Source organism: Anopheles arabiensis, chromosome 3 (genome assembly GCF_016920715.1).
Source record: "Anopheles arabiensis isolate DONGOLA chromosome 3, AaraD3, whole genome shotgun sequence".
NCBI classification, from domain to species: domain Eukaryota; kingdom Metazoa; phylum Arthropoda; class Insecta; order Diptera; family Culicidae; genus Anopheles; species Anopheles arabiensis.
Window position 1 is genome coordinate 57,373,930 of NC_053518.1, and position 142,701 is coordinate 57,516,630.

The following is a 142,701-nucleotide window of genomic DNA, read 5'->3' on the forward strand; positions in this document are numbered from 1 at the left end:
TTAGACTTTTTGTTTACACAAACCGATTCGAAATCACATGGCATTGGATATAATGATTTTTTTAAATATTTAAAGTTGCAAATTAGCCACCTGATGATAATGTGTCCCATCTCATACCCCTTCCCATTATAAATCAAGATATTCAAGGCAATATTTAAAAAAAACATGTTTGAAAACTATGCAAAATAGCTTAATTGTGAAATGGTTAATATTCCAATTCATTCAATCATTCATAAAGCCAACCATACTCAATATTGGTGCTTAATCGCCTCGAATACTACATACACCGTCGTCATCGGCAGATAAGTGTGGTACAGAATAACCTGTAACACGGGTTGCTATACCCAGGACGTCGAACATGTACACTCCCTCAAATCTTCTTCTATTTGGCGTAATGTCCTATGCGGACATGCCGACTTGCATAGGCTTTTGAGACTTAATTCATTACCACGTAGACGGATAGTCAATCCTTGCTACGGGGGGACGGTCCATGGGCTTGAACCTATGACGGGTATGTTATTGAGTCGTTCGAGTTGACGACCACGTACGACGAGACCGCCCCAAATCTACTACTCCCTCAAATCTACTACTCCGCAATATTGGTTGAGTCGGGACCAGGAAAACGCATGACAATAAGAGGTGAATGTAGCCGAAAGACCCTAAGCGGCCATATGCTAAAAAGCCTTGCTGAAATACCGAGGAAGAAAGCGGCGGATGTTGATGGCTTGAAAGTTAAAATTGAATTTGTAACGATTTGCTCGCGGGCGGGAAGAACTACTTATTTCAGGATGTCCTTCCGAAATAAAGCACTAAAGGGAGAGATGGTTCATTGCGCAACATGGCTGCAACATACTGCGCGTTAGGTGAGACAACCGTGCGCACTGCATTTAGCCGGATCAGCATCAACTGCAGAATGATCCACAATGAAACTATGCTTACTGTAGCGTGCCCAAGAGGGCTGAAAAGATTCTGACTGTATCTATCAAGAGTGATGGCGATATCTACCATATGATCACCGTACTATGGTGTTGATTAAGAACAACCACGTTATAATTAAGGACATGTCAAATTAGAAGCAAAATCTGAAAGATGTGTGGTGGCAAGAGTAAATAGTAGTTTGGAAGTAAACGTGAGTTAATTGATCTGGGAAGCAGCAGCGGGTTTACAGTGTCGGGGGCCCTAAGCAGTAAGAAGTGTTGAGGCCCCTTTTTACATGATTACTGGGGGGTACTCGGCATCCGTCTTTGATTATGTAACATTTCAACTTAAATTTGGTTGCTGCCGGGGGAGGGTGCTTAGGGTTCGTCTAGCGCGGGGCCCTAACGTCCATCACCCACGGGGCCCTCCTTGCTAATACAGTGCCATATTCTATTAACTGTAATGGATAATGGACTAAAGATTCCGGGGCCCCTCATTGAGGCGGCCCCCCACAATTGCTTACTTAGCTTACCGTTAAATACGCCACTGCTGGGAAGGCTGTAACAGTGTTGAACCATTATTTTCTATAACAGTATAGATCGGAATATTAGAACTACACATTTGGAATGGTTATATGAGGGGATATGTTCACTGTTGAAATTTGATATTTGGCACAACAATAACAATTGTCTCATACACAAATACCAATTCCATTTAATACTTCAAAACCAGTTTCAGGATAATAAAATAAAATTTTGATGGCGTTTTGGAAATGACCCTCATAAAATTGAAGACCCAGAAAATTTACATTGAAATTGTTCTAAGCATCTATTACTTATTACCTAACGTATGAAACATAAGTCGAAAAAAAGAGTAGAAATGGAATTCGAACCACGTGCGATATCATATTTTTGTAGTTCAATCTTATATTTATGGGCACAAAAAACACAAAATGGATTGAAGCAAAAGTGAGCATTTCAAAGATTGTATGTTTTTAAGTACGCAATTGGGATTTAATCTAAACATGTTGTATATGAATTAGCGGCACCCTAATTTTTTAATCCACTGGACATCCATACATTATTCAATGAACACGTTGTTGAGGTTACTACTTAGCTATGCTTTCCATAAAATCACGCCGATAACTAAAACATAATAATCCAAAAAATATACATTTATGTCAACAGAGGCATTGAACGTATCAGTTTGAAAAATACAAAATTGCATGACTTGGCTCAAAAGTAGCCTCATCGATATTTAACGGTTCTGCAAAGTACAGTAAGAACTGTCCAGGAAGTTACAAGGTTAACACATTCGTGGTGTAACGCATAAGAACAAATAGGTGTTTGAGTTATGGTTGTTGCCACTGAACGTGGAGAGTTTGAAAATAATTCGAAATTTGAGGAAATCCGGTAGATTTTACCGGGCCTTAACTAGTAATGATAAATATTACTTGTGACCGTTCCATCTGAATAAAAACCACTACAAGTGATGGCTACGGTTATCAAAATTTCCCAGCGATAGTCCACTCCTATCCGACTCCGGAAGGTAGTTCCACCCAGCATTATTCCGGAACCGTTCGGAATCGTCTGGAGCCGTAAGGAATTGTCCAAAGTCGCTGCAGTCGGAGTCGTCAGTGTTTTTTTCCGTCGATTGTCAGTCGATTTCGTGTTTTTTCCTCTTTTGCTATGCGTGTGTTATTCTTAAACATGCCTTTTTAACGGACGGCTCCGGACGACTCCGAATTAATTCAAACAATTCCGAATGAATTCGGAAGACTCTGAATGAATTCACATGACGATTAAACAAATATACAAATACACATATACAAGAAAGTTTACACGATTATAGTGCCTATATCCTTCCTGTTAGAAAAAAGAAAAATGCGGCAACGTCTATGTTCGTCTTTCAATATGTATGTTCTAGGACTTGATAACATCCCCAACTATTTTCAAATCTCCGTTTGGATTGTTTCCCATTTGTATTGCAGTCATACCATACCACCAGTCATAAACTGATTTTAACCATTACACCAATTATTACGGCTGATAGAGTGATCCGGATAGATCGCTCCAGAGTGATCTGGAGTGATCCGGAGTAATCCGGAGTGATCCGGAGTAATCCGGAGTGATCCGGAGTAATCCGGAGTGATCCGGAGTCGAATCCAGTTATGATCCGGAGCCGGAGTCATATTTTGCGCACCGGAGTCGGAGTTGATCCATGACTCCACTCCGGATTACCCATCACTACTAGGCACGTATGGAGCCGCCTAGTTACGCATGGGTCAGTTTTTAGATTAAATTGATGTCAATAAAATTCGCATTCGCAAACTTTCGCAGAATGTTTCTTTACAGATTGACAGTATATATATTATACTATTATGCGATATATATATATATATATATATATATATATATATATATATATATATATATATATATATATATATATATATATATGAGACGACGCAACTCGATGAATCTTGCATAATGACAACGAGTCAAAATGTATAAGGATGAACATTTTCAGGAGTGATTTTTCTTTAGTTTTTATCATATATTCAAACAGAATTTTAAATGAACTATCAGTCAATTCAAATGTATTGTAACGTATGTAAAGTTTTACTAAATAACCTTGTAAAATTGCATAAATTAATAAAAATCAGTTCTTATTAAAAAAAGATAGAAAGGTTCAAAGTTTTCCAAAAAAGTAAAAAAAAATCTGCGATTTTTTTCTCGACTTCTCGACTTTGAAGTCTCGACTTTGATAGGTCTATTCTAGAGAACCAGTAGAGATAAAGAGCTCATATTTGGGATTTTTCTTAGTTTAACCCTAAGGATTGAAATCTATTCTTTGGAATTGCGCTATTACACAGTTGACTTTTTAAATCTCATCCCGGCAAATGCCCATTGTGCCGTGGCCAGATTCTAAGATGCAAACCTACAATTAGTGTGCTATATAGCTGAAAGGTATCAATTATACTCGAACATAAATCGTTCCATTTGCTACTGTCACACATAATTTTTGTTCCAAAACAACACTGGCAAACTTATAACTAACTACTACCGTTACAATTACTCCGCAATTATAACAAGACTTTTCCTCTTCCTTCTTTGATCGTCTTGTGGACCACAATGTGGTTAAATACATAAATTGTGCCACCGTCTCAGCTGCCAGACACACACACGCACACGCACTTTAGAGCAGACCATGCCAATAATTTCTCTGCGTGCAGTCAATTTTCAGCGCCTAATCTGACACAAGTGTGTGGCGTCGTCGCTTCATTCCGCTCATTCCAAACCGACGGCCGACGATTAAACCAGAGCGCCCGCGGCGGGGATTTGAGGGAATGTGAGGGGTTTGAAATAAAATTTCCATCCCGGGGCTAAAACGTTAAACCTATTTGCGGCTCCGTCAAATCGTTGTCCTATTGACTCCATGACGATCATCATCAGTGGAAATTTATTTTAACGAATCCGCTACCCCATTGCTTCGTTTTATGATGTCGTTGAAATTCTGTCCGCTGCATTCTCACAGCATTATCGCACCGCCATGGCGTAGTAGTAGCAGTAGTAGCGATGCGCCGGGAGAAGGTGTCTTTTTTTCCCTTTCATCTGTACTTACAGCGGTTCTTCTGATCCGATTGAAGCAGTATCATTACTCAAGCTGACACGGCATTGCACACAGTTGTCTGCTGTTTTCTTTTTAGTTGCATTTGCTGCAATTTGGGAAAATTCCATCAAAAGAAACCAATGAACCTTCTGTACGAATGTGACGCATGGGGCGTGTGTCGATTTGTGCTGATTGAAGACTAGTTATTATCTAGCATAAGTTGCAAATCCAATTTAGGGAATATTTTTAAAGGTATCGGAATGCTTCTCAAATCTTTAAAGATATGATTTTTATACTTTTAAACCAAAATTGCCGAGATTCAGGAATACGACGAGGAAATTAAAATGAAATCTTGTATACTCTACATGTTAAAATCTCATATCTTTTCGAGATCGAGGTAAGTCTTTTGGTATGAACATTCATGCTATGTGTCCTATGATCAATGTTCAACCTCCGATTCGATCTACACGATCTACACGTATAAGGTGGGTATAGATAATTGCCTAAATTGAATACTTATATAAAAATGGCATTGTATTGTCACAAATTCATTTCTTACTTATCTGGCATTAAAACCGCTTTGCGGTCTTGGTCTGCCTCAGGAGTGTCCGAAACTGCTCACGGTCTCGCGCGTCCGTTATCCCGGCCTTAATGGCAAACGCCTTCATGGCATCCTGCTCAATTTGGGCCTACCACATCTGTCCTCCTCTGTCCTTGTGGACGGCCTAAAAAGACTTTACGGGCTGGTTCGTCCGTTTCCATGCGTACAACATGGCCAGCCCACAGGAACCTGGCGAGCTTGATATGCTGCACGACAGTGAGGTCGCCGTACATCCCGTATAGCTCGTCATTATAGCGGCTCCTCCATTGTCCTTCCTCACATACGGGGCCAAGGATCCTTCTGAACATCTTTCTCTCTAACCCGACTCAGAGGGTTTCGTCAGATTTGGACAGTGTCCATGTCTCAGAGGCGTATGTGAGTACCGGTACTATATAGATACTATATAGTTCCAGCTTCGTCCGTCGCGACAGGTTCTTTGAGGTGAACTGATTTTTCAGGCTGTAGAATGACCGGTTGGCAGCCAGCATCCTTGCGCGAAACTCAGCTTCCATGCTATTGTGGTTGCTTACCTTTGACCCAAGATAGGTGAATTCTGGGACGACTTTAAAAGTGCGTTCAACTATGTGTACGTCACACCTACTTAAGTTTGGATTTGTTGTTGGTAAGGCCGCTGGTGTTGGCAGACATCGTGCGGCAGTTTGTTTTGCGGTCCTGTCGTGCAGTCGCCAACTCGAACGACTCAATAACATGCCCGTCATGGGTACAAGCCTAGAATGGACCGTCCCCTCGTAGCAAGGATTTGACTATCCGGCTGCGTGGTAATGAATTTAGTCTCGAAAGCCTCTGTATAGGCCGGCATGTCCGCCTAGAAGAACGTTACGCCAAATAAAAGAAGAAGAAGAAGAAGAAGAAGAAGAAGAAGAAGAAGAAGAAGAAGAAGAAGAAGAAGAAGAAGGCTTCGTAGCGGCAAGCAATGACGACAAAACTCAATGCGACCATTTTAGGTGAAATTCGGCTGAATTTCGATATGCCACCCTAGTACGCCAACTGAACCAACATCCTCCAGCTGCGTCCTATCGAAATTTTCTAGACCAATTTGTTCCAATTTGATTTTTCTCTTCGTTTTTTCTACTGTCAGCCGAGAAAAAAATCATTTTTCCATTGCTAACGTTATCCCGGATTCTTCAGGGGTTCTCATAAGGAAAGTCATGTTAGTGTTACCGCGATGTGATGTGTGTGGTTATTTTTCATTATATATTTTTGTTTACTATAGTTTTATATATTAAAGTCCAAGCAACGCCATGAGTCTGTTTCGGATCACAAATCGTCAGCTACTGAACGATTTTTTGATGTCACTGTTTTTCAGGTTTTTTTTAACCATTTTCTAAACCAGGGGTCTCCAAACTACGGCCCGCGGGCCGCATGCGGCCCTCATGAGCTTATAATGCGGCCCACGATGACTTTGCCAGAGTTAATATAAATATTACGTTATTATGACTTATTCAAATAAAAATGTATTTTTTACTTTTCTTATACATAAATCAAGCTTTAGTAACACGAAACTGTATTGGTATCGTTAGTATTTTGTTGTAAAAACGAGATTTAATCGCTCACTCATCATTTAAAGGTAGCGTCAAATGGCCCTCAATATGGTTATTTTTTGAAGCAATGCGGCCCGCGAGCTGAAAAGTTTGGAGGCCCCTGTTCTAAACCATCGTATCCCATCCTTAAAAGTGGGTAATACACATTGTCCTCCCTATCCTAAGATGAAGAGTGATAAGAATTAAAAATTTAATTGCAAAGCACTGGTGCTATTCCTCACATTACTCTGAATGACTTCGACCATAGTAAATCAGGCGAAGGTCACGTAAATATTTCGCCCTGTATGTATATTACTATAATCAAAACACCACTACAACGGTAAACAGTAAGTGCTAGGACGACACAGCCTTCGTATCCCTTTAAAAAAGGGGTGTATTAAACGTGCTCCAACTCTCATGCAAAAACAGATTGACCATTATTCAAACAAGATCTTTAGGTAAGAAAAATAAAGTAACCAAATTGAATAAAACATTACATAGATAGAAAAGAGTAGTGTACATTACACGTAAATAAAACAAACTTTTCAAATAATCAAAACAATAAAAATTAAAACACAAAAATTAACCGAGTTCATGCCAGTCGATTCGAAATCCCAATCAGTTCATTGTTGAACAATTACAATACCAAACAGTTCTGCAAAGTATCATTACATGTATTATATTGTGTTCATATAATTACCGTGCATCGTCACGTCGTGTGATTATGGTTAAAATAAATAAAACCACTTTTCATCAACACATCCATCTCACACTCGCGCAACACTTCAATACCAAAACGCTGCAAAATGCCAGTTAATTGATCCCTTTTAATAAATCCTTTTCGGGAAGTATACTGGCGTGAAATTAAAATCCATCATCACGCCCGCTATCACGCCGGCAGTGCATCACAGTGATGGGATTTCTTTATTCTACATCATCATGACACCTGCTGCATAAAGAGGGTGGCGTAAAACGCAACAACGACAACAACAACAACAACAACAACAGCATCAGCAGCGCCACCCATAGGATACGCATCAACATTTTGCTTTAAACTGCTCGCCTACCATTTTGCTGTTGCTTCAGCGACAACGACAACGAGAGGGATACTTTTTTTTTGTTCGACCTGGTACAAAAATCTGCTCAGCAGGCGGGTTTTTTTACTGCCGGGAGATGAAAGTTACACCCTTTCGGGGTGTCTGTACTCCCCGTGTTGTGTGTTATTCCCGAATTAAACGACACATTTTGTTTTTTGCATTACTGTGAAGCTTGTTTTTCCCCACTGTCTGGCTCCGGACGTTTACAGGAGACGGGAAACAGCATGCGTTTTTCCGGCCAGAACGAACGATCGGAAACAAGAAGATAAAACAAATGGTGACCCACACGAATGAAAATGATCGTATGAGTACGTTGGTAGTGGTTTAAAAAAAATGATAAAAAAAGTTGGTATACTTTTTCACATTTTCCCGTTGTTCACCATATCCTGTGACGCGGGGCTGTGTAGGTGATAGCGTGCTTGTCCCCCATTTGTGTGAGTATTTTTTTTTTTTGCTTTTTTATCTGCCTCTCTACTCCATCCCAAGGTGTCGCAGCGTAAAAATTAACCGCCGACAAATTATGAACGCTTCGAATGTGTTATCATACTGTGTACTAAGGAATGCTAAACGTTTCCGTAAGCAAGGTACGCCAGTCTCATCTGCACAACGCACGACACGCTGTTTTGCTGTTCAAAATGACTGAAATAGGGTTGGTGGATGGAAAAAAGAAAAAAATACAAAAAACAACATTTTTTTGCAGTACTTTCCACGTTTCACAGCTTTCCGTCGTATGATTCCGTATGGCGCATCGTGCATGGGTGAGTTCTTTTTTTAATCCTAAGATTTTTCACATTTTAAGGGAATTTTACCAACCAGAGAGAGTGTTTTGGTGTGGATGTGTGAATGTACGTGTGCGAATATTTTATGCGAAAAATTAACAAACAAAAAACCAACACACAAGCGGGACTTCAAAAGTATGGGACACGGAGGGTCCTGGCTTTGATATCTGAAGCGGTTAATTAGGTGTTAATTAAATGGCTCCAACGCATCCATCCTAACAACCTAACTGCAACAACAGTCTTTCGTGCTCGATACACACATGCAGTCCAGTGAAATATGAAAAAAACAAATGTTACCGTTTGTGTTTTCGATCATTTAAGCCAGAGGTCTTCTAAATGCAACCCTTAGGCCACCCAATACAGTGAGTGCATAATGTGTATCGTGTGGCTGAATATTTTACAGAAAAATGCGAATTATGGCCGCAGCAGGCAAAAAGACTGTAAAAGTAATAATAACGTTTAATAAAGGGACCATCAATTCACACGTTTTGCAAAAAATTTGTCATTAAAATAGCGCAAGAGCAACTAAAACAGTAAAAACAAAAAAACAGTATTTTTTTGCTCAAAAAGGCGGGCGCTCAAAAAGTATTCGTCTACATCGCTGTTTGCGTAATACGCGAATGGAAAAAGAGGCTGAGGCATCAACAAATTGCTTGATCTGGTTTTTGAGCACAATATGAGATTAATCAAACACCGCCATGGTTGTTATGGAGCTATTAAGCATAGCCATTGCGACGAACATCATATACGACCACTAAGTTTTCTGAAACAAAATGATGTTGTATCGTTTTTATTCAGCACATTCGCCGTCCATCTAACAACGCAACTATCGAGTGCAAATCCTCTAGATGGCACTCGTATCCCAATCAGTGCAGTCGCAATGAAGAATAGTAGGAGCAACGGTAGCAGTATAGTTAGTACCAATTACATTGGTAGTATTTGTAGAAGTAATATAAAAAAACTAGTGGCAGTAGAAGTAGTAGTGTCAGTAGTGGCCAATAATAAAAGTAGCAGTACTAGTAGCATTATGAGTTGTAGTAGAAGTAGGAGTAGAAATAGTAGCAGAAGTAGTAAATGTAGTAGTAGTTGTTGTTGTTGTTGTGTAATGTTAATAGCAAAAGCAGCTGTTTTAAGAGTCTTATTTAATAATGTGGTAATAGCTTCAAGCTTTTCAGCTTCCCTAATCAGTTTTAACAATTGCTGGATTTTGTAATTTTAGTTTTTACTTTAACTTTTACTTATAATAAAGAAAAAAAATCTAGTTCATTCCTTTAAAATTAAGTTTCTCCCTTCTGTTTCAACGCATCTTTTCTTCACGACTAGAAATACTAACTGTTGGAAACTGTTGTAAGGTTTCAAACGGACTGTTACCTGTGGCGATTTTTCGTGTGTGCACAAGCATATAAATAGGGATAAAACCCGCGGAAACGATTTTATTGCGATCAAAATACATACGAGCAAAGATACTAAGAAAATAAAGGAAAAACTAAGTTTTAGCACGCCTTAAGTGCCCGCCTAAAGAATTTACTTTGTTTTCTTTTTTAGTTAGAACGGTAGTTTCTAACAACTAATCATCGACCAGGTTCGTAACCATAAATATTTAAGTATCATTTCTTCGAGCTGGGTAGATTTAAGATTAGTTGCTTCGCCAAGTCAGATTCAAAACATGAATATAGTTTACTAACACAGGCCGGTCTCGTAGTACAGTCGTCAACTCGTACAACTTAACAACATGCCCGTCATGGGTTCAATCCCCAAATAGACCGCGCCGCCATACGTAGGACTGAATATCCTGCTATGGGGGGGAATCAATTAGTCACTGAAAGCCAAGCCCACAGGGTACAGGCAGGCCTTGACCGACATCGGTTGTTGAGCCAAAGAAGAAGAAGAAGAACACAGGCAAAAGGCATTCCAGGCAAAAGGCATTCGAGGCAAAAGGTATAGGCGATTAATCAGTTCCGAGGCCGCGAAGAATTAAATATAAATTCTAGAATCAGATTAATTTCAAAATTGTCCAGGACTTGATATGGACAGATATATTCGGTGCCAGTTCCAGTTCCGCTGCATGTTTACCATCAGTTTAAGTTTAAGTGTAAGGTTCTGGATCAGTTACAGCATCGAAATATATTTGTTGTATATTCCAGAATAGAGGATAAGATTTTATTTTAACGTGTCAATCTTTTTTTTTATAGTGTTCTGAATTTTTTCCATCATGATTGTTTCCTTCAACAAATAAATAAATAGATTAACATTTAATTTAAATTTCAAATATGTTGTAGAAGTAGCGTTAAAATGAAAGTGGCTTTAGTAACGACTGTAAATATGTAGTTCAAATAAAAGTTGTGTTCAAAGATTAGAGCAGTTCATTGAAAAGAGTAAACGAAATTATCCACTCGTAATGACTTATCAACACGACCGTACCCCTATACATAGGACTGACTATCTTGCTGTGGTAATCAATAAATCACTGAAAGCCAAGCCCATTTGTGGTATAGGTAGACCGACAACAGTTGTTGTGACAAAGAAGAAGAAACGAAATTGAAAAATTGTTATTTTAAGATCTTACAAAATGAACAGCAAATTACATTTCATGGCTATTAGAACCGCATGTAATGTAGAATATGATTTTCCTTAACTTTGGTACTGGTAAATAAAACGGAAAAAACGGTAAATAAATGGATGAAAAGTTTATCTTGGAAAAAAGATTTAAAATTAACGTTAAAATAAAAGGTTGCTCAAAGCCATACTGATGTACTTTTGGTAGGAACAAATTAATTCATATAATTAAAATACCCCAAATCGCTGTCATGGAGAAACCTTCATAATCTACAATTTATAGCAAATTAGACGAATTCAAATTTCAAGTTTCTATCAGTATCTTACCAATACGAAACATACACCTGGAATACGTTGTCATCGATGAACGTTTCATACACGAAAAACAGACATATTTAACATCATTTCAAAAACTAACACATCCTTGTTTAACCATGCTGTTTTGCATACACCGGCATTTGTATGTTCACGCCATCCTTTGACTCGAAGAATGTGTACGATAGCGTAATTGAGTCTACCAGTTCCATCTTAGGGTCCTCTATAAAATCCGGATCGATGTAGAAGAACACCGGCAAGTCAACCTCTTCGTGTGGATTGAGCTGCTGCTCCTCGAAGCAAAAGCACTGTATTTTGTTGAAGTACGCGCCAGCCTCGAATGGAATTACATTATAGGTGCTGATCCCAACAACCGGATGGTCCGTCGGATTTTTGGCCGAGTAGAACGCCAATGCGGTTTCACCCGGAACAACCTGTAGGAAGCAACGTAAAAAGGTATCAATAGTGTCATATCGTACATGCCACCGCATCGCAGCTTACCCGGATTTCGGTTTGCTGAGGTTTAAAGTTCCACCGCATCGAGGCTCCTATATCGGCGTTAAACTTTATCTTTATCACTCTATCCTTTACCTTTTGCATGCTTTCAACCTTCTCGCCATCGTGTCCCTGGCTGGTGGTGCCGCCATAGCTGTAAGCCTGACAAAACATCCGATACAGTGGAACGGCGGCATAGCTTAATCCTACGGTTAAAACACCAGCAGCGGCCACATAATACACTGTCGATCTTATTTTAAACTTTCGTTCCGCATCGTAACCTTTGCCGGTAAACCATCGAACCGGCGGACCCGATAAACACGGGCGATCAACGTTGGAAAGCACATTCCTGATCGGTAATCTACAGGCAGTACGAACTATGTTTGTCAACATTCTTAACTACAGTTGTTGTTACTGGATTTTAATGTAATATTTCATTCCCTTCGTCTAATTTTTATCATTTTACTCGCCCAATAATTTCCACTTTTTGCGCAAGAGCACCTTTGTTGATGTTTTGATGTTATGTCATTTGACAGCTGTTCTCCCATTTCCAGTGTAGCCAGATTATTTGGGCAGATTTCGGTAGGAGCACCAAAATTGTATCTGTAGTAGTGGTGGGAGCTCGGAATCAGACCTACCCGATTTCGATTCCGTATTCGGAATCAATTCCGGAGCCGATTCCGATGCTGGAATCGATTCCGATTCCGGAGCCGATTCCGGAGTCGATTCCGGATCCGATTCCGGAGCCGATTCCGGAGCCGATTCCGAAGTTGGCTCCGGAGCCGATTCCGGTGTGGACTCCGGAGCAAAATCAGTCCGGGAATCTCCATGAGAATGGATCTTTTACAAGTAAATTTAGATTTTTGTGGTTAGCAATACGTAGTATGATTGGACCCAAACGCCTTTTTTATGGCGATGCCGAAACTGATTCCGTTTGGTAGCCGATTCTAATTTATGAGCCATTTCCGATTCGAGAGCCGACTTCGATTCCGGAGTCGATTCCGGAACCGATTCCGATTCCGGAGCCGATTCCGATTCCGGATCCGATTCCGGACCTACTATCCGGAATCGATTCCAGAAAACTGTGGAGCTAGCCGGAATTGATTCCGATAAAAACTTAATTTTTCCCATCACTAATCTGTAGTTTTCGGTAGGTTAAAACTCGAAACTCAGTTATAAAGAAGTGTTACGCCGGGGGGAGGGGGTGCTAATGCCCAAAATAAAAGTTCCTTCTCACGATAATATGCATCATTTATCTAGGATATGGATTAGATTTGATTCAGCGGTTATACAAATGAAGATCTTTCTGAACCCAAGTGCCACAAATCCACTAAACGACCACTAAACGGGTTCTAAATGACTTAAGCTCTCAACCTAAAGATTGAGCTGTTTAACGAAAAATCGTTCCGATGTCGTACTTTGTAGCTGATTAAGAGATAGACGGTACTTTGCTGAACTATGGAGCTTTTTAACAGGCACACAGTACTCTTTGGAACTTTGCGGCTGATTTACACTATGTGTAGGGTTCATGATGGAACTTTAAGGCTTGTTAGGATCGTGTACCGAACTTGGTGGAACTTCATAGCTTTTTAATGCATGACATCGGTACAAGGTGGGTCTTGTCAAAGTGTCAAAGACAGACGCCTCCAATCATCTCATTACTGCTGTACAAGTTAGATTAGTTCTTTGAATAAGGAATTTTGAAGGTATTGTGATTGTACAGTAAATTGTGATACGTTTCGTGTAATTTATGAATATTAAGAATTGAAAAATATACACATGTACACAAACAAAACAAATCCTGTTGTGTATTTCATCGATGACGCTTGCTTGAAAATAAAACACAAAGAAAAATGATCCCCGGCACCGTAGCTTAAGGAAGCTGCTTAGGCGCTATTTAGAAGGACCGCCTGGGAACTTTGATGCTGTTTATCTACTGCAAAAGGCGAATTAGAGCTGCGATCTTTAGCGTGCCAAAATGAGCTGCTTAAGCAATTCTGGCTATTTGGGTATGGATCGCTAGAACTAGAACAGCGATACGATTGTTTAAATACTAAACTCCAATCGAAACCACCAGCACTGAAGCAATTAAGATTTGAGTAATGGTCGATGGTGTCGATACCCACGTATCTGACCACCCGACCATTTTCATATAGATATATACTCGGAAAGTTAGAAGGCTATATAAGTCATGATTAGATTAAACTAGTCGAAACACATTGCAAGAAAAGGATAGCAATTAAATGATGAGTTGTACGCCATCTATTGAGCAAATCAATGAAACTAGGAAGCTTTCGTTTTTTTTTTCTATGGAAATTTGATTTTCCAGTCGTTTAAGCTTAATCTGTAGCGCTTGGATACTTTCACTACAAAATTGTGTTTTGTGACATTTTTTCCCGCATTTCTGCATAGTTGCACGTTTTTAGCTACTCTGCCGAAAACTGGTACGTTACCCTAGTGATTTCCATATGGAGATTAATTAATTTATGATTTGGGAAATGGTTTTATGTTTTTTCGGTCAGTATTATCAAAAAAAAAAACTGTGATTTTCGGTAGGAAAAATAAAACAGAGCCGGTCTCGTAGTACAGTCGTCAACTCGTGCGACTTAACAACATGCCCGTCATGGGTTCAAGCACCGACAAACCGACGTGACACTTCGAACAAAATTAGCTTCAAAAGTTGTCTCCTTATTTCAAATGAAAATACGTTAAACACTAGCGCCATCTCTATAATGATTCGCTTACTACACTGACACAGAGGAGGAACTGCTAAAACCCCTTTTTGTTTTTCTTCGTAAATTTCAATGCGTATTGTTTTATGTACTTCTCACATCTTTTGCATTGATTTGGAAACTTATAAAATGATTTTCCTGGGTGTTTTGTCCAATAACTTCCTCACACTTCCTTCGCAATTTGTATATAAAAAAGTTGTTTACATCGAAGCAGCAGTGAACAGAGCTTACTTTGACAGAAGTGATCGCCTCACATGCAAATGACAGTACTTTCGTGTGGGACACTTTTGTAACGCCAGTGTCACGTCGGTTTGTCGGTGGTTCAAGCCCCAAATGATCCGTGCCGCCGTACGTAGGACTGACTGTCCTGCTATGGGGGGATCAATAAGTCACTGAAAGCTAAGCCCACAAGTAGTGGTACAGGCAGGCCTTGGCCGACAACGGTTGTTGAGCCAAACAGAAAAAAAAATAAAACATCGGTAGTTTTAGGGTGGTCATCTGTGAATCGGTAGCAATACAAATAAATCGGTATTTCTGGTCACTCTGCGTGCTCTGACGAAAATGTCAAAACTCGTGTGCCTAGTGAAAGGCCCGGATCAACGCGCATAATTTTAATTCAACCGTTACATTTTATGGCATTTTTTTGTTATGGCCATTTGTATAAAAAAATAGAAACAATAAATATTCATTACCGATTTGAACATTTCCATGTCTTTTTTATCGATATTTAAAAAATCATTTGACAAAGAAAAATTTCGATGTTATAGCGTTGTACAATTCAAAGAAACCCAAGGCGTTTCTATGGCAACAGATATCGTTCAACAAACTTGCTGTTTTTCATGCGTCCAATTTTCATTTTTCCAGTGTAGTTTCTCAGAATGAACTTCGACTTAGATGATCCTTTAGAAGGTTTATTAAGTGATGGCAGTAATGATAGCTTGTTTGGAAATGAGCCTTCAAAAAAGCCGGATAAACCCGGTAAACCAGGGAAAATGGAAGACTTGTTCGGCATTAAAACGGACACAGCAAAGCGGGCATCGGTTCCCAAAATCGGCGAACCGTCTGGTATGGCGTTGGAAAAAATGCAACCCGCATCGTTGGACTATGCAAAACTTCCAACAGCAACTACCCAACAACCGTCCAGTTTGACTAGCGTGCAAGGAAGAAGAACGGAACCTGCTCCTAGTAAGCCAGTCAGCACGGCGCCGTCCAACAAACCTACCACACCGCAGAAGAAGGAAATTTCATTCGACGATAGCGATTTGCTGGCAGATCTTGGTTTCGATCCGAAAAAGCCCAAATCAAAATCTACCATTCTAGACGACATCCTTGGCGGACCGTTAACCGCTGCGACAAAAGAGATACCTCCGAAAAGCATCATGGCTAAACCAAGGCAAAGTCTTACCACCACACTGGAAGAACCGCAAACTACTAGCAAAGCAGTTTCTCGCCAATCAACCGACACCTCGGAAAATCCACCACCCGAAAGTTCTGTTATGGGTAGCTACGCACCAACCGGAAACAATCTCCCGAGCTTCGGCGCTGCTCCGAAAAGAAGCGGTCGTCGAAAGTCTTCGGTCTCGATGCTGAACGATCCTTTAGGGTTGTTCGGTGGGACAACGGAAGAAAAAGGCTCTCGTGCTGAAATGAAGCAACCAAAGAAAGGTGGTGCTGATTGGTTAGGTTTAAATGATGACCCAGTGGCGAGCGAAGTGGAACAAGTTCCCGTGCCTTCGACAACGCTGGCGAGACCGCGCGATTCCATCGCAGCTAAAGCGCCACCAGTCGCCCCAGTTCCGCCAGATGTCTCAGCGGAGGTGACTGTACCGCCCAAACCAGAAATATCTACAACGTCTACCCCGACGCCAATCGGGTTGGGACAGTCCACGCTACAGCCTCAACCGAAAATATCGGACCCTCAATTAATTACAAACACTATTCAGCTCGTAGATATGGAAGCGCAAAACGCATTAGCGACGATGCAACAGCAGGAGATCCAGCTGTCCATAGCCGGCCAAATGAAGAACCAAGAAAAGGCACTGATTGAAATGCAACAGAAACAGCAAACTATACTGAAACGGCAGGAAGCACAGTTTAACGAACTACTTCAGAAACAAATGCAACGCCACACACTGTTGGAAGATGTTCTCGCCAAACAGCAGCAACGGATAAATGCCAACATTCAGCTGATCATGAGTCAACCGGCCCCAATCGCCTCCCTCCCATTCGGTGACCGAACAACAAGCGAGCTTTCCCCAAACGACTTGAGGCAAGCTACCGAACCAAATGCCACCGAAAAAGTGGAACTGCAAACCGATGTGAAACGCTTGGAGATGGAAAAGCTGCGTCTCGAGGATATGGTGGCGAACCTGTCCGCGAACCATGAACAGGAGCTGTCGATCCTTGAATCAAGCTACAAAAAACAAATGACCTTCCTGGAGGAAAGTCTTCGCATCATGGAAGCTCGCCTGAAGCATGACAACAAGCAGTTGGAGGATTTCTACCAAGCCAAAATCACATTCGTCGAACAGGAGAAGCAAAAGCTAATCGCAGACCATGAAGCGAAAGCCCAATCGATGGAAGAGCATCATCGTAAGGTGATCGAACAGCTTAAGCAAGGATATGAAGAAAGTCTCGAACAATTGCGCCAGGATCATCGCGAATCGGTGGCTGCAATACGTGAATCGAAAATGCTCGAATTTTCTGCCATTCAAGATAATCAATCTTACTTACAAACGCTTAAAAGTGCTTCCAGCTACCTGGAAAATGCGTCCGGCGATTTGCAGCAACTTCGCGACACGCTACAGGACCAGATCGTATTCACGCAGAAGGAGAAAGAGATTCAATTGAAGCAGCGCGAAAAGCAACTAGAGGATCAGCAACGTTTGCTCGATCGCACACGTGAAGCTACGGCGGAGGAGAACGTGCGTTTGCTCAATTTGGTGGAAATGCTAGAGAGTAAAGTTACCGAGATGACTAAGGTTGGACCTATTTGATCTGCTGACACATTTTATGACGTTTTTTTTAAATATTTTTTTTTCATTTTCCTTTCCAGATATCATCGCAAGAGCGCTGGGAATATCAGCAAAAATGTGTCAAGCTAGAAGCAGAGCGGCAGAGCGTAGACAAGGAGAAACAGTTTCTTCGCGAGCGCCATGAACGGGAGGAGAAACGTATTGACGAACTGAAGCGCTTGCAGCTTGAGGAACACTCTCGGTTGATGGATAAGGTGGCCCAGGAACGGCAAATTCTATTGGAGGAGAAAGCCAAACTAGAGACGATGGCGCAGCTAGCGTCCACCACCAACTCGATCGGTACGGGAACGTCGCGCCTTGAGGTGGAAGCAGCCCTCAAGGTGGCTGAAGAAGCCGCTCGCCAAGCCGATTCAGAGAAGGAGCGCTACCTACAGATGCAGCGCCAGCTAGAGTCGAAACGCCGTGAAATGCAAACGCGCGAAAGCAAGTTGTGTGAAGCGAAAGATGAGCTGGAAGCGGCAATCGATCGGGCTTGTCAGAGGGAACGAAATGCCGAGACAGTGTATCGCAGTCTGCGTAAATCGGAACAGAACTTGCAGCTCAAGATGCAACTGATACAGCGACAGTTTCGCGAGGTGTCCGAGCGGGAGGATCGTTTGGCTAAGGAAAAGATCGAGTTCAGTAAGGAACGGCTGGAGCTGCAGGCTGCCAGACGCAAGCTGCTGCAGACCCGTTGCAGCCTATGCAAGATCGGCGATAAGTCGCAGGAGATCGCCGGTGATCTGCTTACCACCAACACGGATTCCGTAGCAGACGATCTGAAGCTGGAAGCTAACTTTGCCGAAATGCAGAACCGCTTGGATGTGGCCGGGTTGAGATTGGATCAACATTTCGACAGCGATGTGGATCGGCAAATGAAACTGTTTCTCGAGCGCAATCAGACGGATCAGTGTGACGATATGGAGTTGACGGAAAGTCAGCGACGGCATCGTGAAATTGATCGTGACTTGGCTCTTTTGAACTTTGACGCACTTTTTCCACAGCTACGTTCAGGTGAGGAAGCGTAGAGGCCAATACTTGTAATCCACTTTCTCTGGTAAGACAATAAAGTGTTCAAATGAATCGTTTTCAATACATCGCATATCGTATCAATTTCATTGCGATATAAGCTCTACGCCTCACTGCTCTCCTTAGCGGCTCTAATAGCTCTCCGGCGTCGTACGGTTTCTTTATTTTGCATTAATATTTGGGCTGCCACGTTCCTTACTACGCGGCACATTTCACCAAAATTTGTGTCACTGTAGTTGACGCTGGACTCTTCCGCGATCCATTCGTGGTGATTCCACAGTCTTTCGAATCCTCCCGGAACGAGGGAGTTGCATGCTCGGTACACGTAGGACATAACACCAACCAGCTGCGCCCGTCCATCTGCGATCATCACCAACGGTCCTCCAACATTGCCCTAAAATCACAGTATGGTCACACAGTGCATGTACACTTGCAAAAGTCAATTGAGATGAGGGAAATTAATCAATACCGTGCATATGCTGCCCGTGCCGTTCGTATAAACGCACACCCTGGTATCGTACACCAGGTCCTGTAAATCCCACGGACTCAGCAGCTCCTTACACTGATCGTTCGAAATCGCCCGAGCGTCCAATTTTTGCAACTTTTCTTTATAGTCATCCTGTGCGGCAGTATCCTAAAAAGATAATAATTCACATCACAAACACCGAAGCAGGGATCTCCTTCAGCACCTTCTACCTTCTCGGCACCCCAGTCCGTGTACGATACTAAACTACCCTCCGGGATGGGGCCGCTGAGAAGTTCAATCGGCTGTACGAAACGGTTAAAATCAATGTATTCGCGCGTCCGTACTAGCGCAACATCGTTGCGGGCAGCTTCAAAATCGAACTCGGGATGATACGTGTGCGAATAGATCGTGTAGAACCGATCGTCTATTTTAGACTTGAGCTCTACTTGTCCCAACCGGATGCGTGCTAATTCAGCAAGTGGTTGCCCCGGATAGGTGCGCATCAGTTTCCATATAAAAGAGGCTTGCGTAATGATGAAACGCACGTTGAGTATGGCTCCACTCCCCAAATGGCGGTCTTGTTCGATTAAACGGAACGACGCCTGATACGGTACTTCCGACTGTGCTACATCTGTTCCGGCTGCCATTCTTTTATCCCGGGAAGCTTGTAAAGAGCCTTTGAAGAAAAAAAACGAAATTAAAATTGTATATTTTATACAACTTGATCAATATACTACCTGCGTAGCTGCAGAGTATTGCTGCAAGAAGCAGCACATTCGCCCAATGTCCCATATCGATGATGGACAGTTCGCTACTGAATGGCTGATCTGTGCATTACAATTACATCAAGCATAAATTACCATGAACATTTGCATTCCACCGCTTAATCAAGTGCTCAATCATTGAAGCTTTTATCGTCATAGGGGTAGGTAGTTTTGCTGCGAAACTCGCATGATAAGCTAACGATGCATATCGATGAACCATTGGTGGAGTCACATCATGCATGTTGTTTGAACAACGATAACACATCATTATCAACTGATCAATTAGCTGCCAAACGTTTACATTTGGTTGGTACTGTTTCACACGAACCGTGACGCATCCGATAATAACTGAATATAACAATAATACAACAAAATTCTCAATATATGCATGGTCTCTTAATAGACTACAAAGCACTAGCGGCAGTGTATGTTGTAAGTATTTTTATTTCTGACTCTAAGTAGTAATACAGTTGGGTTTTGTTTTAGTAGAACGCTATTTTGGCATCCATGCTATAAAAAGAGAGTGCTTATGGGTCACAGCACTCTAACGTCTTGCAGTTGCACAACCACTTACGAAACAAATCACCTTCAACAGCTATCTTTTCCTACGCCCTGCTCCTATCCGTAACATGCCCTCGTCGTAAAGGGAAGGTAAAATAGATTTCGCACTTCACTCCATACAATGTAACCTTCAAACCTGAACAGCAATAACTTATCCACGAAATAGTCGCATCCAGTTACACCGTAAATAGATCTTTCAAATATGCTTTTTTGTGTATATGATTTTAAACTGAACTGCAAATCGAGTGCAGCTGGTGATTTTGAATTGAATTATTTGTTTATTAACGCCAATTCATATGCTAAAACAACTTTTATCAAAAACTTTTAAACATGTCCTTCCTTTCCGCTAACTGTGTAGTCGTCTAACAAAAACGAAAACCCAACCGAAAGGCGTTGCAAAGCTGTTTCCAACATTCTTCTCTTGCTAATAATTTATAATGTATTACTCTCTCAATGCAACTTTAAAGTGATTTTTAGACATTTTTTTTTTATTTTAAATACAAACTTCATTCTTGGCCACTCTATTCGTCGACGCCAAACTCTACTGCCTTGTTTAACGCATTACAATAGATTACGACGTCCATTTTAAAAAGGATACATCAAACATATTTACGCTTGAAGGCTACTTCAGTTATCACGATTCTAGTAAGTGCTTTGCTGTTAAGCTGCTGCTCATCATTAGAATTGATTGCAAGGCGCATTTATGATGTGTTAAGAACCGAAGAGTACCGTTGCTCGTCTACCCTCTTTTGGAGCAGGGATTTTTGGAGGGATCTATCGTTTGTAATCAAAAACCGTACCAGTATCATCATCAAGCGAGAATCATACTCTGATAAATAAACTGTGTCTGCTCTGTTCCATTCGAACGCAATCATAATGTATCTTGTTCTTCGTGTGTCTAGCAATGTCTAAGAAATTATAGTCTAACAAGATACGGTCGTCCTTTTGTGTTGTGTAGTTGCTAAATGTACTCAGTAATATATATAAAAAAACAATATATTGCTTGGGCTTCTGCTATCAATTCCATTAGTCGCACATCCGCGTCCTGTTTACCCTGACTTGTGTATTTTTCCCTCTATTTGTTTTAGTATACGCTCTTTCCTACACTTTCTTGATTTGTGAGTAACATGTAACATGTAACTATGTTCTGTTTTGATTGTAAAAAGCAAATGTAATTTACACTAAGGCTCAACTAAACGGAACAAAATCAACCAGTCCAGTTTAGGCGGCTTTCACTTCCAGCAGCTGTGGATAGTTTTCCACCACGTTCAATAGCATCGTGTCGATGTAATGCTTCAGTCGTCGGTTCTCCTCTTCCTTCTCCTGGAATGCGACCTGGAGCTGTAACGAAGGTATAGTATACAGACCGTCAATATCAAATGAGAAAGCTTATGTACAGCGTTATGAAGCCAAAGATTGTAAAAACTGCGCAACACACATAACCAGCACCGCCAAACCAACGGACATACAATAGGATTAAGTAAAGCACGCTTAACAATGGTTAGTTCTTAGTCGAATCGTGTAAAGAAACAGCTTAGGAAGAGTTTGTGAAATAAAAAGCTTAATCAGAGACCAATAGTAGTTAATATAAAGCCAGAAAATGTAAATCATATTGCCCTGCTATATCAAATAACGTATTTCAATATTAATTGTAAATAGAAGCCTCATATACTTCTACAAAGGAAACTTGTACAAAGGAAGAGTAAATTATTTGATAAAAGAGACCGATACACACCGTTCAAAATATCCCTTGTTAAAAAATAAAATGTTAACTATATCAAAACTTCAAAAGTTTAGTATAAACGTAGGTAAAGATTCGTGAATTATCGGAACAGTAATAGTATTTGGAAGTTATGACAAGATAGAACAAGGAATCGTTCAAATGTTAACGACTTACGTTCAATAAAACTAAATTAATACTTTACAAAGTGTCTCTTGGGGGGATTTTTTACCGACAGATGCACCACCGTACAACATTATTCAACCAAAGTATTTTTTTGAGTATTGTTAATTCTGCAAACCATATTAACTCACTCAACCCAATGCTGCACATAGATGTTAGTTTGTTTGTGGGTAGTACAAAAAAGAAAACATTAAACAATCGAAGAAAAAAAAACAGCACCCCAAGAAGATAAGTATGATTAGAAGCCGATCGTTTTGATCGCGAAACATGATATGGAGCAGAGGAGCAAACAAAGACTATACGCCATCAGTACCGTCAAACTAACCTGTGTTAATGACGCTAAAGTGGTCGAATCAACGGTATCCTGTGAAAGGAGGCAAAAAGAAGAAGATACAGAAGCGTGACACAATTGAGATAAACAAACAAGTGGACAAGTGTGTGGACCCGACCGACGACGCTCAACAGACGGATATTCGGTTCCGGTGAACGAATCAACATCAAGTAGGAGGATAGCGGCGCATGACGCAACATCACCCTACAGTGTTGCGGTGAAATCTAAACTAAGTTAAGCTCTAGTGATAAGGGTCAAGACGTAACGTGATGGAACAACATACAGACACGATAATGCAACACCCTAACCATCCTAGACGTAGTAGAAAAGCAAACGCTTTCTTTCCCCGTCCGCAAAAGCAACTCGAATCGAACACACTGTTGTGTTATCTCGTTCCGAAACATCGTTTTTTACCTGATTTTGGCTCATGGCTTCTAGCTCTTGGGCCAAACTGTTCGAGGTCCCGTTCAGCAGATTACGCCCTTCCTCAATGCTACGGGTCAACATCATAGCCTGAAGCTCTTCGTTCGCTTCCTCCAGTGACTTGTTCTTCTGGCGCAATTCGTCCATTTCCTGATGCAATTCCTCCAGTCGCAGCGACTCGGGCGATGTCGTTGGCAGTGCGGGCCCACGCTCAGAACGCAGCCGTTCACATTCCTTGCCAAGCTCTACCATCAGTTCCTCTGCCGCTTGCTTCTCGGCTCTATGCCTACAAGTACAAGTAAACGCAGTTATCAGCAACAACAACATAAAAACCGGAAACATATTATCATTCGCACAGTGTCAGTATGACGCACGAAAATCAATTTCAACACAAACGCACTTTTTCTCCTCTGCCCTTGCTTCCGCCAGATCCTGCTGCGAGATCATCAGCGAATCCCGAGCTTTCTCCAGCTTCTCCTCCGTCGCATGCAGATCGGCCGCCTGTTTGTCACTTTGCAGGCGCAATCGTTGGATCTCCTCCCGCAAGCTGGTTACCTCCATCTCCATCGTCCGTATCCGGATCTGACAGTTTTCATTCTGCAATTTTGCCTCCCGCTCGACGCGGGCCAGCAACTCCCTGTGACGCTTTTGTTCTTCAGCCAATCGTTCTTCCGCCCGCAATTCAGTCTGAAAATAAAAACAACAACAAGAAAATATAAGTAAACACATAAATAAGAAGAGTTTTACAATGCAAATGCCAACGTCCGATCCCTCCACCACCGGATGAATGGCAACGCCCTCCCTACATTGGGTGGGGCCATCCGTTTCCGGCCAATCGAAGTATGACCATTCATGCGACACAAACATTAATCGAATCGAATCAACAACACACACACACTGGTGTGGTGGAATCCCTGCGCAAATTGCCGAGAACTTAGCAATAGAATGTAAGCCGTGAGTATCAAACTGTGGTTCAATTTGATTGTTACTTCGGCAATTACCTGTGTGACGGAATGATTTATGTCAAAAATACATCCCCTCCCTGTGTCAATGAACTTCAGCTTCTATCAGCACAATCACTGCACATACAATCGTAACACAAGCACTAGCAGCATAATATGGCGCAGTTCGACCATACACGATCAACGAATCTTGCACAACCCAACTATGAATATTCAATTAAATTTTACCCTTCTTCTTTTACAACCCTTTTTTGTTACTTTTAGTAAGCCTCACCTGCGATAATATCGTACATGCCTTGCCTATGCGCTTCTGCCATTGCCCAAAAAGGGCCTGAGCAGTGAATTGGTAATCTATACCTTTATTTAATTTTCCTTGATGGGCAGTTAGCTTTTCTTTTACCCATTACGATCATTTCTTTCCTTCCTGTGTGCCTTTGGGTGCCTATATTACGGCTTCGTCAGTTTCTGCAGCACATAATTTGATGTTGGTTTACATTTTTTTAATGAATTTTAATTAAACCAACATGCCGCAAAAGATTTTAGATTAAGCAATCAACGACTTATTGTGTAAGTGTACGTTATACTCAAACGTTAAAAACTCGAATCTGTTATGATAAAAAAAAGTATAATTAATATGGATCGTGTTCAGTTTTTACAAAAATTACGTTTCTTTGCAGCAAATGTATGAATGTGCGTTGAATTTAACGTGTTTCCATTTTCTTGTTGCGCTTGCACAGCGTCACATTCGTTACGCATGTTGTTTAGGTAGGACTTAAGTGATGGATAGATCAGTGACAAACTTTGTGGCATAAATAGTCAAAATCTTTGAAACAAAACCGGAAGAGATACAGGTAAAGAAACACATCAATAAACCCAGTTCCAAGCTTCAGGATAGTTCTAACGACGAAAAATAGCTTTAACACGACTCAACACACAGAAACTACACAATTACAATAATATATAGTAGATGATGACTTATACCATCATATGTATGAATTATCATTTGTGTCACTTACCTCTCTCAGCTGCTCCTCCAGCATATGATAACGCGCTTGAAGGACGGCATATTCCGTTTTCGTTCTACTCGTGCGATCGTCCACATTGCTCTGGGTGTCTGCCAGATTGGTGACTTGCCGTTGTAGTATTTCGAGCTGCAATTTGTAACAAAAACAATACCATTGTTAAAGCGAATCCATTCGGAACACTCACACCACTGAACATAAATGTTGGAGTAGTTTAAAAAAAAAGATGAATCATGTGCCGATAGATGTACGCAAAGTCATAGACCTATTTTTCCGAGGGTTATAGACCTTACACACCTACCACACTGTACCAGAATAGCTACATAAAAAAATATTCGCAAAAAGGTTATTTTTGCAAGACGTCATACAAGACGAGGTATTCGGGATGAACTGGTTGCCAAAAATATCGCAAAAAATGACATCTTTCTTGCCCCCGTGTGTTGTATCCTACCACTTTACGCAATAATGCTTCTTAATGTTACTTACTTGTTCGTTTAAATTATCACATAGGTCGGTCTTGATTAGATCGCTCATTTTACTGCTACTGTTGCTCGACTTTAAAATGTACTTATTGCTGAGCTCTGGATTATCGTTGATCAGCTTCAGATTGTTGTTGATCAAGTTGTTTTTGGCGTTTTTCTCCTCGATCGTAACCGAGCTGATGAGGTTGTTCGTTTTGTTGTTGAGCATTTTGATGTTGAGTATACCTCCGCTCACATTACCGTTCGCTGTAATGCTGTTGTTGTTCAGCTGGTAAGCCTCGAGAGCATTTCCGTTTTGGTTTGGGTTACCGTAATCGTCCAGGAAAAATCCCGACTGCGGCCCGGACGAAGGGAAGTCATTTGGGTGCAGGCTGAGGAACGTTTCCTCGTCGATCAGCACCGGCTGATCGGGTGGGATGTACCCGTTTAAGCGTAAATCTTCCAGACTAGATGAGGACGTGCGCGACTGCTTGTCGAGCGACGTGATGCCGATGCTGCCGGTGCTGCTGCTGCTGCCGCAGTTACCATTTGCAGCATTGATCGGCACTGTGGGACCAACGAACTCAAACTGACCCTGCCACATATCGTAGTCTAGATCCAGACTGTCCGGTTGGCTGGTCGAGGAGGGCGTCGTGGCTGATGTCGGTGTCGTCGACAGATAGTCGACTTTCTTCGTCGTGGTCATCATTTTGAGCGGTGAAAGTTTGTCACTAAGTCGGTGCCAATTCATTGGGCTGGTGGCAGCGATCGGTCATTATTTACACGGGACAATCACAGACCAAGGCTTCATGTGCCTTTTTCAACGTTTTCACTAACGCAACCACTAATTGCACTATTCTAATCAATTAAATCGAACATTGGCACTCACGTATCTAATTGTAAAACACTGTTCGAAGAAAATATTACAATCATAATTAATTTCTTTTCTTTTTTTCACTTTTACCAATCGCGATCACTAAAATTCCCAATTTCAGCTGATAGTGTTGTTGATTTACTTATAGACATAATTCTCTCTGCAAATCACTAGCAAGGTCTCCAAAATTCCAATTATTCCAACATGATCAAACAACAAACATACGAGCAATTTTCGTCTTAAAATAATTGACTGTAAACTTTACAAATTCACTCAAAGCACAAGTTTATAGCACATTGGTCTTGACTTTGGTTTCTTTATGATATATTTGGAAAAATGAAGACGTGTGCAGCACACGCCAATAAAATTTACGAACCATTGGACCTCAATTCAACTCTAAATTACACATAAAATGGATTGCTCGGAAAAGATTACTAATGGTACTCCATCATACCATAGCCTGTCTGGTACTTCCATTTCTATCCACTGTCATGTTTCGTTTCACTTTATCGGAAACAATTTTGGTGATAAATCAACATTCACTTGACATCCGTTGCTCTCCACTGTGCAGGCAAAAACTAGGTTAACGAACTTTCACATCTGTTTTACGAACACCTCCTGTTTTCTCAAACTGTGATGCCATAGTGATATGCCATGAAGAATATTGTTTGTTTGTTTCTTTTTATGCATTTTAATGGAATACATTTTAATCCTACATCTTTTAAAAATATTCATGTACTCTTTCTTCTGCAAATTGTTCGTTTTCATTATTGATTGATGTCTCGTCATTGATTCAATAATTGATTCATGTTTTGTAAGTAGCGTAGCGTGTATTCATTGAAACGCATTAAGCTATGAATACTGTATATAAGAAATGTAAAAAACAGCATCTCAGTTTTTTTTTCAGATCCAAAATATCATATTTTGGGTCGTGGTACATTAGTTAACTCGTACGACTTAACAACATGCGTGTGGTGGGTTAAAGCGCCGTATGCACCGTGTCCCCCAATGCGCAGGACTGACTCTCCAGCTATAGGTAATCAATAAGTCACTGATAACCAAGCCCATTAGTAGTAAAGGTAGCACTAGACCGAATACGGTATGTTGCGCACAAAAAAGAAGAAGAAATACTATTGCATTTATAATTAATATATCTGTTTCTGTATCACTAAGACATTCAGTTGTAAATAATAACTATAGATATTCTCTTATTTTGTCTACAACAATTTCCTTACACAATATTAAAATTTCTATTATATCCCAACAAGCGCTCCGCTTCTAAAAACACACTCTTGGCTTATTTTTTGTAAATTCTACCCCAAAAGACAACCGTACCATGAAATGTTTCATTCGTTCCGCTCGCATAAACAGTTACCATAATCGTCGAGCCAAACCAAACCACCAAATGCGAAGTAGACGCACAAAAACCTTTGTGGAGCTACTAAACGAACTCCACCATGACAACGACCGTACCGTCGCTTGCTCGTTTTCTTGAATGGAAAATCAATTTACCACTTGGGGCTGTGTATCCGTGCAATCGGCTACAGTCATGCAGAAAAGGCTACCGTCACCGTAGCATTGTATAACAATGTTCAGAGTTTAGTGGGGGAGTAGTTACTACACGCACAGAGAACGGATAACGACGACTGCTTGGTGATCTACAACCGGATATTTTTCCCAATTGGATAATCTTTTTTTCTATTCGCTAGATTTCAATCTTCAAATTCTACTAAACTTAATTACCAGACTATGGTATAATTAATCATAAAATGAAACATAACAAACTATACATAAAATACTCTATGTTGTAGTGACCTTCATGTATGTATATCACAGAAAAATATTATTGAAAAATTTCTCTTAAACCACACGAGTACAATCATCATGTTCAGTTCTCGATCGGAAACAAGATGATTGAATTTGGATTAGATGACTCAAATCAACGGTGATGAAAGATAGGTTAGAGCAGCTTTGCAGCTTCGTCATCCTGATGGTTATTTTTTGTTTTATTTTCTTCATTAATGTTTCGCTGCTAAATCTACAGCTCATCTTAAGTCTCATCATTTCAGGATCTCGCTGACCTTCAAAGACATACTTTGGAAGGACAACGAATTTCTGTTTTAAAATGCCTTATAAGTTTTAAAATGCTTTAAATGTTCATTCCAAATTATTTTATTTTAATCAGATTTATTATAATCAGATAGACATATGTAGTAGCATTTAAAACATTTTAAGAATAGTAGCAGTATTTGTTGTTATGCCTCTAGGAGCCTTGCGCATTAATGCGATATCAAAAGTACAAGTTTTATGCTTTAAATTCATAAGTAACCCTTGGCTTTTGTCTAACGGTAGCAATAAACATGATTTTTGCAGCTAAATTCATGTTTTTATTTTTTTGTAATTTTCAGCAATCGTCATCGTAGTAAACATTAGCATGTAAGATGAAAATTACGATTAATAACATCGTTTATCGAAATATCACTAGCGTACGTTGAACGCCACCATAGCATATCAGTGATTTGTTCTGCTTTCACTTGCTGTTTTGTTGTATCATTCCTCAAACTTGTTGCATCTGCCGAAATTCAATAGCAGAAATGCCGGAAACATTTGCCTACTCACTGACTAGGCCACTGACTACAGCACCATACCTTAGGTACCGTACCGGCGACCCGTTTTGCTGTTTTCAACTCGATCATATACAGTTGGTTCAATTTCCGTTAAACAAACTATTGCGTTCAACACGATCAACTCGAGCTCGGAATGGTGGTAACATTGCAGTGAAGGTTCCACACCTTCGATACCCTTCACCTTCGTACGCCCAAGAGCGGGGGAAAACTTCGACGCGCAGAGTTTCATGAATAATAAATCTCTCTTTGATCGTACGTTGCTTCGCCGTGTTTCTTCTGCTTTTCGTCACGGTTTAGAGCTGCAGTTTCAGCTAAAGCTGAAATTTGTTCGAGGTACGTTTTTGGACCAAACTGGATGGAAACTGGATCGAAAAACAATGACCCCACTGCTGTGCTTGGCTGTGCTGGCCCGAAAGATACCGAACTATGGCCACTGTAGATCTTTGCATTACATCACGTTGTCGGGAGCGTGCATGCTGGATGCTTCAACGAAAGGAATAACATTTCCATGTTTGCCTTACACGTCTGTATAGATACTTGATTCAACCATCAATAATGCCCAGGGGAACCAGCGGCTCTTGCCATTCTGGGTTCACGTTGACAGAGGCACCCCCTTAGTTTGTCGCTGCAATCACATTGTCCGACAAGCACAGCCACACTACAAGGAAGTGCTTTTGGTCGACTTTACTCGGCCCAATAACAGGCCACAAAAACACATTCACATTCCTTCCCACACCGAAACATGAACGGAGTTCGTACATCACTTCTCCTCAAACAATTAGACTGGTGGCACGTGTCGAAAGATTTTCTATCGTCTTTTCTGGGTGTTTTTTTTTGTAAAACGCGACGAGAAGTCCAAAGCAAATGAAGCAACACTGTTTACAAGAAAATTAAACGTCTTGCAAACGATGATTGCGGCTGCACGGCTGCATCGTGAATCAACGTGTGGTTTGCAATTCTCGCTCTTTTGCCGCTCACTATTTCCCGCGGCCATCGGCCCTTGAGATAGAAACCATTTTCAAAATGAAGAAAGTCACACACTCACCACAGTCATTCGATTCAAGCAACGTTTGTTTTAATGACACATTTTGTACACACTGCGGATGAGACATTCCACATTGCCCTGTTTGCAGTGTGCCCTCTCTATCATTGATCAATGTCAAATCTATTAAACCAATATGTTTCACTTAAGTGCGCAGTGGACACACATTTCGCTGTCGAAGATGACCGGCGATCGTCGAATGTGTGCCTTACCTAAAAGTAATTCTTTAGTGATCCTTATTTGAATAAGATAATACTAGGCTTATTTTAGTATTAGTCTTTATAAAAAAAACATTTGTAATGCTTCCGGCTGAGCACTAATATATGCAACGATTGATATACTTCTCATTAGGGGATATGACTCTATAAAAGTAATTATATTTACTACACAAACTATGCATCATTCAACAAAGTGAAAGCCTGCTAAATCATTGAGCTGATTTTTAAAAGCACACTGTCAACTGTAGAGAGCAAACTACATCGAGAATGGTAAGCATAAATTGCAAATAATTCAAATCGACAAATTATCAACACTCCTAATGCCAGTAGATGAGCCACCAGTACCGAGTGCGCATTTTTCCTGAGGTCAATTGAATTGGAGCTTACGCAAAGTTTGTTATGCAAATGGTGCAGCGCACACGACGCAATTGCGCTGGTGCAACCTCCTTCCTTCAATATTTTTGCACGAAGCACCAATTCAACCGCACGAACGAACAGCGCGAGACCGTTGTTCCTTCCAACACATTCATCACACTGGAACACAGCGAACGGTTCAGCGATATAAACGAAAGGAAAATTTCCAGCTGCTGTTGCTACTCGAAAGTTGAAAAAGTAAAATAAATGCTATGCTTTGGCATGCAGGAGATGTAAAGATAGACAACATACGAAAGCAAGAGGGCCGGTTACTTACTACCAACACCACTAATACCAACATCATCTGCTATGCGAATTGTTATTTCTGTGTTGCCCTCGCGCTGGTGTGATTATAAACTGGTCTTTTGAATGCACCGGAAACTGTAGGCGTTTGTCGGTAGTGCATGATCGTACCAGTACGCTAGCCAAAGCCGAATGCCGAGAAACGATCGTCTAGTTTACTCTAAACATACGGACGAATACCATACCACGGGTGGGAAAAACAGTTTGCAGAAACCACCACAAATGCACATCAAACAATAACAAGTTTGAAAGCAGCTCTAAAACTTCTTCCTCCAACATGTAAGCTATCTTCAAACATTTACAAAACAAATAGCCAAGGTCGACACTGGTTTTCAAGAAGATCAAGTGGAAGGTGGCTAGTTTTGAACAGAAACCTTGTCGGTTAGAACACGAAACAGTTTGAACAGTTGAAAAACTATGCTAAACCTGAAAATACATCTTTATGCCAAGTAAACGACAGCTCATACATGAAGATGTTGAGCACAATCAAACAATGTAGTAGAGTGATCAAGATTGCCCTATTGCCGTATCCGTGTTTATGAAGCGTCATACGCCATGTATATAGGAAGAGAAAAGAAGATTACCCGCTATTCAGACATAACAATTCATTAACGCATAATAGTCTACCCCCATGTTCGCTCCCAGTTTCTGATGTACTTTATCGCGTGTTATTTCGACCATCCAATGCTATTAATCCTATTACTTGTTATTGGAATCTATTTCTTTTAGCTTTTTTATTTATCTTTTAAGATTTATGTACAAGATAAAACCTTCACCAACTATTAAGATTGTCCGATCGTCGCCTTGGATTATGCACATCAAACGTCCGAGATGCGACAGAGATGAGCGCAACCGGAACTAAAATTAAATCCCTGTTTGGTTTGCTCGTTCATCACACGGTGAGTTGAGAAACACACACCCTTACAAATGCATCTCTTTTGAAATTTTTCTACACCAGATTAATGCGACATACGTTTTTAGTCCACGATTTAGGTGACAATGTATATGGTATAAACTGAATTCCCTGCAACCGTCACACTTTTATGCAACAACATCGCTGAATTAATGCAAAAGCTTAGATTCCACAAGGGGAAAAAACATTCACTGGTGCGGCGCATCAAACAGCATACATAAATAGACGACAGTGACGACAACGACGACCGACGGACTTAAAAAAACATTCCTTTTTTCACCACAGCGTGTACAAACTAGGCATGCAGTATCATAACAAGCGCTTGAAACATTCGCCGATGATTGTGACACCAGCCAGTCGCATGTTGTCGTCTGTGACCGTCTCAAGTTGGTAATCATAACGAAGAAGCAAACACAAAAGCCCAACCAAAACCATCTGCTTCCGTTAAGGTCGTGAGATATACGAGCTTCTTTATGCTGTTTTTTCAACAAGATTGCTGAAATAGTGGGTTTTCAAATTCAAATATTCAAAAGTTTGCAAAGTAATGTTTGCAGAATTAGAGACAATCCACCAACATTTAACTTACACTACCTTAAGAAAACTACACTAACATGAAAAATTATGGGTTGCCCAAATATACTTCCAGATATTTGCATATTTTCATGCTAAAAAAACATCAATGGGAACAATATTACCTTGCGCTACCTTTTGAACAAAGCTACATCAAATCAAGAAGACGAACGATGACATTCATTAGCGACATTATCAGACGCTCTGGGTACAATGATAGCCAATTCATCTTCCAATGCTAAGCCTATGCAGATAATGCTGCAATCAAGAGTAGATCCCAACCGACGAACTACACTTTTGCATCATCCACTTGATTTTAGGCGTTGTGCAGACCGTTACCTAACGTCTTGTGACCAAAGGCGCGACAACTTCCGTGCCACCGTCTTGCATAGTGTATTGCTTGCTAGTCTTCTGCTGTTTGTTACACTAACCCAATGCACCATTAAAACCCTTTACATTACACCGAACCTGAGTCGCGATCGAAGACAGGGAGGCAACAGCAGCAGCAGAGAAGAAAACCATTACATAAACCTAACCTGAGGTGTGATTGATCGCTGCACAATGTGTTTCCGAAAGTATAGCAGAGTCTCTCAAAACGAACCAACCAGGCTGCAGCTCGATACTGCCACCGAAGCGTTGAAATTACTCTACTCGAGAGGTAAGGATTTCTCTTTCACCATGAACCTCGACATAACATCAAAGTGTCCCGCTCCGCTATGTTTAACATGTTCCCTGTTGGCTATATGCGGCCTATGGCAAATGAGCTACTAATCCCATTAGATGTGATCTGACCATTACTTAATCAAAGGACTGAAGACTGTTTTCCGGGTAAAACTAATACTACCTTTAATATCTGACAAACGTGTGGAAAAGCGATGGACGTTATATTCTTTTTAGATCTTTACTTGCTTGATCTTCACAGTTTGTTCAGCGTTAATACGTTAAAGATCTTACTACATGGCTTTGGATGTATGAATGCGTCAAATGTTATTCTAAAATTAAGTTTAAGGTGTAGATTGTCAAAACTTGTTGTTAAATATAATTCACTACCAATGATTATCACTGTTTTCTGATCGTGTTTAGCGCGTAACACTAATTGAAAGAATGTTCAGTAGGTCGTATTAAAGATATACATCAGTGCACTACGGTGAAGGCACTCCGCAAGGCTACACAGTTCTGTGAGCTTGAACCAATCAGCTTATTGGTCGTAAATTGTCATTGTCTACACTTCAAGCGACCTTCAAATACTTATAGTCAAAAGTAATAAGCCTAATGAAACAGAAACACGCCTGTTCCGTATGGTTAGGGTCGACCTGAATCGAAATATTTTCCAAACTTTCCACGCCATAAAACCTCAAGCGGCACTACACAAACAACCAGACAGTTTTTTCTTCAAGTATACCCTTTTATTCCACACCTTTCGAGACCGTGAATATCCTCCTCGTCGAGAAAAACGCACGCGGAAACTCTTGCAATTTTGGACGATTTTCGACTAACACCTCAATTAGTGCTCTGCATGAGCGATTTGTGTCAGCAGTTGTGTGCATTTACAGCACAGGTCGAATCAATCTGCCGGATGTTGCTAAGCTTGAATTTCAACCACGACCAGATCATTTCATTACAGAGAGTATCTAGGATGGCTTCCCTTCACCTTCTATTTTCTTCCTACCTTTTTCGCTGCTGTTACTAGCATTGTTACCTTCAGACGAATAGTGTTTTACCAGCGAACTAAACACCCATCATTGAATCGCTGTTTTTTTTGCACCCCCGAAATAATCGTTCGAAAGGAAAGGTGTGCAAATTGACACCCATCGATTGTATGGTATGGAAGGAAGGAAGGATTGAGTACCACCAGTTGAAATTTCAATACGATCACTGTGGCGGTACCAGTGGAATGGATTGTTATTTAATCATTTCGAACGATCAGGTTTATTTCTACACACTTTTTTCGATTGGCTCTGTAAGATTTCCTACGGAGTATGTGCGTTTCATGTTACTCCCAATTGTTGGTTCTCAATTGAATCGTTTTGCAGTGAAATAATTCATGCTATAACTTTTTAATTCGTTTCATTTAAAACAAACTTGTTTGGTTTTCTATACAATCCTACAGAACAAAACGGTATTATTCTTCTATTATTCTTCTTCAAGAAGCCCAATAAGCTTTCCTAATTTTGTTTCTAGTTATTATACTTCCATTTCAGTACAATACAAGCACACCTGACACATTGTGTACGTGGTTTCAAAAAGATTTTAAACCTTTGACTAATAAACCCAAAGTCACGACACGGGCGTGAATGGCTCAGCACGTTCTCCACGTCAAAAAACTACCAACTCAGCAGCTAATTGAGCTAAATTAGTGCAAGTGAAACGTTGAAGGCCAATTTGAACAAGCTCCATACATGTGCGTGCACCGTATAATGCACGAATAACCGCCTCATATGAACAAATATAGCGGTAGAATCGATAGCGGATTTGCCAACTTCTGGAAAACTAGCCAGCTCAGGAGGAAAAACGATGTGAGAATTTGAACCAGAGCAGAAAGTCTGGCAAATGAGCAAATGCAATAGGAATCATCATCGACAGAATTGATCATCGGCATTCAGAAGTCTGCAGATGGGAGAATAGCGGTCGATAACTTGTGCAAATTTGCCCACTGGACTGTGCGTGCGAGAAGTTGTAGTTAGGTGAGCTCTGTATGGCCAACAACAATACCCTCCCTGCTAAAGATAACAGGTATTTTCAAGATAAACAGACCAGGCAGACAGGGTTAGCTCCAAATGCCCACGGCCCATGCAAAGGAGCGTATTTTAATCGCACCGCCAGTCCGCATCCTCCCCGTATTAGTGTGTATCTACGTCACGCGTACTGTCTGTGGTGGTATATACACAGTATGTTTTATCGGATGTTTTGGGGCTTTTTTCATGTTACACAGCTAGTTCGTAGTAGCTGTAGCGATTAGCGATGCAATTGTTTTACCGCATGTTTAACACACCTTTACACCATGGTCTAGTTACGCGAGTTGGCAGTTGCCGCACCAGAAAACCCGAACTACTGTGATTTTGTATGCGCCAAGGAAATGGGTCAGCCAACGGCATTGGTAGGAAATTGCTTTCAAGCTTAAATTTCGTTAGCTCCCGGAATACTGGCCAACTGGACAAGGGCGTTGCGGATGTGATAGTATACTCTATACTGTACTGGAACTTACTTTCAGACTGAAGCCTTCGAATGTACGATATTTCAAACACATTGCATGAATTGGAAAGGCAGAAATGTTTGAAGCATTAGCTACTTTGAAAATTTTATTTAATTTTGCTAATTATGCTAACAATTTTGCAGAGAAGAAAAGTAAAACAATACAGTATTGTAGCATTTTTTTATAACTTGAATGATTGCTTCTACACCAGTTCATATGCGTACACGGCTGTAACTGTACATATGTATCCACACGAACCTCTTTTTAACATATTTGCAATAAAATGAAGATAATCTGTTTTTCCAAATGAATATATGTGCATAATCTGCTGTCTAAAGCGAAGCTAGGATTTTTTTTTTTTGCCAGCGCGCAGTCAGCCCCTACAAGCAGCAAACCGACAACTTAGCCCATCACGATAGAAGACAGTGTCGTAAGGTGATGTAATATATGGCGCACCAGCAGGTAGGTGTTTTAGTGCGAGCAATAACATATTCTTGCCCCTTTTACACCTACCCGGGAAAATCTTCTTACATTCAACCTGAAGTAAATTTTAGAGCGTTTTTTTCCTCGGTGACGTTATAATGGAACGTTCTTCTCTTTGGCATTGTCTATTATTTCGTACTTTATCTCCAGCAAACGAAACGAAATCTTTATAAAGGCTCAAAGTGAACCAACCATGAATCTAAATGCTAACCTTCATTTCTCTTTGTTTCGAAACCCGTCGTAGAAATAGTGTTTGAGTTTCATTCTGTTTTTGTCGTTCAACTTCTTCGTATAACGAAGGTACATTTTATTCAGCGCTAGCTCATACACCAACTTACTCGAAATGATGTTCTGGCTGACTGGTCTGCAATCTTTTCCTGTACGAATACCTAAACCCAATGACAAGAGCATATGAACCATGCGCGAACCTGCGTTTACAGTAAGTAATACCGACCAAGCGATAGTATTAGTATTTTGGTTACGCATGACGTAAGTGGGCTGAAATTAGCACTGATGTGAGGGGAACGGTCCCAAGTATCATCATTCGTCGCCCAGCCGAAACCCGACGTACATCGCGATTATGGACACGGACAATTACGAGCGGAAGCGGCCACAACACAACCACAAATACAGCTTTTCTACATCAGGAGCGGAATCCATTTACTTTCAGTTATGATTCTCCGCGCACTGCGCGCACCGCCGGGTCAAGCGAAATCCCTAGCCGAACAGAGCGATAAACGGTTTTGTCATGTGTGAAATTCATTCCCTTTCCAGAAATGACCTTGATCACTAAATCTACACAGTTTCGCTGCGGAAATAGAACGCAACGAAACGTTGATAAGATTATCGTTTTGCCGCTATGAGAGTGACTGGCGATGGTGAAAATATATTGTCTCCAAACAAACGCAAGGTTGCCTACCTAAAAGAAGGCATCGTGTACCAGATTGGTCATATTACAGCTTTCATAAAAACAACCCAGTTCGAGAATATTTTCCTATTGTTTCTTCCTAAACTGGGCGTTGCCTTTCCGTTGCTGTTCCGATCTCTTTGCACCGCGGACCAGTCGAATGTAACGAATTCTTTCATGTTCCATTGACGACCATCAGCGAAGGCATGATTGTGGTGCTCTTCGCATGTTTTTTTTCCCTTCTAGAATTCGCATACGCCACTACTTAAGCAATCATCCATGACCACCGGGGTATGCTTCAGCTCCACATAAGCGTCTAAACTATATGGGAAACGACCATATGATTGGTGATGGATCTGTTGCTGCTATAACCGTAAAGTTCCCGTTTCTTCCAGCGCGCGTGGATCCAAATGAAGCAATCCTCAAGCAGTACCAACAAACGCGTAGTAATCCAAAGAATCAATACAAGTACGTTCTTGCACGCAATCTGCCAACATTCGTGCTGGTGTGCTCGCAATAAAACTAGCCACAACTATTTCTTATTTTTTCTAACGAGGGCCACCACAACAAGTGCTACATTGTAGGGTGAACAACTCGTGCAAGGCCGCCACATGGTTCAGTTCGAGTGTGAGAAATTGTGAAACCAGTAAAACCATCATTAACAGCACCAATTAGGGACAGCAACCTTCTGCTCACCAAGCTACGGGAAGGGTCTTTTCTTACGACAATTGTTTCAATAGAACAATTTCATTTCAAACCTTACTTGGCTTTTTGGTTATTTTCTACAACTAATAATAGAAAAGGGTACTGTAGGAAAGAAGCGTCCACAAGTGCGATGCACACAAATGCATTTCTATCAATATCTGAAACGTTGCCTTCTTCCCACGGGAACTTAACGATTTTCAATTTTTTCACTGTTTCACGTATAGTACGCAGTGTCGACCTTTAGTTCCCATCGTTTTTCTATTGTTCTTCACCATAATTTACACTCAAGAAGCGAGCAATGTTTTGGTATTTCATGCCCAACGAAGACTTCCTTTCCAGTGTTCCCTACCATATCTCATCCCAAGGTTTACGACATTTTCAAGATCATCCATTTGATCGACGGCGGCTTTCAGCAGCAGCCGCAGTAGCAGTAGCCATATATCTCGAGAAGATTCATCGCTTCAGTGAGATGCTGGTAGTAATTTGGCCCTCGGGCATCGTGCGCTTTGCTCGAGCAACGCTGGTCCGTTCTTTGTCCGCTCTCCTCGTCCTAGCCACTGTCACCCCGAACACGATAAGCAGAAGCAGCGTTGGTACTGTTGCTTTATTTGCTTTTCAAGCGTGATGCATACATTAAAAGTAAAAATGATCCAACCAGTTTCATGGTTTCGAAACCTCCCATCCAATGGCCACTCCATAGAAGGTAAGTGTGTAATAATCGTACGACCTTATCACTGCTGTTGGCCCTTCGGCGAACTTTTATTCGAAATCTGTGCGATTGAAGATGTGCATGCGGCCCATAAAAGCTGACCTGATCAGTCATAAACTACGTGGTGGTAATAACAGCGGAGAACCTTAAGTCAAATCAATTGCCGGCGCTTACAAACGTAAACCATAAGTCATCTTCTTCTCCTTTCACAACAACACTATCAGCTGCTATATATTTCATCGCTTTTGCAACTTAAAAAATCTCATTTTATTTGTATGCCGTCGTCGTGGAGGAGCGCAATTGTGTTATCACTTTCTTATCGCTCACGTACTCAAATATACACTCTCACGAAACACACTCACACACTAAACTCGTCATCAAACGGGGGCACACCACACCACAACACAACCAACAAAAACAATCAAGCAAAAATTGCCACTATCGCCGAAGAAAGTATTTCGAAAGGAAAGTAAATCACACTATTCATTGTAAAACACGCGCACACATCAAAAAGACAATCGCTCTACCCTCGGGGCAGGTTTGGCCTGAGCGATTGGGGTTGGTGGTGAAAAAGAAAAGTGCCATAATTAAGGCTTCGAAACCGAATACATCATTCTGCTTCACACTGGCGTGGCAAAAACGAACGGTGGTGCGTTGTGCGCATAAAGATCGCGAGCAGCTTGAGCTTGGACAAGCCAACCAGCCAACCAGTCAGGGAGCCAGCCAGCCAGCCTGCCAGCCAGGTTGCTGCTGGGTGGTGAAAAAGATCCGTAAAAATGTTTTAATAACACAACTCAATGCCGTACCGAAATAATTGTGGTAAATAATGCACACGCACACGCAGCCGCACACGAACAAATCTCGAATATGCTGCTCCTCACCCCGGCGATGATCACGAAAGATTTTTTTTTCCTTTCCTGAACTAATGCCCCACTCTTGCGTACGTACGTACATTCACAAACACAGCAATACTAGTGCATTCACATGAACGTACCCGCGAATGCACGATAACGGATCTCGCGGGTAAGATTGTTGAAGTTTCGTTTGCACCCGAATTCAAGGTGTGGAAGTTTGGGGCTCATACAAATAAAAAAAAGCACACATACACACACACATAAAATGCAACACAAATAGTTTCCCCAAACGAAAACAGCTGGCCCAACGCAAAGGCACACTACGGACGATTCGCGAGCAACTGACGAGTTTGCTAGCGATCAAAACAATGGGGACCGCGATCGAGAGCCGCGAACATCGCCGCGGTCTCTCTTCGTGCCAACGAATTTCTCTTGCGCGCTCTTATCCCAAATAGCATTGGAGCGTTACGTTTCGCGATTTTTGTATGGAGGCGTTACTGCTCGCTACCTGCTCATAACACTGCTCGATAGCAGTCCTTAGTGAGCAGGTAGCGTGTAACATTCTATGTAAGCTCAATGAAAGCTCAAAGCTCAAGCGTTACTTAGCGAGTGCTCGAACCACAGTATAACGCTGAGGGTTCTGTATTCGGATGTAAACAAAAACACACACACTTTTTTTAAATTTCGATGCACATTGTCCAGTACAACGATAAAATGTATTTTATTTAACTATTATTCAATACTTACATGCCCCAATACATGGTTTTACACGTTTAAATACGATTTCAACCATCACTTTGGATGGTATCAACGGATGCCGACGGCGTTGTTGTCTCTGCGTCAGGCACATGTATTGTTGCCGCTTCTACCCCTCGGGTGAATCGTTAGAAAGCTGTATCACAACGATTAAACGCTCTAAATGTACCACTTGTAAAGCGATACAAATAAAATAAAACACATAATACACCGTACAACACACTTCTTCGCAACACTTGCACATAAACACCACTTGTCGATGCGGTGATACAATGTCCTGGTTGCAGTGGAAAAATAACAAGGAAAGATTAGAATGCTTTCATATATGACATTATTTTATAATACTTTCCTTTCCATGCTATTTTGTGGTGTATGGCAACGTTGGTTGAGAATGTGCCGATCACGATCACAGCCGGCTTTAGTGATTGTTGTAGAAACTGTAACAAAGATCAATATCATTAAATCTGTATTATTTTTACAATTCATTGTGATTTCATGAAAAAGTAAAGTAAAAGTGAAAAAGTAAAACATTTCATCTTACCGGCGTCGTATTTCGTCGGCATACACACACACACAGCTGCTCGATCATACTCGGACGAATGTTGCCAAATTTCGGGATGAAATGATGTTTTTCCTGTGGAATAATGTGTTCAAGCATTAAAAGATAGTTTATTTACTGAAATATGCACAGAACACTTACCTTTTCCCGAGTTTTCACATAAAATTTCACGATTATTCTGCACACAATCTTTACGGGCGGTTGTCCGTGTTTGTTTACGTTTCTAACTTGACAGATATGCGAGCTGTCATGTGACGAAGTCAAATACATTCAAACCTCGCCAATTGCAAGTCTGCTTTTTCAATTGAATACAAAATTCCGAGTTGTTCACATAAATATGAGAAAAAGTCAGTTTATCCACATTGTATAAAATAACAAACATGACAAAATACGCAGACATTAGTCGTGTTACAAAATGTCTTTCTAATAAACAAAATCTATCTTTTTTTTGTAGACATATGATATAAATGCAATTAGCGAGCTCTAATTGTATCATATATATTGCTATATTCAAAGCGGTTTAAATTAAAACAAACATCAGTGTTTTTTTTAAATAATCAGAAAGACAATTATAAACTTAATAATGATTAAAATGTATTTTATTACATTTATGTACAACGATAACCTAACTAGTAAGCATGTTCATGCACGTGTGTAATTATTTGATATTTTTTTTGTGATCCCAATATGAATGTTATAAAGTAAAACAGACAATTTACTCTGTTCCTTTTTAAATTCTTCAAGATAAGGTTTTTTTAAGTAGAAACATGTAAGTTTGTTTAAAAAAACATATATAAATACATATATAAATACACATACATATATAAATCAAAATTTAGAAACATATATATATATATATATATATATATATATATATATATATATATATATATATATATATATATATATATATATATATATATATATATATATATATATATATATATATATATATATATATATACACATATATAAATATATATATATATATATATATATATATATATATATATATATATATATATATATATATATATATATATATATAGTTATACATACTTTTATTCATATGGTATATTATATTATAACATATATAATATACTATATATAAGTTGTTAATATAATTATCTTTATATCATTATACCGATGGCGGAAACCTTTAATTTTTTTATAAAATTTTAGTACAAGTTTTTGTAACTTTTGTTTTAAAATATGTGATCTGAATCGTTATGAAATATCCATCACTCATCTTTTCCAAATTCAGTTAGACCATCTCGCTTTGCTTTGAATTCTAAGTCAGAATGTATGGGGTGCGCGGTACGGGTAAGAAGAACATAGGGGCGGGGGTACAAATAAACGCATCACAACACCAAAGTCTGGGTGAGACGGTGATGGTGTGAAACGCTTCTTGCTTCAAGCTCTTGCGGTAACAGCGTTAAAGACAACAACAACAACAGAGAATAACGCATCGCGTAGAAACAAACACACCGTTCGTGGGTATGTCAGGGGGGGAAACAACGGGAAAAGCTCAATTCTCTCTCAGCGATGCCGCTTGGGATGCTCACAGGTTCTCTCTTGCCCTTCGAATGCTTAGTGGCGGCCACCGGGTTGCTATCAGCTCCTACCCCCAATGGCAGCCTTTTTCATTCACAACTCTCCGGCCATACGGCAACTAGCGGAGAAAAGTGAGCACAGAAACGTTTCGAGAGATTCTCTGGATAAAACGTATGAAGCACTGGACACCATGAAGCATTCAGCAATACTAGCGCAGGCAACATGTTTAATCAATGAAATGCTAGCAGAGAACCAAGAGAGCAATAATGGTTAGAGACTCGACGCTGAAGTCTTATAATATGCAGTATTTTAATAGTGTGTCTACGACAGATTCTTGAGGAACAATGTTTTAAAAAAATAGTAATCCGCGTCGCTACTAACTTAAAAAAAATTACATAAAAATCAAACGGCATCCAAAATTTGCCCTTCATGTTTTTTTTGTCGGTGTAGGTTGTTATTTATTCATCGTTTCAACCTTTGCTAACCAATACTAATTTACATTCCACTCCAACGTGTATGATGCTATTTTCAATATTTGAATACACATATCACCTACGATCGATGTAAACTACCAACACCGCAAGACAATAATCAACGGCTTCATAGCACCATCGCATCACATCTCAGCTGTTCAACGTTTGAAGTGCGACGTTTGTTGACGATGTTTTTTTCTTTTTCGTTCATCAAGCAGTTTCAAAATCACTATCGTCCGTCACCCACCACTCGTATGTAGTTTGACTAAATTTAGATGCGCTCGGCTGTGCGAGAACAGCGAAAGATACGAAAACCCCAGTTGCACGTTAGCTGCAAGATGCAAGATGCAAAACAAACACAGACACCCACGCCATGCTAGCAATGTGGCGCGTAGGATTTTGGTATACATATTTACTACCTAAATCCACCTTCGTACTGAAACGTTTAATGATATGAATTCAGTCGGGTGGGATCTTATGTTAATTCATGTAATAAATATTTCTAAGCTATGCATTGCCCTACCTAGGAGATACTTAAGAATTCATTTCATTTCAAGAACACAAACTACAAATTCTGTAATCAGTACACGGAATATTAAAATAACTTTAATTGTCTTTCATTTGTTCAATACTAACTTCCTTACATTGCTTGTAACGTTTCATTTTTAATTTTAATTTATTAAAAAAATCAACTGACATTCACCATTTTATTACATTTTATTCTTCACATTATCCAAAATTTACAATTATTTCATTGTATCCAAAGAAAAGGTCTGAAAAATATCATTTGGTATTGCGCCAACATATGACACCAATTGGTATAAACACAACAGCTGAACCTAATTTGTTTACCGTGTATCACGACACATTCATTGCCTTCGTGATGAACAACTACACCCTCAAAAATTTTTAAAATCCTTCCTAACTTTCGTTCTGGTATCGTATTTGGCAGTGAATTCACATGTTTCTCACAAACGAAAACAAAACGACTCATACAGAGCTTCATTCGTTGGCAGTACAGAAAGCCAAGGTTCAACATAGCTGCTATCAATTTAGATTGCTTCAAACATATTTTTTCACGCAAGTGTAAGTAAATTAATAGCACGCCATTTTGCCAGATGATCTCATCGGTGATAGATGTCGTTCGCCACATGGTGGCTGCAGCAGCATATTGCCCAACGTTTAGCCAAGACAATTGTGCCATGACGCAGGTCATGTCGTCCAAGCGAAAACAAACGAGACTCGGTTCCCATTCTACGCGTGGGTAAGCATCTTTCAACTACCCGTTTAAACAACCATACCTCCCACTTACGCATACAGCTTCAAAGCAGTTGCAATACATTTGCAAACGATGACATTTTTTTAGCATTGGCAACAGGAGCTATAAGAGACATTGCTATGCCAAGTGAGCTCAAAAAAAGCCCATTGGAGACTAGCAGCAGGACCACAATAAAACAACTGATTTTGCAATCATTTTTCTCAGCAGGGGATTTTTTGCTTCTATTATTTAATCAAAGCGTGTTTAGACATCCCACATACAAACAAATAAAACAACTTATAGCACATCGTTATACTGTTGTATAGCAAAGCGAATCATTCCGTAAAATAAATGATACATCAACTGAGAAACTAAGCACAGAAGTGTATTTAATACATTATTTGTCGTATGGCAATCACACCGTGCCACTATCGAGTGACAATATGCTACCCGCGGACACGTAAAATTGTTTACTATAGCACCGGCGCATTGACCAAACATTTTCTCAAAATACAAAAAAAAAAAAACTCAGTCAATGATTCTAATCGTTAGTTTGGGACAATTTATCGCAATTTTACGAACGAACTACAGTCCATAGTTGTCAAATGGTCTATTAATAGGCCCATGATTGCCCATTCTAATTTAATTCGTTGTTTTGTGGTTAGCATCACCATTTATATTTTTAAAATAAATAATCCTATTCTAATATCACAATTCCGTAATATGATCAAAGAAAGTGCCAATACAGTAGCATTTTTAAATGCTGTTTATTCAGTGCTTTTCCCAAACGAACAAGGAATAGAGGCATCCGAAGAAAGAAGAAATCCGTTAGCAGATGTTCTGAAACAGAGCGATTAATTATCTACCAACTAGCATATTTATAGCACGTTTCTACACGCCGAAAAGATAGCCTACATTTAGCAAACAATCCACTCAAAAATGCCTTGCGAAAACGATACCAAATGTTGGAAATTACTCTGACAAGATTGCTCATAGCTCATCGCGAAATTAGGCGTTAAAACGAATTAATTTTTCTTTTACTCCAAATAGACACCCTAGGGGGTCTAAATCTTGGCGTCCAAGACAGGGCGATTTAACTTGAACAACTTGCAAAAAGCACCGCTTGAGCGCATCATCGGCTAACAGCGGCCAGCCAATGAAACTGTCCGTTTGTGTTGAAAATTTCTCAACGCATTTTTCCCATGATACTTCAGAGAGCGTAAGTAATATGAATGTAAGCTGTTTGCTTGCTGCATAAATATACTATTTGCGCTAAATCTCCTCCCATTAGCACGGAGTGTACTATCTTTCTTCGCAACAGCAGAATGAACGGTACAGATCATTTCAACTCATCTGATTTTTCTAGTATCATTTTTCTAAGCATACATTCCTTTAATTGCATGTGAACTATTTTGTGACAAGGCGTCAATTACTTCGGTCACACAAACTCATATTTATCGTATTGAAAGTATGATTTCATTTATTTAACTAGGAACGTACAAACTTATATAGTAATTGGTCATTGTCTAGTCATGTTAAACGTCATGTGGAATATTGTAAGCTTAATGTAGAATTCATGTTAATGTGGACGCATAGGAAGGTGTATGTGTTTGCCAGTTGTCTCTTAATAAAATAATTCAACGGAACAAAAATCCTAACAAAATTAATACTTGGTGATGATTCAAAATTAGATAAAATATATTTCCATTAATTTCATTACCACTGAAATGAATAATATTCTATGAAACGAAGCATAGTATAAATTTGCAGCAACGCTGCGAAAGTGATAGCGCACCATCAAAACTATGGCGATCAGTTGCTCATTTTATGTCAGCTGCAAAACAAATATGTCCTCCACGCCCTGTATTCTAGACCTTGAGCGAGAAGACGAACAAATTGCTCTACATACGTAAGCAAACTGCACCAAAAATAGATCACGTTTGCCATACAGACCAATAGTAATGCATTATCTTGGAAGCGGAATGAAATCATCACTTCAACATTCACAGAAATGTGCGTTAGTAATAAGCAGTAGTGCCACAAACTGACACAACTTACATCTGCGCAGAAATTTTCACTCCGCTCATCTGGCATTGACCTCTCACCACGGAAGAATGTGTTACAATTATCTTCATGTATGAATTATAAGTTGTGACTCGATATGAAAGTTTGGTAACATTTGTCGGTTTTAATATACAACCCCAATGCACTTCGCAGGAAACCCCGCATGATATGAAGTGTGTAGAGAAACAACGGGGTAAATCATTTGAGATGCTATCGCCATCTTGATCTATCATCATGGGCGTATTTTCACCATCGTTTTTTTCTGCTGAATATCATGTTTATTCAGCGAAACCTACATTTCTTCAGGAACCTCCTAAGTATTGACAGTCATTTCCTGAATTGAGCTATTTTCTCACCAAACTACATCTGCTAAATCTTAATAGACTATTGTTAGATCTACCTTACAGTACTATTGCCACCTCTCTGCAACCCAGCAAGTCTGTTTTAGAAAAAGGGGCATCTTCCTCTCACTGTTACTGTTTCCTACATTTATTTTTGTTATTTGAACATTGTAATTCACTTATTTTTCATTTTTATCAACGTCTTTATAGTCATTATTTTTCTTTAAAACCTGTAATGTGCTTATAATAGTGCCATAGTGCAGTGTCGTTATTAGTAATGTTTGGCCATCGAATGTTACTTCTGCCATAATAAGCGATAGCTTTTTATTTTACTCAACTTACCTATTTTAAAAGCGGTCAAATTAGTTAACAATGATATACATTTTTTTACTTTACATTCGATTCATTCATACTGTTATTCAAGGTATAAATGCTATGCCCCATGTAAGAATTAATGGTATCAACAAACACGTCATCTATACTTGGGTTACGGAAAAACGACGCATTTTATCATAGCATCATAGCATTTAATTGGCCCGCTGCATTGTCACCATTAATACGTACAGTCTAGTAAAAGCGAACGTGACAATTATGCGGTCTACTGTTTTCAATATAAAATCTTCCTTCATCCATTGAAACACATTACGAATTAAATATTATTTGATTTGTTAACATATACGGCAAATGTTAACAATTAATTTGCTTTTTCTTATTTTTAACGTATTTCTTGTTTTTATTTTTACATTTTTCTAGTGTTTTACTTCTATCGGCAGGATCCATCATTTTTAACCCATTGCTTAAATTCATTTATCGTTTTATCGTATTTGTGGGAAATAATACGTACCTTATGATTTATGTCTTGTACATCTTCCAAACTGACATCGCTGTACATGTCTTCGGCCGTATCACAGTTTGAGCTTCTGCCGGACGAGTTGAAGCTCGACGATCTATAAAGATGACTGGAGTTGCATTAAATGTGAGTCAGCAGTATGCCACCGCATGCCATAAAGCTACATGTACAGCCAAAGCTTTCAGTTTGCTATAAAATGGATGTGATGGTGTGCTTTCACCATGCTGATTCACCACGTTTTATAGCACTTTTAACGCTATGACAAATGTGAGCACAAAAATGTGATTCTTTGATCGAACGTGTGTTCTTTTTTTCTTCAGTTTTATATAATTTCTTAAAATTTCAAGTCTTTGAAATAATGTTTATAAGCGATACTAATTTCTATAAATTAAATTGACCAAAATTTAACGTTATGATAAATATTTTAACTTAATCTAGATATACTTACAGACATTTCAACTATCGATTGTATAGATATTATTCAATTCATATGGGAAAGAATTTCATGGTCCTTAAATTTCTTGATTGTTTACAAGATAAATACTTTACAAAATGTATAAAACGTAAAGCAAAACAAATGACTCATTTCGGTCAATTACGTACAAAATTTTAAGCATGCTTAGTGAAACAGTTCTTTGTTATGAACTGTCTGTGTGTCATCAAAATTTGACAACGATAAACTGAAGTCTTTGTAGTAGAAAATCTATCTCCAATTGACACCTTTTGTAATCAAGGTTGGGGGTGTTTCTTCGTTAAAAAGTAGAAGCAAAGTACGCGTGCAACAAAAAAGAAATATTGTCAAAATGTAGCCAAAGAGAAACAAATACACAAGACATCTTTCCTTATGTCTAAAACCAACATTGTCTGTTTTGACGCATAGTATTACAAACATGAATTATGGTATTTAAAAAAGCGATCTAGCGAAGCAAACATTATAAACAAATAAGCTATATTTTATCACCAATATTAATTGAACAACTTACTTTGCTAAGGCATTGGATCCAAGCTGTCGTTTGCCAGTACTGCTGAAATGAAAGTGATAAAACAGATTGAAGTATTGTATCAGCAAATAAAATCCAAATATTTTATTCCACAAACAAGCATGCAACAAGTAAAACAACCGTTACAAAGAACCAGTATAGCTATTTTTTTGAATATGTTTAATATATAATTCCCCCCTATTTATTTTCATAATAATCAACATATTTTTCTGATAATTATTTACTTTTATTAATTACATCGTTATTGTTACCAATGCATGTTATCATTGCAAATTTTATTACGATGGAATGGCCTGGGCAAATTATTTTCAATAGATCATAAACGTAACTCATAAAATACCGTAAGAATTACATTATAAAATTCAACCGATTCAACCGATTTTTTAACCAAACCACTTTTATCGGTTTTTTATATTTTTTTATCGATATCGGCATAAAAAAAGCACAAGCAAGCTGTAAAATAATTACAGTAATCCAGTTGCTGATAAACAATACGTAATTTAATGTGCAATACGGTATTACGTAATTCTATTCCTTTTTCAATGTACGTTAACAATAGAATTAAATCAAACAGGGAAAGCATAATGAAATATTATGCTGCTTTTTATAATTTGTTGTTGTTGTTATTTCATAATTTTAATCAGGAATATAGTAATCAAATCGTACATACGGTCTAAACTATTCACAACTCTTCTGTTTGAGATAGCTTAGGATTTAGTTTTAGAAGTCAATTTAAAATAAATTACATTTGAAAAGTCTGCCGAACAATGCTGGTTATTCTTCTTGGAATTAAAAAGTGTGTATTGAGTATGACATGCTTAGTATAAAATTAATTTACTTAGTTATGCTTAGTTACTAAGTATAACATGCTTTTCTTTACAAAAATGGCAATACATCCATCGTATGGCATAAAAGCATACTAAATGGTTAGTTACTAAATGGTAATGTGACTCACTAAATTAAAGTTCTTTTGTTTAATGGTTTAATGATTGAGTCAACAAAAATAAATTTTAGTTACTTGTGATCCAAACATTGCCCAAGAAAACTGGATGCTGGCTAATCAAATGTTTGTCAAATGAGATAAGAATAAAAGTTGAACAACATTTCCTATTAAACATCAGCCGTAAATTGTGCTTGTCCTCCCAGCACGCACATCAAAGTGTGGCTAGAGTACATTACTTTGGACTATTTACCTTTATTTCCCTTTGTATTCTATTCGAACTTGTTGTTCAGGAGGTGTTTAACATTTTATCCAGTAAAGTAAGAATTTATTCATTAATTTTTCAAAATTCATTCGACATTCGACGCACATCCGAATAGATTAGTTAATTTAAATATTCGATATTAAAGGGTTCGATACAATTGAATATAAAAGTTATCCGATGCAACTGTATTATCAATTGGCGCAGGCCACTGTATGTTCCGCAGAGTGATAAGAAATTTACTTATCTTATTGCTCGTTCGATATCAATCGAACAAATGTTACATGTATAACACAATGAATGGACAACATTGACCAACATTGTTCAAGCTTTGATCGTTAAAAATACACGACTCATCTAAAAACTGCTATTTACATCTAGCAAATTTTCGATATTAAGCCGGTTTCGTGGTACAGTCGACAACTCGTACGACTTATCGACATGCCCGTCATGGGTTCAAACCCCGAATGGACCGTGCCGCCATACGTAGGACTGACTATCCTGCTATGGGGGGAAAGCAGCAATAAATCGCTAAAAATCAAGCCTCCAAGGCAGGCCTTGACCGACAACAGTTGTTGAGCCAAAGAAGAAGAAGAAAAATATTTTCGATATGAAATAAAGCTCAAAATCCATGCAATACATTATTTCATTGTTTGAATACGTTGTAAAATCTTAACTAAAATCGTTGATAAATATATACATAACTTGCCAAACAATGAATCCTTCAACTTAAACTTTATAGTACCTATAACATGGTTTCGTCATCAGAATGAGACACACAAATGAAATTCCGAAGCAAAGTATTAGCGCCGGCAATGCCCCTCAGGTTTCGATGTCAGTCAAAGACACATCAAAAGCACTGTTGCGCCGTACCACACCATGAAAACATTGCGCCCACAGTAGCACCAAGCCTTCCAATAAAAGCCCAACTAAGCAGATTAGATAGGGATAGAGAGCTGCCTATACCCGATTGTACTAGTAACATAAATGAGACGAAACAATAACATATGCATAACCGACTTTTACACAACCTTCTCCCCTGATACCCACTGTGCACGGCCACACAAACCTACGTGTATCACCCACCAGGCAAAAGTAAAGCTACGGATGCGTAACGTCCAGATAGAATTTAGCAGCGCCGCACGCGGTCAAGCCACGGGGGCGTGGGTTAATACAAACTTTCTAGCATTGTTATACACCATCAATTTATACAGGTTATCCATGATGATGTTGGGGACGATGGGTGTAGCGTTACGCGAACCGATTACGGGATCGAGAATTTCAATTAGCTCACACTGTTAGCGAAATACAATCAAAACTAACTTTACTGATGCACTATCAGTGATTGCAATGGCACTTTATGTGTAAACAGCACATCAATTTCTAGTCGAACTTTTGTACAGTTCTATATCTTTGGTAGTTAGCGCTTTTTATCGACGGAAGTTCGAACACATACTTTTAAATAGCAGATAAATCATATTCACTCTCATTCACTTCGCACACCAGCAACCTTCTTGTTATCAGCTGATTAACAAACGCTTGCGTTACTACATACGCTAACACAGGGAACATGTGACACTACACACTCTAGCATGCCGCAAGCGCCACACAAGAAGAATGGTTGTACTAGTGACGCTTGAGAACAAATTGACGTTCAAAATAAAACACACAGACTAACTGCATACAGCTGCACATTTTTAGGACAGTTGCCGCTTGGCTTCGTCACCTGAGACCACTAATTTCCAACTGATTGCACGAAGGTCGAAACATTTACTAGCCGGCTCAAGGTTTCACTTTTGTCCATATTCCAATCGGTTCACCAGTTGTACAATTTTCTAGACCGTGTTGCAGCTAAATCCAGATCACAAGAGATCACCGTTCACCATCAATGCTGTTTTTTGCATGCCGGATGATATCATCGATCGCACAGGGAAAGCGTTTCGCGACGAAAGCAGAGAGGTTTTTGAGACTTATAGTGTTAAAGCCACCGTCACAAGTCCACCTGGGAGGGAGGGAGTATACGCAAATAGCGGTACAGCGGTCTTGCTGTTGGTGAGTTTGGATTTCGCTCGCTACTTCACTTCAGCTACACCTTGTCAGTGGCTCAGCTGTACTACCACAACTGACAACTTTTGTTCGATTGTGCCGTGTGGCAGGCCGCAGAATGAACGATACCACAGCGCTTTGACAGCGGATGGGGCTCGCTAACGGCTCCAACTAACACATAGTGTGTTATGTTATTTTTGCTTGTCTGTGACAACATCGACGTGCAACGCGCTTTATTGGATATCGCCGTAAAGCCTCCGCGGTGCGTCTGTATGTGTGATACTTGCGAGCATAATGTGCGTGTGTGGCAGGCAAATGGATTTATGGTTTGTTTTTTCCCTTATTTTTTATTCGCTTGTTGCTCCCACTTTCACGTGTAGCGGGTGTTTGTCACCACGGGCAGGCGGCCAGCTGCAACAAGTATGTGAGCCTAGATGTACTCAAAAATCAAAATGTATTGTCTTTGCTCCTGGATATTGCTTTGTCTTAAGCATGTATATTCATAATTGATATGAATCATAGCGATTGACTGTCACCTAACAAAATTACTAATGGAATAACGCAATCAACTAGGGACGCTTGAACATTTACCATACAAATTAAGCATACTATTCCCAGGAGAATCGTAAGAAATTAAACATGTCACAGGTCAGTTGTAAAAAACAGGCCGAATACAACGAAACAGCATGCGATGAGAAAAGCGAAACAGATGGATTGAAACGTGTCGCTCGCGTGCTGAATACCTTCATCCAATTACTGCGCAAAACTTGACTCACACATAGAACCAGTTGCACTTAAGCAATGCCGTTATAGCTAATAATTCAACACAAGCAAAGACATGTGCCAGTAGCCGAGCAAATACTACCTAAGGATTGTCAATATTATTTTTCGAAACTTTGAATAGATGTGCTTTATTCATTTTTTATTGAGAATGTACGGCCTAAAAAGGCTATATGTTCTATTCGAATTTTGATAAGTAGGAAACATATTCAATTTCCAGCTACGTTCAAAAATTCATTCAGTTCGTGGCATGTTACATTTGCCGTAAAATATGTATCCCCAAAAAACTATGTAATATAATCTAATATCGACTACAAATATAGTAATCGAAATTTGCAATACAGTAAATCTACACGCAATAGTTTCGATCTCACAGTTTAGCAATCATGTATGACACTTTCCTTAACATGTGACTTTTTTTTAATTATCTGGCAATGACATTCTCCGGAACTACTTTCACTCATTGCACGCACATGACATTGCAGTCTATCAATCCTAAATTCAAAGAAAATTTTACACTACAGCTTAAGAGAAACCTGGCGGTTATCAACCATTATTTAATGCTTTACTAATGGTCTTTTTTACAGACATCTATAAATTGAATGTTTTTCTAAGGTTTGTACCGTATGTGGAAATGTAGCCACCACTGCGCTAGCTAATTATATGATAGCTATTAGCACCTTATAAACGATTAAACAAATTTCAAATACTTCAATTACGATGCATGTCAACGCATACTTACTGTTTCATTGATCCCCAGCGTCTATTCGGGAGGTTGTCATTATGGCTGAAAGATATGATAAAGAAAAATAGAAAATAGATGTTATTCAAATCTTTCTCTACATGTTTAATGGAATGCTCTGATCTACATTAAATTAAATTATTATATGCGTTAGCAATATCGCTTCCCTCAGAATATCAGATTCTAGTGTTGAGTAAAATATTTTTTTTAACAATATGCAAATAACCTTTTTATGACATCGTTTAACATGTTGTTGAGTATTGACATCAGTAGTGACTCCATGAATTTTCGTTTATCCATTTATGTATTTTAGCAACATCCCTAAACACAGTCCCTCATTGATTTATTTCAAATTAATATATAATTTATAAACAAATTAATAATTAATATAATATAAATTAATATTAATAATATATTAATATTTGAAAGAACAAATTTTTATATTGTTTCATGTCTTTGTAATAATATTCCATCTCATTGGATACTATGAACAAGGATTAATAATTTGTTGTGTTTATGCGTCAGTCGAAATTATTGGTTCGGTAGATCTTTATACTTTATTTATTCTGTAATGTATGTATTAATCACTGAACATCTAAAAAACACCTTTTCCACGCATTTTCTTGAATATGGCTTGTTCAATCATTTGAAAAATTGAATAAAGTTAATTGCAATTGAGAATAATCATATTGGAAGACGTTAACTGACTACAATAACTGTGAACTTCTTATGGATGAGTAGTCTATATTTGTAAGTCTTATAAAATGTTGCACATTTTGTAAAAGTTACTCTTGGTATGCATTCTACTATTTACCACCGTGTAATAACATCAATTATACGCGCTGCATGATAGAATAGCTTATCTAGTGGCAATATGACAATATGTCTTTAGTAAGCATTTAATATAATTCAAAAGATTAGCTTTTAGTTAATGAATACATTGTCGTATGCTAATCATGAATATTTGTACCGATAATAACTAAATAATTAATTTGTGTGAATACTCGACCTGCTGTCGATTTCCTTATCTGAGCAATGCGAATTTTGTTAACATTAATATAGGATACATAACGACATGTAGAAAATATAGAGATATGTATACACGCAACCACAATAGTGACGAGGACAATCTACCAATTGGTTTCAGGTGGCCCATTACATTAAATTCATAAAGCTCTTGTTGTAAGTAAACATTTTAAAATACATGTTGAAATTATTAACCTTTGGCTACTTATTATACATTCGTACAACAGATACAGATAGTAAGATTGTAAAACTAAACACAACAACATTCACACAATCTAAATGAAAACTAATTTAACAATATAATAACGACTATGAAAACATAACATCATATTACACTAGTGTGTCAGTTATGTTTCATAGCGCTAGAGCTTTCAAATGGCACACAGATATTGAACGTTTAATGATTTATTTGGACCACTTCGTATTTACAAGCTCTTATAGCCAAACACTACCCCACACGAAACACATTTAAATTAACATAAAATTCAAAACTGTCTTTTATCTATACCTATGTTTTTCATGGACGTACATTGTATTTATAGACCATACATTTATGCGTTCACACACCCTTCACTTGTCAACATAATTACCACTCATCATTATTCATTGTTTTACTGTCCAATTTTATGAAAACCTTCTTCTGTTATTATTTGCAAATTTGCCTTTACTTTTATTATTCATTCCAAAATCGCTACGATTAGCATAACCTACAATTGGTGAAAAATTCGCTATCGATTGTAAAATTGCCTGCATTTTTTGCCTAATATTATGTAATTATACCTGGAGGCGCGACTAATTCAGGTTATTGTGTCAGAATGTCGACCTGCAATGAAGCAGTAAAAAGATTTACATCTTAAAAATATATGTAGTATGTACTTGTTTTAGTTTCTTCTTATTTTTCGGAATCGTAATCGGTCTAGTTCTACCTCAAATACGCTTTAATTGACTTTGCTATAAGTGACTTCACAGTTTTAACCATAGCAGGATAATATATCTGTCTGTATGAGAGTTCGATCCATACGAGAACAGACATTTGTATTAGATCGTACGACTGACTTGATGACTGTATAATCTAGTTATCCTACCTTACTACATTGTTTATTTTTATATAGTCTACTAATTTCTCAACAATATTTAAACATTATCAATTAAATTGTAGTTTGTAGGACAATTTTTTTACTACAGTATTATATCGTTGTTTTGTAATACTAACTCAACAGCGCTTTGGTGGAAATTTCCATTCACGACTATGTATTCATATGCAGCTATTATTATTCAGCATTTGGTTGATTTGTTTTTAACTATCAATTGTCGCTTGTGCTTCTTCTTCTTCTTCTTCTTCTTCTTTTTGGCACAACAACCGCTGCCGGTCAAGGCCTACCTGTACCACTACTTGTGGGCTTGGCTTTCTGTGACTTATTGATCCCTCCATAGCAGGATAGTCAGTCCTACGTATGGGAGCACGGTCTATTCGGGGCTTGAACCTATGACGGACATGTTCTTTATTCGTTCGAGTTGACCACTGTACCACCATGTTCATAATAATTCGTAGCTTTTGTGCGATTGCGTTGACGATACGGCTACATTAACGAAGCTCGAAGCTTAACTACATTAAGATATTTTTTTTAGCTTTTCAGGGATTTATCCTTTAATTTGCGTAACTATATTCAACAATTAAAAAAATCTAATAAGCAGAATTATTTTTACATGAATCATTGTTAAGCATACATTTTTGTTTTTAATAACAGTCAGACACTATATAAATCAAACTCTTTTCAGATTTACAATCAAACAAACCTTTTAGGCGCGCCACGTAAACTTGTTCGGCTCCAGGAGTGTCTGGTGATTCCTGAGTTGCTGGCGGCACTCGGATTGCCATTACTTTCGCTATTATACCAACAAAGACATAGAACGAAAAAATACGACATGCATTTGTTAAACATCACAATGCTACATTTTAAACATGCGGGCATATAAATGTATACTTACCCAACCGTGGTAGAGTTCAAATGTGGAGCCAGTTCCAGGTCAACACCACCAGTTTCTGAGATTGATATGTCGTTGTCACCGTAGCATTCAAACGATTCTCCGTCAGATAGTGAGGAACATTGAGATTTTGGCGCATCTAAAACAGAAGAAATTATGATTATTATTTAGATCCTGATAATTCGTGATATTAAATTCCTAAGTTGATAATTTATGATGATGCGCTTCCATTGACTGCCACAACGATTATGAGTCCAATTAGCGGTTAATTGGGACTGCGTTGTAACTATAAGAAATTAAATAATCAATAGCACCATTACATCACGCTCTTTTCGATTAATTCAGCATGATATGGTAGTATCGGAATTTCTGTGTAACCTATGGATTCACACATGAGAAAAAAAAACATTTCATTGCACGTAACCACCTACGAACAATGGACCTTTCCCTTTTTGACATCACCACACATAAGCGTATTTTAGTTCAATACACGACACATACCCTTAAACATGCTAATATCTCATATAGTAAAAGAATATTTTACGCATTACACCTTAACAAAGAAATTTGTGCCCAAGGTAGAGCAATCAAAGTGCTTATTTTTGAAAAACCATCAGTACCATAGACCCATAGAGCCTCAGGAAAAGTTCAACACCGCAAGAAAGTGATATCTAACTACTGCCACAAACTCTCTCTTTCATTGTTTCGATATATCTTAGCCTGATCCGAAACTGAAAATGAATATGAAGAAAATTCGCGAAACAGTGGGGAAATGAAAATAAACAGAGCAGATGCAAACGCCCTGACTTCATTTGTTCCATGTACGCATCCATTTCATTACCAATGTTCAAACCACACACAGCCTCAATCTTGCTACCGATGCAAACAACCCCCACTTATTTATGGAAAGTGAAAATAACAACAAATCAACATCCACAACACACACAACATGAATTGGGACAAATTCGATTTCAATTTTGAAGATTTTGACCAATTCAGTCAAATAACAAAATAGCGCATGGACAAATGAATAAAAAATGCGAATTTTAAAAAGGTTTTTGGTTGTTAACCACTTATTATTCCTCCGATTGAAATGGTTTTCTTACCTGTACTTGGAGGACTCGAAGGAACTGGACTGGTGCCTACTGAATCGGTTGTAATTAGAAACGATGGGTGTTGTGTTTTGGAACTTTTCGAAGGAGACGGAGCCATCATCACGATATAGTAATCTGAAACAATAAGCGAAATACATTTTTTATTTAACTACACTTAAAAACATTTGATACATTTATAACGTATAATCAAGTTAGGATCATTTAGGAATAAGGCATGAATAAAATGTGTGTAAAGCTAAAAAAATTGGGGTAGCTCGGTGGTCTATTCCAGGGGTTGACAATTTTGTTTTAATGAAGACGAAAATCAAGATACAATAATAGAAACCTGTACACATTTAATATATTCAGTGAATTATTTTGCATTCAAACGACGTTTAAACGTTCACTCATTTACTATTTGCATTACAATACAACATTATTTGCGAAGCAATGCGGCCCGCGAACTAATAAGTTTGAAGACCCCTGGTCTATTCGATAAATAATCAATTCTCTTCGAATCTGTGACTATCCGGCTGCGAGCAACTAGCAAGTCTGGTAAGCGTCCCGGAGTTGTTGGGGAAGACTTAAAAAGTAAAAGTAGGTTCAGTAGGTGCAACAATTTCGGTAGGTGCTTGAAAACATAAGCGACTCCGATCCATTGGACCACGAATCGGAATCGAATCCGACTGACCAACTCCGGGTAGGGTTGTGAAATTGATTGGATGCCCCATCACTAGTGTGCAGGTCAACAACCACCATTACCAACGCATCTGGTTCGTTATTTTACAACCAGGAATGATCTTTATTTGTTTTTATATAAATTTTTTTTTTGACCACTTGCGCGGCGGAGGTAATTCTTAGAAATTGTTACGTTCTTTCAAAATAAGAAAGATGAAATTTAATTTTTAAAAGTGCCCTTTTTTGGATTAGGCACATAATCTTCAAAAACAATAAAAGTTTAAGTGTATCATAAAATTTTAGAACTAACTGTTGATTATTCACAAAAAACTGTACAATGTTTTTTCAGTGCCCCCCGTTACAATAAGATATATTATCAACAGTTCAATCTAAAATCGACGCGTATAAAATTGTATAAAATACTTTAACAACAAAAGAAGAAAATTTCTAATAAAATGATGTTTCATCTTTTATTTTGTGTTCTCATTTATCATTATTATTTATGTTTTTTTAAGGCAGCTGTCAGACTAGCTCTTTAATCAATCGACTATTTGTTACTTTTTACTTCACCCATGGCAAGATAGTTACGAATCTTAGATCTATTTAATATCCATTAAACCATCTAGAAACCATGAAGTTGACTACATTTCTTCGACAGCTTTATTAAATAGCTGCGACTAGTTGCTTTCCTTAACTTTCACAAACAAAATAAAGCCTGTTATTTAACGGTATGACTGATGAAGCGATATCGAAAAAAATGCCTTTATCACTGTTAACACCCCTTTTTTTAAAACGCCCCTATTTGAAATGAATATATTATTCAAGATATCTTTTTGTAACCAATATAGCGTATGTCAAATATGGACATTCCATAAAAAATAAATAACTAGCACTAATTATATTTCACACAATCCTCACAATAACAACAAGTCTAGTGAAACCTGTATAATAGAAATCAAACCTCTAGGGATCAGAGAACCAACCTCCCTTATCAAAGTTTCTCACTTTGATAATAAAAATATTTGATTTAGTTTGCTTGTTCAATTATATACAAAGAATAGAAGAATTCAAGAATATAATAAAAATATATTTCGTTTTAAGTAATACAGTCTTTTTAATGTTAAAAAAATGTTACTAAATAAAAAAAATACACAAACAATTTTCCTTTTTTATAAATTGAATAGCATTTGTCACTTCATTTTTCTTAGAAAATTATCTATTTTAATGTAAATTTTCTTTTTGCTAGTTTTTTAGCGAAAATATTATTTGATCGATACAAGTGTAGGAATGCAACAATACGTATATGTAATATTTTTTTAGGCTAGTTGAAAATTCAATAATTGGCATATTGTTGCATAGAAATTAAACATAAGCTATACGATTATTGAAATATATTTGATCTACAGTAAAAATACAAATATAGATGAGTTATTTTTTAATTTATATCCCAATACTAACGCCACTACCCATGAAAAGTACTTTTAAGTATTATTAATATAATAACATATAATTGTAATTGCAAGAATCTAGAAGCTTCGTTGATCATTCATTCAACGAACTTTTCAGTAATGTCTGTGTAGATTCAATAAACAACCGATCAAAACATTTCTTGAAATAATAGCAAAATCTTTTAATATGCTCGATAAGTAAAACTTTACTCATAAGCTTATTGTTTACCTTTAATTTTGAGCATTACTGTGTTTTCGAATTTCAATCATTAATGTATTCAATGATAAGCATAATTTGACGCTTGTTGGTCGCTTGTAATTTTATCAAATAAACAAATGCATTGGGAATTTAAGCAATACGATTTCAATCCCTTTGCAGCAGCTGCGTTTGTCGTGTAACATCATAAAGAAGCACTAACAACACATATGGTGGTGAGCGATTAAAGCAAACGGTAAACATTTGCACATGAACTGATTCTCTACTGCTAGCAACAACAATCTACAACGAAACACCTCTCTGGTCGTATGTGAACGAACAGACTTAAGGCAATAGCATAACTAATTATTACTGGAAAGCGCACATCCACAAAGAGCACACGTGTAGCCCTTTAAGAAGCTTCTACTGTACGAAGCGTATACAGCTCTAGAGTGCCCCGTTATCTTAGATATAGCGTCTATCTCTATGAGCGATGCCTGTGCCTATTTTTACTCATCTAAAAGGTCTGATTCGTAGAACAGCTACTCTGAGACTATGTTCCACTAGTGAAACAACACAGGGGGTTGGGTTTATGTTTTCAAGGCGAGCATCAGCCAAAAAATATTCCATTGCCCACCTATCTTGAGTAGGGGTGTACCTTTGCAGAGAATGCAATAGAACATAACGGAAGAACAATTACCCTTAGCGTTGGTAAATGCTGTTGTGTGTTGTAGTAGCATAGCCTCTCATAGCCCGAGAGTCCATCGTGAGGGCGTACATCCCTTACAACATTTGTAATGTTCGAAAGCTCATTAGCTTCTGCACTGTAGCGTTGAATCCAACGTTATTCGATCTACGTCACTTCAGTATAAGCTTCTCGTATAAAAATCTCCCATGCCGAAAAAAAATCCGCTCACCTTCCACTCGCATACTGTACAGTTACTGAAAACCTTCTCTTCTAGTCGCAAGACGAATCGCATAGAAATGTTCATTATGATTGACATTGAAACTCCCTCATGGGTTGAAACTAGGCTCGAATGTATGGATACCAACCCATCACATCGACCAATAATGTGGCTGTATTTCGCTTCATTATTTCTTTATACTTTCAACTCTTACTGCCGAAAATCATACAGAGTCAACGCGCTACAATTACCAAGGACACTTATTGATCGAAGAATCAATGCCTTGACCAAATTTGCATCCCTACCACACTGTTGCTTGATCGAATTAATTTATGAAATACACATAATAACGCTTACAAACCAACCACCTCCTCTTTAATGCGAAAGTCACGAGCAAATTCGCTATTTTTTTTTCGAAGAATGAATGAAACGCACAAAGCGTTTCGAAAACATTTCTTCAACCACCATTTTAATACTCACTGCAAAGAGGTCAATACTCCTTGACCTACTACAATTATACTTATGTTTTCATAGCAGACAAACGAGCAAAACAAATGCCTCAGGTCGGAACCATTCCCGGCATAGAAATTTCAGCCATTGTCTGACCCGCACGAAGAACAAATGAGAATTTTGTTTACGATGGTGTGTCACGGAAAGGTAATTACCAGTAAAATCACCCAACAGACTGGGAAACTTTTCTAAGCACATTACTATCGATTTTTGCTGCGCTACCTTCGGAGGTGAAGTAATGATTGGACTCCATTTGTTTGCCCCCTTCTGCTATTGATTATTAGCTTTTTAACCCTTTACCTGTCAAACAATTTCAGATTACGTTTCCCGGTGAGTAAAACACTTTTTGTTTACATTTTTCCAATGGTATATCTATCAAACAAATGGCTGAATCACTGCTCAGTGCTGATTTCAATTCTTGCTTGGACGTAGTTCAAGATAACTTGCCATCTACAAGGTGTCAAGAAATAAAATATAATTATGTTTATGATAACCCGGAGTAAGTTTTAAAAAATATTACTGGGGATCTTTATTTGCGAACTGCTAAACTAAGACTAAAGCTAACTTCTGGATTCGGTGGTATTTAGCTAGGCTGGTGTTTTCGGTGCTGCCAGGTTTGCCGGTCACGTTGTCGTCCACGTTTATGATGATCATGTTGCCTCGGTCCGTCTGAGCATACGACACCACACCTGGTCGTGGGAACCTGCTTCCAGTGGAGTTCCCGTTGGAACTTGACTCCGCGCGTGGAGTAACATCGATGGCTCGCTTGCGACCGTTTTCTTACTCAGCACCTGTATCATAGCGCGTAGCGCATGTGTACATAACTCCTCCCTCCTTAAACGTCGAGCGTCCTCGATCGACTTACCGACGTTTGCAGTGGGATGATGTTGTGAATAGCTTTGGTAGACATTTTCTTCTCTGCATGTTTGGTTTTGTGTTTGTAGATGCAAAATGCAGTTATAAGAAAGCCTGTTAGAACAACAATTAATATCCCTCCTGCAATTGTATGCGTGCGTAAGCGGAGTGTTATTGTATGGAGTTGATGTATGTTACTAATATGCATTGTGTGCAGATCTTGTATACTTGGCTTGTTAAGAGTTATTTCTGTTTTGCTGCCAGTTAAGGGTAGGAAGTAGTCTTCTTGGTCTAACACATCAATATGCGCAGTAAATGTGCTATTTAAGATTTTTACGGTGCAATTGCCGGTTTCAATTAGTGTGGGTACTGCTATTATTTGGCTGTTTGAACATGAATCAATGACTGGCACTCCAAGGGTGGTATCGATTAGAATGACTCCTGGTTTCATTTCTCGTATTATCGTATGCTCGGAGCTCGTGGTGGTGGTACATTTAGATGGATGATTTCTGATGATATTTGAGATACACTTGTCGTTTAGCGGTTGTGGGTTGTTGCAAATCGTGCACTCCTCGTTAACATTGAAAATGGTGTTTTTATGTTTGGCTACAAATTTTACATCCGTCTCTACTCGGGTGTTGTTTACGTTTAGAGTTTCTATTCGTAAGAGGTCATAATCTTTTCGCTCTACTATCGGTATTTTTACTACTAGAAATATTTTTTTACCTATTGCTGTAACTATGCATGAAACATATTGTGAAATTTCCTCTTTAAAGTTTAGAAATATTTTCTGATCTTTTAATGTTTGCCATATATATTCCGTTTCGTTTGACGATAGAATATTTTTGTTTATTATGTTAGAACGAGCAAAGCTAATCTGTTCTTCTATGTCTTCTAGCAGTTGTACAATGTTATCAATGTTCAGGATAAGATTTACTTGTTCTATTTCAGTTTTTACGACTTTTATCTGATTATTCATTTGATTTTCGATTTTTTTAAGAGTTTGTGTAATTTTGTTCACTGATTTTTCTATTTCGGAATTAATTCTAACTTGAGCGTTAATGTTGGATATGATTTTGTTTTCTGAATGTTCTAAATGTTCTAGGTTGCTGTTAATTATGTTCAAATCTTCTTGATCTGGATTTCCTGCGATTATTTTTATAATTGTTCCTAAACCATTTATTATGCCTCTCTTTTGTTTTCTAGGTCTTATATTTCCTAATTTCTTATAAGCTGATAGGATTTTATAGTCTAAGGTGTCCTTAAGATGATTGGTTAGGCTAATATTATTGGCTAAATTCTGAATATAGTTAAGGTTAGTTTCTATTTTTTCCAGATTTATTGTATGTATTACTCTATGATATCCAATTTTTATTTTGGCCGTTCCTATTTTTATTGCGACTATTCTATCTTCTCTAGGAATTTCTCTGTAAATTGTTGCTGTTATAAGTTTTGAATTAGTCCAAACTATTATGAGGAAAAGAATCATTCCAAATTTCATTTTTAGTTTTTATAATATTCAGCTGTGATTTCTGTAAGGATGAGAAAGAATTTAAATGGTATGTTAGGTTTTTCGTTTCCTTTTCAATTTTGATTTATGAATTTTTCTTCCATTTCGGTCTAAAATATTTGTAACTAGGTTATCGAAAACTTTCGTTTCGCGATACCTTTCTTCGTGTTTTAAATTATTTCTTTTCCTTTCGAAGATCGTGTCATTGTCTTTGAATAGTTCTGGTTCTTCTCGTGTTTTGTTTAATTTTTCTATGTATTTGGATTTTTTTTCTTTTTGTTTTGTGGCATACACTCTATAAAGTTCCTCTTTTTGTTTAATTCTTTCTTGAAGGTCCTCAGGGATAGGATCTTCGTTTTTGAAGCCGAAAAATAGTTCTTTAGGGGATATGTTTGTTTGAGAGTGTATAGAATCATTGTAAATTGAGACTGCCAAATTAATTTTTGAAGTAGTTGATAAATTTTTGTAGAATCTCGTAGTGAGATTATGTTGTGCAATTCTCTTATTGTTCTATGGACAATTTCAATTGTTCCATTTGAAGAGGATTGACCAACACTTGTATAATGAGATTCTATATTATTTTCTTCAAGAAATTGTTTGATTGTGGTGGATTTAAACGAACATTCTTGGTCCATCACAAGCAAACAAGGTCTTCCAACGTTAGCGAAGAATTGAGTTAGTGCTTTTAGTATATGTATAGCGTTTCTTGATTGTAAAGGAATCGCCATGGTTAGTCTTGAGAACTTATCGCAAAGGGTTAGAAAATGTTTATCACTAATTATAAAGATGTCCATATGAACGATTTCCAAAGGTTTTTTAGGAGTGGCAGTAATTTGATATTTTTGTTTATATGGGCGTCTTTCATATTTAGCTTTTTGACATATTTTGCAAATGTTAATAAATTTAGTAATTTTAGTTTTCATGTTTGGAAAATAATATTTTCTAGCAATATGTAGTTTGGTCTCAATAATTCCTCTATGGTTTGCATTATGTTGTCGTTCAATAATCAAATCTTGGTCAATTTCATCAGTTACATCTTCTAAAATTGTTTTTGTCCAAAATAGTTTGATCGATTTTGCGCGAGAGAAATAGTTTTTGTAGATAATTTGTAAGTTTTGTAAGATTTTTTCGCTGCAACAAATGCCAGTAACACATTTGGGAGATGCATATTCTTTGATTATGTTGATCAACATAGCTGGTCCAAAAAGAGGCGTTTTTATTGTTATTCTATGATAATTTCCGAAAAGTGTAATTGCTTCTCGAGAATCATTATTATTTTCTTCTAGTATTATTTGATTTCTAAATTCATTTAGTGGTTTTTCAGTTGCTGGGATGAATTCGTCATCATTAGTATCTGCTGAGTGTTGCGTCATAGTGTCAGTATTGTTAGAGGCAGTATTTGCATTTAATTCGGATGTTAAAGCAGGGTTGTCCGTTATGCGGGATAGTGCATCTGCATTTCCATTAAGAGTACCTTTTTTATACTTAATTTCAAATTCGAATTCTTCCAAGGCCAGTTTCCAATGAAGAAGTCTTCTATTTAAATCATTTTTCTGTCTTAGCCAAACAAGAGGTTTGTGGTCAGTTCTTATTTCAAAAACTGTTCCGAAAATGTACGGTCGGAAATGCTTTGTTGCCCAAACAATGGCGAGTAGCTCTTTTTCGGTAGCTGAATAGTTGCACTCTGTTTCGTTAAGCGTTCTAGAAGCGTAAGCGATTGGGTGTTCCTTACCATCTTCGAATTTTTGTGAAAGTACAGCGCCAAGGGCGAAGTCACTTGCGTCTGTTTCTAAAATGAATTTTCTGCTAAAATCAGGATATTTTAAAATTGGATCAGTAGTGAGCATTTGTTTACAATCATTGAAACAATTTATAAATTCGTCATTATGTGTTATTTTAGAACCTTTCTTAAGACATTTTGTGAGAGGTTTGGTCAGTTTTGAAAAATCTTTTATGAATTTTCTGTAATAACCAAGGATTCCTAAGAAGCCTTTAATGTGGGTTGTTGTTTTTGGTATGGGCCAATGCAATATTTTTTCTATTTTGTTTGGATTGGGTTTGATGCCATCTTGAGTTACGATGTGTCCTAAGAATTCACACTCTTTTCTTAAAAATTCACATTTGTCTAATTGAACCTTTAAATTTGATTCAATTAATTTTTTCAACACTTTATTCAAATTGTCCAAATGTTGTTGGAGTGATTTACCAAAAATAATAATATCATCTAGATATACGAGACAGTTTCTTCCTACAAGGTCACCTAAAATATTATTCATGGCTCGTTGAAAAGTAGCAGGTGCGTTTTTCAAGCCAAAGGGCATTCGTATAAACTCGAAGTGTCCTTTTTCTGTGCTAAAAGCTGTTTTTGGTCTATCCTTTTTATCAACTTCAATTTGATGAAAGCCGGATTTTAAATCAAGTGTAGTGAAGTACATGCTTCTACCTAACTTGTCCAAAATTTCTTCTATATTGGGAATAGGGTATCGATCATCGATCGTTTTTTCATTCAATTTTCTATAGTCAACCACGATGCGCCATTTCTCCTTTCCACTTGCATCTGATTTTTTAGGGACTATCCAGATTGGGGATGTCCATGGGGATATAGAATGTTGGATAATACCGTCAGCAATCATTTCTTCGATTTGCCTATTCACTTCTGCTTTATGAATATTGGGGTATCTATAAGTTTTTGTGTGAATGGGTATATCGTCTTTAGTTTTTATTCGATGTCTAATAGCGGTGGTGCAAGAAAGTTTTTCTTTTTCTTGATGGATGATGCCTAGATTTTGTTTAAGAATTTCGAAAAGTTTATGTTTTTTCTTCTTTGTTTAAATGATCGGTGCGAATTAAATTTTCGAGATTTGCTATGTAATTTTGTGGATGATCATTATATGGGTGTGTGCTCATGTGATTTATTTCGATCATTTTGTCTAATTCATATGTTTTTGCTGGTTTAGTCCAATGAAATGTTAATGTGTCGCCGTAATTCCTGGCAAGAACTTTAGCATATCCTTGTTTTGCTTTATAAACGCCTGAAGGAATTATTGCATCTTTTATTTGAATGTCTTTTGGAAGAAAAATGTTTCCTTTTGTTTGAGAAACAGGAAGCTTTATAATTTGAGAATTATTAGCATTTAATGTAATTGAAGGGGGTTCTAATGTTCTTATTTCTAAGTCGATTGTACGATCGGGTAGAATAAGTTTATGATTTTTGTATCAATTAGTGTTTCCATATCGGAGAGTGATTCATATCCGAGTATTCCGTCAAAATAATTGTGACATTTGAAAAGGTAAAATTTTAATTTTTTATCTAGAATAGTTATGAATGTGCATTCTTGTGATTTGAACTTACCATTTTTATTTTTTATGGTGATTGTTTCGCATTTTACTCTTTGAGTTAGTGGAACTAATTCTGGATTTAAAAGTTTTTGTTCGCTCCGCTGTCTACTAAAAGTTTGATGTTTGAGCCATTTAATTTTGTTGTGTAAAAGGGTAGTCCGTTAATTGCGTTTAACTCGGTGGGTTTAAGTTTGCAGTAATTTGAAAATTTACATCTTCTTCATTATCGGTTTCTTCGTCTGAATCGGATTCTTCTGATATTGTTTTTCCGTCATCTTCTTCGGCTGTATGCGAGAAAATTTTGTTTCTCATATTGGACCGTAAGGATTGATCGACATCCATGGGAACAATTTTTGTACGATCTGAAGATGGTTTCATGTTATTGAATGGTCTATTTTCAAGGTGTTTAGGTTGTGAAAATTTATTATCCCTTTTTACATTTTTGTCGACACTAGGATGTTTTTCGAACCCATTATTGGTGTTTGATTTAGTTCTTTCGGCGTTTTGGAATCTGCATAGAAAGGCGTAAGCTGATTCCAAGTCTTCTGGTTGTGCGGTTTGTGCATATCCAAAATATGTTTTGCTCAGGCCATTTATGAACGCAGCGAGGCATTCTTGTTCTAAAAACAGGTTAATTGCCTCCCAATGTGAAGCGTATACCGTATTCTGTCTTGCTACTGATTTCATATTGATCAAAATTTCTTTTGTTTTTCTATAGTGAAGGCTCAAAGATTCGTTTTGTTTTAGGTTCCACAGTTGTGTTTGATACGTTGCGATGTTGTTTCGATCGCCATAAACGTTCTGCAAAATATCTGCGACTTCATCAAAAGTAGTAGGGTTTCCGTTCACACAAATAGTATCACGTGCTTTGCCCTCTATCTTATTAATTACGGTCTGTTCGTAGACACTAAATATTTCTGGTGCCACATTGTTTTTGAAGAGGTCTAGTGTTTTTTTAACTGTTGTTAACCAACCGATTAACTGTTTTTTGTTTCCGTCGAATCCGGGAATGACCCTAATTGGATCCGGGATACGAAAATAGTCAGCACTGCGACTCGAGGTCGTTGGCTGTTGTTGTTGTTGGAAGCGTTGTAAACTATCATTTTCCGCTTGGAGTGTGTTAACGCGTTCCTCTAACGAGCGCATAGATTCAATCAATGCGTGTATATTTTGTTCCATTTTCACTGGAATTTTCTTGTCCCTAGTGAATTTCAAAGAACGAACTTTTGGGAAAGGGGTATATTTTGGCATTCAATTATAAAAATTGTTTGTTGCCTACCGCCTTTTTATTATAAGAGTGGGGAACTTATGCTTTAGGATGTAACTCACCTTTTTTATCCACGTGTCGGGAAATTAGGGTTTTCCGTTACCTGTCCTTTGCTTTGTCCTTCCTTTTCTTCTTTGGTCGCTCGTTGTCCACGGGTTGGGTCAGCGATTGTCCTTCCTTTTCTTCCTTGGTCGCTCGTTGTCCACGGGTTGGGTCAGCGATTGTCCTGCGTTGATTAGTTTACCCAGTAACGCTGGCTGGGGAGTCTTGCCGCTAGCTTTTGTTCGAATGTTCTCTTCCAATTCTAAATAGTTGAAACCAACCGTTCGTGCACTTGTTCTTACACTTTATGAAATAATGAAATTCACGCGATCGTCACGAGTCAACCACGGATCGGGCGATGGAGCAAAGTCCGGGCGATACACAGATTTATTTCCGTTATTTCACTGCACTATACTTGAACACTTGTCACTGAACGTGAATTGGGCCTAGCCGACTGCGCCAATTATGTTTATGATAACCCGGAGTAAGTTTTAAAAAATATTACTGGGGATCTTTATTTGCGAACTGCTAAACTAAGACTAAAGCTAACTTCTGGATTCGGTGGTATTTAGCTAGGCTGGTGTTTTCGGTGCTGCCAGGTTTGCCGGTCACGTTGTCGTCCACGTTTATGATGATCATGTTGCCTCGGTCCGTCTGAGCATACGACACCACACCTGGTCGTGGGAACCTGCTTCCAGTGGAGTTCCCGTTGGAACTTGACTCCGCGCGTGGAGTAACATCGATGGCTCGCTTGCGACCGTTTTCTTACTCAGCACCTGTATCATAGCGCGTAGCGCATGTGTACATAACTATATATTTTCATAGCAATTTTATCAAAAACCATATGCTTTAAAGCTATATTAAGTTATAATTGAACACTATCACAAAAGAACGACGACAATGTTAACAATGTTTAACAAATGTTGTATGGTTCATACCGGTGTACATTTGTTAAAATTTTAGAAAATATTATGAACAAAATAAACGAGAACTATTTTTAAAATAATGATTGGCGCAACTCAACATCCAAACAATTTTCCACTGTTTGTGATTAGTTTCACTGCTTAGGCAACCACATCGCACAAACACTAACATACCAACACTGAAAGTAATCAAAATACTGTCTTACCACCACAAGACAAACCATTCAAGCTATGTTTCACGATACCATCCCCGATGGCAAAGGTGGAAGAATGGATGCTCAACACTCGTAAAAGAAATTGAACCTCCCATAAAATCTGGCATGCCGGATGCATTTCTATCCTGCGCTCGTGGTAGTGGTACGTAAGAGCCAGTGTTTGCCATCCTAAGCGGTAAAGTCCGAGTCGATTGAACCGTGAAATTTGTTACAGATCATTGCTTCACTTTCTCTATTTTTTCTCGATCAACAGACCATCGGTGGGGGAAGGTGCTATTGTCCCATTCAAGCCAATTGTTGAGTCGTATGCCAATCCGAGCGTACAGTTTCAACCCGATCAGATCGCTCTAATTTAATACCACACCTAGGCATACAAGTCCCGCCGACAGGGACATGGGATTGACCTGCTCCGACATCATCTCCGGATTAGACCGCCATAAAAATAGCTACGGCGAAGCGTGATGGTTACCGAAGGCATGTTGGCATTGTGTATATATGTGTGTGTGTGTGTGTGTTTTACGTAAATCAGCCATGAGGATGATTTTGTTTTGATTTTTCAATTTTCAAACTGTACTTTCCAGGTAAGATATGGTAAAACATAAAGCTTATCTCAAGAGCAACTAGAGTTAAACGAATGTTTTCGTTTCGAAACGTCGCTAGTAAAAATAACACTACCATTGTAGAATGACCCACAGACATAGCAATCACAAAAAAAAACTTGTCAGTTTGTCACTACCCTTATGGACAGTCGTCCCTACATTGACCTTTACTTAGGAAAGACAGTCGTGTGAAACATCCAACGGCACACATTTTCAACTCCAATGAGAGCAAGGATGAATGTCTGTTGCCTTTTTATCGTTCTCTCAAACGCTAACCCAGCAACAGAAGCTTGAATTGCTAACGCTGCTCGACTCGATCGGTACACGAGTGCACTGTTGTAAAAACTTAAACGCTATTTTTAATTTCTCAGTTTACTTCACAACCTGGATGATTTCTCTCATTTTGGGGTTTCGCACCGGCTCTAAACATTGTACAGAATTGATATTTTTAATCTGCGAGAAACACTGTATTTATCGTTTTTATTCAGATTTGTTTACGCTGAAATTGCTCATATATTGCAGATCGAGGATGATGGCAATCTAAACATAAAATCGGTCACAAAAGATAAAATAACCAAAAAGAAGTTTGTGGCCATCACTACATTATTGGAAACAATTTCAAAGGAATCTTACCACTACAAACATCAATCAACATCACTATCGAGTTGATTTAATATTAAGACTTGCTCCAGCATATGGTGATCCTTCTCATTCCATAGAATTTAACACGGTATCATTGCCTAATGTTCTATTACTACAGTTCCTCCCGCTAGCAGCCCCTTTGCAGTCTCATCCCTTGCGCGTACCATCAGGCACGATTATCATCTGTTCTCTACCGTGTGCTATATGGCGGTGCAAAGTGTCACGATCATGTAGCGCATCGCTGCATAGAAAGACCTATCCATCTGTTTCCTATTCCCATTTTTCTGTCTCTTATGCGATCCTTCGCCCAACTATCCGCCACATCTCAACATACACCAAAAACAACATGTGCTACACTTGGAGAACGTACCACCCGCTGCACGTGTAATAGAGGATGCGGAACATGTGCAGAAGAGAAGATGGGTGCATATGCATCTTAATGCTTCTTCTTAAATGGGCCACACTCTATTCAGTGAGGCGCGGAAACCGTCCCGCACCTAACCGAAATTTAAGTCGCACATCTGCCTCAATCCCTAACACAACGGAAGTAAACACATCCTCGTGGAAACTTAAAACTATTCAAAGAAATAAGACCCTTTGGCCTAAAGATACAACCATATTCTACCACAACTGCGAACCAAGTTTCGAATGCAGACCTAACGAGTATACTAACATTTTAAACCTCACACCTGAATATATTCCGTGGGAAATTCGCTTTTCGTGCCGTGCACAAAACTGCAGTCTTCACATGCCCTGAAGAGTGATGCAGACTATTTTAAAGCTGCCCAAACTGCCAAAGCTTACCGAGTAACCTCGTTGTTGATCACACGTTTCGTGGTAGCCAAGTTTTTCCGGCTTCGCCACCAACCGTAGTCAGGAGCCCGACACTGAGGTCTAACATAGGCCAGCTACGTTCCGCGCTTTCGCTTACTATTCGGTTGCATAATTATGATTGCAAGCCGTTACGCGATATCTGTACCTATACATCTAGCCCACGAGGAAAACCTAGTCGTACGATCACAAACTAGTGATGCGCCTCGGGTGATGCATCCACTGGCATGGCCAATTTGCGATTCACTTTCAATGGATTGGATTTCATGCTCAGTAATATCAATGCTAGGAACTGTATTATCAATTCAAGTACCTAATACTTTTGCGGTATATTACCACTGGATAGGTATCAGGTTATAAAAAAGGTAGCATAAATGAGAATAAAAATTATTGATTTAATCAAAACGCAGCTAATTATGTCAGAAACAGTTTATCGAATAAGCTGCCCTCATTTAAAGGTGCATTTTGGAAGGACAACCATTCTACATCATTAACACCTTAACGCTGTAGGTGCTTTGTTTGTTGGACTGTTTTCTCTTTGGTTGATCAACCTACATATCGGTTACTATTATTAGCCATTCTCCAAAGATTGCCGAACCCGACATCATCCCACACCGAACATTTATGTTTGACGAACAATCGTGCTGAGCAATGAATTGAAACTTTGTAAAAATGTTTACATTGCTCCACGACGATTTTTTTTTTCTATGGATAAACATAGTATCTATATATTTGGGCTTGCCTCAAGATCGTAGCTTGTTCATAACAGATACATGCACGTTTAGCATATTTCAGTTATAGGTCACTAGTATATGCCAAATACACATTAAATATTGAAGATTTTCCTAACAAAATGTGACTATATAATCATTAATCTGGACTAGGATAAAAGATGCGCAGACCATAAAAAAGCATGTGAACAATTTCAAATGAATCACAAATCGTTTAAACTGAACAATACGTACATCTTTACAAAACCGACTATATTTTGCACATCATTATCGTAGACGAAAACACAAGGAACTCAAGTGTTCCACCTATATCGCAAACTTTAATGTATTATCACCAACGCAATCAGAGCATAGCCACAGGTGATCGTATCGCTTTATTTGCAAACAAAACCGCCACGAAAGTACCTGAAAGTCAAGTGCAGTCTCTTTTGATGTCCATGAAAAATTCATCACAAATCATTTCTCTTTTGCTGGCGGAAACTATACTCGACGCAAGCTCCCTGCATCACATGCACGTTGCAGTTTCCTTCCTATACATTATTTGTTAGGTGGAAAGTGCAGCATCGTGATCGCCATTAAACTAAGCAATTTATGCTACATTCAATATGCTTGAGTATGCATACACAGCCTGATCATCGGATGTCGTGGACTGGAAATTGGCGAAAGTGAAACTTGTGCTCGCGGAAGAGTGTGTCATAAATTAGCTACAACACTTTCAAATTTACACTTCAAAATACACTTAGCATGACGTAGTAATAACATAGTTTACATATTTAATCTAATCAACTCTACAAGAGTATTAACATGTCTTATAAATTCGTTTGTCCCACGAAATACAGTCGAACGATCCGCAATTCGTCATTATACGGCCAAAATCAACTGACACAAGTTCCAGTGCACACTAACCGGCGCTCTGGTCGCTAAATATTTGAAATGTTTCTATTAACCCAATAAACGGCGCCTTACTTTTCGGGCAACCAGGTCACATGACACGATTCAGTGGAGTTCGGTTCGTAGAAATTCACACTACCGAAACAGGGAAAATTGTAATGCCCAAACCGGTGACTATCTTCATCTTGAAGCTTTCGGACCGGCGAATGTAGGACGATTAAAACCACAACAATCATTTTCCCGAATGACCCATATACGGTGATACACTTAAGCTCCACCATTAGTTTCAAAGTGATTTTTATCCGACAGATCAGTTTTCCTATTCGTGACATTGACGTGGGAACCGTTTTTTAGTACAAAATATCAGCTTAGTACTTTTTACTTTTTAATATCATTTTAAGTGATGCTATTTGACCTAAAACCTCATCATGACATAAAATCCATCTATCAAGTAGGTTATTACATTGTGTTCCTCGGTGAGATGAACGCTCCGCCGCTAATAAACTACTATAATAACGTACCTAGTTTAATGCTTCTTGTTTGACAGTTTCATCAACTTTACAAAACCACACACTTATTCTCCAACGATTATCACGTTGAGCATCTTTAACTGAGTATCATATTTTTCAACCAATATCTTACACGGCACTTGAAACCACTTGGCATGTCCTGCATGTTCCTCCGTGCATCCGTTCAGAATAAAACCCGCTCCTATAGCATGTGCCGGATGTTTGTCATTACTGCTGTTTCCCAAATTGTTCCACCATGCCTGAAATGCACCTTAAAAGGAAGTGACCCAGTCGTAGGCTTTCATTTTCGAGCCCGCACGGTAGTTGTTCTACACCACGCAATAACAATTCTTCGATCCTTCATCTTCTTACTATCTTCCGGCGTTTCTCCTTCCCACCCCTACTAATACAACCCCTTTGAGAAAATGACGCAAAAACGACACGACTAACCCCGGCCTATACTCCGTTCGGTATCGCACATCATGCAGCTGGACCAATGGATTGTATGTTTCCCGTTACCGCATGGAGCACATGTCTTTAGGAGTTTCCATCTTGCGTTCTACACCATACAAGCTTTACAACAATTATGAACTGAGGAATGAAGGACCGTCCTTTCCATCAGCAGCACGCATCGAGGCGTCTAGTACGTGATTTTTTAATAAACATACTCGACAACATCCACAAAGTACGTAACGGCCACGGAGAGAGACTGACCATTTCATTACAATGCATATGTCATGTTCGTGCCGTGTAGATGATTTGAAATAACTGTAAGGGCAACCGTGGCAACATGAAGCTTTTATGAGATTTCTTTTATTTTTCAGCGTGACACGCAATGCTTCAATTGCACTGAAAAAGTTTATATAAAGCACAAACTTATGAATACATCTTCTGCAACTGATTAGTAGCTGTACCGTATTATAAAAAGCAGATTACGTCTTGGGTAAGAAATATAATTTTTCAAACATTCTTTCGCACAGAACAAGCAATTCAAGACACGATGATATCATTTCGGAGACATAACGCTTAAACACCGGTATGCTGTACCGGTATGTAATAAACTATCACGATTTTCCGGTAGCCATCGCGCCACACAAACACAGGTTAATCAACGGCCCACACGCCAAAACCATGCTACCACTACACCTGCAGACGTACGGCGAAAACAAATGCTTCGCAGCAAAAGGTTCGCCACGACCACACGACCCATTCCCCAAAGGTACGCATCAGACGAAACAACGCGTGTGTACCAGGCAGCAGGCCCCACCACCTTTACTTTGGTGAATGGAAACATACTCATGCATGCACGGCAATCGATACCTAACAACCGACCGCCATACGCCCGACTTCCTCTACGAATCAACGATTTTCTCACATATATTTTAAAACTGAACTCTCTTTCCCAACCCACTGTCTCCGCCGCGGCGCGTTTCGGTTCTTTCGTTCTCAGGCGAGTGATTCAACAAATTGCGAACCGGAATAACTGAGGTGATGACGATGGTACACGGTGGATATGTATTCGTGGCTACTAAGACCAAAACCCAGAACCCACATCGCAGCAACATCGAAATTTTCGACGGGCAGTCCATCGAGGAGGCGCTGGTGATTTGAACTGCACATCTAGCTCTGGACCAAACAGCGTACGGATACAAATCATTAAATTCAATTTACGTTTTCGATAACCGGCATTACTGGTGAATATTTTTAATGGAAAACACGCACACGATTCTCATCCTTTCGTTTCCTACCCGAAGCACGATGTTTAAACCCACTTCCTTTGACGATTAGCAGAAGGTTCAATGATTCCACTGGTTTATCCAAACAAACAGATACCCCAAGTTTAAGAGGTAAAGGCCAAACGCAAACCTGGCTGCGAATCAAAATGGGTGTGAATTGTCTGTTTCTTCAACCGAATTTTGCAAGATTTACTGAACATTAGATCACAAGATATGAAAAGAAATTGGTTTACTAACAAACGATTTACAATTTTTACATCGCATTCCTTTCATGTTGCATGGCGTACGGGTTCAAGGTAGTATTGTAAAGATGTTTCACAAATATGTTTTAATAACACTAGAAAGTCAGCCTAAACCGCATTCATCTTTTTTTCCTGTTTTCCCATTCTTCGTTTCATTAGCATCATGCGAGAGGCTTTCATCTGGAAGAAGATGATCTTTTGTTTATGTTTTCTCAAGCTGTAACTCATCTGAGTAAACTGGCACAATTCATATTAATGAACGAAAATAGAAAAGTGTTTTAAGGGCTACGTGTGCTCTTAAAACTCTTTCAATGGATTTGAGGATCAATAGTGATGAGTTAGAGTTGAACATATGTTTCAGCACTAAAAGCATGAGGTCGATCTGCAGCCGTTCCTTCGTCCATGAGAGTGCCTTGAATGATTGATAACACCTTTACCGTGATTTCATTCATCTCCAAAGGAGCAAAACCAGTCAGTGGTACTATCTATCGTTTTAAGCTGCTTCTTCTCTCCTTTTCTCATTACATTTTTGTAACATAAATCCACCGTTAATGTTACACAATTGACGCACCGTTCAATCGAAAACCCATCACCCCTTTTTGCATGCATTTTGTGGGAAGCAGCAGCTTCTGCAAAGAAATGTTAAATAGAAAGAGGAATGCGTGTGCTATTTGCATTTGCCACACCATCCTCCCCTGGCATTTACTGTTATAATCGGTAGTGTGCGATCGTACGATTTGAAGCCCAGCAGCCGACCAGGGGCAGCAGTAGTAAGATTGAAAGCCCGATCTTACCAGACGCATATCGCCCATCCCTCAGGTTACATGACGAAACGGTTAGATTCATTTTACACTCGCGTGCATGAGCAAAAAAAAAGGCAGCAGCCTCTTTCGGATCGCTACTTTGCGCGCGCACATCGTTGGATGCGATTCCGAAACCGGTTCGTCGTGGCGGTCACAGCAATGCTACAATGGTGTCCACGATTGCTTTTGGGGTTTCCCCCGCTCAACGGGACGGACCGTGAGTATTGAGAAGAGACCAACGAAGACGCCATCCAACGAACCAAAGAGCCTAGACTCGGTGGCGTAGTACGGCGGAAGGTAAAGGAAAGAAGGTAAATGCAAGCTGCTGCTGCTGCTGTTGGTGGTGGTGGTGTTCGCCCGGCCATAAAAATGGAATGGAACGGGCTCCTCACAATGGGTCAATTTGGTTGCATGTTAACACGCACAGCATTTCATATTATTAAACCAATAAAACAAAAATATATCGCGTCAGTTCAGCATTTAACGTTGGTTCCGATGGACATATTCTTTAACCAATAATTTAGATAATTGCCTCGACAATTAAAGACATATTACAATAATGTATTTTCTGGAATTCTTTTCACAACCGTTGTCGGACTAGGCCTACCTATTCCACTAATGGGCATAGTTATCAGTGACTTATTGATTTGATTACCCATAGCAGGAGTCAGTCCTTCGTATGGAGGACGACACGGGTTTATACAAAGCATTAAAGCATCTCCTTTGTATAATGTAAAGGATTTGAGTTTAGTCCACATATTTATCTGAATTTCTGCGAATAAAGCTTTTTTTATTGAGTAACGATCGTTAGTTTATTGTCCTAAATATTCTTCTGCTAATTCTGTCTATCGACCTACACGACCATGTCGGCCTATACAGGAGGATAGAAAAAAGATATTTTTTGCAAATATTCCTTCTTGCGAGGCTATGAACGTAACCCACTGTGTGGACTGGAACCATCCGGTTAGGGAGAAAACGCGAACGAGCGAAAGAAAGAGCGTGCGGCCAGAGACCGCTCCGATTCACACAAGTGCGAACGAAGAGGATGCAATAGGGCCCCGAAGAAAAACTTGTTTTGCCACAGGCCGGCCAAAGAAGCCTACCTTGAATGAAGCAACTGAAGAGGTTCGTCAAAGGTACGTGCGCTGTAGACGAATTCCAGGGGAAGCAGGTTGAGCCGGAGGGTTCTCTTCAGGTGGGACGGAATTTCAAAGGTGAGCTTGGGTTCACCCTCTGCCGCGATGGGATGGGATGATCGCGAGGTTTTGTTGCTGGCCTGTTTTGGCTGCAGTCGACCCACGTTCACCTCTACTCGCTGTACGATGCTTTTGTACCGGAGCGTTGCAAATGCTATTTCTTGGTGATGACTTTTGCCTTTCGATGGCTTGGATGAGCTTTAAATCGCAGCGAAGGGAGATGTAGATCCTCGAGAATTACCAAGATCGTGCCGTTCCCACTATGCTTGCGCTGCACAGGAACTGGCTTGCAATTGTATGTCGCTCACTTTCTATTTTCCGTTCCCGGAGCTGACGTAACTGCTTTTTGTTATTTTTGCGGCACGACAGACGCTTGGGATAACTCAGCATTCAAAATTATAAATAAACAAAACACTGCTCTGCCAATAGCAACACTGAAGCACTGCCCGGTTTGTCACACTAATATAAAAACGCACTCTTGCACTTCACAAACTGCACAACACACTTCACAGGTGGACGCATGTACAAACTATTTGCTTAAAAGAGACGGGACGTTACACGACATACAACATCTTTAGCTCTGCTGAAACGAAAGAAATAAACACATGCACACACATACACATTTCTCAGTAGATTGTATTGAGGGCGCTTCCGCTTCCTCAGCAACGGAAACAATGATCATTTTGCGACCAGTGCAATAGAAACACTGGCATGTCAACACATCTCAGTAAACATGACGGAATGCTCAAACTATGCACAATATTTGGTACAAATACGGAAATACGGATTCTTCTTACAACAATATCTTCGCACGTTCAATATATCATATATGTAGTCACATGAGCAAAACACCAACTAATTAATTCTCCTCATCACCCGAAAGCTAGATGCAACCGAGCACTGCACTTCAACGCACTCTAACTTTTTCCTTCATTTGTGTTTTCCTCCACAGGCATGCTTTTGTACGACACCTGTACATTGTCCCAGTGCAATTCAAGGTGCAGATAGAATACCGTTACTTAGGCAAAAGCGACTGTAAATAAATTCATTGTGCTATACTTTATCCCGGACACTGATGGTAGATTTAACTAAAGGTCGTTTTATTTAACTACGAGAAATAAAATATCACCACAATCGTTCGCATAGCAATCAACTGTTTAATGTTTACTGTGTTGAGGCGGGCGAGTAAAAAAATAAAATGAGAATTTTTTCCTACACCTTGAGTCTCATTTCTCGATCCACAGAAAGAGGAAATATTGCGTCGCATATATCGTGGTCTCTGTTTTTCTTTAGCAACGCGCGTCCCTTCTCCACCGTAGAAGACCAACAATTACCACTACTCGGTATAGCGTTGTCTTTGTCTGTCTATATTCATCACCATGATTCGTTTATCCGGAAGGCTACTTTTGACCAGAAAAAATCGAATTCCAAGTGTGCTAACCAAGCAAACATTCCCATGCAGCAAATCTGCGTTAGCGCAATTGACAGCACGGAGCAAACGTAACCCAAAGTACAAAATATTTCTTAGAACAACTTTTTAATATATTAATATTTTTATATATAAATTAATATTTCCCCTAATAACCAAGATACCGAAAACGCCTCCAATTTATTGTACTAAAAATTTAGGTGGTGGTGGGTTTTGGTGGTTCATTTGCTCAACATGTTTCACCCCAAAATGTGTTGAATTATGCAAAGGAAACTAAGCAGAAACGCGCTTCGTATACTTAAGGCCTAACATTACATAATTATTACATAATAAAAACCTAAATAAGTAATGTAACAAATCTGCGCTACATTTTCTTTCTAAGAAAATCTGAGAATATCAGAACCCAAGCGCAACAATAGAAGCTTAAACGACTGCAAAATCCAATATCAGTAGAAAAAAATGAAAGCTCCATCCCAAATAACCAAGATACCGAAAACGCCACAAATTTCTTGTACTAAAAATCCAGTTCCATCAAACAAAGCCAAAACACAATTAGTTTGGCGGGTTAAACCATACGGCCACAGAAGCAGCCACTTCAATGTTGTTAAAGTACGTTTGTATACATGGGTAATTCATTTGCTAAACAAGTTTCACCCCAAAATGTGATGAATTATGGAGAAGGAAGCGATTAAACGTGTGGGTTTAATTTCGTTGGTTGTAAAACATATGTGTCTGTGTGTTTGTTTACTTGCAAATGTGTTTCGACAAGCTTTATCTAATCATGACTTATCCCAAACAGCCAAAATTGCATAAGCTTTAAATTGCAATTTTAACAAGCTAAATATCGCTGCTTGAATTCGCCTTTTGCAGTAGATAAACATTATCAAAGTTCCAGCTGGTCCTTCTAAATAGTGCTAAAGCAGCTTCCTTATGCCAGGGCGTCGGGATTTATTTTTCTTTACAATTTATTTTCAAGCATGGCGAAATATACAAGGTGAAAAAACACTACAATAAAAAACAAAGGAAACTGTTTGGACTGCATCGATACATGCAAGTACAATCGATTTTTTCAACATCGTCTGAAATGTTTTATATCGGCCCTCTTTGAAGCTTCTACACGTACTGACCTATGAACCTGATAGTCAATTTTCACATATTCATGTCCCAGCTGCGTCTCGGTGTATGTAGAAGCACCCTTTCACATTGTCACAGAGCACTGCAAATTTTCTCAGTTAGCTGGGACATGAACCTCGGGTGAGTCTCGTGTCCTCGCATATCACGACTTTCCCATAAAATTGCATCTCACTGTACTACAAATGTATTTATTTTGCATTTTTTATTACGATTTTTATTAAAGTATTGTTGTATTGTAAAGTATATTAAAGTATTGTAAAGTATTGTGTATTTATTAAAGTATTGCAAATGATTTATGTTAAAATGTTCAAATATGCACCATAGTTAGAATCGTCTCTCTCGTGTATTTGGATTTCTCCGTAATACAGTGTATGTTAAAATGTCCATCAAGATCCAGATATTCAAAAATTCTTGGTTACAGGTAGCTATTAATATTACCAGTACACGATGATTCATGATTATTAATTAAAAATGTATGCGCTCAGTAAAGTATGTCGAAAATGTAAGAAGTATGTATTAATTAAATTTGTGTTTACTTAAATTTACTCAAATATTATTATAATGTATTTTTTCTCATTTCCCAACACTCTCATTTCATTTCATCTCAGTCTCCTAGAGATTTCGACAAAAAAAAGATAGAGCAAAATGTACGCACTTGTAATCAACAACATGTTCAACAACCAAAGATCTTCACCACGGTGGGTGAATCCAGTGAAAGTAATGACCGGACTAATGAGCCGGGGAAAATGTTTGGCCCTAGTTTCCTTGATTTTTTGCCACCAAAAAACAAACAGACAAACAAAAAAAGAGAATTGAACCTTTTTCCACATTTTTCCATTAAATACCTTTGACCCTTGCAACCGGAACTTCCGCCCAAGATTGGATGGCAAAAAGGTGACCAGGAAATCGAGTGAAGTACTTTCCGCTGGTTTTCGCTTTCATTTACGCTGCCGGCTTTTGCAACACTTTAAGTATCTCCTTTAAAGCATCAGTTTTAGCTGATTATTCTTCTTGCTCTTGGCGGAAACGACCTACGCGGCATGTTTGGTCTTATATAGGCTTAATAGTTAGTTATTTTATCACGTAGCCTTATGGTCAGTGGGTATGAAGGGACGGCCCGGATAGAAAACAATCGACGTCCGGCTTTGTAAAAGTCATTAGACATCCTGCTGCTTCGTTGTATTTTTTCCAATCGTTTTAATGTGGTGTGGGTTGTATTATGCTGAATTAAATATTGTACTTGTTACATGAAATATGTTAGGAGAAGGAAGGTAAAGACGGACTTACCCTCAGTGTCACTTCTCGTAAATGCATGAAAAAGGTAATTTTCGAATAATTTAACAATGCAGTATAAAAACTGAAAGTAACACATAACATTTGACAAAATATATGGAAAATTGATTAAATTTACGAACAAATTATCAATCGTGCACACCTATTTGGATCTAAACTGACTAGTGCGGATCTTATGCTCTGTAACTTGCATCGTTTACATTTTTGAACCACATTTACTACAGGAATGAGTTGTCGTGATTTTTAAGCAAAAAATTGACAAAAGAACGAGAATGAAAGTAATAAAAATATTGGTTTTTGGTAGTTTATGAATCCTGACACCAGAGGGAAAGGTGAACACTCTGTCGTAGGGATGGACAGCGAATTTATTGAATTATGTTGCTTCTTCTATCAATTGATGATGAATATATTTCATCAAACACTTTAAATTCTGAATATATTCTGAAGATGTCTACTAGAGGACTAGAGAAAGCATTGAAATAAGCGAGAAATGAAACACCAGTCAAATTAGCAGCCACTCGTTATGCTATTACTCGCTCGACGCTGCTGAGGCGCTTCACGAAATCCAATATCTTGTCACTACTTGGACAACTTTAAGCAATAAAAAGATGAGGCAGTAATACGACATTGTTCAGGATTAGATGAGATATTTTGTGGGGTTACAAAGATAAATAAGTTGATAGAAAAAATACAGCTTGATCTATTAACAAGTCCCTCAGAAATGCTGTGATCGCGGACTTTCCGCGGGGTAATTTTCTTAAAGGGGAGTTTAGACTGTGGTTATGTAAGCTGGTACAACGTTCGCTGTTAGTGACTGATATTTCAAAAATGCTTTATATTCTGCATTTTGTGATGTTTTAGAAACGGCGCTTACAATTCCTAAATTTACGGCTGAATGAACCGTCGTTACAATTGGCCAAGAATTGGTTTATGTACGTACCAGGCCGTCGAAAACAATGTGTAAAAATATCAAAAACCTCTTCAATTTCCATCGTTTTGTACAGGTGTCTTACCCTTCTTACCATCTTACCCTTCATGGTTTCCATCTTTCCCATATCAGGTGTTCGTCTTACCCGTACATTTCAATACTGCACGAAAACAAAAAGTTTTTATTTCATAACTAATAAAAATCGATAGAAACTTCACATCATAAATGTAAGATAATGTATGCATATTTTCGTTCGTCGTTGTATTTATATATTCCTAAATTATTAACATTTTCCTTAAGGTTTCCGCCTTGACCTACCTTCCTCTAAAGAAATAATACTTAAGCAATGTGATTCAGATGTCTTAATTGAATACAATTTATGCATTCGTCCGGAGATGAACAGTCCAGAGATAAACATGTTTTTTGAATGTAGTAAAACCAAATGTTTACTGAAGTATATTGTGAATCATCCAAATCGAACAATGTTTTTGTTTTATTTTAGATGATAGGTTTTCGCTCGTCTTAATTTTTTTTTAATAAACTACACGTATACAAAGAAAGGAATACTTCACCGTTCAGAGAGAAAACGTTCATAAGAGTACGGTGTGTTTTTCCATTGTCTATCGTAATGTTTGGGCTAGTGTCTCTTAGGGTCCAACGAAATTCGATGCGATCCCAGGTGCTTCATTCCAGCAGCACCTGTATTTTCCATTCAGTCCATATCCACTTACCGGATTCATAATCGAAATGCTGTTACGAACAAAGCACGTACTCGTCTTACGATCAAACACCCTGAGGAAATCAAGGTCGAAGTGGAGCTAATTGAATTGTTCGCGCTCAGTTCCTTCTCCACGTTATATGGCAGCATCCTGTGGGTAACATAGTTCTAGTAGTAGCAACACAAAAAACGGAAACGGATATTGAAAATGATCAATTTTACGAGAATATTATTCAATAAGCTGACAGAGCTGATGGAAGCATAATAATAAATCGATCAATAATGGTGGCATGTTTGTCTCTTTTCATACGAATTGGAAATTGAAATTCTTGCACACTTTCCTTCTAAATTTCGTAGTGTATCCTTTATTTTATAAACAGACACAAGCATCTAAAATAAATTAAAAATTATAGCATCCTCGCACATGGCTAGCCGGTTGCAAGGGGTTTAAATAATCGACTGTCTATTACTATGGAAAGCCAAGCGCGCGTAATTTCCCCCATAAAGCTAACAAAAACTGTATAAAATGTTAAACGACCGTTGGCGACATACACATTTCCGGCATGGGCATGGGTTTCGACTCACATGAGTGACTTTTCGGTAGTTTTCCTTTGGCTATTACGCGAAGATTTGGACACGTTGGCTACCATCTAGCCATTGGTTGGCTTGTGTCTCTTTGGGGTCGTATTTCAAATGGCAACTTTTTTGGCAACCGTTCTAAACAGCCTTTTACGGATGAATGCTTTTAAAATTTTGTCTTTAATTACGACAAATGCGTTTGGCGCCTTGTCAACATCAATATTCTTGACGTACTTTTTCTTTTGTTAAAAAACTTTTCTCAGTGCGCTCATTTAATATGTTTAAGAGAAGTTCAACACATAATATGTTTGGTTGCACTATGTAAATACGTGTTTTTTACAGAAAACATCTATATTAGATTAATACAAAAAAATTAAAAGCCTATATATCTCAAACTACTGGAAAACGAGCTAATATCAAATATAAATCCTACAACATTGATTGCTTTTCAAATCTGACAGAAACCCTCGATTTCATAACGTTCATTCATGATACTAAATATACTTATTGTTTTCATTTTTAATTCAGGAGAAACGGTACAAAAAGGCCGCATTGCAAATTTTGTTGTTATTGTGAAAACGATTGTAGCTTGATAAAAACTTTTCAAGCAAATACATTTTTTAATGCAATCCTGTATTCGCTCGCAGCCATTTTCGTGTGCAGCAGTTGGTCAGATTCGAAATAAATAATCGATTTCAGTGCATGAAATCCATCTCAAACAAAATGGCCAATTTTTATGTATCGGTTTCAATACTACTTTTAAGATAAAAACAAAAACATACTGCCAAATCTACGCAAATGCGACATTTTTAATTCGTAATTGAAATTTCTGATTCAGCAGCTGCTCGGGTGTCAACGTTTGATATTTGTGCCCGAATCTGCTGACCAACCCTTCCACTTATCGATGAAGGTTTAAATGGAAAAGCATGAATCACAATATTTTTGCAAAATTATCAATTCATGACCTCTGGTTTGCAACGAAAGACACACAAGCACACTGCAAAATTAAAACATAGCATATATCGGTGCAATGGGTGATTTCTCCGTCCGATTGCACGTTGGTTGATAAAGGTGCAAAATGTACTGAACTGCCTATTGTTCCGCTGGAATGAGAGACTATTTCCCGTTGATCGATTTACGGTGTAATTTGAGATTCTTTTGTACCCTCGTGCGCAACGTTAACGAATCATCGATTCATCGAGCTCAATATAAATGCAGTGATGAATTGTTTTGCTGCTGCATAAAATCGTTCCTTGGAGCTTGATTGAAATAAAGTTCAAGACAATTTCTTTTGAAACACTCTTTGAAGATCACATTGGTTCGAGCCACCAACAATTCAAATGGCATGCAGTTCAACGCGATAGAAATATGAATATTAACGACATAAATACCTTTTTATACATAAATAAAGCCCCAAACAGTTCATTTTTGTTTGCCGAAACATTTGCAAAATATTCCCCTCCGAAAGCCGGACGACAATCTGTCACTTTTATATGCAATAGTAGGATGCGAAATTGAATATCTTCCTACCGGGCGGTTGTTAATGGCAACGAGACCGAGCCTGAAATACTGATGTGATTTGTTCACTGTAAAAGCTTCCGAAGCTCCGAAACCGTTGCACCATCTTCGCACCGGCTGAAGAGCTTCGAGCTGCCGCCGCAGACATTACAGTTTGCCCATCAATATCAATAACGGTGACACATTCATGTTTATTTAGCGCGTCGAGTACGAGTGCCTCGACTAGTATTAGACCCAGAGAGACGTACACTGACGTAATAAAACGCAAGAGAAATGGGCCACACCATCTTCATGTATCGACCAGAAGAAGCAAACACATCGCTGCTCTTCCGTATTGAGACGTTTTCTGCTGATGGCGCTTGGAAGCCTGGTCGTAATGTAAAGTGATTGAAACACCTGCTGCGCTGGAGTTTCCGGAAAAGAACAGTGGGGATACCAATGTGTACGTTACACAAAAGCTTATTGTTTACTTCTTCTGTTTCTGTTGTATGTTGAAGGAATATGGTTTGTTGGTATGCGAAACAACAGTAAGCAGCTCAAAACGATTGAATGTGAGATCGTTAAAATTAACGTACATTATTGTACGAAACGCTCAACTGATGGTGACGATTTCATGTGATACATATTTCAAGGGATATGTTTTTAAACATAGCCTTAACGTGATCGTGTTAAATAAAAAAATATACTTTTTAATAATTGTTACAAATTATTTTCAAACCAAATATCACGGGTAAATTATCTGCTGTGCTTACATGCTGTTCACTACACATGACTTACTATCACAAAGTAAACTGGATTCCCTTGTGAGCATGGTATATCAGTTGTAATTCATGATCTAACTTTTCTATCACTTCTCTAATGTTTCGATAAAAGTTAACAGTGCTTGAGTAATGAGTTACCAAACTTATGTGTGTTGGAAGTGTAGTCAACCCTTCCAATCTACAGCGAGTATCGGGCGAGTATAGCCAATAGCTTTAGGACAATAGACATGGGTAACGTTCTGTCTTAAAAGACGCTACTGTGGAGCAACTTTTGAGTTTCGTTTAACGCTTCAGTGGATTAATTTAATTTTATACAGTGTAAAAACTTTCTAGCTTCGGTTCGTCATATCTACTATCATATGCACTTTTCCCTCGACGTGCACAATCATAGCGCCTGGTTGGACGGAAATGCCTGCTCAAACCCGCAAGCAACAAGTAACGCCAAAACTGAAGACCAACACAACGAATGACTTCTAAAGCGAGAATCACCGTAGCCTTCCCTCAAACGGGTGTCAGTAGTTGCTTCCTCTAAGCTGGTCGTCTCGCTTTAACGAAAACTTTATCCTCCCTGCGTAACGGCCAAAGTGTCACCACAATTGTATGTACATTGGTATCGAAGGCTTTTCCTGTTGCTTTACCTTACTACAATGGACACTTTTATGGCCACTTAACCTTCTCTAATGCCTTCTAACTCACATGCCGTTCGAACGGGACGCACCACCGTAAAGTGGCGGTTCTGTCAAAGCATTTTGTTTCCCTCCCCCGGGAAGGAAAGGATATGCGCTTCACTTGCCTGTGCTGTACCTACAGTTGCACCATTTACTTATGCGCTTTAAAAGCTTGGCAAACTCAATTTTAAACTATTTATAAATGTATGATAACCATTTATTTTCAGCACCGGCATGGGGCAATGTTGTTCCGTACTGGCAGCAACCCAATGTGGATGGGATGGTGGAGACACCGGAAGAAACTTTACTATTTTGCAAATTTCAGCGCGATGTTTGCTTCAGGCCCGGACATTTCCCCAGTCGCTGTCAAGTAATGAAAATTACTTTCCCGGCTTTTATAGTAGCTCCAGTTTGTTTGTGCTATCCAAAGCGAACACTGCTAGCCGATGTTTCTATGCCTCTCAAATGACAGTCCAATTTAAAAGTCTTTGGGGAATTCTGGTTTAATTGGGTTTCCCTTCGGTTAAATCGATATGCCGGAAAGGATGTGTGAGAATAAAATATCAGATGTAAAACCGGTTATTTGTTAAACCTTTTTTACACAACATAATGTTTTATCCTACGAAAGCTAGCTGATTCCATTGTGTAATATGTATGATGTGTTTTTGTGTGGTGTGTTTTTCCTATCCTGCCAACTACACCAACCAAACTAACAGGAATGCTTTCAACCAAATCATTACCACTCTCGCAAGATGAGATGTGATGAGAAAATTGATATAATTATCACCATTTCCCCGAAAAATTACCGGCCTCGAAGGCGCAGTTTATACGCCTGGACATACGCAACCACGGACGGGACCAGCACCGTCCATCGGGTCCGCGCGATTGACCCAATGTTCATGCATTATTCATGGCAGAAATCAAACACCCAAAAGTTTGACTAATTACTGATGCTTCACCACCCGTCACGAGCGTCAAATGGATTATATTGACGTTTATTGGGGGTGATGTATTAATAAAACACGATGTCAATGAGCAGCACAAAATGGACCGCAGGAACGCCCATCGGGTAGCGGTAGCCATCAAGCAGACTGAGTCCTGGCTTGACATGTATGACAAAGCGAGACTGACGAGCTCGGGAGCTGCCCGGGAGCCGGCGTCCGTTCAACGTGCCTGCCTGGTAGGGGAACTTTTTATCGCTCACGTCGCGTCCACCGGATGATGAACTCGTTCGCGAAAAAAAGCACCCCCGGGAAGAGTAATGACATTTTTTATTTAAGTACTTTCCCTTCATCCCCGTACGGGGCTGGTACAGTATCGGTCAGAAAGATAGAACCCTGGTGTTTTCAACGCACCATGCACCCGTTGGGCCAGGTTTATGTGTGATTTGTATGTGTTTGTGTGTGTGTGTGTGTGTGTGTTTTTTTTTTTTTGGTTGAAACTGAAAACTGAAGACTGATCCCGAGCTACAGCCGTTTGGCAAACAAGTCGCACGAGTTAGAAGTACCAAAAATGGAGGTTTACTCTTTGAGCTAAAGAAGAACGATGGTACCTACAGTGAAGATTATTCCGAAAAAAATCCAAAAGGCCATCGGAGAATCCGGAAAAGTAAAAACCCTTGGGCAAATGGAGACTGTCGAAATTCGCTATATCGATGAAGAGACAGAGGCAGATGATGTCGAACGAGAAGTGCGAAATCAATTTGCCTGCACCGAAGGCTGTAAATTGGAAGTAAGAATGAAATCTTCTTACTCGGGTATGCAGACTGCCATCGTTAAACTTCCAGCAAAGCTAGTGCCGGCGATGACAGCAGCAGGGAAAATACAAATAGGCTGGTCAGTCTGCCCAGTGCGGGTCAGCACTCCGAGCAGAAAATGCTACCGCTGCTGGCAAACGGGCCACATCTCACAGGACTGCAAGGGTCCAGACAGGAGTAAATGCTGCCTGCGCTGCGGAGATGAAGGTCACTTCGCTTCTGCGTGCCAAAAAACTCCTCGATGTGTGTTCTGTCCAGCTGGTTTCAACGCGCATCATTCGAGTGGAGCATTCTGCCCAGTGACGAAAAAAACAACATCATGGAAGTAGTCCAGATAAATCTGAACCACTGTGAAACAGCCCAGGACCTCCTGAGCCAGGTATTGATTGAAGAGGAGGCAGATATTGCTATTATATCAGAGCCTTACAGGGCTCCAATCGGATCTACGAATTGGGTGGCTGATAAAACTGGCGCAGCAGCAATTTGGGCGGTGCGAAGATATCCCATTCAGCGGGTTGTTTCAAAAACGTTCGAGGGCTTCTGCATAGCCGAAGTTAACGGAGTATTCTTTGCCAGCTGCTATGCACCTCCTAGCTGGGAATCAGAAAAATTTAGTGAAATGCTTAACAATCTATGTGCAGCACTGGAGGGATGCAGTCCTTTGGTGATTGCCGGCGACTTTAATGCCTGGGCTGTCGAATGGGGGAGTAAACGGACAAATAACAGAGGAGAGGCAGTGCTCGAAACTTTTGCCCAACTTAATGTAGTTCTGGGAAACGTCGGCTCAACCGCTACCTATAGCAGAAACGAAAGGACATCTATGATAGATATTACGTTCTGTAGCCCATCTCTGGCCTGGCACCTACACTGGCGCGTCAGCGATACTTTTACAGGCAGCGATCATCGTGTGATACGGTATGCTGTCAACAAGGGGCAAATGAGTAAACTAACTTTGGCGACGACAACGGATATAAGAGGTTGGAAAACACAGAGCTTTTGCGAAGACCGGTTTGTAGAGGCCCTGAATTTCGGTGACTTTGGAGACGTTGCAAATCCTTCTCAGCTCGTGTCTGCACTGAGCCGAGCGTGTGACGTCACAATGCCTAGAAGGAAAACACCAATAAACACCAGACCACCGGAATACTGGTGGAATTCTTCGATCAAGAAGCACCGAGCTGAGTGCATTGCTGCTCGTAGGAAACTACAACGCGAGAGTAATCCTTCTAACAGAGAGCTACTGAAAATTATCTACGTCAAGCTAAGATCAGATCTTAAAAGGGAGATAAAGTTGAGCAAAAGAAAAATATTCCTTGAGCTACGCGACGAAATAGCTCGGAAGCCTTGGGGATTGGCTTTTGAAACTCTTATGGACAAAAGAAGACCCAAGGAGCCTGTGGAAAGATGCCCCGTGAAGCTTCTCCAGACAATCCAGCAGCTGTTTCCTACCCATGGCCCTCCGCTACTGAATTCGATTATCGACTCGCCAGAATCCACCTCTGTGCCTATTACGACCACAGAGATTGAAAAACTCGCAGATCGCCTCAAGTGTGGAAAAGCCCCCGGCCCAGATGGTATCCCCGCTGAAGCAGTCAAAGTGGCCATGAGGATGTTCCCTAGGGTGTTCCAAAAAGTTTTCCACAACATACTTACGACAGGACAGTTTCCATCAGTGTGGAAGAAGCAGTTGTTAGTCCTGATACCAAAGCCAGGGAAGACTCCAGGGAATTTATCAGCCCTAAGACCACTGGGACTGATCGACGTACTGGCCAAAGCACTGGAAATGGTAATTCTCGATCGCTTGACACCATATACAGAAGGAGAACACGGCTTATCAGATCGTCAGTTCGGTTTCCGCAAGAAGCGCTCCACGGTTGATGCGATACAGGCGGTACTGGTGAAGGGTGATGCTGCCTTTCAACGGAAGCGATGTGGGGCTCGTTACTGCGCGATCATCACCATCGATGTGAAGAACGCCTTCAACTCTGCTAGCTGGGAGGAAATAGCAAAAGCTCTAGAGCGCATGAAAATCCCCTTGCATTTGTGTCGGCTACTGAGAAGCTATCTCAGCGGGCGCGTTCTACAGTATAGCACGGAAGAGGGAACAAAAATAGCTACCATCTCTGCTGGCGTACCGCAAGGATCAGTACTTGGCCCCACCTTGTGGAACATTATGTACAACGGAGTATTAACCCTGGCCCTACCCACAGGAGCTGAGGTCATCGGGTTTGCAGACGATATTGCACTGACTGTCGTAGGAAATAGTGTAGAGGAGGTCGAGTTGCTGTCTACGGATGCTGTCGGCAGGATTGACGATTGGATGCGAGAAATGAAGTTGGAAATAGCACACGCCAAAACGGAATTTATTCTCATAAGTAGCCACAAGGAGGTCCAAAAAGCGCACATAATGGTAGGCACTAAGCAAATAGAATCTATAAGAAGCCTCAAATACCTTGGAGTTATCATAGATGACAGATTAAAGTTCCGAAAGCACCTTGAGGAAGTTTGCATAAAGGCCACAAAAACTGCAAACGCGTTGGCTAAATTTACACCCAACATAGGTGGTCCAAGCAGCACAATAAGACGCTTACATGCCAACGTAGCCATTTCTAATACAAGGTATGCAGCACCAGTATGGGCACACATACTAAGAAATAAACAGAACCAGTACGCTATAAATAAGGTGCACCGAAAAATGGCCATACGCGTTGCTAGCGCGTACCGTACCATCTCATATGAAGCAGTATGCGTAATTGCGAGTATGATGCCCCTTTGCATCACCCTAGAGGAGGACTCCGTAAATTTCCAGAGCTCACGCGCGGGAGATACTCGTGCTGTATCCCCAAAGGAGGCAAATGAGGAGTCCATGCGAAGATGGCAGGCGGCTTGGAATAACGCTTGTAATGGGAGATGGACCTTCACGCTAATCCCCGATGTAGCAATGTGGATAAACCGGAAACATGGTGACGTGGATTATTTTGTCACGCAGATGCTCTCTGGCCACGGGTGTTTCAGGAGCTACCTCCACAAATTCCGGCACGCTTCTTCACCTCGATGCCCAGTATGTAAGGACAATGACGAGACTGCGGAACATGTAATGTTCTACTGTCCACGTTTCCTAGAGGAGCGCCAGCTGCTTGACACGAAGTGCAGAACCGCCGTAAGACAGACCTACCTAGTGCAGCTGATGCTACATAGCGAAGAGTTGTGGGAAGCTGCAACAACATGTATGAGACTGATCCTGACAAGACTGGACCAGCTGTGGAGAGGAGATCAGGACCTGGGACGCGTGTGAACGTGGTACGGTTTGGAGTGTTTTGTATGTGTGCCCCATGGAGCAGTATGCGAAGTGTGAAGTGCTTGGTGTATTGATTGTGAGCTCTATTGCTGTGTGATGTTTGATAGTACTTTTGATCTGTCTCGCGAACTCTGGTTCATTGTGCAATAGCGAGGATGCAATGCTAATGCATAAGCCCTTCCCCAAGAAGCATACCGAAAGGTGAACCCGTGGGGAAGAGTATATGGCCCATAAGAATCCCATGTCAACACCCGTGCGACAACGGGAGTCTTTCGAAGATTCCCCCTCCTTGTAAAACAAAAACAAAAACACACACACACACACACACACACACACACACACACACACACACACACACACACACACACACACACACACACACACACACACACACACACACACACACACACACACACACACACACACACACACACACACACACACACACACACACACACACACACACACACACACACACACACACACACACACACACACACACACACACGCACACACACACACACACACACACACACACACACACACACACACACACGCACACACACACACACACACACACACACACACACACACACACACACACACACACACACACACACACAAACACAAGTAACGTGGCAAAACAAGTGCACGGTGCGTTGAAAACACCAGGGTTCTACCTTAATGTCCGATACTGTACTACTAGAAGGACGAATGGGGAAAAATGAGACAGAGATAACGCATGCAATTTTGATGTCATTTGCTTATTTCGTTGCCCATGTACATAGCGTGTGCAACGGGGCAATTTCATTTGACACAATGCGTGTTTTGTGAAACCGGGTACTTTATAATCTAGAGAAGGCTTTATTTCCGTTGGGTTTTAATCAAAATAATCACTGATTTGCCTCCCAATCGCAATACTTTTTTGAGGGGTAATTGCGTTTCAAATACCTTCCTGTACTGTTGATCAGATTGTCGATCTACGAAGCGATGGAAAATTACTTCATGCCACAGACCAAGCATTATTGGCAGATTTGTTCCATTTCTGCTCTTAACACCGGGTAATCAATAAAGGTTGTGATTGCACAGTTGAAACGATGGCCTAAAATTAGACCGGCAAACTTAAGAAACTGAAGCATCGAAATGTTTCTTCCGTTTCTCGGCCGCCCGAGGGTTCGCATGCAAACCTAATTTAATCCATTAATTTGGATCCCGATCATATCTGGCCTTCTGGTGGGCATTTTTATATTTTCCCATCCCGCTCATCGAAGATTCCATTGCCGTGTCCTATTGATTCAATTATTTTATATCATCCAGCACCAGCGTGGTCACGGTCGCAAACAGTGGTCAGATTGAAACGGCAAAACAAGATAAAGAAGAAACCCCCCCCCGCCCCAGTAGCCCAATGGCACGAAAAAATGGCACGATCCTTTTATTTCCGCTTTCGTTTTGCTCCTTCGTCGTATTTGTGCTACTGTCTGACCCTTCGGTTGGTTTTTGTTTTCTCCCTGCGCCACGTTTCTCAACCGTGCTTGGGGAAAACCGTACAAGTCCAGAATGTAGGAATCGGGACCCCTCGGACCTTATCTAACCGACCTACCGACCAGCCAACCATCTTCACGGTTCGGAGACAGTAGTTTAATAGCAGAAAATTGACCCAATGTGACGTGATTGCCATATTCAATGTCGGCAATGTGTATTTCTTTTTGAGCGCTGACGTTTGCTGGATCGCGTTTAAATTCTATTTGCTGTCTCGAGGGCAGCAAGCAATGGTCGGCCCATCCTTCTGCTTACTATTTATCATTATTCAGCAGATTTTGGTTTGTTTCTTACACCATGTTTGAGTTCTGCCTGTACGAACGATTACATGCAAATCAGTTTTTCCTTTGGTGTATTGTATATTGTTACGACGCGATAATGCAGACGTGCAGTTTATTCGTAACATGGATTCGGGTTGGTATATATTTGTAGTTTATATTTACTTAAAATTCCAAAATAAGATCTTATGTTCTAGTGCACAGGGTTTCTTACGATAAGGTTGGTTCTCATAATTTGTTGGGTTCGTCTCACGATTTATTCATCGTATCCCATAGATTTTTGGTTCGTTCTCACAATTTATTGGTATCGTCTCAATGGACATCAATATAATTGAACAATATAAAATTCTATGAAAACCCTAAAAAGTAGTGGAAATATACTAAAACAATATGGGAACCAACCAAAATACTATGGACAGGGTTTCGTTGGACCGTTCGTTGGCCGCATGCACCGATGATAAAGGCCACGGCTCCTGTAAAGACGGGACGTGATTCGTTTCCCGGGTCAGTTTTCACTGCGAACTGCGTTATACACCGCTTACGAGATAGTTTTATACAGCTCTCATACATTTTTCGAAAAACATCTCGCAAGCGGTGAATAATGTTGTTCACATTGGAAACTGACTCGGACAACATTGTAAGTTGCATGTATGATCCATAGCTCGTTTACACTAAGAAGAGAAAGAAAAAGGAGACCAACTAAACAAATTTTTTGGGTTAAAATAAACTGTATACCATTCATGTGTTTATATTTCTGGTGCCTCTGTATCAACTGTACGATACATTCTAGAAGCATTGTTGTTACATATACCCCCGAACCAAAACATTAGGAATCTTTGCTAAATGGAAATTTACTCAACAACAAGACAAACCTGCGGTAGCTTCACGGCGTCCAACCATAATTCATACCCAATGCTGCAGCGTGGTACTAATCTTTTTAAAAGCTTCAGCCAAACCCGTATCGCCTTTATAAAACACACAAGAGGATTCACTTTGCGCTGCGGAATGCTCGAGATGTTTTGCATTTTTTGTTTCGTTTTGTGTTTGTGCGCTTAATCAATAGCCTACTCTCACAGGGCAGAGCAACAACAACCAGTGGATAGAATGTCCTTCATGCCAGTGTGTTGTATTTTCCTCCACTGTGACATTCAAAAAATCGAGCCACTCTAGTTCTTCTAAAAGGTACACACGCACATTGTTGTTGTATGCTGGCGGAAAACCTCCAGTATCAGCTTCGTACTAAATTGAAAGTGAACTTCGAAAGCTCTCGTACAACAGCGGCAGCAGAAAGCAACGTACAACGGCAACAACAAGCGTTCCCAGCGATGAAAAAGTGTACTTGAGCATATCTAAATAACCTCCCGAACTGGCCAACTAAATCCCAGCAGTAAGGTTAGCCCAAATGAACAGATGTGGTGCGTTCTGTTCTATGTATACAGTGCAGGCAGTACGTTGCCGAACGTTGCGGAAGCATAACCATAACCGTAACATGAAGAGCACATTACTCATATGATAGTGCCTCTCCATCGTTATGGCCAGTACGTGCCGTCCGCAGGAAGGTGGTCGAAATAATCGACAACGATACGGTAAGATAAAACAGATTTTATTTACGGAAAAAAGCTGAGTGGGCACGCAAAAAAACAGCAAAATGAACGATGCAATAAAAGTTGGGTTTAGATCTTTATTTTTATTTCATCACGAATAAAAAAGGGTTTCGTGTGAAATGTTTACCATTCAATTGATCGAAAACCCTTCCCTCTCCCTTTCTCCCCCTCTCTCCTGCTCCTCCTACCTACTCGCTTGGAAGTCACAGTCGTCGAAATCGTTTTAAACATTTGTACAGAGTAAATATTTTGTAAACCAAAATGTATTTCATCATTGCAATTTGCTACAGCACAAATAAAAATGTGCTCTTAAAAGAATGGGTTTTTATATAAAAATTTGCTAATGATTATTGATATAACGTACAGGATACGTCGGCTGGGTTAAAAATCAATGTATATTGATGCTGCTTAATGTGGTAGTACGCATACAAACAAACAAACCGCACTCTAGTGTGTATCACTATCACTGTTTGGTGAATGATGATGAAGAAGTTAACAAAGAAATAAAAATCATTACCAAGCGGCATATGAACATAATTTAATTAAGAGCTGCTCATAATAAATCTACCAGATTTGAATACATCGTTCGCTATAGGATCGTAACTATTAAAGAACTATTAATTTAGGATCCAGATCACTCATTTCAAACGGATCCATTGGTATAAATTCGTATCGTATAAAAAATATCATAGCATCAAACTAAAGGTATTTTATTGTCATTTCAATCAACGGTGCAAAACATAATGCTGATATACGGATGAATGCATTTAATTATTCTTTGATACCACCCATAAGCAATTTGTTACCAGCAATGAGAAGCAATTTTTAAATAACTTTTAGTGGTTTTCCTGTTTTTTCATTCTTTTTAATTATTACCCATAGTTTCAATATGGCTAGTACCAAGGCCAGTAGTGCCTGGTAATTAGAAAATATCAAGGAGTAAAGGAGAAGACGGTCCGGTCTGGTAGTAAAGTCGTCAACTCGTACGACTTAACAACATGCCCGTCATGGGTTCAAGCCTCGAATGGACCGTGCCCCCATAAGTAGGACTGACTATCCTGCTATTGTAACAATAAGTCACTGAAAACCAAGATCATTTCACTAGTGGGTACAGGCAGGCCTTGACAGACAACGGTTGTTGAGTCAAAGAAGATAAAGAAGAAGAAGAAAAAGAAGAAGAAGAAGAAGAAGAAAGGAGAAGACAAGAGAACTATAACACAGAAAATTATAGTAAGAATCACGACACTGCCGTACTAAAACCAGATCGAGATAGTTCAGAAGAAAAAAAAACGCGATTCGCTATCAGAAAATTAGGTTGCACAGCCGCATCCACAGTGGTGAATTTAGGGTATCAGGCGGTAAGACGAGTTGGTGGGGCCCTCTGTAGATGATGAACGAGGGGGTTCATGGATATACTGCCATGGGTCCTACGAGCAAGTACTCTGCCAACTTTTATACATACTGCATACTATAGACTATTGATCTTCGGGGCCCCTACATCGACGGGGCCTCAGGCTGCTGCCTAGGTCGCCTACCGTTAGATCCACCGCTTCGCATCCATGTTACCATGCTAAAATTAACGCTGTCTATTCCTAGGTCTTGGTTAATATGAGTTGAGGCCGGGTTTCTGGGTGAGTTACTTAATTTTAAATGTCCCCGAATGTTAATCACTGCATCGCCTATATATATAAAAGGTGTTTGTATCTAGACTTAAACTATATGTTAGACTTAAAATAAAGATATCTGTTAAACCGTCTACGATTGATGGAATATCTCTGTAACAATAAACAATGAAACAATGTAAGAATTAATTAATCTATAATAGCTTGTAAAAATTATAAGAAGTAGGTAACATAAATATGCGTTTGCTAGATAAGCAAATGGTTTAAGGTATAGGAAAGAATAGAATAGAATAGGATAGGAATTACTTCCGTTTTTCAGCAAAACGTATTTATATTTGTTGAGCACATTGTCCCATGCTATTAGACATTGCCCCAAACATTATAAGTACCAAATGATTCAGCAACATTATTTATTTCTACTTTTATAACTATTTTTCAACTAATATAATTACAATAAAAATTATGTATTATTGTTCATCAATGTTCAATACCATCATATAACTATAAAAAAGGTTTCAATAGCGATGCTATTAAAAAAACAAATTGACCAAATTTTAAATAAAAATGTGATTTAGCTTTGAGAATAACAAACCGTCTTAAATTAATTTCTAATTTCCCTGACAAAACCCAGGTTTATTATCGTGCCCAATGTATTATTTACGTCAATTGAAATATATCAACATACTGTAGTGTGATATTCACCTTCAAGCTTCATCAATGTGTCAATCCACCAAAGATGACACCACACACTATGCGTAGCTACGATGTATAAAAAGAACACATACTTTTCTCAGTTCATTGCACCGTTCCCAATATCATCTTCGAAGATATTACACACCGGTTACATGCGGTCTCTTCCAAGCCCACGTTTGCATACCGCGGCAAGTGTGGCGTATTTATGTCAGCATTAAAGTAAAGTCAAATATTGTCAACCGTAAGACAAACACGTGGCAAGATTGTGGTTATGTTCGGTTTGGCGTATCGCACAATGCCACATTCGTAGGCAAACTTTTGCTACATGCTAATTGTTCTCCGTGTTTTTGAAAAACTTTGCAAATCTTGATAGCATTACTGTCTCATTTTTGCCACGTGCTACTTTCAGTTGTTTCGCACTGCTAGCACAACGCAATGTGTCTGTGCGTTTTTTTAACTTTCCTCGAATCAGACCATCTTGCCAGTCACATGTGTGCAGAACGATGCGGGTGGATTTATACTTTTGTTCTTCGTTTACTTCAATTATGATGACAAATCAAGGCGGGTATTTGCTGGTAAAGAAAATTTCAATTCAACTGACGAAGAATTTAAAGCAGCGCAACAACTTTTCGGTGTAGGTAATCTTATTGCATATACGACAAAGGTGGAAGATTATTTGGGCTGTTTCTAACATCAAGACTTTTCTTGTAAACTGTGTTCATACCAATAAAATCTTTCGAGATTTCTAAGCTTACTTTACTATTGTCTAAAATAAGTTCGTATGAGGTTTTACAATACCAATGTCACTGTATACAAATGTATGCAGATACACAATGTTTAACAAAACTCATGGAGACGCATGGTTGTTTGAGAATATTATGTTTATGAAATATTGCGAAAAACAATTGTTCTTCAAACTAGAGATGATATTTTTAATTACATTGTCTCAAATTATTATAAATACCGTCTCACTTGTAATAAAAACTCTTTAAACGTTTGACATTTTTGGAACGATTTCTTGTACATGTTAGGGACGGTTTTTGGAACAGTTGTGTACTGAGTAATAAAAACTTAGTCCTAATGGTTTAATGAGTATTGGAAAAATTGAATGGGTAACTTTTGTTAAATATAATACCTCATAAAACGCAAATTGAAAATGATAGATTTTATTACCACTATTGTGTTTTGTGCTTTTATTAACACATGTGCAATTGAGTAACAGCGCTTCAACCGGTTTGCGATCTTGGCTTGCCTCAGGAAAGTCCGAAATCGCTCACGATCTTGCCCCTTCGTCTGCCAGTCCATGATCCCGGCCTTAATGACGGACGGCTCCACGCCACCTTGCCACCTCAGTTTGGGCCTCCCACCCCTCCTCTGTCCTTGTGGATGGCCTAAAAAGACTTGACTTGAGTAACATTGCAAAACTATAAAATTGGATCATGACTATACTATAGTATAGTCCTTATAAGCAAATTAGGTTCCGATTAATGATATTGAAAAAGAACGTAGTAATATTGTTTATACTTGATAATATACAATAAAAACACACTCGCAGCTTGCAAAGTTAATAAGTATTACTAGATGTTTTCGTTATCTCGTTTTACATTCATTTTCACACCACTGACACAATGTAAAAAAACACACAGGGCTCACGGCATGATATATCCATCGCCTTGAAAAGCGTGTTTCAATAAAACAAGCAGTCAGAATTCTTACACCACCATCTGTGGCTCGCCTGACCAGCTTGTACAGACCATCTTCATTGTCCAAGCTTACCTGCAGCTAACAATGAAAGGTGGTGTCGGTGTTGCAAAACCGTACAAATAATTTTCCGGTTTTCATCTTCCACATCCGAACACTACCTACTGCCTGAAATATTACTACATAAATGTAAGCGTGAACAAACAAGCAAGACAAAATCCAGGGCGCGAAAAACAACGCCAGCCCTTTGCTGGTTAGATTGAGCACTAGCGAAGAAAAACTATGCAAAGAATTCCAACTGCCTCCATGGATGGTTGTGGTCGTTGGTTACAAGCTCAACGGCTTCGTTGGTGGTTCAAATAAAGTCTTCCGGGTGGTTTATTTATTCGAATACGAACAACTGTTTTTTTTTCTTACACTATCCATTCTTGCTTTTTGTTTGATGTAACCTGTGATGTAATGAAGCTGATAGGATGGCTCGCAAACAATAACACACTCTGACTAAACTAAGCTGCATCTGTCTTCCTCCATAAGAGTGGTTATGTGTACTTTCGCGTGTATATAAAGATATGAAATAGTACAAAACATATAACTATTTTGAAACCAGCTAAGGACGCACAATGAGTTTTAAACTTTAGTTATCTCGTACCTTGTCGAGGCAATAATCTTGAAATTGGTTTTAAAAGTTAAAAGTTTAGTGACAGTAGTTTAGTGAGTACTGACTGCAAAGAAGCATTCAACTTTAAACACATTACAAAGGGCATAAGAACAACAACTCAATAAGTAAAAGAAAGATACAGTTTTTATTGTTTAGTGATTTATTTATTTCTTGAAACAGTATCCTGCCTCCGTGGTCTACATCTTCTTCTTTTGGCTCAACAACCGATGTCGGTCAAGGCCTGCCTGTACCCACTTGTGGGCTTGGCTTTCAGTGACTAATTGATTTCCCCCCATAGCGGGATAGTCAGTCCTACGTATGGCGGCGCGGTCTATTTGGGGATTGAACCCATGACGGGAATGTTGTTAAGTCGTACGAATTGACGACTGTACTACGAGACCGGCTCGTACCGGTGGTCTACATACATCACCAAAAAACTAAAGGACCTATAACTTAACAGCATGCCGTCATGGGTTCAAGCCCCGAATGGACCGTGCCCTTTTACGTAGGACTGGACTATCTTGCAATGGTAATTAATAAATCACTGAAAGCCAAGCCAAAAAGAAGTTCTTTTAAACGTCGCAAACATTTAGTAACATCGAACGACAAGTCAATTACACTTGAATAGGCATTACAAGTTTTGCACATCAATACACACAATACAAATCTGAACGATGGTCAATGTATACAGAATTTCTTTTTTTTTAATTTCTACACATTGACAAGAGACAATAATTTAGGTTCATCTATGTGACATCTATGTGTCCATTACCGAAAAGGTACTTTAAACACAAACATGCACTGAGCAACTAGTATTCTGTTCTGTAATAATTTCAAACCCAAAAGCTCATAGCAGGTATAATGTTTCTCCAGTGTTTCTCCACGGAACCCGTTTTATTGCGTTCCGTGAAATCCTTTAGTTAATCAAACGCTGCTAAATGGTGGTAGATTGAATCAATTCGTGTACAATTTACACAACCTTTTAAACGTTCCCTCCCTATTTTTTATCCAAAGCAGCATATTCCTTCTTCTATATCCTACTTTACTTTCAATCAACTAATGCGGCGAACCGTACTGATACTTGAAATGATACTAACGAAAGCATGCTTCCTGTTTTTATTTAAAGGGATAAATGTAGCTGACCTCTGACGAACAACAACATTCATACAGATGTACCTTACATTAGAAATAAAATATCTATAACAACATTCATTTTTATTTCATTCGATTTTATAAACGTAATACTAACGTAATATTCAACGTAACATCTACCGTTCGACCGAGCTAAACCGTTTTCAATATAATATCAAAATGTTCTGCATAGAAACAGAAGCAATTAGACAAGGAGTCGAAGCGATTGTCATGTCTTTTACCATATGTGGCGCTGAACTATAATATGCATTGTATGCTGTCAAACAAAGCCGTTACCAAAACCTAATTTCTAACTGGTAACTCAATTACGAACACTTCCATCTCCGTCAGCACAACGGCCAAAGTTTCTTTTATTGTGAGCGATGCTTCATTGCGAGACGCCAAAGCGAAAATATGACTACGTGGCAAATCATTCTCTTCCACACACGGTCATCGCTATTTCTGTATTGCAATCATGTGTTGAATAAGGAGTCTGACCTAAATTGTGAAAGACAAATTTTTACCATCCTCAACCGTCCGCTACAATTGCCGGTACCGTAAGGAGAGCATTTTCAACCCAAAAGCTTTCCAAAACGACGGATTCGGGGCACATCCAGCGTCTCTGATGTGCTGCTGTCGCATTACGGTTATCGCTTGCTCCATTACCGAAAAGTCATGTCTGTCAATGTTCGGTCTTTAGAGGGCAAGGCGTCTGTGTACTAGTGGCCTTTCCCTGCAGCCGCTCACGAGTTTCCTTTGTCACAATTTTCTCACCATCATCAGGGCGTGTTATCAGGTGGTTTTTATTTTTCCCTCAAGAAAATGCTCATGGAAAATTCAATTATCGTTCCCGCTGTCATCATACCCACTAATCTTCAATGCCTGTTTTATTAGAGTTAAAGCATTAGATGTTTATTGCGGCACAATTGTTCTTTAAGGAATATCCTCGCGACGCCGTGTCGTGATGTAGGATGAAAGTTTGTTGAAGAATTTTAGCTATACAACGCATTTAAAGTGCAGTTTAAAAAATATATATGAAATTCGCAACTGCTCAAATTTCAATCCATTCTTAGTTATTTTTTGTCGACCCATCATCTGATTCAACCCAGTGTCACTGTGCCCCTACATTGAATTACAAGTGTACAGTCGATTCATATATATCTTCTATCTCTATTTTGCAAACATGTAATACTACATCTTGTAATTAAATGTAAATGTAATATAAACATAATTTTACGAGTAATACGAAGATAATTATATCAAGTAAAATTATATAAGTAGAGGTGGATCAATTTTTACGCTGTTCTTCTTGTTATTGGCGTGACGACCTACACAATCATGCCAGCCTATACAAGCTTTCGAGACTTATTTAGTTCCACGAATCCGGATAGTCAGTCCTTGCTACGGGGAACGGTTCATATGTATATTATTCATTTAATCAATTTTTAGATAACGGCCTTTCAATCCTGAATTCATTTTTATCTGAGCAAATGGTGATTTTATTACATTTTAATATGAGTAGATTTTAAACAAGGACACAGGGTTAAGCTAACTCATTAAAAATAATATGTAACTAAGTTTTCAAGAAATAATAGACTAGATATATGATTAAATCCTTTCAATTTCAGTTAAATCCACAATGATTTTGAACAAAACTCAAATATTTTATAGAGAACAATATTTGCATATAAGTTTTATTGTTTGAAGTAGGGTTTTCCATACTACGGCTCGCGGACCGCATGCTGCCTTCGAGATCTTATATTGCGGCCCGCGATGACTTTGTAAAGACTGAAACATAAAGTTAATTTATTTGATTAGTAAACTCAAAATTTCAATGTTTATTTTTTTAGTTTAAAAAAGAGCTTGAACATACATTCTGTTAATATTTTCTCATTAAAAGGAGATTCAAACGATCGTATATTAGCTGAAGGTAATGTCAAAATGGCCCTAAACAACGATATTTGTGAATCAATGGGGCCCGCGAAGTGAACAGTTTGGAGACCCCTGGTTTAGAGACTCAGTTATATTCATAATCATGCAGTGTACTACAACTTTGGTAGCCCCTCAAAATGCTGCACCTTTTAACTTAGAATTGTATTGTGTTGTATAATATTATATTGTTTATTGATAAAGTTGTCTTATCACTTAATAACACATAAATTATAATTGACCGAGCGCAAGCGTACAGAGGAGCTCATCTCAGTTATCTTAAGTTTTATTTTTAAGAATTACAAAGTCTCTTTTGCACTACGCAATTATCATCAATAAATTAAATCAATAAAATTAAATTAAATTAAAAAAGGTAAAGTTGTTGAATTTTTTTAAATTGAAAAAAATACATACTATATATTGACTAAAGAATGGTATCTAAACTTCGGCGATGAACAAAAATTAACAACAAGAAAAACTTTGACAATAATATTGAAACATTTTTATGCATTGATTCAAATGATTTCAAAAAACCTCGTCAAATATTACCACTTGAGGCCTCCTACCTTGCTCATGATCCGCCATTTTAGGTAATAATACGCACGATAAGAAGGCAAGATTTCTTGATATGTACACGCGTGTGTGTACACAGTCAGCCATGTCGTAACACCATACAAAATAACTTAATCGAACCAGAAATAACGTCCAAAAATCACATATTTGTAAAAAAAAAATACTAAATGTTACCAGCATCGAGACATACTGCTGGGTTAGGTTTGCGGGGTTCGTATTATTTGCGCAAACCGCATATTCACGCAGCGTTACCAGTATTTTGAAGAGATTTCCGATAGGACAAAACATTCCCGCTTCCCGCATCGGTTTAAACGCGATCATGGACAACAATTTTGGAAAAGTTCTCGAGAAACGAAGATTAAACTTCGCTATCGCTGGTAATTCGCCATCGTACCCACAGTTCGGGCAAAAAGGAACGTGGCAACCACCGTGTAATGAAAAGCTCAAATACAAACCATCTCTCTGATGAACAGCAACAATACGTTCTCCAGCTTATTCCTACCACCTTTTTGCGTACATTCTTCCAGCTTCAAGGAATATATCCTGACAACCGCGTGGCGAATGTGTCTGTTTTGCGTGTCGGTGTGCTCCCGCTACGGGGGAAAGTAACGTGAACAGTTTCCCAAAGCTTCGTGGTACGTAAGGGTGGCAATCTTTGTAGCTGGGCTGCAGGAAGAAGGATTTGCATATTTTATGTTTATTTTAAGCCCCGGTCTGATGTGGGATAATGATGTTTTGCCGCGGCAAAACAAACGATTCACCGTTTCGCTCCCAATTCGTGTCGCACTCCTGGTTGCTCCGGTTGAAGCAGGCAATGGAATGGAAACGTAGCACTGGGTTACCCTGCTAGAGGGGGGGGGGGGAGGAGAGGGGTTGGGAGTGTACTCAGGTGGATGAAATGCACCGCGACGGGGCGATATAGCAATGCGAATCAAATCCTTCACCTCGCAAGTAGTACGCCCGAAACGGCGGCAGCGAGCTAAAGGGCGCGTTTTGGGTGGCAAAAGCAAAGGGTGACAGGTCTTTGGAGTTGGGTCATATTTCGCACGTACGTTCGTTTGGGTTTATTTCTTCACATGTGGGATTTGTGGAGGGCATTATGCGTACCGGTGGGGCCGTAGCAACCGCTGCTTTAAACGCGGTACTTAGTGGACTTCGCTCGTTGAGTGGATGGATCTTGTTGGAGGATTTTTCTTTTAACAAGCCCTGTTTCATATGCCATTTGTGTCGTACAACATATGTCTTAGAGTTTACTTCCCTAGCATGTTTGAACATACACTCTAGCTGATTCTTGAGAACGTACTTTAATTACACTACTTCTCTACCAAATCTACTTTTACAAATCTAGATCTACAAATCTGGTTAGGATCATAAAAAGAATAAAATATTATTTATATTGTAACAAACAACATACGTATGTGGGAGCGTGTGAAGGATTGGCCATCCGGTTCCGATATTTAGACTTTAGGACATGTGTACAGCAACTTTTACCGCTACATAATTGAGTACGTTTAATTTGACAGCATCGTATGTTTTTGTGATTATTGTAAAAATTAGTTACATTTTAAGCACCTTTTAAAACTAACGTTCAATGACCGGCATTTCGAATCAAATTTGCGCAAAACATTTATTCTCCTTTCAGACCTTTTCGCTCTTGTAATTAGCTTGTAAATGAGAACAGGCGTATCTTGTATGGATACAACGACCTGACACTAGCCATGACAAGGCAGTTAGAATCATGTTATTTTTATTTTTATTGAACAACCATTTTTAAATACAGTCTTCTGTTTATTTTCAATTCTGGGGATATCGAAGTAGATAATTTAGGAATTAGGAGTAAGGTTGTAGCCACTAACTTTTCAATTTGTCTCAGCCTCAAAAATGCAAGACACATATGTAGGGAAATAAATGCATTAAAAAATAAAAAAAACTGAATAAAAAATGAACACTATTTTTTATTAACTATTATAAACTATTTTTCAGTAATTTTCATTTACCTGAAAACGGATCTATAAACACTTTTCCCCTTGGATTTACTATAGATACGCTAAAATTCGAGATGCTTTAGAACGTTACATAGCCAATTGAATAATTTCAGTAAAAGCCGGTATGTTCATATTGATCTGTTCGCCAAAGAAGACCATAAAAGAATGTATTAATTATTTCAATGCAAAATCAGATGAGAATAATTTTGTAGTGAGATCGAAATCGTCCAATCACTGTGGCAGGTTTTTTGGTTTGTTTTTTGAATAATGAAAAAGAATTTAAAATATATATGACAAAATAATTCATTCACATTTATAATTTTATTACTTACTCAATTTAAAAGTTCGTTCAATTATATAAAAACTAAAAATAAATCAAACATAATAACTCTTCTTCTTCTAATTCATCAATAACAATTGTTTTTTTCCCCATAGTTACTCTGACAATTATGTATGATTAGTTTGTTTTTCTTTGGACTATACTATTAAATTGTTGCATACACATTTTTTTATGTAGCACACTTGTTTTACAACCGTTAACATCTCTATCAAAGCGGGTAATTACCCATTCTCGAGGACGTCCCCTGTTGTCGTTAGGCTTGGTTTCAGCCCCAACGTCTTCACCTAGTCAACCGTCTGTTCGCCCAGCTTAGACCATTCATTAACGGAAGTTTTGCTTTCATACTGAATACGAACTCTAAAGTGATGCGGTGGAGCAGCATGACTCGGTGCACATTCAACAGTGCGATAATTTTCAGCTCTGTTAGTCGCCAAAACCACAGTCCAAACGTAAAAGTTAGTCCAATGGAAGTGCAAGCACGATTAACGTATTATTGGCCATTGCCTCTACTCTTGGTACATAGTCAAAATGGGCGTAAAATAGCGCAGGATTGATTGCACTCATGGATGGTACAATGCAGCCTAATGTTGAATTCGATAAATGTTATACTTTATGCTGTCATTACATTTGCAATGACTGAGTGCGGTATTTCTCAAGTACACAATCCACGTGGCAAACCACGCGGTGGATAATTCTTGTACACAACACTTCCTCGCTGGGCCTAGCAGCATTTTAAACATGACATCAAATCACTAGAATGTGTTTTTCAAAAAAAGCTTTAGTTTTTTTTTCATTGTTATGGTCACTTCTCCGTTAACTGTGCTTCGGTTCCCGACTGGAAATTTCTTCATTCCGAAAAGGATGAAGCGGTTCGGCTGTTCATTGCTTCGTCGTTTTTTCCCCTATAGTGTAAAATTCCCCTACTTCCAATATTTCTCCTTTTCTAAGCGTAAGGGGAAAGACATATGTTCATTGCGATGAACTTTTGCAAAAACGCATGAAAAACGCTTCCGTGTTACACTGGGGACAATAGAGTGGTTTAGAATTGAAGGAACTTATCATTTTCAAATACCAAACGTAGATTATATAGTGCATAGATATGGAAAATAACGATTCGGTACGTCCTTTAGATTCAAATCGGTTTAAAACGTCAAGGATTTATAACATACAAAATTCGTCCTAACTACTAGTACTGACCGATTTTCATTTCATTTTGAAAAATATTTTCTAAGATTATAATATGATTTTATAAACAAATATCGGAGACCGCATGTATCAAATGCCAGTTATCAAATTAATCCCTTCAAATTAATTAATTAATCAAATTAATCCCAAATTAAAACCCTCTTCATGACAAGTTTGTCGAAAATTAACAATGAGCTCATGTGCTAGTTATAACATATAACAATTATTATATTATTAGTTATAACATATAACAATGTATAGCAATTTAACAAACGATTTCAACCTAATATGCCTGGTAAAACATAGGTTGTTCATTGAGTTGCAAACGTCCTTATTACGAAAAAACTCATTAATGGTCATATTATACTTTAAAGACAGTTCGAAAAATAAGTTTTTGGTAATAATTAATGCATTGGTCGCAAAATCGTCAAAAAATACGAGGACCGGCCTAGAAGAATATCGATGGTGAAGTCCGGACGAAACAAATTATCAGGTTATGAATACATTCCTTAAATATGTATGTAACAATAATAAACAATTTTAATTGGTAGTTTTAACGATCAACTGATTGTAGCTTCTAACTAACAGCTAAACCCAGGTAAACTTTTTTTCCTAGTTAACGATCATTCGCTAATCACTTACTTATAGTTCCTATTGAAATGCCTTGTTACTGCTTAGAATCCTTTTTCCCCTTTTTATACTTCTTCCCTTACGAACACAACTGATGTCGTTCTGAATCTTAGTGAAAGCTAATCTAGTTTCAATAGTAGAAAGTTGTAGAAGGTTGATATTATATTTGATAATATATTAGGTATTTTCTATCAAAACGATATTTTAACGATGACTCATTAGCGAAATTTCTTGAAGGCCTACATCACTTTTTGCGATAAATAAGAAGAAAAAACGTGGCGAATATTGCTTGAAACGGCCAACAGCTATATTACATTGAATAAATGAGATTAAAATTATGATTTAAGAATCATTAAATAAGGTTATGTGGGTATAAAATATCCTGAATGCACTGTATTCTTGATGTAATATTATGTAAAGTGTTCATAACTTCATAAATGACTCGTGGTACAGTCGTCAACTCGTACGACTTAAATACATGCCCGTCATGGGTTAAAGACCCGCTTATATGTATAGAATCAGACATATCATTTATAAAAAATCTTTGGTACAAAAGCGTAGTTTCACGGATATGTTTAAAATTAAGCGATTCAAAATATGTTGAGCTAATTAATAAAATATTTTGAGTTAAGCATTTGAAAGAGCACGCCTACAAATAAGGGCGCATTACTCTATGGATTCTTTCGATACTATTATTCCGTTTCTTACTTACTTACTTACTTACTTACTTACTTTTGAAACCCTCTTAGTCGCGTTCGAGAGGAAGATGCTCAGAAGGATACTTGGCCCCGTATGTGTGGAAGGACAATGGAGGAGCCGCTATAATGACGAGCTATACGACATATACGGCGACCTCACTGTCGTGCAGCGTATCAAGCTCGCCAGGCTCCGGTGGGCTGGCCATGTTGTACGCATGGAAACGGAGGACCCATCCCGTAAAGTTTTTGTTTAGGCCGTCCACAAGGACAGAAGTGGCGTGATAGGCCCAAACTGAGGTGGCAAGATGGCGTTTAGGCATCCGCCATTAAGGCCGGGATAACGGACTGGCAGACGAAGGCGCGAGACCGCGAGCAGTTTCGGACACTCCTGAGGCAGGCCAAGACCGCAAAGCGGTTGTAGCGCCGGATAACAACAACTTACTTACTTATCTGGCGCCTCAACCGCTTTGGGATCTAACGCTTGCGGAGCATTAGATACTGCTAATAGTCTGGCGAAAGTGCCAGACTCTTCGCCAAGTCTGCCAATCCTTTATCCCGGCCTAGATGGCGGACACGCTATCTTGCCACAGCAACTTGGACCTACTGAGTCGTTCAGTTCCATGCGTATTGCATGCCCAGTCCACCCTAGTCTGGCAAGCTTAATAGGCTGCTCGACAATCATTGTGTATTTATGAACAATTGGGAGTAGCGGATGCACAATATGGAATGTGTTGGTTGTACCAAAAGCAGATAGTCCACCCCAAGAACCAAAGCTATGTAAGTATGCGCTGTTTTATTCAATCAAATAAAAATATACATATTTTTAGCGTGCTTTAAGCTACAAGCCATATGAAAATGCTGCACATTTAAAACCGTTTTTTTTGCATTTTGTTATTCCCTTTAAAAAAGATCAGGTAGTTCGCAGTTTTACAATTCCAAAATATAAAAAAGTCTACGCTGAAATCACGACCTTTTCGACTTCACTTTTTTAGATTTTGAATCGTAAGCGTTAAGTGTCCCGGGATATAGTTTAAAAACTTTTTACATACACAATATATGTCCTGCACCAATCGCGCCTTTCCTGTTGACCAAAGTGATGCGAACTAATGCTTATAGCGTCAACGGTTGTAGCTAATAAACAGCAATCACAAATTTTAAATCGCTTAGAAGCAAAAACTAATGAACGACCAACAATCAAAAGCCATAACTTTAGTTGAATTCTGTGGATGAATTTCGTTTGGTTCCTAATATGCAATATTTTCATTTTTTTATAGATCTTCAATAGGCTTTTCCAACTCCAGAGAAAGCTGCGGGTCACCAGTGTTCCCGTTATGTTTAATTCTTTTCAACAACGAAACATAATCGTCCGGAAGTCCCGTCTCCTTGGCACCGTTGACGATGATATTCATGTATGTTTTGGAAGGTTGCCTTTCGTAGGGTCTATCTTCGGCATCTGGTGCCAAGCAGCAGGGGTTGCGAACCAGCTGATAGACGCGGCAGTCCAGAGTATCTCCAGTTGGTAACACTACGGGAAGTGTTAAAGGTTTGTAAACGCTATTGTGCACCCCTTCCTGTCGATCTAAATCGGCTAAATTGCTGTTGTCTATCTCCCATATGGCACCCCACACTTTTTTCCCTTCCTGCTCCACTATTGTTGCCGGAGCTCCTCGCCATCGCGCTGCATAATGGAAAAAATCCAAACTGTAATCCTAAAATTAAATTATTGTATTATGATTAATTGTTAGCTATTGCTTGCCTTCTAAATTACCTTCAAATAACCAAATCCTTTACGAACTGCAGTTGGATTTTGTATGTGAATTCGTTTAGCTAATAAATTACTGCCGTACGCAAAATAGTAGAACGTTCCGGTAGCCATGACCACGTCAATCAAACAAGCAGATAAGAACCCTAAAGCATACCACCGTACATCATGAGGAAGGGTTAGTCAGTTCAACAATGTAACCAAACTACCAGCTTCATGCAACTTACCCAGGATAAGGATGGTTTTAATGCTAGGTTTACAGCTGCAACAATTTCATTATGAAGACCGTTAGCAAAGATAAGCGATTTCAGACAGATTACTCACTTCATTCTTCTGATTTGTTGATACCTGAAAAAATCGGTTTGTCGCTGTCCGCTATAAATTCCAGTTGAGATGATGGTAAGCCGGGTAACCTATTCCGTTCCTTAAAATGGTCGGTTCTCAAAGGAGCTGGTGATGCTTACTGAAGCATGTTGCTAACAACTCAACTGCTGCGGAGAACCTTTATATTTTGCGTATTTTTCTTATTACACAGCAAAATAACTTGATCTCAATTCTGCTCGTAACCCTTTTGAACCCGGTTTCAATCAGCTGCTTTCAGAGTGACAGACCTCTGTTGTTTGTGTTTCATTTTCCACGCCGCTGTCAGTTCAGCCCTGCGCACGCTGCTGTCAAAAGCGGTTGTTGCGTAAATAATAAAATATTTCTCCTGGCGTGTGCCGACACAACATAAAATAATGGCCAGTTTGGCGCGATTACTGAGTCGTTTATCTTTAACACCATTAGCTCAAGATGTGCGCCATACGGCAGTGCGTCCAATATCGTTGGAAAGTTTGGAAAGGTTCCTGAACAAGCCGAAACCCGGTGGTGGAAAATCGTACCGTCGGATCGTGCACTACCCAGAGGAGTACACGATTGAGCCGCTTCGCGTCACCAACCTGGCCGGGCGGGATCCCGAAACGGGACGGCTGATCGCCAAAGGTATTGGTGGCGGCATCAAGCACAAGTATCACTGGATAAAGTGGGTTCGCGATGGACCCGCGGAGGGACCGCCGCAAACCGAAAAAGTGGTCGATGTAATCGACGACGGCTGCCGTACCGCAAAAGTGGCACTAGTCGCTGTGGGAAACGAAATGAAATACATTCTGGCGACGGAGAACATGAAGGCGGGTGATTTAATAAAAACATCCCGTTTCATCCCTCGGATACCAGGTAGGTGGTTTACGGGAGATGCGAAGGTTGTTGATGGTTTGCTCATTACCGCTTTGTTTGCAGTTCGTGCCAATGAAGGGGATGCGTATCCGTTAGGTGCACTCCAGGTGGGCACCCAAATTCATTGTCTTGAAAAGTACCCGGGACAGCCTTGCCATCTGATACATGCCGCCGGTTCATACGGAACCATTTTACGCAAGTTCGGTGAACTGGTCGTTGTGCAGCTGCCATCGAAGCAGGAATTTGCATTTCAACAAACGTGTATGGCCACCGTAGGACGCGTTTCCAACATTGCACACGCCAAAACACCGATCGGCTCTGCCCAGAAGAATCGAGAACTAGGCAATCGTCCCCGTTCGGGTCTATGGCAGCGCAAGGATGGACATCATGGCCGAAAGGTGCGCCGGCTACCACCGATGCGCGTGATTCCACCGCCGTCTGAGAAGGCCGCCCAGCCACTGAAACTGACTCTAAAGGTGTGAAAGTTACCTGCGCTTATGCCGTGATGGTAAATATAAATGATTGTCGTTGGAAATAGAGTTAATCGGCAAGTTCTGATTCTTCACCAATGAATTCATTTATTCGGTCGAGTTGTGCACTTCTATCACCAAGCGACTCTTATACAATAGACTAACGAACTATCAGTAACACTTTAGCAATGAAATATTACATCTAACTCTCAGGGAACACAATGCGGTATACATCGGCGTACGTGCTGGCAAAATGTACCTCCAAACCCTCCGTAATGAATTTGGGCAAATCGGTGAAGTCTTTCTTATTCTCCTCGGGCAATATAATGCAGGTGACACCGCTGCGCTTGGCAGCAATAGTTTTTTCCTTGATTCCTCCGACGGGTAACACTTTGCCCATGAGCGAAACTTCCCCAGTCATTGCTACATTCTGGCGAATCGGTTGGCCCCTCGCCAGCGAAAGCAAGGCCGTCACAATCGTCACACCCGCACTGGGCCCATCCTTTGGTGTGGCTCCCTCGGGAACGTGTAGGTGTATGTGACTAGATTCCAGGAAGTTGTTGGAGGGCTCGATTTGTGAGATGAAATTTCTTGCCACCGTAAGCGAAATGCGGGCCGATTCCTTCATTACGTCTCCCAAATGACCGGTGAGCTCCAGCGAACCATCGCCCGGCGCCTGTTTAGAATCACCATTGGTGTCCATTGGTTGCAATAATTTGCGCTTTGCTGTTTCAATATACAACGCAGAGCCACCCATAGCTGTCCACGCAAGTCCCATAACCACGCCGGGCGGTGTAGACTCGTACATTCGATCTTGGGTGAAAATCGGTTTGCCCAACAAATCGCTGAGATTCGTACCCGACACTTCCGTGAAATCGGCCTCTTTCCGTACGACCTTAAATGCCACCTTGCGCACTATCTTTTCGATCTGCTTTTGTAGGTTACGCACTCCCGATTCACGGCAGTAGCTTTTGATTAGCGCGTGTAGCGCATCGTCCGTAATCGATATGTGTTTATCTTCAACACCGCTGTCACGTTTTGCCTGTGGAATGAGATACTGTTTGGCGATGGCTAGCTTTTCTTCCGCCACGTAACCTGTAAAGGAAAGAAAAAAAACATTACTTTCTGCTCAATTGCTGTCCAAGTCTGAAGATTTAGTTGTCAGTTGTTAATCTCACCCGACATGTCGATCATTTCCATACGATCACGGAGCGGTTCCGGAATTGTATCGATTACATTGGCCGTGCAGATGAACAACACTTTTGAAAGGTCGACCGGGACGTCCAGATAATGGTCAAGGAAATTCACATTCTGCTCCGGATCAAGCAATTCCAACAGTGCAGAGCTGGGATCGCCTTGGTATCCTCTACAAAGTGAACAATCGAGTTATATCACACGATGAACGATTGAAAACAAAACGCAATGTAATTGACTGTAATTTACCTTCCAATCTTATCTACCTCGTCGATCAAAACGAGTGGATTTTCTGTCTTGGTTTTTTTCAAGCACTGTATTAACTTCCCAGGCATCGCCCCGACGTACGTACGTCGGTGACCCTTAATTTCGGCCACATCCGTCATTCCACCAACACTGAATCGGAAATACTCTCTATTGAGTGCTTTGGCAATCGATCGAGCTATGCTGGTTTTGCCCACTCCCGGGGGTCCATGGAAACACAGGATTTTGCCTTGTGTTGTACCCTTCAGCTGACTAACAGCTATGAACTCCAGTATCCGCTTCTTGATGTCATCCATGCCATAGTGATCTTCATCCAGAATTTTGCTCGCTTGGTCAATGTCTAAGTTTTCCTCGCTCATCACACCCCACGGTAGCGTCGTAAGCCAATCTAAATAATTTCGAGTCACACTGGAGAAAGAACAAAACCGCAACAGATGAGCATTGTATCAGCGCTGTTAGCATTGTGAACCTTAAACTTACTTGAATTCAGAGCTGTGGCTTTCCAGGAAATTTAATTTTGTAAGCTCTTCCTCGATAACATCCGCCACTGCTTTTGGGACCACCTTTTCCTTTATGCGCTCGCGATATTTTTCACCGATCGCGTCCTTGTCGTCCTTTTCGATGCCTAGCTCCTTTTTAATGACCTTTAACTGCTCTTGAAGGATGTATTTGCGATGCTGTTGTTTCACCTTTTCTTCCACTTCTCGTCCAATCTTTGCCTGCAGCTTCGAAAGTTCCAGTTCTTTTTTCAACAATGACAGTGAAAGCATCAAGCGTTTAGGTATCTGTAAATCACAAAATATGGCAGTTAGCAAAATGTAACTGATGCAATTAACACTGGATTAACTTCTTACATCCATCTCTTCCAATATTTCCTGTAGCTCTGCTGGTTCGGCTGCAGACAGTGAGGCACCCAAATCGCACAGATAGACTGGATTGTCAACAACCCTTTGGTTTTGGTGAAGCATCTGCTGAAGACTCTCGCTGTAATTTAATCAGAGAGGAAAATTTAATGAGTACTTTAACGGTTCCTGTTTTCAAATACCAATACACCATTTTCACGCTTACTTACCGGTATAATGGATTCATAGTAATGATGTCTCGAATCGTCTTTATCACTTCCTGGGTAAGCGCCTTGACTTCCTCTGTGTTTTTGAAGCTTTCATGTTTAACGTTTTCCACCTCCACCATAAGCAAAGGCTGTTGCTCGCCCTCTTTCAGCAGTCGGCGCTTTGGAGCCTCCTCCAGTGGTGTACCATCGGTTGTGTGGTCGTTGTTAGAATTGCGCATCTGCTTGCTTCGAAGCTTATGCTTTCGACGACGCTTTTCCGCATCCGGTTCGTCTACCGAGACGGCGATTTGCGTGTTAAAGTACGGATATTGTATGGTCATTTCTAATACGTATTGTCATTAGAGGGGACAAAAAAGAGCCGATCACGATCAACGACTTCGATATATCCCCGGGTAAAACGCTTCGCAATACTTACCCTTACCGGCAGCCGGTGCATCCAGGTCCTCGTACAGTTGGCCCACGATTTTTATGCGTCGATGTGCTGTTGCTACTAACCGCAGTCGATCTCCAAGGTCTTGCATTTCCTGAATTTGTGCAAATGTTCCAATTTCATAAACCTCTTTTGTTGTTTCCATCACTTCGTTTGGATTGTCGTCGTCTTTTTTCAGGAAAATGCCAATGTACGGTTGATTCAGCTTCACCTTTCGTCTTATGAGATCTATTAACATCGGATTGGTAACCTAAAGAGAATTACATTTGCCATTAGTGCAAGAGTATGACGGAAGTTTGTTACACTCTGCCGTCGTTCATTGACGCTCCCAAATTATTCACCTCCAAAATTTTCATGAATCGCGGGAAAACCGGGTTTCGTTTTGTCGCTATCACGGGCAAGTGTGGCCATACTTCTGGTATCGCCACAGTTGCAGGCAGCTGATTTGTGTAGTTCACCGATTCTGCCGGAGGTTCGACGGGATCGTCGGGGTTCGGATCTTTTTTGCTGCAGAAATTTCTCGAACCCACGGCCCAACCGCCCCGCAGCACAAATTGCCGGCGTCCATCCGTGGCGGACAGCACAGGAACGGCCCGGGAAGTAAACACAGTTGAACTGTATGTTCTATGCTCCACATTACCGACCAGGCAGGTAACAGGTCGAACCGTACGAGTTATTTGTTTGAAGGGTAAATGCGATGCGTTGCGGAGTATTTGAATCATCCTTGGTGTGACCACTTTCGTTACTTGTTACAAGGCTACCTCAATCACGTACCAACCAGTATTACATCAGAAATATCAGATACAATTCCTGTAAATACGGCGGCAACGGGGAATGTACTGGAAAAACGTGACAGCTTTCTTCGGTGTGGAAATCACAACATTTGACAGCTTTCATTGGTCGGATTCAAAACAAACAAACGTAAATCTTTCGAAATTTATATTTTTCAAGAGAAATATTGCATCAATTGCTGTTCAAACCAATTAAACAAAAAAAAACGTTATTAGCATTAATTCAAGGTTGAATAAATCCTGCACTCTTTCAATACGAAATGGTCGCAGACTGGATGCTCGACCATTGTGCCTGCTTCTGTCAAACATCGCGTCGAAAGCGAGTTTGACAGTGGGGCATTGCAAACATCTCGTGTGCATCGAAAAGATACGCGATCAAATTTTCGGCTGAATGAACTAAAGTTTTCATTGTTTCTAAAAAAAACAACTCAACTAGTGCCTCACCAAGCAATGGAAGACCGGAAACGTGACCGAAATTAAAACAGTGAATGTTGTTCTGCTTTTCAACGTTGCGCTTGGTGCTGGCCTTGTCGAGAAAAAGTTATCACAAGTGGAAAATATAACCTCACTTTTTCGGCGCGTATTGCGCTCGGACCTGAAAGGGAAACAAACCGCCCGAACCAAAACGTACTTCATACGCTAGTCCTAAACCCACGCGTCTTTTACGAATTCTAGCGACCGGATCATTTCTTAGTTTCTAATGCAATACATCGTTTGCGCTCGATAATGCCGGTTGTATTAGAAATGTCCTTTTCTTAGCGTGAAAGTATTAACTTTAGTTTTAATGCTCCATTTCGGGCATGTTATTGACAAATCACAGTGATAAAAGCGCAATCTGAGTGAAGCAATTGTTTTCATTCGTGTTCGTACGAGTCTCGTACGCCAAGAGAGCCTACGTGTGAGGCTTGGGTAGTGAAAGACCTTGTGTAAAATCACAAGTACGGGAACCAGTGAAACATTCTGACGCTTGCAGCAGTTAACGAGAGGCTGCTTGTTGAACGCATCAAATCACCCTCTCGGAGATGGCTGATGAACAAGGACTGCAACAGGGAGAGACTCTCGCTGGCGGTATGCTGCAACAGCAGCATAATCAGCAGCATCCGGATGAGGAGGAAGAGGAAGAAGCTGGCAGCTTGAACGTGCGACCGAACGTTGGCATAAAACGTAGATACAGCGAGCTAATGTGCGAGAGTGACGAGGACGATTTCGCTGGATTCGACGAGGACGCTGCTAGCAGTGAAAATGGTAATCGATTGCTTTTATTATTTTTGCTACACGATACACGAATGAAGATTCAAGAATTCGCCGGCGATCATTGTTTTTGTTGACATTTTCCGGAGTACCATTTCTTTGCATCAATCGCCATCTATCGAAAAGTTATAGTAAAAAACGTCTGATTTCGTTTTGGCCGGGCCTGAAAGTAAATAGTAGTAGCAGTAATGTGTAAACGTGTCAAAAGTAATAATGTAAATGTATAACAATATTTTAAGTTAAAATATCAATGTCGGCAGTCGGGTAAATTGCGAAGAGTCATGTATTCGTTTAATTACATAATGTGCTCATACACTTTTATATTTTTAACTCCGATGTTTTGGTTCTGTTTTCGTTACACAGGTACTATGAGTTCCCCAAGACACTTGGAGATAATATCCGAGGGTATTTTGACAGCAGCGGATAATAAGTTGTCAGAAAACAGCAAACCAGGCGAAGAGGACGGTGCATCTGAGTTACAAAACAGTTTGAAACAGGTAGCACTATAAAACATTCATCGAAAGCTATGTATACAACAATGGTATATAACTGTTTACATTTCAGGAAGAAATGGATACTGGCAGCTCAGCTATTGGAGAAAATAATAAAAGTTTGGTGAAGAGAAAAATAAATGTACCCATTAACACGCAAGATGATATCTACAAAGTACCATTTAAATATGGTTGGAAGCGAGAACTGGTAAGTTAGCCGTCCCCATTATTTCGTTTATATATAAGGAAGGAGAAATTCTCAATTACGTCCATATTTTCTTATTCCCATTTTAGGTGTATAGAGCCAACATGGATGGAAATAGTAAAGATAAGGGTGAAGTATATTACATTACACCTAATGGAAAGAAATTACGTACCCGTAATGATATCGTATCTGCGTTACACGACGATCTCACGATGGATAATTTTACATTCGCTAAAGAGCCTGTTGGAGGAACACCAGACGAAGAAACAATCAGGTAAGATCTTTGGTTATAAAAAATGAAACAAAGGCATTTTTTAACGCTTCTAAAACCGTCCGAGAATTAAAAAATGTAATTCATCTAGCATTATTTCACGAATCTTACTGTATCTGTACTAAAAACGCCGTTTATAAGGGTACATTGTAACCGGGTACCGGCTGTTCGTATATTTGTCCTGTCGCGAAATAACAGTTGTTACAATGGTTATATGTAACAGAAGATTTGAGCTGAGCAGAAGGCTTGAAAATCTCGCTATGATGCCATAATTTTACAACAATAGACACCAAAATTTAATACAAAATTATATTTACTAAACAAACTTGTATATCATAAAATTCCCTATACGTTTCCAAAACAATATGCTACTTTTACAATATTTCACGAATTTGGGTGTAAAAGAAACACAATTGGGCCAATTTTTTTGTTATATCTTAGCATCCGGTTGAGGTCAAGTCAAGGATGAGCTCGGATAAACGGCGCTCCACTGTAATGTGATGTTGTTCACAGACTAATTAATGTTGAGATTTTTTAAATGTCTTTTCAGGAGTGCCAAATCTTACAGTAATGTGCCCAAACGATCAATGCCCGGGGCAGCACATTCTATGGCGTTGGATACTTCGGCAGATTTGGGCAAACGTGTCCCGAAACCTAAAATGCCGAAAGGAGCGAGTCCTCCTCCACCATCATCCTACGCCAAGACTAACTCGCTTAGTCTAACGCCACTATCAAAATCGTTTGCTTCGAATGTAGAAAACTCGCCTAAAACCAACCCAGTGTCCGCAAACGCGTTAGGTTCCACGGGTGGGCAACGTAGCAGAACTCAGGGAGCCACGGGATCAATTAAAGGAAATGAAAACAGTGGAATAACCGGAAAGCAGACTAAATTGGCTGGAAAAAATAGGTAAGTAGTACTGCTTTATTCCATCGATGATTATATTACGGTTGATATCGTCAACGATGCCATTGTTTATTCGTTGGCGGTAGCGACAGATCTGATGTTTGAAAATATTTGGCGAGTGCCAATCAAACGTAATGTTGGTAGTGTAGAAAAATCTTCCTATGACTCATACGTCCATCTCTTATAACCTGGATAGCATACATTTGAGCATTCATGTACGCCTGTCATTGAAGTCAAAGTTTTATTATTTTTATTCGGTAAATAAGTTTTATTCTATATACATAACATTTTCGTTCATTTGCTTTTAAAATCCAAGTTTGTTAATATCGAAGTATATCATAAATATGAAATATTGTATGGAATTTATCAAAAGGGTCGAAACTTGTACAATCCAATGTATACCAGCGATGGGAATGATACCGCAGCTGCAGTGTATGGTATGCTACTGCATGTACCATCCGGAATGTGTTAGTGCTACAACAGCTGAAGCATTGGCTCGTCGATTTACTTGCAAGGTATGTGTAGAAGAATATGCCTCTAATGGGCGTTTGTATATTTACATTTCTTTCAATGTGTTTCATTCATGTTTCATTAAATTTTACATTGAAAGAGATGTGAAAGACTCAAAATGGTTGAGCGACTAAAATGGTTCATTGTTTTTTAAAGAGCTGCATGGAGGACTCTATTGCAGCGGAGCAACAGCAGCAACAAACATACAAAGAATCGTTCGGGAACTTTGGCATGATTAACAATAACGGAAACAGTAGCATCAGTGCGACAAAACCGTTATTAACTTCAAATAATGGCGAAGCATTAACGTCGAAACCGGCAGTAAAATCCGCTCACAGTAGTGGACCGGTTGCTGCAACCAAAGAAAAGACAAAGCGTGCTCAACTGCAGAGTGCCGGACTTAAAGCTGACGTACCATCGGTAAATACACCGACAGGTACATGCGGGCAAATTAACTCTTCCACGAAGGACATACCACCACAAGATGTTCTCGTCATTGGCAGTCATGAATATGTGGTCGTACCAAAAGGCAAAGCAAGCGCTGTGAAGAGCAAAAAATCTTCTACCAAACCCACAAATCCTCAACCGCAGGTCGCAATGTAAGTAATAGTTTTATCAGAGCCTAACACTTGTGTAGAATTTATTCGTATCTTCTCATGTCATAACTGCATTAGACTCATTTACCTGGTGTGGGTTATTTATAAACAAACCTTGCATCGGACAAATTTCTAGTGACATCGTAAAGGTTCCAATTCCATACTTTAATCGTCTCTCTTTTCACGGTTTGTTGGGATCGAAATAATTTACAGCTCATGTAACATAACTGTGACATATTGCATGACAATAACTCGCTCTAAAAAACCCATTGACAATATTTGGGTTTAATGCAATATTTTCCCATCCACAAATGACTTAAATTTTCATTTGAATAATCATATTACTGAAAAATTGCGTTATTTCTGTCAGATTTCTTTCTTCTTTTTTCTCGATTTCAGGATCAATCCAGATAGCTTTTACTTCCCGTCCAGTGATTCCCATCCAAAACGACACCATTTTCAAATTCGCTCGCAATAATTTTTTCACCACAATTTGTTTACAAACCATTTCCTGTTTTTATTATAATTATTATTTTTCAATATGAATATGTCCTTTTATGAATGCCATATTGCAGGCATTTAGAGACAGTTTTTTACTTAATGTTCGTATGATTTGTGAAGATTTAATCGGAAGAGTATTCTACACACCCAAATATAACGATCGAGAAGTGTACACACAACTAAGAAAACACGTAAATTACTAATAATCGTTTATTTCTCCTTTCGTTTGTTGCAGCAAATTTCCGGATGATGCTCGAAAGATGGGTAATAACGCTGGAGGGGCTTCCACCAACGCTAAGCCAGCGAACTGTGCAAATGATCGCATCTCAGATGACGACACATCATCGCCTGTTGGTGGTGGAGGTCAGACGCGCAACAGCTCCTCGGCAGCACAAAATGGAAGCGGTCGTGATCCGTCCAACTTCTTGTCAGATGTTTCTGCAGGATATACTTGTTTGATGCTAAGCTTCAACTATCTCAAAGTACAAGTAAGTTTCCGGCGCACGAATCATGAATCGAGAAAGGATTGTAATCAGCTGATTTGATTTCTTTTAGGAACTTCTTCGTGCCTGCAGTGTTTGCCGTATGTGGAATCATTTAGGAAACCATCCCCGATTCTGGGAAACTGTACGCATGAAGAACTCTTACATCAGCGATTGGGCCGGAATGATAGCTAAGCTTCAAAAAAATGGTACAAAGCATCTAGATTTACGAAAGGTTTTGAACGTCGGTAGTAATGACGAGATGTGGCAAAGTTTTAATGATCACATTGGGCAGGCAGATCAAATAGAAGTTATTGACCTGTGTCGGTGCTCTTCAACAGTTGTGGGGAACTTGCTTCGATCAAACCCAAACCTGCGGGTAGTCAACGCACTCGCAATAAAGAATGATCCCATCGATTTTGTGAATTTTGAACACGGTGCAAATTTGGAAGAATTGCGTCTTAAATCTTCAGCCGCCATTTCACTGGAAGGGGATCTGCACCAGCTGGCAGCTTTGCGTAACCTGAAACACCTATCATTAACCTCCATTAGCAAGTTGGGTTCTACGTCGATCGAAGCCTTGGGGTCACTCGTACTTTTAGAATCGCTTGAACTGGGTGAATGTACCGAAATGGGATCCAATCTTGCCAACGTGCTATCCAACCTAACAGCCTTGAAACGGCTTAGGCTCGAGAAAGGACAGGAGAACTTTGATATGTTTACCATTCTGAATGGCATAGCCAGAGTGAAAAGCTTAACACAGTTAGAATTAATCAATTGTGATGTGAAGATGGGATTCGATCGACACATTTCCAACTGCACGAATGTGAAGAAATTGCTACTAATCCCAACGTATGTGTCTCAGTCAGCTGCAACGAATCGGATGGTCTTGAAAGGCATCATCAAGCTGCACCAAACATTAGAAACGGTAGTGTGGGCCATAACGGTTGAACTGTTGCGTGTGACGGAGCTCTACATCGATGCGAATGTTGAAGACGCAGAAAATCAAATGGGAGGTAGCATTCCCATCTTGAAGCCTGTACCTGGAAGCGACGATCCACCATCCGCTATCGGTTCTCAATTGGATCTGCCCGAAGAGGTAGAAATCGTGCCGCTGAAGAGAGTTCAATCCATTTTGAAACGCAAAGTTCCAAACACCAAGTTTCAAATATTGAAAATTCCTTTCAACAACACTTGGAAACAGACCATGTGCGATTTGGTGTAGTGGGGGAGAGGAAATGGGATTCGTCATTGTTAAATGATCATCGGAGTCATAAGTTTGCTCACGTGTAAATAGTGTAAAGAATGCAGCGCCCAATTATTTACGTGTAGTTTAATCGCTTGATGGATAGACAACTTTTCGCTGGATGAAAGTTCCAGTATTGCTCCGAGTGTGAAAAACTCGCTTTAAATTTTATTTTATTTCCAATCAGATCGTTAAAGTCTTTAGTTTTTTTCCTGCTATGATAGTTAAGAATGTAACTAGAGGCATATTTTTTTTCTGGAATATTACAAACTGTAGCAAGTACTAGTGTCGGGGATAATAAATTAACATCGACGGTTGATTTACTAGGATACGACAAACGTGTACTTCAATTATTTTAAAAATTAGAAATGATTTTATTACATTCTTCGAGCGTACACACAAGACATGTAAGAAGTGTAGGAAAAAAATATACATTTTAAGAATTAAAATGATCGAATTGAAAGTGAGTTTATTGCGTTGCAATCGGAGTTACACAAAGAAAGAAAAAAGCCCATTTCAAACTCCATTTTATTTTACAAGCCTAATTATTTTCAGGGTACTTACCCTGGAATAATTGGGATAATCTACTAGCGTAGTTAATTTTAGGTCATATATGTACATATTATATAATTATTCCCTAATTCTTTTATGGTGGCTTGAGTAAATTTTTTGGAGAATGGTAAAAATGTCCAAGGTAAGAGAATTTATTCTGCTAAGGCCGAAACGTTGATAGATTGGTATTGTTGTCGGTGGCGCGTGACTCCGGAACGTACTGTAAATGAAATATTGTGGTGGGATAATCAAATGGCCATTGGTTCTTCTTTTATTGGGTTGATGGGTGGCATCCTCTTATAATTTCTTTTTGGTAGGTAAATCAGAGGCGTACCGTCTGAGTTTGGGAGTGGAATATCCATTGGTTAGAGCAACCGAGGTTACACTAAGTATTGCATAAATACTAGTATTGTAGTGAGTCTTAATTGACTCTTAGAACTTTTTTATTCATTTGATCATTCACATTGAAAGGTTTTTTACTTTTTTATGACTAACTGGTCGAACATTATCTTCTGGATTCTTTGTTGAAGAGATGGATTTACGTTTCATTGGTGCCTTTGCCTTGGATTCGCTGTAAAAAAAATAATAATTGTAAATCAATGATAATACATTTAAATACATATTTATTTGTGTTACATGGAAGAATCACTGAACTTACTTTACAGTCTTCATTTTTGAAAACATTTCATCGTACTCTGGATCGGACCCTTCCTCATTTGCTACGATTTGAATATCATCATCGCTGTTGACTTCATCCTGATTAGTACTTGCTTGATGTTCTTTAAATTCAATACCCAACACCTGCGTCGGTTTCGATTTCACGTAGCATCGGTATTCTAGAGCCGTACGATGAGCATGATGAACTCGCACATAACGATCGAGACATCCAGTGAACAAATGATTGCCAGACGAATCAACTCGAATAGATGTAACCGTGCCGGTAAAACCTTTGTACACATGGATGTGATTTTTCATCCTACGTATATCGAACGCTCTCGCGCCGAAGGTAGTCGTTCCAGCATACAGATAATCACCGTGGGAAGCAAGACACGAAAATGCGAGCTGATCATCTGGGTCAGACGAGGTGAAATCTTGTACCGGTCGTCTTGCCGGTCCTCTTGTGTCGTACAATCGTACGTAACCGTGACGGGAGCAGGCCGCGATTAGATTCCGATCAACAAACACCACATCGTTGTCCCAAACATGTTGCTCCAACTCTAGGACTTTTTTCACATTTTTTGCCATAAAAAGCACCTTCTGCGTCTCAAGATCCCATAGCTTGATGATTTGTTTCAACAATTTGCCTCCGGTCACCATGCGCGTTTCATCCTCAGGGCATAGACGCAGTCGGAAAAGGTTTTCTCCGACGCTAAACTTCACAGGTTCGGGGTACTTTACAATTTGCACCATACCATTAGCGCTTCCGACCACAATGCAACCGTTGCTTCGGCCCAGGCCCACTACTTCATCGGTGCCAATTTCAAAATTGGATATGCTCTCTTCTTTGGAACAGTCGAACACCTTTACGCACCGATTCGAGCGTCCGATCAGAATCTCTGTACGGTCGACATTTCCAAATTCCATGCAGGTGATCTTCGATGTTTTTGAGAGCAGCTCAATGGGCTGAAGATTTACCTGCCGAAAAGGATCGTCGTCATGTACGTGGATTCCTGTTGAAGAATGAGCAAGGAGTGAGTGTAGTGAATTGTGCGTATTAATGTATATCGCGCTTACTTTTAAACGATCCTGTATGAGCTCCGACGTATAATGTATGGCTTTCCGTATATGAGGGACACTTGGCATTCACCGATGCGTATTTCATTTTGCGATCAGGTTTTTTTTCTATACAATTTTAAATGAATCAGTTCTTCGTTCTAGCAACAACGCCGACCATCAATCAACAGTAAACATGAAAGCATGGTCGAAGCTGGTGTCAAAGTGTGTGGTGTTGACAGAATGTGTAGATGTCAAGGAATCCCTACTCGATTGACGCAATGGATCAACATTTCCATTAAGTTTTTGTAAAACATTCCATATCATCAGCCAGCAAGGAGTACGTTTGAATATTCGGATTCTAAATTGAACATGGACATTTTACCAACTCAACATATTTTTTTTTATCTTAGTTTATTGTGAATAATCATCTAATTTAATTGACTATGCCTAACAAATTTGGCATCACTGCCAAAGTAAAGATGTCTGCCAACGTTGTCATTGTGCATACGACAGCTGTCAAAATAGCTTTTTCCATGCCAATAAAATTAATGCATTCATTACGACTTGCTTAATTTTCTTGTCTATATCGCAAGATTTTCTCCCTAGTTGATGTGGAGTTTAAACCCCAGTGCTAGTGAAATTTAGTCAACGTGGGGCCAACAAGAAATTTATCCTGTTAATTGAAGAGTATCAGCAGTTCAACATGGTTGATGTTGCTCGGCAATTACTCGACGAACTGATGGGAAGGAACCGTAATCTGGATCCTTCGGCTTCTGCAAAGGAAGTTTCGTGGACGGATGAAGAGGTAGGCGATACAAAAAATGTGTAAACGATTCATGCCCTGCACGTACCATACTGTTCTTTTTGTTGCAGTTTTGTCCGTACTTTTTGGTGAAGTTTTGTCCACACGATCTGTTTGTAAATACTCGGGCCGATTTGGGGCAATGCACCAAATTGCACGACGATGAAGCGAAGCGGCTGTTTGATGAAGCAAAACCTTGTCGTAAAAAAACTCAATACGAAGAGGACTTTTTACGTTTTTGCACCAACATGATTAATGAAGTGGACCGTAAGATAGTGAAAGGTAAGCAAAGACTTCTTCTCATGAACAGCAAAACGGAAGGAGGTCGACCTGTACCCAAACATCAAGATCAGGTGAATTCGCTAACCGAACGGATCAATAAACTTGTGCGCGAGGCGGAGGAGGCCGGAACACGCGGAGACGTCGAACAAGCACAGGTACGACTATGAACTGAGCTTCTAATAATGAAGTAGCTAATGTGTGTCTATAATTCATCTTGTATCACCGAATAGGGTTTAATGGAGCAATGTGATCAGCTGAAGGAGGAAAAAGAAGCTCTGATAAAGCAACACGAATCAAACGGATGGTCAGTCACTGCGGAGATTGCAGCATCCCAGGAGAAACAAATGGAAGTTTGTGAAGTGTGCGGCGCTTTTCTGATCGTTGGCGATGCACAGCAAAGGATTGATGACCATCTCACGGGAAAACAACATCTAGGGTATGTAATAGTTTTTATTATATGGTTATATGCTACATGTTGGCAAATAATTACTGATGATAATTACCTCCGGCACAGATATTCTAAATTGCGCAAAGCTGTTGATGAAATGTATGAAGCGAGAAGGAAGCACACCGTAAACCTTGAAGAGCGTCGGTCTAAAGATGATGATCGTCGCAGACGAGACAACGTGAAACGAGAGGAACGTAAATCTCGGTAAGGTGCCGAAAGCCATTTTCTTTATTAAATTTCCATAATACTTGATAATGTTTCTCTTGTATTTGGCAGCGACCGAGACGATCGGTACGGTAACAAGCGTGATGATCGAGATCGCAACCGCTATCGGCGTGATCATCGAGAGTACAAGGAAAGATCTGATCGCTATGATAATCGTCAACGAGATCGTCATAGTAGACGCGGTAAGTAAAATTGATTTTGTTGTGATACAGTGTAATATATATTGTCCTATGCAATATATTTTAATAATATCTATTTCGCTATACTTTCTCAGATCGAACTGATCACCGGGATCGCAATCGTAGCCGCAGCCGTAGTTACTAAAAGAGCATACAAACATTTCGGATCTCATAGGTGGTTTTGTAGCATGAAGTCATCCAGGCGGGTGTGAAGTTCTTTATGCCGAAGCGTTTTCCTTCACATGAGGTATCTCTACTAAGAATAGAAAAAATTAAAATCAAAACACATCCTTATAAGACCAATATAAACGATATCTAAACAGTCGTAGAAAATCTTCTAGTGTGCAAGGTAAGCATTCGTTTTAACTGTGTCATGAAATGATTAATGTTTTATTTATTTTTTCACATTGTGAATTTCGTATTGCGCGCGCGTGTGTGTGTGTTTTTTTTATAAAATCGCTCGACGAGATATCGTCGAGATATGGCGTCTGTTTCAGCGTTTTGTTCTTTTGTAGGATTTAATGTAATCGATATCATACTTTTACATTGTGTGTATTTTACAGTTAGTAAATATTTCACTTGGTATTCGTTTTAAAACTAATTCAAAAAGAGAGAAACGATGTTTTTATCGGTCAATCTTCGAAACATTTGTAGATTAGAGCATTTTAAAAGAGCAAATTAAAGACTAACGTGAGAAGCTGTTGATAAAATTTTAAACAATATTTGAATGCATTCGTTGTATATGGTTTTGTTATCCCATCACTCGTTTACCGCAAAACCTGTTTTGTGGAGGTAAATGGACAACAGATGGTGAAATCGTCTGTTCCAGTACATTATATATTTGAATTCTAGTTGTGTATACTAGTCGCCGCTTTCACCGCTATAGCCTGTAGACTGGCCGTTTTTGACGGTGGCACCAATTGGTGTCGAAAATAAGGTACAAATAGCCTAAGATACTATCCCTAAGACAAACGAACAATACAAATCGACCTTAACGCTCTTCTTTTGCTCAATAGTAAACTTCACCGTGCATTTATAATTACAACATGCTCGCGCTAGTATTAAGCCATCTGTATCTTGTGCAGTTTGAATGGTTGGTCATGATAGAACAGCTGATGTAGGACTTGCAGAAGAGGTAATTGATACCTGGTTAATTATATTTTCAAAGCAAATGTAAAGGAAAGTCATGGATGTACAGCCTTTATGCTTCTTCGTTATGCAGGATAAAATCAACGAGACAGTATGAAAGAGAACAGTATGTTCATATCCTGTTGTATTGTTAACGTTGTGTAGCCATAAATGCAACGTGACTGCTATGTTTGGTGGATCGAAGCGAAATTAATCGAGGTAAATTCTCATCTTAAAGATGCTCTTGTTGATGTAATATAAACAACACTGTTCGCAGCATTATACTATTAAATCTTCCTGCTGGCTAAACCGTTGAAGGTAATTGGTTTTACTCTGTATGCTGTACCTCTTATATAATAATTGTATTCCAGAATGGATGTATTTCGATGAATTAGTTAAAGTACCGGTGTATCTTTTATCAAAACTCTTGTAACCTCTCAAGCCCGATTTTTACTATTGCTCGCTAATTGATGTTCACCCACCGTCTCCGGGCTCGTTGTTTTTATGTCTGTTGTCGAGGTGTATTATAAACATTTCCTACGGTACTTTTTATATGATAAATATCCATAATTTTGAGTTACTTCAAAATGAACAAAGAACTACGTCACCATCGCCGATGCTGGCATCAAGAACCGGCTGAATCTGCAACCAATATCTATGTTCATACTCAAGCATAAGGGCAAACACAGCAAAACTGCTCATATTTCGCTCGAGTTCGAGAATGAGCCGCCTCTCACAGTTCTCCATTTATACTCAATTTCAAAAACGATATAAATCGAGGTATTTATTCACATAGCTTATACTATAAATATTTTTATTTTCATTTTTTTAAATCATATTATATATTAAATGATCAAGTCGCGATCACTTTCCAAAAGGACATGTAAAATTGTTAGTAAGACAAACTTTTTAATACATAAATATTACCAATTTTTTTTCCTGATGACCATTGTATGGTTACCAATTAAGTGATTAATAATTGGTGAAAAACACAGCAGCTCAAATAGGCCATAACAGTATCAATATGTATTAGAAAGTTTGTCTTTGTTTAATCACTGCATTACAGTAATATTCTTTGACCTTCCCCATCACTTCGAAAACATGTATTAATAATGATATGTTTATTTATTATTTATTCGAACGATATTTTTTTTCCTTTTCGTGTACTTGCAGTTGATTCCCCTACATCTACCATTATATTACCAGGAGCGTTATACCCATCTCAACAGCGTGTGTCAGCTATACTTCATCTTTTCATTTCAACGATAAATGGTGTGAAAGATCCCTCGATATATCTGCAGGTAGCGTGACTTTATTCTTTATTTTGTATACTAGGAACATTGTTGACAGAACTAATTCGATTCGCGACATAAGTATCAGCATAGTTCTACGAGATAAAAATAATGTTTAGGACGAAGATTCTATAAAATGTACAAGTAAAAATTCATTTTTTTTTATATTTCAATTGCTTTCACGCTGAAACAATTAGCTTGATTGCCAATCCATGATTGGATGTGATAAGTTTTCAAGAATGTGTCATTCAATGGTATCAATGCATTATTATTTGGTTTATTGCTATTAAGATTAAATAGTAACTTATTGAGTCGTTGACTATGCTTGCATTAATACTACTTTAGTATTATTGTCACTACATATATCAGGGATAACGATCATTGTTTTCAACTGAAAGAGAATAATAAGCATAATATATTTGACATACAATGGAAGGTGTGCTGTATACGTCAGCAAATCCAATGGCATGACGCATAAAATATGATGTGCGAAATTATAATCATAAAACTTACACAAGATTGTAATATATAAACAAAAAATCACAATAGACGCAATGTTTGAAGGCGAAAAGTTTGTGCCGTATAATATGTATGGCATAATTGCGTAAATAATTTGCCAACAATATAATTCTTTGCTTTACTGAATTTGCCAGCGAAAGTTTTGTTGTTTATTAATCAAGAGCTCAACATGAAATGGCTAATTAAAATGAACGCACCGTGCTGAAGATGGGATTGATACTGTACCCCAAACTGTGTTGGAAGACGTTTAAACACGTTAGTGTATAGACACTTTGCACTGAACTGATTGCTACAAATGTTTAAATTGATTATAACAGTGAGATTTTGAAGTGAATTGTGTGATGGAATTGGTCATTTAAACAATCTATCATAAAAATTTCATTATAGAAGTGACAGCATTCTGGTTTAATGAAAATAATATTAAATATGCTATACATTCTCCATGATTGAATTTGAAATGAATAAAGTTTAATTACAAAATATGCTTTAATTTTATTTATGCTTGCGGTGGTATCCGAAATCATGTAAAATAACATTTGTGTGTACGATTGCGATAACATTTCTAATACAGCAGGTGACCGCTAACGGAGATGTAAACAAACTCCAGTTAGCGAACAATGAACAATGTTGAATTATAAACTGTATATGATGTATGCGAGCGTTACAAAAGCAGTCCCTTCCAGGACACATTCCGAAAAAACATGTAAGCAAATATAGACGGAAACATAGGGGTGAATGGTTTTTAAATGTTAAATGTTTAACAATTTGTTTTGTGTGATGACGTAACATTACTCCAGTTAGGTTTGAAACCCTAACATAGTTTTAAATCAACAAATGTTTGTCCATGTTTTTAATGCAAAAGTAAATCAAAACTGTATTTTAATAAACCAATTTATTAGATACACCTCGATTACACGCTTATACAGGGTCAATACAATTTGGCTAGCCAATTTAACAAAAAAAATGTATCGGAAAAAAGGAGTGCTGTTTCTTACCATTAAATATCTACCTAAAGTGTACTCGATCCATGCAGAACTTAATAATTTCCTCGCTTTCACCCGTTCCCATATAAGGACAATGGACCAAGACTTTTCAGTGCTCTTCTTCTTCTTCTATTTGGCGTAAAGTCCTACGCCGGCCTATACAATCTATCTTTCGAGACTTATTTCATTACCATACAGCCAGATAGTCAAGTAAAGTCAATTGTTTGCTACGGGGAAACGGTCCATTCTAGGTTTGAACCCATGACGACCATGTTATTGTGTCGTACTGTACCAGGGGACCGCCTTTTTTATGTATATCCAGGATAATGTAACAAAGAATAACAAAGAGGAAATATGTTCATGTCATGTCATGTTCAAGAATAAACAAGTAACTAAGCATTAAATTAATAAACGTGTAATTTGTGTGAATTGCATCATTAGAGAATTGCAAAAACGAGTATTAATGCATGGTAACTAAAAGTTGCAGAATAAATAACAAATGACAAATAAATAACAAATGACGACTCCGAACGACTCCGACTCCGGACGACTCCGAATGACTCCGAACGACTCCGAACGACTCCGGACGACTCCGACTCCGGGCGACTCCGGACAACTCCGAACGACTCCGACGACTCCGACGACTCCGAACGACTCCGAACGACTCCGAACGACTCCGGACGACTCCGACTCCGGACGACTCCGACTCCGGACGACTCCGACTCCGGACGACTCCGAACGACTCCGGACGACTCCGAACGACTCCGGACGACTCCGAACGACTCCAAACGACTCCGGATGACTCCGACTCCGGGCGACTCCGTACGACTCCGGACGATTCCGAACGACTCCGGATATTGCAGCGCGGACCTACCTTCCGGAGTCGATTCCGAATTTATCGGAGTCGGATCGGAGTCGACTCCGGTTTTTTGCCAACTTTACTCATCACTAACCAACAAGTTGCAAAAGCTCTACAAAAGGGTAAAAGACAAAAGGCAGCTCGCATGGTTGTAGATATCTTTTGCAAGAAAGGTAAAATAATTACCTTTTAAAGGGTGTTCATGTACCTAGATGTACCTGGATGTTGGATGTACCTTGGAAAAAAAATCTCTTAATTTTTTCGACAGCCAGATGAAAAAAGTCCATTTTTTCAAATGCAAACGTTAGTATACAGTGTAGTTCCCGAAATGTTCACCCTCTCGTCCCGGATGGCACTCTCTTGTGCCTGCATTTGACCTGCGGGCCGGACTTTCTGTTCTAGTGGCTTTGGATGAACCGTCTCAGTGAGGTATTGCTACATCACTGCCACAGAATAAATACTGTATGTGTAGTAGCGACAAAAAGAAGTGTTCTTTCAGTATAAAAAATAATAATAATAGAAACAGAAAACTTATCATTTATTACGTATTCTATTTTTATAAATGTTGACTACATTACATATTCCGTCAAATCCATCTATCATATACCCCCATACGATAGGTTGATCGATCATTATGCGTACTACACCTAGTGCAATGAGCTCGGCAACTTCTGTTTCAGTGAAACTACTTCCTCCTGCGTATATTGGAGTATTTATGAAAATTGACTGCTTTATCATCTGGATAAGTTTAACCTATCGCGTAATGCAAATGGGAAAGTAGTACTTGTTTTATTCTTAAAGAAGTTTTTATTTGCAATCAGTTGATCATACTCACGAATATTGGGAAAGGCGTGTATTCATCAATAACCACACAGATGATGTCGACACCTGCGTAGAGCGCTTGGAAAATTAGATCCTGTTGCGTGGTAGATACGCATGCAATTACTGGAGCTTCCGTACAACAACGAAACTGATCAATAAACCATGTCACAGGTTTTGCTTCCCTAGCTGGCGGCAGCATATATTTTGACCGATAAATAGCTTCGCCCTGGGTTCGATGAAGGTCAGAAAACCAGACGTGAGGTTGTTCGTTGAATATGCTCATCACATGATTGGAGGGCCCCAAGAAGGATAACACAAAAGCACTAAAACCACAATGTTCGGCTTGTCTCACCAAGGATCGTAGCATACACTCATCTACAAACGGGAACACCTCGAGCCAACGCACCGTTGTTGGTTTAAAAATGCTTCCGTCAAGTTCTTCCATCGATACGGGTGATTTTAATGTATGAACGTACGGCAATTGAAAATGTTCCGCTATTTTCGCTGCAGTAAGAAATATAGATGCATTATGGTGAAGGGCAGCGTTTGTGATAGAAATTGGTCCTATAACCAACGGCACATCTACTGGCGTTTTTTCTGTTGAAATGCGCAAAGAACACGGATCAAGATCCATTGCAACGTACGTCTAATCGTAAACTGAGCGGTTTGAGCAATGGTGCGTGTTCGACAAGCGCGTGTAACGTGGTAAAGCAGACGTAGTGATAATTAAAGCCCACTAGTGGCACAAGACAATTAATAGAGGTCGGTAAATTGGTGCTCGTGAATGAACCGTATCACTCATTAAACAAGACACATTTAAAAAGTAAATAATTACAAACATTCACCAAAAGAAACACAATAACTAACCGATGCAAGCGCATTAGTTCCTTATGCAAATATAGCATGTCGCTAAATCTAGCACCCTAGAAAGGAAATTGGTACTGAACAAGAAAGATCATTTTGCAAGAGTCTCACGTCTTAGATTTGCCATCCTTTATTTAATTTATAATACAGAGGAGGAGGTTATAGGTTCGATTCCTCAATGAACCGAGCGCACATACCAAATATTGATACAAACATAAGTCACAGATTAATCGATCACATAGTGTCAAGTGAACTGCGCTTTAGTTCGTGCAGTTTTAGAACATGGATGTTTGCTTGTCCATTTGTAGAGCAACAAAACAACTGAAAAATACAAAGAAAAATTATCCGGTTCCGTTTCAGAAACTACCTTGGAGTAATCTGAATTTACTGCCACCCTACCGATCGCCTCGAAACACTTGAACACCGCAAAACGGGCAAATCCTTATGTTGCCAGTTTACTAAAGAGCTCCATCTACGCTCCAAACATTTCAGGGAAGTCATACCAGAGGTGCACACAACGCAATGATGGAGAAAGTGAAAGATATATTAAATGTGTCTTCTCACATTCACTAATATCAGTCGACTACGATTCCGATTCCGGACGATTTCGAACAATTACAACAGTTCCGTAGATTCCGACGATTCCAGACGATTCCGAACGATTCCGATGCTTTCGATGATTCCGGACGATTCCGGATGGTTTTGGGGTGAGTGATTGGGTAGGGTTCTGAATAGGTTCTGAAATTTGATGGAATCGTCCGTTTTTGTGAATTTAGCGCTACTCTAGTCCCATGGTACAGTCGGCCACTCGTACGACTGTACAAACATACAAACGTTCAAGCCCTGTATTGACCGAGCCTCTCTCTCATACTCTGGATTGATTATCCTTCTATGGGTTAAAAAATAAGTCACGGTAGCCTAACTGTGGCTTAGGCACGGTAATCGCATTAGTGGCTTAGGCAGGCTTGTAGCAAATGCGGTTATTGCGCCAAATTAGAAAAAGAAGAATGATATTGGCACTCTTCTACAAATTATAACGTAAATCAGATATGGTAGTCCGTGACTAAACCTTGATTTCAATGCTGTATTTGTGTTGTTTCCGACATATATATTTCATTTAAAATATAGAATGGAATAATAATCAACGGAACATTTGTTGTAAAATATCATCAAATCATATTTTTAACCGCAGATGTATTTATTTCAAATACAATCAGTATGCTTATATGCCGCCATTACTTTGGTTCACCACAACACCCATAACTGAACTATTTCTATCGATCATTAAAAAACCATCTTCCACTGATCGACTCATGTTCTACGATACACGATCATGAACACACCATAGATTCATTGTTTGTGGAACGGCATTGGCTGGTAAATCAAGGTAACATTCCTTATGACCAAGAACGTAACGTAATCAGTTGGTAACGAAAAAAGAGCACTTTAAGGACCTTGTAACAAATATAAAATATAATTTTACAGTAAACTCATATGATAGGTTCATATAAATGCAATTCTTACTTATTTCATAAACACCTGGTAATGTATCATTCTGATCATTAATTATCAAACATCCTGCGACAAAATGTTAAGTTAATCTATTGCAACAATATTCTGCACATACACAATGAGGAAAGAACAGCATTATCCAAAAAGTAACTTATTTATGTTTAGCTTTTCGAATATGTCTTACAATTTCTTTCAATCGAATACATACTATAATGAAGTATAGAATGGAAGACGTTGCATTTAATACTTATGTTCAGTAAAAAGCAGCATTATTAATTTATGTATCAGTATTGTTTATTATACCATCGCATTGGTTAGTTATTACAATTTTCATTGCTCGCAGCACAAAGATTTTGCAGAGAGTGGGATTTGAAGCGTCTTTGCGGGTTATCTTTTCTGTTGATTACGGTTCTTGCTGTTCGTATATTACCGTCCGATGGACATGCGGACGCAACGTTGCCATTACACTTCGACAGGTTGTTCGTGTTGGACCGGTATATTCCTCGAGGTACGCTAAGCTGCAAAGGAACGTTGCGATATGGAGGAGGTGCAGTTACAGTAAATTTGGATAAATGGTGCTTAGTCTCCGCACATGGTTGCGCATCACTAACCGCTGTATCGATGCAGCGCTGCTGAAAGGTTATCCCTCGTTCAGATGCATTTTCCGTAATTTTTCGCATTCCTGCTTGCTCTACATCATCCTGTTCCGCATCCTGAATTGTGTCCGTGTCGACCGTTTCAGCATTGCTTCTACGATCGCGCGTTCGGTAACGATCGCTGCGAAAGCTGTCACCTCGCCAGGAGCTCCTCATTCGATCTACTGCAGATGGATAGTACAGCTGCACCTCATGGCAAACGTGCTGTGGTGTCACATCAGCCAACGTACCACATCCCGCATTGAGCATCGTTGACTCTAGCTCGGTTTTCAGAATGTCTAGTACTTCTTCCACGCCTCGCTGTCCATTAACGGCCAGTCCGTACACCGCGACACGACCGACAAATACCATTCGTGCACCAATTGCTAGGGCTTTGAACGCGTCCGTACCTTGGCTAACACCACTATCTAGCATTACCTCTAACCGGTTTCCAACAGCATGCACTATCTCTGGTAATACTTCAATCTGAAATTGAACAAGTGCATGCATGAGAGCTTATCTTGTTGATAAAATAGTTTAAAAAATCGTTGCAAATTTAATAGACATCCAATTTTTAAGGTGCTATCAATTAGACTCAGGACAAAATAACAGTACCAAAACCGTTGAAGCATAATGATATTTACCGCAGCAGGTGCATAATCGAGCTGGCGGCCTCCACTGTTGGACACAATCAATCCATGCACGCCAATGTCTGCAGCAATGAGGGCATCTGCTCGATTAAGAATGCCCTTCACGATGACTGGTAGCGTTGTGATGCTCATTAGCCATTGTATGGCGTCCCATCCGAGGCTAGGATCAAGCTGACTGCGCACGTAGTCGAGCACGCTGGCCGAGCATGGCTGACTGGCCTTGCCGTTTCCGTTAGCACCATTGCCACCAGGAACAAAGTTAGCGCATGTAACCTTTGCCGGCAGCGTCAACGGATTACGGCGCTCTGACCGGCTCAGCCCGGGTGCCGGTGTATCCACACTAACGACAAGCGCCCGAAACCGCGCTTTCTCGGCACGACGCACTAGACACTCGGTTAGCTCCCGGTCTTTGAAGATGTACAGCTGGAACCACTTTGGGGCACGCGGCACAGCCTCCGCCAGCTCCTCGATCGATACGCTCGAAAGGACGCTCAGCACAAACGGCACACCGTGTGTTCGGGCAGCTTTTGCCATCGCCTTTTCGCCCTCCGGATGAGCAAGACACTGCAACGCAACAGGAGCAATCCCGATAGGCATTCGGTAGCTTACGCCGAAGGATGTCACTGCCAGGGATCGACTGCCCCCAATACGCTGCAGACATCGGGGCCGTATAATCAAACGGTCGAAAGCAGCACGATTTTGTGCCACGGTTCGTTCACTGGCCGCCCCGCCGCGACAATAATCGACAACGGTGCCATCAACCGTTTCACAAACACGCCGTTCATAGTCAGCAACCGAGGCAAGTCCACAGCGTAGACTTTCCGTGAGTGCTGGTGAACGCTTCGCACGAAAAAACTGATCAAATACCATCCGTTCCTGTTTAAGCAACCACAATACCAACACTATTTTGATAGAACACAAACGGCGGCGTTTGTGGTACCGAAGTTTACTTTTCGGTAGTTGTTCACTGACTATCGCGGTTCTAATTGTGCTTTGACTGCCGATGGCTGACCGTAAACGATGTTAGTAAACGGCGCCAATAGTGGAGGGAGTAAACCAAACACGAAACACACATCAACTTACTACTGTATTGCGCACAAGGGACCGGACATATACTCACAGTTCATTCACATCAATATTGTTGTTTTTAGCTTAATTTGAATTCACAAATGGACTGTTAAAAAAAGAAGAAAAAAACACATTTCAGACCGTTTTGCTCGATAACTGTATGGTGGTATCCTATCATAAATAAATGCGCGATAAAAAGTTTGTGTTTATACGTCTTTTTATATATTTTATATGTGTATATATATATTTTTTTATACAATTTTACATTATAATCAAAAGCGATGCAGTCGATTGTTTGTTCAGCTGTCCTTTGAAGCGCTGTCGTTTTGCCGTCCCATTTTGCGGTTTCGTTCAGTGTCTTGAAGTGTCCCTTTTCTGCATTGGTTTGTTTTGTTTAATTTACCCATTACACAAACGCCCAATGCTGTACTTTCAATTTCTACGTATTGCCCGTTGTGTTTCGTCGTAAATAAGGTTGCACCTGCTATGAGTATTCATCTTAAATTAAAAACGTAAGCCGTATTATCTTGGGATATTATATTGCTTTAACGAATCTCAACGGCAGGAGCATCCGTTTCGCAATAAATCAAACTTATGATAAACATTTCAAAACCGTCCTGTGCGTACGCATGTATGTATGTTACGTCAACTAGCAATGATTGATCAAGTTCAAGTTCAAAATCCGCGTCAATATGCTGTTTAACAGCGCGAGACAACGTATGTGGTGCAGTGTGCAATTTATACGCTCCATTGCTCTATAGTGCATCGATATTAGCGCACACCACAGATCACGCCAACACTAGCTAAACTTGAAGAAACAAAAAAACAAATCACCCCGTTTGAATCGATTGGTGTTGAGGGCAAAGGAAATGAGTAACTAAAATTTGGGTCATTTACATCAACCCAATAAATGAAGGAACGCACAAGACATGCAGGTGAAGAATAGGACTTTAGCAGTTAAGAAGTTTGAAAATCATTTTTAATTATTACTGCATGAGATATTGTGCTGTCGTGGTTGGGTTTTTGTTTTGTTAACTATTGTTGATCAATGATACCTCTGTTCAAACGAATCACGGCACAAAAAGAGGTATAAAATTTCATTGAAATTTTAGAAAATTCCGTATGTGGTGCATCAAGTGTAATAAAAAATAAACTGTTTTTTTTTTTGTTTAATTACGTAGTTTTGTTTTCTTCATGTGATTTGTAGATATTTTTTATAGTAGTAGTACAACTCTCATAACATGTCCATTGGTTTTCGGGTTTTAAGTGGTATTCGCGAGTGTTTAGCTGATCTGCATTTTTTTCTATTCACTTTTGAACCGTTTTAAAATCGCTAACTCATTAGTATGTTTATTTATCCTGCTGTTATGTGTTACCTTGTTACTGCTACTACATCTGTAGGTTCATCTTGCCAGTTCAGTTCGTTCCAAAAGTTCAGCTAGTTGGTCTGTGGTGTTAGCGTAAAATGTTCAAGCGATAGCAGCGGCACTGTCGAATTTAGCTTTCAGCTCCCATATGATAGTGATACATTTGTTAATCGGATGTATTCCGATGTCTGTACATCGTGAATCAAGTATTGGTTTTATGATAAAAATAATAGTTAAGTGTTTTTCCCATCGCCATGCATACGTTTTGTGGGACAAGAATTATCTCATGGGGAAAGCGTTTCGCTTTGACCGAATCGTTTATGCACAAGAGCGTATGCTTTTAGCGCATTTTTTAGCGCAGCACGTATAAGCCGTATAAGCTGGCCTACAAATGTTTTAAAAATAGTGTTTAAAAAAAGATTAAAATAGGTTGACCCAGCCATTCAGCATTAACAAAATCCATCACAATTGTTTAACACTTCTTTTGTTTTATTTAGCAAGGACGGCTGTTTAACTGTACTCTTACAGTTGCATTCGCGCATACAACATTCGATTAAATAATGGCAAGGGACACTAAAATGGCCAATCACAAATCAAGTACACCATACGCTTTTGGATAATTTTGTTCAAGCCCTTTATTTAAATTATACCAAAACAGAAATCGTTTCATGCCTGACAAACCGGTGGATGAAAAGTATCTTGAACGAACGGAATGTTGTCATTTCACAATTCGGTATAGCTAGTCATACAAAAAACCTGCAAAATTACATGATATTAGCATCTGTTGGTAGTATTTCTTTCTCATTGTATTGTATTGTGATACACGATTGTTTCTTGCAAGCTTTATCAAGCCGTTTTTGTTTTACCTAGTATCGATTATGTCTAATGTTTCATGTTTGTAACATTTTGTTTACAAGATTTTCGTTATATCTCTTTGGTAGCACAAAATAGCTCGATGTGATTCTCATTCTGCTGTCTATCTTTACTTTGTCGCTTTTTGCATGAGTATGCGGTATGCGGTATCCTCTCACCGGGATGCTACGTGTAAGCTTCAACAAAAATATAGCAAGACATACAGCTAAGAAAAGCTTTTCTCTCGTTTTTCTCGACTCTCTTCCTCCTTTGCTTGGTTTGTTTGTCTATTTTGGGGAGGCAACCAGCATGCCAGCATATTCTCTGTTTCATTTAAATTCCTGATTTCTTGTTTTCGGTGTAGTGAGTCAATAAGGGTTTCCTCTGTATATCGAATATAGCACAATTGGTCCATGCAATGTAGTACAATATAGGAAGGAGCTATCAAACTATCTCGTTCCAAAGATCATGACTTTGTTTCACTAAAAAATACAGATTAATTGACTATAAAATTATTAAACATGACGGTACAAACATAAATGAGATGATATTTGTGATTTGACATAAGTATTCTATAGCCAGCCCACTACAAATAGTTGATGTTGTAGATTAGTTAGTAAACTAATAAATGAAAACACTAAACTAAATGTTTGAAAATCAAACAGCCTCAACAGTTTTTAAGCGCAATTGATCATAACGGTAGGACTTGCATATTCGCATGCTGGAACCAAGCATACAAATAGACATCACACAGGAACGTTACTGAAAGGACGAATTTGTACCACAACTTCAACGTCGACTGAAAATTGTGAGAAGGGAAACGATTATTTCTGGGCAGATTATTTTGTATCTTTTAAAAAAAATCCTCCCTAAATCCTATTTGCGAGCCTTTGGTTTGTTTGGTTGCCACTGTACTTTTCCCGCTTCAACACAATTCTCTATTTCATTTTTCTTTGCACATAATTTCACCTCACTCTCACCCATCCACATTTCTTCATTCCTTCGATTTTGTTTCGCTATAAATTTAGAATAGTTCCTAAAGCAAACGCAATCTGTGATATAGCAAAAATGATATATCTATCGTTTTGTCATTATCTCTTTCGTATGTTCAGCACCGCTACTACTATATTTAGTCATTGAGGCGGTAGCTATCACTGTTTTTTTTAAGGGAAAGCAACGGATCGGTTTACGTACACGCTAGGCAAAAGGCATTACACAAGCTGTTTTCATAGTTTTCTAAAACTGATTTACATGGTGCACATAGCATTGTGTGTGATTTTTTCTTGTTTTTTTGTTGCTGCCCTGAAACTTTGGCCCTATCACTTTCAAATCTGTATTATGAGGGTTTCGGATCATCCGCTCTTAGTTCGCTTACCTCTTTAAGTGTAACTTGCCCTGTTTCCTTTCTTTTTTTATTACTGCTGCTTTGTTACAAAAATATAGAAATGTAAATTTATATACACCGAGCGTGGAAATATATCTAAATTGAACGGCAGTTTCGATTCGCTAATGGTATGTTTTATTCTAAAGAATAGAGTTAGTATGAATAAATGTAGATAAAAAAAAGAAACGCACAAGAAAACAATTAAAAGGCTTGAAATGCAAGCTCTTTGCCTGATCTACCACCTTGTCCCTCGTGAGAATTTCGATGACATTGAGAACATATTTTATTGCGGAAATTTACGTTACGGCTCGAATCCGTACGTTGTCGACACTAAAACAAACTGAAACATTGTCGTAATAGCAATACAAAACTGAAATTAATTTCACTCCCATTTTGCTTTTAGTATAAGCAAACAAAACTGTAAACTTCCTTAGAGTATACACATTTGTGAATCACACAGTTTAGTTTCCCAAGAAATAAGCATGCCTATTTCATGCTCAAGCATGCAGCACTTGTGAAGCCAAGCCAAGGTGGTTCGCATTACCTTCTTTCGGTAGATAACTTAGTGCTTCCACGATCCTCGTTTTTGCGATACATTTACCTGTCGGCATAGTCAATCTGCGCCAATTACGCGTATAACAACATTACAAACTGCCGCCAGTTCAGCCGTAATCATTGAACATTAATGGAAATGATCGTGCAATGCTACAAATGTAAACTAAGCGATCCATCATCTAGTTTCACGCATATCGACCGCACAGCAGCCAACTCTCGCATACAGAAGATCTACGACACACTTTTACAAAATGCATCCAATAATGTTCAAAATTCTTTGTTGTAGGATCTACAGGGCGATCTACGCTCACAGTGCACTAGGGTGATGTACCAAACGTTCTCCTAATTCCATCAATACAGCGACAAGGCGAAAGTGTAGCAATATCGAACGTTGCTTTAGCAAGCACGCATTGAAGCGAATGCATGTTTGATATAGAATGGTTAATGCGTTGTCCTTCGTCTTATGTCTGGCGGTGCTATATAATGCACCAGTGGCTGTAGCATTAAAAGTGTATTCAGCTCTTCTTAAGTAACTTGTTGCCAGTCCGAGCAGTTTCCAAATGATTCTTCCATGACGGAATCAAGCGTCTTAATACTACCGTCATTAATCGTATCGATAGCAGCTTGATTGGCCTCATGGTTTATATTTGCCGGTTTCGGTTGGTTATCGTCGATCGCTACACTCGAGTGTGGCTCTGCCGCTCCTAAACCCTTGCCAGAAGTAGTTTTCCGGCGTTGGTTGTTGCTGTATTTGACTAAGTTTATCTTTTGCCAGGCTACTGGCAGCATCGAATGCTAAGGACTGTTCGGATGCTCAAAAATTTTCTTGCTGATCAATGGCGATTGCAGATGCCGATGCGGAATAACTTCCCTCTCTGGAGGAAGTGGCCAGATTTCCTGAAATGGAGGAAAAATACACACACCAAATCACACACTACACACGAAAGATGTACATTTAAGTGTCAAACTACGGTGTAAAAGCAATCTTACCTGCAGAGATCTGGCTCGTTCTCAGGAACTGACCTTATCCTTTTTAAGCGAGAACGAGCTCATCAAGTTTTTTAAAGTCGCACCAATTCCCTTTCCTGGCGTTTGCGAATCGGCTGAGTAACGGCCGCTGCCTTCAGGGTGAGCATCCAAACATTTTTGGTAACGCAACTGCAGAAAAAAATAAAAAAAAGTGCAGAATTAGTGTAGTTTCAGTACAAAAATCACAAACGCCTATACCCTTACCTTACAAGCGGCTTCTATCGTTTTGCAAAGTGGTCCGCTTGTTGGTTCACAGTAAAATACATGTGCTACAAACTTATCCTGTGCAGTGTGCATGATGAATGCGCACTGCTGCACATTTTTACCAATACCCAAGAAGCTTAAGTACCGTACACGACATTCGCTAAGCAAGCGTCCATCAGGATCCTGCATGGATGTAATGAGAAATGCATAGGTTAGAAAATGTGACACACTAATCCTATTGACTGGAGAACACTAACCGAAGAGTTGACGCTAATCATACTAGGAGCTACTGCGACATTTACAGAGTCCCAGTTTTCTGGTAGCGTGCAGGAAGTCAGTTTATCGATGGCATCATTCAGCACCTCCATTCCGGTCGGTTGGTTTACTTCCACACAGCCAACGTACTGTGCCCGTAATACTTTCTTCGGTTCTTCCATTGGAGTAGGGAATGATTGTGCTATAGGAAACGGAATTCGAAAAAAATCAGATAACAGCTCGAATCACATTTCGGCAACTAGCAAAACCTACGGTGTCGTATCCAGCGTCGGTTTTCAGTCGGTAGATCCGTGGGACGTATAGCGCACCGTGTGCTGTTCATGTTGGATCCATTTGCATCGAGTTGGAGGGAACGTTCGATCATTATTCGCTTACAAATATCTCTGCAAATGGGAAACAGTTCAATGTGTGGTTACAACCTAACTTCGCTACAAAAGTGCCAATCCATCTAACGGCACGAAATATGACTGTGTACCTGAGCGTATTTGCAATCGTCCTGGCAGCAGTTTCACAGCGAAACACGTGACACATGTGTATTCTGGTGAGACGATCACGCGCAACATACGCAAAATCCCTGCAATGAAAGCGAAAAGAACACAAAAACACACAAATACAATCGGAGCTATACGCCGTGGGTTTACTTATTGCTTTAACGCTATCGATTGCTTTCCATTCCTAAACTCGTATCTCGCGTATCTCGGGGGAGCTCACTGCTGCGTGTAGCAAGGACCCTCCGGGTTGATATGGGTGCGAGACGTTACGTACTTATGGCTCGATTCCATTAATTTACCTTTCACTGCAAACCGGACAAAACGTCCGCATCGTTCAGATACGCGAGTTGTGTTTGTGTTTATATCGTATAAGTGTGGTGTCGTGCATCGTTACCACCATCATCATTATCATCGTCGCCATCAATAAAACGCCGGTACGTAGAAATGAAAACGGAAAAGAAAAACATGTATAGAAAACGAGAAAATCGATAACAGTAAAGAGATGGAAAACAACGC

At 39.4% G+C, this 142,701-nt stretch overlaps 12 protein-coding genes across 69 annotated transcripts in view; 4 read left to right on the forward strand and 8 right to left on the reverse strand.

Moving 5' to 3' along the window:
* Positions 1-11,498: 11,498 nt before the first annotated feature.
* On the reverse strand, positions 11,499-12,450 carry LOC120901023 (cytochrome c oxidase assembly protein COX11, mitochondrial). Its single transcript, XM_040308710.1, has 2 exons — positions 11,921-12,450; positions 11,499-11,853 (listed from the first exon to the last, which is right to left on the reverse strand). The coding sequence occupies exons 1-2, from the start codon at positions 12,305-12,307 to the stop codon at positions 11,533-11,535; spliced, it is 708 nt and encodes a 235-aa protein (XP_040164644.1). The 5' UTR covers positions 12,308-12,450; the 3' UTR covers positions 11,499-11,532.
* Positions 12,451-15,524: 3,074 nt separating this feature from the next.
* LOC120904520 (fas-binding factor 1-like) lies at positions 15,525-18,711 on the forward strand. Its single transcript, XM_040314550.1, has 2 exons — positions 15,525-17,627; positions 17,702-18,711. The coding sequence occupies exons 1-2, from the start codon at positions 15,525-15,527 to the stop codon at positions 18,686-18,688; spliced, it is 3,090 nt and encodes a 1,029-aa protein (XP_040170484.1). The 3' UTR covers positions 18,689-18,711.
* Positions 18,712-18,771: 60 nt separating this feature from the next.
* Positions 18,772-20,279, reverse strand: LOC120904524 (trypsin-1-like). Its single transcript, XM_040314593.1, has 4 exons — positions 19,893-20,279; positions 19,386-19,831; positions 19,159-19,323; positions 18,772-19,083 (listed from the first exon to the last, which is right to left on the reverse strand). The coding sequence occupies exons 1-4, from the start codon at positions 19,945-19,947 to the stop codon at positions 18,793-18,795; spliced, it is 957 nt and encodes a 318-aa protein (XP_040170527.1). The 5' UTR covers positions 19,948-20,279; the 3' UTR covers positions 18,772-18,792.
* Positions 20,280-20,345: 66 nt separating this feature from the next.
* On the reverse strand, positions 20,346-78,502 carry LOC120904521 (rab11 family-interacting protein 4B). Of its 38 annotated transcripts, none has more exons than XM_040314559.1 (13): positions 78,411-78,502; positions 77,102-77,774; positions 57,139-57,261; positions 56,036-56,171; positions 55,844-55,933; positions 53,021-53,065; positions 48,233-48,274; positions 47,244-47,358; positions 25,116-25,250; positions 23,538-23,824; positions 23,129-23,423; positions 22,709-22,747; positions 20,346-21,821 (listed from the first exon to the last, which is right to left on the reverse strand). In XM_040314559.1, exons 3-13 carry the CDS (start codon positions 57,245-57,247, stop codon positions 21,702-21,704), a joined length of 1,413 nt encoding a protein of 470 aa, XP_040170493.1. In that variant the 5' UTR covers positions 57,248-57,261; positions 77,102-77,774; positions 78,411-78,502; the 3' UTR covers positions 20,346-21,701. The 38 variants fall into 38 exon arrangements, with proteins under 38 accessions (XP_040170493.1, XP_040170500.1, XP_040170498.1 ...); XM_040314566.1 differs by having other exon boundaries at positions 47,244-47,346; positions 48,233-48,271; positions 78,411-78,501; XM_040314564.1 differs by having other exon boundaries at positions 48,233-48,271; positions 78,411-78,501.
* Positions 78,503-108,608: 30,106 nt separating this feature from the next.
* LOC120899701 (gamma-glutamylcyclotransferase-like) lies at positions 108,609-110,222 on the reverse strand. Of its 2 annotated transcripts, none has more exons than XM_040305820.1 (4): positions 109,950-110,222; positions 109,829-109,863; positions 109,608-109,747; positions 108,609-109,548 (listed from the first exon to the last, which is right to left on the reverse strand). In XM_040305820.1, the coding sequence occupies exons 3-4, from the start codon at positions 109,713-109,715 to the stop codon at positions 109,108-109,110; spliced, it is 549 nt and encodes a 182-aa protein (XP_040161754.1). In that variant the 5' UTR covers positions 109,716-109,747; positions 109,829-109,863; positions 109,950-110,222; the 3' UTR covers positions 108,609-109,107. The 2 variants fall into 2 exon arrangements, with proteins under 2 accessions (XP_040161754.1, XP_040161751.1); XM_040305817.1 differs by having other exon boundaries at positions 109,926-110,222.
* A 116-nt stretch (positions 110,223-110,338) lies between these two features.
* Positions 110,339-113,808, forward strand: LOC120899700 (39S ribosomal protein L2, mitochondrial). 2 transcript variants are annotated; one of them, XM_040305816.1, is made up of 3 exons: positions 110,339-110,813; positions 110,877-111,321; positions 113,623-113,808. In XM_040305816.1, the coding sequence occupies exons 1-2, from the start codon at positions 110,339-110,341 to the stop codon at positions 111,293-111,295; spliced, it is 894 nt and encodes a 297-aa protein (XP_040161750.1). In that variant the 3' UTR covers positions 111,296-111,321; positions 113,623-113,808. The 2 variants fall into 2 exon arrangements, with proteins under 2 accessions (XP_040161750.1, XP_040161749.1); XM_040305815.1 differs by lacking the exon at positions 113,623-113,808 and having other exon boundaries at positions 110,877-111,386.
* LOC120899698 (lon protease homolog, mitochondrial) lies at positions 111,366-115,114 on the reverse strand. Of its 2 annotated transcripts, none has more exons than XM_040305813.1 (8): positions 114,585-115,114; positions 114,229-114,493; positions 113,814-114,084; positions 113,596-113,725; positions 113,222-113,526; positions 112,727-113,149; positions 112,462-112,649; positions 111,366-112,378 (listed from the first exon to the last, which is right to left on the reverse strand). In XM_040305813.1, exons 1-8 carry the CDS (start codon positions 114,963-114,965, stop codon positions 111,486-111,488), a joined length of 2,856 nt encoding a protein of 951 aa, XP_040161747.1. In that variant the 5' UTR covers positions 114,966-115,114; the 3' UTR covers positions 111,366-111,485. The 2 variants fall into 2 exon arrangements, with proteins under 2 accessions (XP_040161747.1, XP_040161746.1); XM_040305812.1 differs by having other exon boundaries at positions 113,814-114,135.
* A 226-nt stretch (positions 115,115-115,340) lies between these two features.
* Positions 115,341-121,958, forward strand: LOC120899696. 3 transcript variants are annotated; one of them, XM_040305810.1, is made up of 10 exons: positions 115,341-116,279; positions 116,649-116,782; positions 116,850-116,984; positions 117,071-117,255; positions 117,803-118,159; positions 118,530-118,671; positions 118,823-119,078; positions 119,139-119,265; positions 119,999-120,251; positions 120,319-121,958. In XM_040305810.1, the coding sequence occupies exons 1-10, from the start codon at positions 116,057-116,059 to the stop codon at positions 121,468-121,470; spliced, it is 2,964 nt and encodes a 987-aa protein (XP_040161744.1). In that variant the 5' UTR covers positions 115,341-116,056; the 3' UTR covers positions 121,471-121,958. The 3 variants fall into 3 exon arrangements, with proteins under 3 accessions (XP_040161744.1, XP_040161743.1, XP_040161745.1); XM_040305809.1 differs by having other exon boundaries at positions 118,823-119,265; XM_040305811.1 differs by lacking the exons at positions 118,530-118,671; positions 118,823-119,078; positions 119,139-119,265 and having other exon boundaries at positions 115,345-116,279.
* A 492-nt stretch (positions 121,959-122,450) lies between these two features.
* LOC120899699 (WD repeat-containing protein 74) lies at positions 122,451-123,966 on the reverse strand. Its single transcript, XM_040305814.1, has 3 exons — positions 123,778-123,966; positions 122,702-123,713; positions 122,451-122,614 (listed from the first exon to the last, which is right to left on the reverse strand). The coding sequence occupies exons 1-3, from the start codon at positions 123,863-123,865 to the stop codon at positions 122,503-122,505; spliced, it is 1,212 nt and encodes a 403-aa protein (XP_040161748.1). The 5' UTR covers positions 123,866-123,966; the 3' UTR covers positions 122,451-122,502.
* Positions 123,967-124,271: 305 nt separating this feature from the next.
* On the forward strand, positions 124,272-129,116 carry LOC120902244 (luc7-like protein 3). Of its 4 annotated transcripts, none has more exons than XR_005739396.1 (7): positions 124,272-124,564; positions 124,633-124,998; positions 125,074-125,279; positions 125,358-125,495; positions 125,568-125,698; positions 125,791-125,942; positions 127,997-129,116. XR_005739396.1 is itself a non-coding variant. In XM_040310823.1 (6 exons), exons 1-6 carry the CDS (start codon positions 124,463-124,465, stop codon positions 125,838-125,840), a joined length of 993 nt encoding a protein of 330 aa, XP_040166757.1. In that variant the 5' UTR covers positions 124,272-124,462; the 3' UTR covers positions 125,841-127,649. The 4 variants fall into 4 exon arrangements, 1 of the variants encoding a protein (XP_040166757.1); XR_005739394.1 differs by lacking the exon at positions 127,997-129,116 and adding an exon at positions 126,918-127,649 and having other exon boundaries at positions 125,791-126,830; XR_005739395.1 differs by lacking the exon at positions 127,997-129,116 and adding an exon at positions 126,712-127,649 and having other exon boundaries at positions 125,791-126,632.
* A 4,827-nt stretch (positions 129,117-133,943) lies between these two features.
* On the reverse strand, positions 133,944-136,078 carry LOC120901857 (peroxisomal (S)-2-hydroxy-acid oxidase GLO3-like). Of its 2 annotated transcripts, XM_040310185.1 has the most exons (3): positions 134,954-136,078; positions 134,286-134,795; positions 133,944-134,192 (listed from the first exon to the last, which is right to left on the reverse strand). In XM_040310185.1, the coding sequence occupies exons 1-3, from the start codon at positions 135,827-135,829 to the stop codon at positions 133,989-133,991; spliced, it is 1,590 nt and encodes a 529-aa protein (XP_040166119.1). In that variant the 5' UTR covers positions 135,830-136,078; the 3' UTR covers positions 133,944-133,988. The 2 variants fall into 2 exon arrangements, with proteins under 2 accessions (XP_040166119.1, XP_040166118.1); XM_040310184.1 differs by having other exon boundaries at positions 133,944-134,795.
* A 1,778-nt stretch (positions 136,079-137,856) lies between these two features.
* The window catches only part of LOC120900192 (protein Fe65 homolog), a 35,039-nt gene continuing 30,194 nt past the window's right edge, over positions 137,857-142,701 (reverse strand). For 11 of the 12 annotated variants that reach the window (XM_040306878.1, XM_040306871.1, XM_040306869.1 and 8 more), the window contains 7 exons: positions 142,485-142,490; positions 142,170-142,268; positions 141,947-142,077; positions 141,676-141,875; positions 141,419-141,601; positions 141,176-141,343; positions 137,857-141,082 (listed from right to left, as the gene is read on the reverse strand). In XM_040306878.1, the coding sequence (XP_040162812.1) occupies positions 141,197-141,343; positions 141,419-141,601; positions 141,676-141,875; positions 141,947-142,077; positions 142,170-142,268; positions 142,485-142,490 (766 nt within the window). In that variant the 3' untranslated portion in view covers positions 137,857-141,082; positions 141,176-141,196. The remainder of the gene's footprint in view (positions 141,083-141,175; positions 141,344-141,418; positions 141,602-141,675; positions 141,876-141,946; positions 142,078-142,169; positions 142,269-142,484; positions 142,491-142,701) is intronic. The other variant, XM_040306874.1, reaches the window with a different exon arrangement.

What these genes read in the sequence shown, in the direction of transcription:
- LOC120901023 (XM_040308710.1), bottom strand. Translation starts at nt 12,307, where the DNA reads ATGTTGACAAACATAGTTCGTACTGCCTGTAGATTACCGATCAGGAAT. An exon ending in CTCAGCAAACCGAAATCCGG is followed by an intron (nt 11,854 to 11,920) that starts GTAAGCTGCGAT and finishes TGCTTCCTACAG; the next exon opens with GTTGTTCCGGGTGAAACCGC.
- LOC120904520 (XM_040314550.1), top strand. Translation starts at nt 15,525, where the DNA reads ATGAACTTCGACTTAGATGATCCTTTAGAAGGTTTATTAAGTGATGGC. An exon ending in AAGTTACCGAGATGACTAAG is followed by an intron (nt 17,628 to 17,701) that starts GTTGGACCTATT and finishes TTTCCTTTCCAG; the next exon opens with ATATCATCGCAAGAGCGCTG.
- LOC120904524 (XM_040314593.1), bottom strand. Translation starts at nt 19,947, where the DNA reads ATGGGACATTGGGCGAATGTGCTGCTTCTTGCAGCAATACTCTGCAGC. An exon ending in AATACTCTGCAGCTACGCAG is followed by an intron (nt 19,832 to 19,892) that starts GTAGTATATTGA and finishes TTTTCTTCAAAG; the next exon opens with GCTCTTTACAAGCTTCCCGG. An exon ending in CGGACTGGGGTGCCGAGAAG is followed by an intron (nt 19,324 to 19,385) that starts GTAGAAGGTGCT and finishes TTATCTTTTTAG; the next exon opens with GATACTGCCGCACAGGATGA.
- LOC120904521 (XM_040314553.1), bottom strand. Translation starts at nt 26,333, where the DNA reads ATGAATTGGCACCGACTTAGTGACAAACTTTCACCGCTCAAAATGATG. An exon ending in AAGCCATGAGCCAAAATCAG is followed by an intron (nt 22,748 to 23,128) that starts GTAAAAAACGAT and finishes CTCCTTTCACAG; the next exon opens with GATACCGTTGATTCGACCAC. An exon ending in CTTTAGCGTCATTAACACAG is followed by an intron (nt 21,822 to 22,708) that starts GTTAGTTTGACG and finishes CCTTCGTTACAG; the next exon opens with CTCCAGGTCGCATTCCAGGA.
- LOC120899701 (XM_040305817.1), bottom strand. An exon ending in TAAAACCATCCTTATCCTGG is followed by an intron (nt 109,748 to 109,828) that starts GTAAGTTGCATG and finishes GGTATGCTTTAG; the next exon opens with GGTTCTTATCTGCTTGTTTG. An exon ending in AAGGATTTGGTTATTTGAAG is followed by an intron (nt 109,549 to 109,607) that starts GTAATTTAGAAG and finishes ATTTAATTTTAG; the next exon opens with GATTACAGTTTGGATTTTTT.
- LOC120899700 (XM_040305816.1), top strand. Translation starts at nt 110,339, where the DNA reads ATGGCCAGTTTGGCGCGATTACTGAGTCGTTTATCTTTAACACCATTA. An exon ending in TTTCATCCCTCGGATACCAG is followed by an intron (nt 110,814 to 110,876) that starts GTAGGTGGTTTA and finishes CTTTGTTTGCAG; the next exon opens with TTCGTGCCAATGAAGGGGAT.
- LOC120899698 (XM_040305812.1), bottom strand. Translation starts at nt 114,965, where the DNA reads ATGATTCAAATACTCCGCAACGCATCGCATTTACCCTTCAAACAAATA. An exon ending in GATTCATGAAAATTTTGGAG is followed by an intron (nt 114,494 to 114,584) that starts GTGAATAATTTG and finishes AATTCTCTTTAG; the next exon opens with GTTACCAATCCGATGTTAAT. An exon ending in TGCACCGGCTGCCGGTAAGG is followed by an intron (nt 114,136 to 114,228) that starts GTAAGTATTGCG and finishes AATACGTATTAG; the next exon opens with AAATGACCATACAATATCCG.
- LOC120899696 (XM_040305809.1), top strand. Translation starts at nt 116,057, where the DNA reads ATGGCTGATGAACAAGGACTGCAACAGGGAGAGACTCTCGCTGGCGGT. An exon ending in CCAGACGAAGAAACAATCAG is followed by an intron (nt 117,256 to 117,802) that starts GTAAGATCTTTG and finishes ATGTCTTTTCAG; the next exon opens with GAGTGCCAAATCTTACAGTA. An exon ending in CCTCAACCGCAGGTCGCAAT is followed by an intron (nt 119,266 to 119,998) that starts GTAAGTAATAGT and finishes CGTTTGTTGCAG; the next exon opens with CAAATTTCCGGATGATGCTC.
- LOC120899699 (XM_040305814.1), bottom strand. Translation starts at nt 123,865, where the DNA reads ATGAAATACGCATCGGTGAATGCCAAGTGTCCCTCATATACGGAAAGC. An exon ending in TCATACAGGATCGTTTAAAA is followed by an intron (nt 123,714 to 123,777) that starts GTAAGCGCGATA and finishes ATTCTTCAACAG; the next exon opens with GAATCCACGTACATGACGAC. An exon ending in TCAAAAATGAAGACTGTAAA is followed by an intron (nt 122,615 to 122,701) that starts GTAAGTTCAGTG and finishes TTTTTTTTACAG; the next exon opens with CGAATCCAAGGCAAAGGCAC.
- LOC120902244 (XM_040310823.1), top strand. Translation starts at nt 124,463, where the DNA reads ATGGTTGATGTTGCTCGGCAATTACTCGACGAACTGATGGGAAGGAAC. An exon ending in GAGACGTCGAACAAGCACAG is followed by an intron (nt 124,999 to 125,073) that starts GTACGACTATGA and finishes ATCACCGAATAG; the next exon opens with GGTTTAATGGAGCAATGTGA. An exon ending in ACGGGAAAACAACATCTAGG is followed by an intron (nt 125,280 to 125,357) that starts GTATGTAATAGT and finishes CCTCCGGCACAG; the next exon opens with ATATTCTAAATTGCGCAAAG.
- LOC120901857 (XM_040310184.1), bottom strand. Translation starts at nt 135,829, where the DNA reads ATGGTATTTGATCAGTTTTTTCGTGCGAAGCGTTCACCAGCACTCACG. An exon ending in TCGATTATGCACCTGCTGCG is followed by an intron (nt 134,796 to 134,953) that starts GTAAATATCATT and finishes GTTCAATTTCAG; the next exon opens with ATTGAAGTATTACCAGAGAT.